This window comes from Bactrocera oleae, chromosome 5 (assembly GCF_042242935.1).
Source record: "Bactrocera oleae isolate idBacOlea1 chromosome 5, idBacOlea1, whole genome shotgun sequence".
NCBI lineage: Eukaryota > Metazoa > Arthropoda > Insecta > Diptera > Tephritidae > Bactrocera > Bactrocera oleae.
The window spans coordinates 20,104,860-20,249,038 of record NC_091539.1 but is presented as its reverse complement, the minus strand read 5'-3'; the positions used below and the strand labels follow the sequence as shown (position 1 = coordinate 20,249,038).

General features: G+C 36.7%; 1 protein-coding gene and 1 pseudogene across 2 annotated transcripts; one reads left to right on the top strand and one right to left on the bottom strand.

Moving 5' to 3' along the window:
- Nucleotides 1-35,244: 35,244 nt before the first annotated feature.
- On the top strand, nucleotides 35,245-136,918 carry Rbcn-3A (rabconnectin-3 alpha). Of its 2 annotated transcripts, XM_070109611.1 has the most exons (21): nucleotides 35,245-35,479; nucleotides 43,805-44,022; nucleotides 57,103-57,248; nucleotides 57,306-57,512; nucleotides 57,587-61,497; nucleotides 69,493-69,579; nucleotides 76,583-78,673; nucleotides 81,623-81,752; nucleotides 98,046-98,278; nucleotides 109,970-110,792; nucleotides 112,254-112,484; nucleotides 113,177-113,293; nucleotides 117,719-117,952; nucleotides 118,096-118,354; nucleotides 118,881-118,962; nucleotides 119,326-119,595; nucleotides 121,585-121,654; nucleotides 132,496-132,570; nucleotides 134,379-134,512; nucleotides 135,036-135,119; nucleotides 136,041-136,918. In XM_070109611.1, exons 1-21 carry the CDS (start codon nucleotides 35,393-35,395, stop codon nucleotides 136,239-136,241), a joined length of 9,690 nt encoding a protein of 3,229 aa, XP_069965712.1. In that variant the 5' UTR covers nucleotides 35,245-35,392; the 3' UTR covers nucleotides 136,242-136,918. The 2 variants fall into 2 exon arrangements, with proteins under 2 accessions (XP_069965712.1, XP_069965711.1); XM_070109610.1 differs by having other exon boundaries at nucleotides 57,103-57,512.
- On the bottom strand, nucleotides 46,908-48,228 carry LOC138857397 (uncharacterized; annotated as a pseudogene).
- Nucleotides 136,919-144,179: the final 7,261 nt, after the last annotated feature.

The following is a 144,179-nucleotide window of genomic DNA, read 5'->3' as shown; positions in this document are numbered from 1 at the left end:
GATCCAAAACGTGCCTTTCCCCTCTTTCGAAAGTTTACGCCTTCAACCTTGATAGAAGCTTTCATGGAGGCCAAATAATGAGGAGAATGTTCGAAAGGAATCGGTTACCTTATATTGCTGTAGAGAAGCGAAACTATGGAGTAAAGCCAATAATGTTCTATGGTGTATTCGTCTGGTAGAGGGCGCTCGAAAAAGCTACACAAATTGGATAACTGCGTCGCGGAGGCCACTCGTGAAGAATTTTTCTCTGCTCACATACCAACGAGGGATGGATGAGGAGAAGTCGCTGAAGAAGAGGCGTAGTGAGCTTTTTCATGTATGGGTCGAAGGTAGAAGGAAAGGTTGGACGGGGCGTTTTCTGTAACGAGCTATCCCTAATCCTTACTTTAGGCTATCGGTCCACTGTAGTGTTTTTAAGGCAGAAGTGGCTGCTATCGAGATGGCGGTAGACGTACTGTTTCGAAGTGCAGCTTCCTTTCAGCAGGGCATTCACTCCGACAGGAGAACGGCAATAATAGCGGTAAGTTCGCTAACTGTGCGCCAAAGCTAGTCAAGAAGGGTCTATCACTAGGGGGACGGTCACTAGAAATAGCATCAAGCTATTTCATCATCAGACTAGTTTAGGTGCCTGGTCACAATGGAATCGCTGGCAATTGCAAATCCGATGAGTGAGTCAGAAGATGCACCATTGCCCTGCACACATCGCAATGTAACTGAGTTGGATCTCCATTGTCGTCGTATGTAGCAGACGAGGTTTGAAGACCAGCTCCTGTGGAACTGCGAGATCCTTTTGGCCTAGAGTAGAACGCAGGAGATCTACTGAACTACTTGCCTTGAGCAAAGTTCATTTTGCCGCAATCGTAAGAGTTCTTACTAGACACGGTCCAATAGGTATTCATGCGTTTTGGCTAAAAATCTTTTCGGACGCTAGTTGTCAAAGTTGTATGGATGGCTGAAGGGGGAATTAGTTTAGTTTCATACGTAAAGTGTGGACCTCCGTCTGCACCAACGCCTTCAGTCAACTGCTGATTGCATACTATTGTATAAACCTACAATTAACTAATCCTTAATTTTTTAATATTCTACCATTAAAACGTCAAAATCCCTCAAATCTGCTATAGTTTGTTGCCGTGTTATGTTTTCAAATGTATAACTTGAAGATTGCTTTTAATACATAAAGATTAAATTTACATAGTTTTGTCTAAAATATTATTTATTGTATCAAAATATTATTAAATGTTTCCAATATTATCAAAAATATTTATAGAACATTTGTGTGACGATTTGTATATCTATCGTGCAACCGTGTGATGTCAAAGTGTTTAAATTATTGCTTTATTGTAAGTGAAAGTGTAAGTATAATAACATTAATTTATTAAATTTGTTAATAAAGTGTACTACTGGTTCCAGTTTGGAGGTGTCGCTCACGAAAGGGCCATCAGTAGGAGAAATGTCCAGGTGAGTTTCATATATAAAAATTATAGAATATTACCCTTCGTATATGTGGGATATCCCCAATAATGTTCGATTTATTTACTTTCAATAAAATGATATAATGTACATACAAAAATAGTGATGACGTGCTTACAGCTGACCGATGCGTGATGAAAAGGGAAGATGGAGGTACGTCAGCATGACAGATTATAGGTGGAATGTTGCCATATCTGCTATATAAATAACTCTTGCAGAGTTGCATTTGTGATTGCCACATCACTCCCCTCTATGCGGGAAAGCGAAAACGTACTCGTCGTCCCGATTCTGCCTGGTACTCTTTCGGCTGAGTTGTTTGATTCGACGGATTTTGGCTATTCTCGGCGATGGAGGCTGATTTTAACCGGTCGATGAAGATGTTCACGTCCTTTCCCCGATTTTGACTTTGAAAAACTTGTCGTTGCGTTCAACTACTGGAAATGGTCCCTCGTACAGTGGTTGAAGCGGCTGGCGAATTGCGTCATTACGCACGAAAACTGATGGTGTTGGCTGCAGATTCTTTTCCACGAATGGTGCATGAACTGAGTTATTTGTTGTTGGTGACGGTCTCAGTGCCTGCATGCGTATGCGTAAATTACCGACAAATTCACCTTTGGTGACGTTGTGCGTGTTATCTTCGGAAAATAGATGAGTTGAGCCCCGAGTTTAGGATAGGCGAGTAAAGTTTCTTTACATAAATCGTTTTTACACTGCTGGAATGCCTCTTCTGCTTCGTTCATCCATTCTACTGTTGATTTGTCCTTTTTCTTGCTACCTTTCACGAGTTTGAATAACGTAATTTGCCTTTCGGCGGCACTAGGCAAAAATCTGCGGAAAAAGTTTACCATGCCGAGAATACGTCGCAAGTCACATGCTCTAGTAGGTAGTTTAAAATTTGGCATGCACTCGTTCTTTTGGGGTGAGATTCCGCTGATGTTTAGCTTGAAACCTAAGAAAGCCACTTGAGGCTGGCCTAGCATACACTTCGAATGGTTGATGACAAAACCGTACTCGCGCAGTTTTTCGAACACTAATTGCAGATGTTGACGATGTTGGTTCATATCCTTTGACGATATCAAAATGTCATCGAGATATGGGCAGGCGAAATCGTATTCGCGGAAGACGTGATTTTTGGAACGTTTGACCATTTCTTAAACCGAAACACATGAAAGGGAATTCAAACATGCCAAATGGTGTGGTGATTGTTGTTTTTGGTGTATCGGTGGGTTCGACAGGAATCTGGTGGTATGCCCGGCGCAGATAGAGTGTGGAAAAAATTCTGCAACCATGCAGTGAGTGCGTGAAGTCGTGCACGTGTGGAAGGGGGTACCTGTCAGGTTCGGTGACAACGTTTAGTCGCCTGAAATCCCCGCATCTAGCGGCGAAATGCCTGTATCTAGCATGAATTTTATCTCGGCTTTAGCTGCTTTTAGTTTCTCAGGTGATAAGCGTCTCGATTTGGAGAAAACTGGTGGCCCTTTCGTGACGATGTGATGTGTCCAGGTGTAGTAGTTTATTGGTCGTGAAATTTTCTACTGTGATGTCTTTGAATTCTCTCAGCAAATCCTGGAACGGTTGATTTTTGTTAATGCATGATAAATTCAATACTACTTCACTATTAGTTGACACTCAACAATGTTTGCTAACGCTTGTGATGTCGTCGATGAGTTTTCGTTGTCGTAGATTGACCGATAAGTTAAAATGCGTTTAAAAATCCGCTCCGATGATGGCTTGTGATACGTCGACAACTATGAAATTCCAGGAAAATTGGCGGCGTAGACCCAAATTAACAGTCATGACTTTTTCACCGTAAGTTTTTATGGTGGACCTGTTTGCTGCGTAGAGGTAGTTACTTTTGTCAGGATGTCTACATTGTTGTTGCGTCGGTGGAATTGCGCTGACTTCGGCTCCCATGTCAATGAGAAATTTCATTGCAGATACCTTATCTCGAACTATCAAACGGCGGTTTGCGTTGTTGAGTTAATTAGTTTAACTTTCTTGTGCAGGGGGCTACGACATTTTTTAGCTTCGTTACCAAATTTTAGGTGGTACCAGCACAAATCGCTCAAGCTGTTGTTTTGCGTGCCGGAGCACCGTTCCTGCTTTGACTTCTATATCGACGATTTATGTTTGCTTTTATCGAGGCGATTTCTTTTGTGACCTCAGCCAGTTGTTGCTCGATGCTGAATTGCGCGTGTGTGGCTGTGTGTTGGACTTCAACCGCGTGTACATGTGGTGCGTGTACATGGATCGTTGCTGATGGAAATTATTAGTCGTATGTTGCATGGTAACCGACTCATCCAAATAGACTTTAGTATGTTGTCGTTTATTTCGCTGTCTGTTAAACTACGCATCTCGCGCAAGAGTTGTGATGGGCGCATGTCACCAAGCTCTTATTCTTGTAGTAGCTTCTTTACACGTTTGTGCTAGCACGTTGCTTTCTATTTCGGCCACGACAGTGTGATACTTGGTCTTGTCGCTCGTTATCCCTGCGGCAATAAATTATGACTCCACTTGTGCGATCCCAAGTTCTAGCTTTGCGTGCCAGAATGGTGGAATTTTGATGAACACTTTAGCAACTTCCACGCTGCGGCCATTTTTGCTTGCGTCGGGGTCACCAATATGTGGGATGTCCACAATAATGTTCGATTTATTTACTTTCCATAAAATGATATAATGTGATTACATACAAAAATAGTGATGACGTGCTTACATCTGACCGATACGTGATGAAAAGGGAAGATGGAGGTACGTCAGCATGACAGATAGTATAGGTAGAATGTTGCCATATCTGCTTTATAAATAACTCTTTCAGAGTTGCATTCGTGATTGCCACATATATAAATAGGTATAAATAATAAAAGTTAATAATTAATTAATTTGAACGTATTTATTTAAAGTTCAAGTTCATTTCAAAAGTATTTTCATTTGTATTTTTACGTGTTTCGCAATTAAGTGTTTTGAGAACGCTTTGAACATGAAGTAAGTTAAAAAGATTTATATTTTGTAATTAAGAGTGTTTCGAGAGCTCTTTAGACATAAAATTAGTTAAAAAGAGGACTAAGTTACTATATATTTTAAATTTTTCTTGCATGAAATACATACGTATGTAAGTATATATAATATTTTAAAGTCAAACGGAATTAGGTAAAAGAATTATGGACAGTCTAGTTTAAAAATTTTGAATTGGTTAAGAATAATCCTACAAAAATTTCTTTATTTTATGATTTTGTATTATTACATTCATTACATACAAGTTAGGATTTCACTTGTTAATATTATTATTGAAAATATTCGGACTTATGTGCGAAGTGTTAGTAGATATAAAAGTGAAAAAAATAAGTGTACTTTAAATAGTTAAAATTTTCAACTTTAAACGTAAATATCTCGAAAACAATAAGTTTTCCGCTATATCTATATATATTCTTGATTTGGAGGATCTCCTCTATCCGCCCATATCCATTTTATCCCCGAAAGCCTTGGACGGTATACTAAAGTTTTCCCATTATTATTATCGTTTTTCCTGAATTTTACCTGACTTTTTACATTAATTTTTGCTTATGTTGAAATTAATATCAGTATATTGTTTTGACTTGTATTGTTAATGTAATTAATATTCATGAAGTGTTCTTGATTTTATTTATTTATTTTTGTCTAGTCATACATATTTGTTATTACAAGTGGATTCCTAGAACTGTATATATTATATGGGTGAATATAAGGCAAGGCAATTAACATGCAATATACTTTTAGTTCGAAAATATTCTTGAAAGTTATCAAACATGTTCTCCACAAAAACGTTATTATACTAAATTCCTTTTATTTACATCTCTGAGAACAAAAAAGGCTGTTTTCGATCAGGTGATCTCAGAAATACTTGGAATACAGCTGATTCTTTTGTTACTTGTTGCCATAGATAAAATGATATGAAGCTTCTCTCTTTGCTTTCTGAGAAAGCTCACAAACTTTCAGGGCTGCCAAAAAAATCCACGAGTTAATGAGCTACTGAACAGATGACAAGCAAAACAATAAACCACAACTAAGAATCCCGCAGAAGTAAATTTGCGAAATCAATGAGTTATTTGTGAGATCAGATTTTTTAGTGAGTTTTACGTGTGTTTCTAATCTTTATTTAAAGAGATTAAATATAGTTTTGTCTTTAAGAAAGAGCGGGCATTTTGTCGCAAAGTATTGTTTTGCTTAGCAGTACCAAATGTCAACGTATATATATATTTTGGTTAGAATTCCCAGCAAATGTTATAAAAACTTTGACTCCCGAATAAACTATCAAAATATATTTGTTTATTGAGTAAATAAAAAATAAGTAATGTTCATGTATAGGTTATTTGAAACTTGTAAGTGTTTTGAAATACTAAAATATTTTGTTAAATTGAGCTTTAAGAGTTAATTTTGAAAATCATTTGCGATTAAAATAAACATGTACATATATTAGGACCGCATATAAGATATCTAGTTTTTTAAACTATTACTTATTATGTATATTTTTCTGTTATATGAAAACCGAAAAGTTCCCAAGAAATATATTAAAAATCTCAAAACGTATTTCCTTCCTTTGTGGCACCGCTGTCAAATGTTATAAAAAGTGTGGACTTTTACAGCGCTCTCTCGATTCAAAGAGTTGCGTATCCCAAATTAGTAGTTATAATATTCTTAAATATCTGGTACAAGTCTATAGAGATGTTTAACATCTGTGCATAGAACCAGGGCATTACAAATACAATATATTTAACAGCTTACTTCCTAATATTATTAATATTCTAGTATAGATAATAGTATAATACACTAAATATTGCGTAACAAAGTTATACATATAAAAATTATAAATTATACCAAGTAAGAGCAAAAACGAGGCACTTAATATTATAGATAGCTCACATTTACCATATTGATAAGTTATTTATCCAGGATTTTAGATTTTTGTTAAGAGATTTTTTATTACATGTTAGAATCTTCAAATTATTAGGAACAATGTTAAAGTACTTAATTGCTATATAATATGCATTTTTAATGCTAATTGATTTTTTAATTTTGGGTAATGTTAGAGTATTAGCTCTAGTTTGTACTTGTTTACTAATATATTTTGATTAACACTTTTTATAGTATTGTATTAGAGCCTTAACAATAAAAGTTTTCTTGATGTCAAGGGTTAGTTTCATAATTGTTTTCAAAGAACTTTAATAAACGGTTTTGCGTATTTGTTATAGGCTGCAGAGCATTTTTGTAGGCTGCACCCCAGGCAATTATTCCGTAATTGATTACACTTTCGAAAAGTCCATAGTATATACAATAGTTTTTAAGATTTTTATGTCAACCCATTTACTCAGTTTGAAAAAGAAGAAAGCAAAGTATCTGACTTTATTGGCCAACTCGTTCACATGAAAATTCCCAGACCCAGATATTTGCTGTAATCTACTCTTGTGAGTTCTCTGTTGTTTATATTTAGTATATAAATGACAGGTATACTATCACAATAACTGCCAAAAGTGATCTATGTTGACTTGTCTATGTTAAGAGATAATTGATTACTTCGTAGCCATTTATTTAGTATCTCCAACCATCTATTCAGGCGTGTTTTAACTTATTGTAGCTTGTGGCACACCAACTTTTACATTAGTTGTTGTAGTAATATAATTATTGATTTTTACACATTGTTCCCTTTCGTAAAGGTAGTTTTTAAGTAATTGGTGAAGTATTCCTCCAGATCTTATCTAATAGTATTTCGTGATTTACAGTATCGAACGCTTTTGCTAGGTCTACAAAGACTAGGACAGATGGTAAATTTGTATCAATATTTTTATAAATAAAATGTAAATGTAAATAAATATGTACTAGCAGCGACCTCATAGTCGGGTGCAACTATCTACCGCCTCTATCGCTACTTGATTCCTATATCAGCCATACAAATACAATATCGTTCTTAAAATATTATATAAGTATCCTAATTGTAAGTTACTCTCGCTTGGTGATTTTAATTTGCCCAGCAGTTATCCTCAAGCACTCTGCGAAATTGTATTGTATAACGAGATGTCCCTGGTTAGTTGTCAACAATTTAATTCAAACTACAACAGCAATAACAAAATTCTTGATCTTTGTTTTAGCGATACTAATGTTATAGTCAGCAGAGCAGACCCACTCATCAATGAAGACTATCATCATCCAGCATTGGAAATACATGCTGATATCCAAGCTAATCTCAATAAAAATATATCTCTCAGACTGATATTCAACGAAACAGACCACATTGGGTTGAATGAATTTTTATGTGCAGCAACTGGATAGAATTGTATCAAATTATAGCCTTGGATGATAAAGTTAACTGGTTTTATGATCGGGATCGAGCTATACGTACCTACTCGCTACAAAAAGTATTATAATTTTCCCACATGGTTTTCAAATGAATGAATTAATAAAATCAAAAAAAAAAAGCAGCACACACTAGATATAAAAAAACTAAATGTCGTTATAACTACAACGTTTTTCGCAGACTTCGGCGTGAGTGTAAAAACATTAATGAAAAGTGTTACAAAGTCTACTTAACTAAAACTGAACATATGATAAAAAATAATGCCAGCAGTTTTTGGAGCTTGGTCAAGAACAGAAGAAAAAGTGACACTGACATCCCATCTACAGATCACTGGAACGACGTTACTGCTGATAACGGACAGAAAGTAAGCGATTTGTTTGCCTCCTTCTTCAAAAGCACTTATCTTCACGACATCAACAACAACCAGACCTCAACAAGTCCTAGTCGTACCTCAAGACATGACGTAAATCTTTCTGAATTAAATGTATCATACGATGACGTGTACAAACAATTGAGGAAACTTGATTCCAAAAAAGGAGCCGGTCCTGATAAACTGCCCAATCAGTTCTTGAGAAACTGCGCAGCTGGACTCGCAGATCCGATTACACATCCATTTAGTGTGTCATTGGAATCAGGCATGTCTCCATCAGCATGGAAGATCTCATTTATTAGTCCTATACATAAGTCCGGATCCATATGTGATGTATCCAACTACAGGCCCATCTGTATTCAATCGTCGTTGTCTAAACTATTTGAAAAAATAGTTCAAACCCAGATCACCACAGCATTTCAGAATATAATATCTTTAAGGCAACACTACGTATTTTCAATCAGAAGCGTAAAAAAAACTTCTGGATCTTTTATATCGAGCATATGAGACCAATCATATAAACTACTATTTACTTTTATAAGAATGTGGTTATAGGGAACAAATCAAGAGCAACAAAAATAGGTAGGTAGATCTGTTCAAACATTAGCATAATGTGACGAACACGGATGATAGAACAAAATCGAATCAACGATAAACTGCCAGAAGCAGCTAGTTAGCGAATTCGTAGTTGCCAGAATGTTCTAGAAGCAATGTTTTGTTACAGATTTACTATATAAGGGCTGCCGGATTGTGCAGCAAACACAGTTCTAGTTAGAGTGTTGTCAGATAAGAACAATTGAGACATAAGCCAGAAGTTGTAAGCTCGAATAACGAGCAATAAGTGTTAAGTTGTTGGAATTAGAAATAAAGATAAGTGTGTAGCCATTAAATTGGGACTTTTTTTTAACAATACAGTGATCGAATTCAAGAGTGAGTTACAGGTAGACGATTTATCGAGAAATCCGTTACAATAAGATTTTTGATGATGATTTTCTAAATATTTGATTTAACAAAAATGTTATCGATACAAGTACCCCCTAAATCATTAGGTCTGGTTACAACATTGAAATATGGTAAATAGCCACGATCTAATAGATTCTTTAAATATTCATTTGTAGCAATATCAGAACTTAATAAATCCCCAACTAGAAAATGATTGTTCCCATGCTTGTTTACGTCTAAAAATTTAGTTATTGCATCTATAAAATTTTCTTTAGGAATGTCATGACATCTATATAAACCCGATATTTTAACATTTTTATTACCTTTCAATTTTATTATCGTTGAGATAATTTTCACGTTATCAATTACAACGCCATCAGCTTTATTATTATTGCAACTATTATAGAAAATGTTTTAATCATTCATTTAAAAAAAAAACTATTGTGTGGTTTTATGAAACCACGGTAAAAGTGAAACTTATTTTCATATCGTAGACATTAAATTAATAATTTTTGGAATAATATTCTATTAAGGCATGATCAATTTCAATTTTATTTTTGGAAAATCGGAATGGTAATGGAAAATGATACAAGCAGATTAGTTTTCCCAGTAACACTTTTTTTATTCAACTCTGTGGTTTAGGATACTCTTAAATTAAATAATTCTTAACATTTATTTAGATGATATACAAATATTAATATGAAAACAATATTAATTACAGTCGTTAAGTCAATTTGATCTATTTTTAATTATTGTCAATTATTCTATTGTCAATACCATCTTCATCCTGAGTTTCACAGTTCATAAATGTAACCAATGTTTTATGGTAACTAAAATACGTAAACAGTGACTTACATTCAATTTTTTAAATGTATCTAGTAAAAACCGCATCGATCGTTGTACCATATCTCGTGGTGGGTATATTTCTAACATTTAACATTTGGAGATTAAATACTTCTTTTAAGTATTCAATAAGTGGAGCAGATTCTTCTTTCTTAAAGTCTGTATTGAAATCACCAGACAAAATAATGGGCATTCGTGAATATATTTCTCGAGAACAGAAGATTTGTGCTGATGACGTAGCAAATGGAGCTAGATGGAAACCCAGGAAATCCATCACATCATCTATTTTTTGATTTACTTTAATATAAATTGGCGCAATTACGAATTTTCTGTTTTCATCAAATTGACAAATAGATGTACAAAAATCTCCTACAGCAGATTCGGAAGCAGTTGTTTGACTTACACTCATGTTACTAATGTATGCTTGCATTTCTGAATAAACCCTCAATGAATTATCATTGTTTTTTAGTATAGCTACTCCACCATATCGAGAAGTACTATGTTTCTGTCTACTCACGCATTGAAAATTGGGGATATTTATTTGCTCATTATTTCTCAAATTAGTTTCACATAAAACAAGTGTGTTAATCGATTTTGTCAGACTTGCAGAAATATTTTCTGAATGAGTTCGTAAGCTTTGTACATTGAATGATACCATCGAGAATCCCCGTCGACTCATAATAAAATTTGAGATTTCATCGGTGATAGTAATCAGTGGATTTAACGAAAGTCGCTCCAATTCTATTCTCAAATCTCAAATCTCGACTACCAGTGTGATGAAATTTTTTGTTACCATTTTCTGACACAATGTAAAGACCGTTTAAATCAGTGACGCGGCTAAGAGCTACGTAAACTAAATCTTGAGCATGAATTTTTTCGTAATGATAAACAATTTCACTATACGTTCCCCCTTGCGCTTTATGAATCGTTGATGCATTGAAAGCTGATAATGGAAAATGTGTTCGTTTTATTACAGTATTACGTTGACGAGAGTTAATTGGTGATGAAGTTAATAATAACTTGATTGGCACGGAGTATCTATTAATATTTAATTCCTCGATGCGATGAGCAAATTTTTGTCGGATTTTTTTCCCCACATTCTTGTCCGGGAGCAGTAACCACACTCTTATTAATGTAGTATTGTCAAATTCAAGATGTATCAATTTCCCCACATTACCGTAAGCGATTCCATCTGAAACGTCAATATTTTTTGTTATGACGTACGGTAAATCATAAACAAAAATTATTTTATGAGGCAGTTTACCAGCATCAACGGGTGATTTTGTGCAAATGCATCTAAATATTTCTGAGCAAGTACCAGGTCATCACAGTTCATAATTATGTCCTCAGCAATTGACTCGTATTTTTCATCATACGTCGATAGGTTTGAATTGTTATAATTTTCAACTTTCTTAACTTGAAAAAATAATCGTATTGCTGATGGACACATTCGTTTAGCTTCGTCTTCAGTAAAGATCCTTGATTCGATAATATTTGTTTCCTCTGATCCACTACCAATTTTTGTTAAAATAGACGAAAACACTCGATCTTCTTGACGCATAACTTCATGTAACGGATAAAATTGTAGTTTTCGCCAAAGCATAGGCCCTGCGATACTTTGTTTTGGTTGCTTGTAAATTGCAGTGGCGCGTACAGGTGGAACGAGCAGTGGAAGGGAGCGAAGGGAGTTACATATATATATTGGTATCACAGGACATAAGTATATAGCACATATTCATATAATCTATTTGTTTGCTTTGATCATTATTCCTTCAATGGGTATCTTCCTATCTTTATAATAGAACACAACGAGTGATATTTGAGAATAAACCTTCAGATACAATTAATGTTTCTTCTGGTGTTCCGCAAGGTAGTCATCTTGGCCCGATTCTGTTCTTGTTGTTTATTAACGATATCTCTTCAGTAATAGAATTCTCAAAAATTTTATTATACGCTGACGATGTAAAGCTTTTTAAATCATACACTTCAACTGAGGAAAGGTGTCTGTTGCAAACAGACTTAAACAATTTGGTTGCATGGTGTGATAGAAATGATTTGCCATTGAATCTCAATAAATGTAAGACGATGTGCTTTTCCCGTAGATCTGTGCACCCCTCTTCTTATGTAATAAAACACCATATTATAGAGCAAGTTTTAAACTATGTTGATTTGGGAGTTAATATGGACCCTAAGCTTAATTTCAGTCTTCATATTGATACCATGGTCTTGAAAGCAAAAGCTGTCCTCAGTTTTGTTAAACGTTGGTCCAAAGGATTTAGAGATCCGTATATTACTAAAACACTTTATACAACTTTGGTTAGACCTATATTGGAATATGGCTCTGTGGTATGGAACCCTAGCTACCAAATCCATTCTGACAAGTTAGAGTCGGTTCAAAAACAAATTTTACTTTTGCCTTAGCGCATTTCCGATGGGATGCCAGGGTAAGTCTAACTCCATACACTAGTCCTTTAAAACTTATTAATCTACCTACACTTTCTAGTCGTAGGGAAATGATTGGCATAATATTCTTAGTGAAACTTTTGAATGGAACTCTTTGCAGTTCTTTTCTCCTGTCTGAAATTAAATTTAATATCCCGGTTCGCCCTTCGAGGCAGTTTAGACCTTTACTGCTAAAATCCTGTAGATCAAATTTTGAACTAAACGAGCCATTCCGCCGTATATGTCATGATTTTAATTCTCATTCCAAAACATTTGACTTATCTGACTCACTTTTCAAAATTAAAAAGACTTTATTGTTTTCTCTTAATAAATGAAAATGTAACAATTTATTATATTGTAACTTTAGATCTTAGCTGTTGAAATTTTTGTTTCTGTAGCTGAGCAGTTTTAGATCTCAACACTTAAAAAACTCTCTTGCCTTTTCTGACTCGGCTAATTCCGCTCGTATGCGGATTGCGCCCCTCGCGTCGGATGGGCGGGAGGAGGGTAATCGTTGGGTTTATTATTATTATTATTAAAAGCTGTGATAACATCTGAAAAGACCAAGCGACCACATATATAATTATGTGTGCATCTAAACAAATATGAAAGAGCGCATACTTTTTGTATATCTGTCTACCTACAACATATATGTACATGTATGTGTATGTGTACAGTGTATGTGAATATGTACACTAATTGCTTCATGCGAAATCTCACGTTTTTTGCTTTCATTTCAAAGAATCAATGTGTCGAAGCCAAATTTTTAGTAAATCACACAACAACAACATTTTTATTCATGAACGTAGGCTTACTCTTAACAAGCGAAGTTGACTCATTCATAAAAGTAAACGCCATACACATCTTTCGCGACGATGGCAAAAGCTAAAAATCATAAATTGAACAACTTTCTGATGTTCCTTCTTGAAAAGAAAAGTGTCAACCCGGCAAACACAGAAAAAGTGACAAAAATGTCAACATAGCTCTTGTCGATTTAAAATATTTTACAATTTTAAAATATTTTTATATGGCTCGCAAAAATCTGCGTCGATATACATATATGCATGCTCATACATAAACATACATATTTACGATGGTTTATTGGCAAAGCTGTTAGAGCGGCAAGGGAAGCGGTGACAATCGGCAATCGTTCGTTTATTGTTTTCGACACAGCTCGGATTTTCTACCAACAACACAATGTTGTGACGCTTTGTCGTCACGTAAATCGCTATAGGAATTTGGCTGTCATATTGACATGTGTGTGTGCTGCTTATGTTAATTGAGACGATTGTTGTTTTGTAGAACAATGTTTGTAATTTTTGCCGGTGACGTATTTACATGTGTACGTAGATTTGTGTATGCATTATTTGTTCGGCACATATGTATGTACATATACACATATGTATAGAGCATTACAAAAACGACATGCAAACGCAGCCCAAAAAATTTGAGACGATGTAATAAAAGTTTCACTTTAAAAAGTATAACAAGTAAGGAGCCAAGTCTCCGTACAGACACTAATATCTGGTTTTATTACAAGATGTTCAATAAATAACTCAAATTTGTTGAAATTGGTATTTAGACTTCTAACATTTAGGTGAACCATCAAGAAATTGTTGGGGTTGCAACTTCCCCCTTCTAGAGGGAACATCAGAAAGTTTTTCAATTTACGATTTTTAGCTTTTGCCATCGTCGCGACACTTGTAAGGAAAGACATGTTCGGGGAGATGTGTATGGCGTTTACTTTTATGAATGAATCATTTTTGCTTGTTGAAAGTGCGCTTGCGTTCATGAATGAAAATGTTGTTGTTGTGTGTTTTACACTTGGGCTGCCATATTGACTTATGATGCTATTTGAGATTTTGTTTTTGTAAAACAATGCTAAAAACAGGAAAAAGGCAAAAACTCTAATAAGGACGAGGGAGAAAGAGGTTGGATTCAACCTCTGTGCGTGAAACTGGACAGTCTTTCAGGAGGGATGCCATCACCTAAGGAGAGCAAATTGTGCTGTGGAAATGGTAATGCATGGCTTACCGTAGTTGTTATTGTATCGTAAGAAAACATCCCTTCAGTAATTTTGAGTAATGCTGACGAGTTTACAGTCCTTGGCCGGGTAAAACTCCGAGTCCGTTTCGGTTACATAGACCCGTCTGCCATGGGAGCGGTAAGTTAGGGAGAGTCGGCCTTTTTGGTGTGTCTCTCATGAGAAATGGAGAAGAGTAGCGCCGAAGAGCTCATCGCCTAGGTGCGAGAATGCCGGTAGGCACCTCGGCATGCACAAATTAATAAAGTGGCCGACGAACCGCCGACATCCCTTTGTAAGGAGGCAGTAGCCATTGTGGTGGAAGTATGGAAAGGGGCAAGGTTGAAGCCACGTGTTCTTATCCAAGAGCCATGGCTGAGCAGCAACGGCATCTCTGGATTAATGACAAAGAGCCACAAGCTCTTGGCGGCCAATAATACAGTAAGAACCAGAGCTTGTTTATTGACTAAAAATGAACTTAGTGTTTTTCTTTTACCTTATTTCAGCAACGAGGGTGTCTTAAAAGCCAGGCTAGAAGATCTACTGAGAAGAGCTCTGGTAGAGGCCAAGCGCAGAAGAGTCAGTAATAATCGGCACGGATATCAACTCCAAGTCACTGTCTGGGGAAGCTCAGGCACAAATGCAAGAAGTGAGTTACTTTTTGATTTTGTATGTAGTGAAAACATCTCCATTTGTAATAAAGAAAACTTCCCACTTTTGTGACTGCTAGCAGGGCAGAGGTCCTTGACGTTATGCTAGTCTCTGGGAAATTACTTACTTTATCTCGGAATGGCTGATTCTAGACGACCACTTCTTCCCTGAGCATAGATACTTCAGTTTTAGCTTGGACGCATTGCGCCCGGAGTGCAGAACTTGTAGACATTTCAGGAATACCAATAGAGGCCTGTATTGTAGGAAGTTTCGATCAGTTCTTCCAACGGTGCCAAAAGAAGGTCGGTCGACATGCTTTGCATGATGTACTGTATGGCTGCAGGGAGCCCTTAGAGGAGGCGGTGGATAAAACCCTCGAAAAGTTTAAGGTGGAATCGAACCTCAAGCATCTCCTATACAGACAGAATGGTCGAAGCAGAGTAGGGTATTGCGGGAACCACGCTGGGTGGGGTACTAACCCCACTGCTTTGGATCTTGGTGGTTTACGACCACCAACGTGATGTTGTTTATATGGTTAAAGGAAAATTCCTAAATACCGTATAGAGCTAAGAGGCGTAGTGAGCTTTTTCATGTATGGGTCGAAGGTAGAAGGAAAGGTTGGACGGGGCGTTTTCTGTAACGAGCTATCCGCTAATCCTTACTTTAAGCTATCGGTCCACTGTAGTGTTTTTTAGGCAGAAGTGGCTGCTATCGAGATGGCGGTAGACGTACTGTTACGAAGTGCAGCTTCTTTCAGGGCATTTACTCCGACAGAAAAACGGCAATAATAGCGGTAAGTTTGCTAACTGTGCGCTCAAAGCTAGTCAAGAAGGGTCTGTCACTAGGGGGACTTTCACTAGAAATAGCATCAAGCTATTTCATCATCAGACTAGTTAGGTGCCTGGTCACAACGGAATCGCTGGCAATTGCAAATCCGATGAGTGAGTCAGAAGATGCACCATTGCCCTGCACACATCGCAATGTAACTGAGTTGGATCTCCATTGTTGTCGTATGTAGAAGACGAGGTTTGAAGACCAGCTCCTGTGGAACTGCGAGATCCTTTTGGCCTAGAGTAGAACGCAGGAGATCTACTGAACTAATTGCCTTGAGCAAAGTTCGTTTTGCCGCAATCGTAAGAGTTCTTACTAGACACGGTCCAATAGGTATTCATGCGTTTAGGCTAAAAATCTTTTCGGACGCTAGTTGTCAAAGTTGTATGGATGGCTGAAGGGGGAATTAGTTTAGTTTAATACGTAAAGTGTGGACCTCCGTCTGCACCAACGCCTTCAGTCAACTGCTGATTGCATACTATTGTATAAACCTACAATTAACTAATCCTTCATTTTTTAATATTCTACCATTAAAACGTCAAAATCCCTCAAATCTGCTATAGGGTGTTGCCGTGTTATGTTTTCAAATGTATAACTTGAAGATTGCTTTTAATACATAAAGATTAAATTTACATAGTTTTGTCTAAAATATTATTTATTGTATCAAAATATTATTAAATGTTTCCAATATTATCAAAAATATTTATAGAACATTTGTGTGACGATTTGTATATCTATCGTGCAACCGTGTGATGTCAAAGTGTTTAAGTTATTGCTTTATTGTAAGTGAAAGTGTAAGTATAATAACATTAATTTATTAAATTTGTTAATAAAGTGTACTACTGGTTCCAGTTTGGAGGTGACGCTCACGAAAGGGCCATCAGTAGGAGAAATGTCCAGGTGAGTTTCATATATAAAAATTATAGAATATTACCCTTCGTATATGTGGGATATCCCCAATAATGTTCGATTTATTTACTTTCAATAAAATGATATAATGTACATACAAAAATAGTGATGACGTGCTTACAGCTGACCGATGCGTGATGAAAAGGGAAGATAAAATAATAAGAATAACTCTTGCAGAGTTGCATTTGTGATTGCCACATCACTCCCCTCTATGCGGGAAAGCGAAAACGTACTCGTCGTCCCGATTCTGCCTGGTACTCTTTCGGCTGAGTTGTTTGATTCGACGGATTTTGGCTATTCTCGGCGATGGAGGCTGATTTTAACCGGTCGATGAAGATGTTCACGTCCTTTCCCCGATTTTGACTTTGAAAAACTTGTCGTTGCGTTCAACTACTGGAAATGGTCCCTCGTACAGTGGTTGAAGCGGCTGGCGAATTGCGTCATTACGCACGAAAACTGATGGTGTTGGCTGCAGATTCTTTTCCACGAATGGTGCATGAACTGAGTTATTTGTTGTTGGTGACGGTCTCAGTGCCTGCATGCGTATGCGTAAATTACCGACAAATTCACCTTTGGTGACGTTGTGCGTGTTATCTTCGGAAAATAAATGAGTTGAGCCCCGAGTTTAGGATAGGCGAGTAAAGTTTCTTTACATAAATCGTTTTTACACTGCTGGAATGCCTCTTCTGCTTCGTTCATCCATTCTACTGTTGATGTGTCCTTTTTCTTGCTACCTTTCACGAGTTTGAATAACGTAATTTGCCTTTCGGCGGCACTAGGCAAAAATATGCGGAAAAAGTTTACCATGCCGAGAATACGTCGCAAGTCACATGCTCTAGTAGGTAGTTTAAAATTTGGCATGCACTCGTTCTTTTGGGGTGAGATTCCGCTGATGTTTAGCTTGAAACCTAAGAAAGCCACTTGAGGCTGGCCTAGCATACACTTCGAATGGTTGATGACAAAACCGTACTCGCGCAGTTTTTCGAACACTAATTGCAGATGTTGACGATGTTGGTTCATATCCTTTGACGATATCAAAATGTCATCGAGATATGGGCAGGCGAAATCGTATTCGCAGAAGACGTGATTTTTGGAACGTTTGACCATTTCTTAAACCGAAACACATGAAAGGGAATTCAAACATGCCAAATGGTGTGGTGATTGTTGTTTTTGGTGTATCGGTGGGTTCGACAGGAATCTGGTGGTATGCCCGGCGCAGATAGAGTGTGGAAAAAATTCTGCAACCATGCAGTGAGTGCGTGAAGTCGTGCACGTGTGGAAGGGGGTACCTGTCAGGTTCGGTGACAACGTTTAGTCGCCTGAAATCCCCGCATCTAGCGGCGAAATGCCTGTATCTAGCATGAATTGTATCTCGGCTTTAGCTGCTTTTAGTTTCTCAGGTGATAAGCGTCTCGATTTGGAGAAAACTGGTGGCCCTTTCGTGACGATGTGATGTGTCCAGGTGTAGTAGTTTATTGGTCGTGAAATTTTCTACTGTGATGTCTTTGAATTCTCTCAGCAAATCCTGGAACGGTTGATTTTTGTTAATGCATGATAAATTCAATACTACTTCACTATTAGTTGACACTCAACAATGTTTGCTAACGCTTGTGATGTCGTCGATGAGTTTTCGTTGTCGTAGATTGACCGATAAGTTAAAATGCGTTTAAAAATCCGCTCCGATGATGGCTTGTGATACGTCGACAACTATGAAATTCCAGGAAAATTGGCGGCGTAGACCTAAATTAACAGTCATGACTTTTTCACCGTAAGTTTTTATGGTGGGCCTGTTTGCTGCGTAGAGGTAGTTACTTTTGTCAAGATGTCTACATTGTTGTTGCGTCGGTGGAATTGCGCTGACTTCGGCTCCCATGTCGATGAGAAATTTCATTGCAGATACCTTATCTCGAACAATCAAACGGTGGTTTGCGTTGTTGAGTTTATTAGTTTAACTTTCTTGTGCAGGGGGCTACGACATTTTTTAGCTTCGTTACCAAAATTTAGGTGGTACCAGCACAAATCGCTCAAGCTGTTGTTTTGCGTGCCGGAGCACCGTTCCTGCTTTGACTTCTATATCGACGATTTATGTTTGCTTTTATTGAGACGATTTCTTTTGTGATCTCAGCCAGTTGTTGCTCGATGCTGAATTGCGCGTGTGTGGCTGTGTGTTGGACTTCAACCGCGTGTACAAGTGGTGTGTCGCTAACCTGACTTATTTTATCTGCGAGCAGAGCTACTTTGTCCAGGGGATCGTTGCTGATGGAAATTATTAGTCGTGTGTTGCATGGTAACCGACTCATCCAAATAGACTTTAGTATGTTGTCGTTTATTTCGCTGTCTGTTAAACTACGCATCTCGCGCAAGAGTTGTGATGGGCGCATGTCACCAAGCTCTTGTTCTTGTAGTAGCTTCTTTACACGTTTGTGCTAGAACGTTGCTTTCTATTTCGGCCACGACAGTGTGATACTTGGTCTTGTCGCTCGTTATCCCTGCGGCAATAAATTATGACTCCACTTGTGCGATCCCAAGTTCTAGCTTTGCGTGCCAGAATGGTGGAATTTCGATGAACACTTTAGCAACTTCCACGCTGCGAGGCTGCAAATTTTCTGCCAACTGATTTAGCGCGTCCACTTCGGCCATTTTTGCTTGCGTGAGGTCACCAATATGTGGGATGTCCACAATAATGTTCGATTTATTTACTTTCCATAAAATGATATAATGTGATTACATACAAAAATAGTGATGACGTGCTTACATCTGACCGATACGTGATGAAAAGGGAAGATGGAGGTACGTCAGCATGACAGATAGTATAGGTTGAATGTTGCCATATCTGCTTTATAAATAACTCTTTCAGAGTTGCATTTGTGATTGCCACATATATAAATAGGTATAAATAATAAAAGTTAATAATTAATTAATTTGAACGTATTAATTTAAAGCTCAAGTTCATTTCAATAGTATTTTCATTTTGTATTTTTACGTGTATTACGAAACACGTAAACAAGTGTTTTGAGAACGCTTTGAACATGAAGTAAGTTAAAAAGATTTATATTTTGTAATTAAGAGTGTTCCCAGAACTCTTTAGACATAAAATTAGTTAAAAAGAGGACTAAGTTACTATATATTTTACATTTTTCTTGCATGAAATACATACGTATGTAAGTATATATAATATTTTAAAGTCAAACGGAATTAGGTAAAAGAATTATGGACAGTCTAGTTTAAAAATTTTGAATTGGTTAAGAATAATCCTACAAAAATTTCTTTATTTTATGATTTTGTATAATTACATTCATTCCATACAAGTTAGGATTTCACTTGTTAATATTATTTTTGAAAATAGGCGGACTTATGTGCGAAGTGTTAGTGGATATAAAAGTGAAAAAAATAAGTGTACTTTAAATAGTTGAAATTTTCAACTTTAAACGTAAATATCTCGAAAACAATAAGTTTTCCGCTATATCTATATATATTCTTGATTTGGAGGATCTCCTCTATCCGCCCATATCCATTTTATCCCCGAAAGCCTTGGACGGTATACTTAAGTTTTCCCATTATTATTATCGTTTTTCCTGAATTGTACCTGACTTTTTACATTTGCTTTTGTTGAAATTAATATGAGTATATTGTTTTGACTTGTATTGTTAATGTAATTAATATTCATGAAGTGTTCTTGATTTTATTTAGACTAAATTCCTTTTATTTACATCTCTGAGAACAAAAAAGGCTGTTTTCGATCAGGTGATCTAAGAAATACTTGGAAAACAGCTGATTCTTTTGTTACTTGTTGCCATAGATAAAATGATATGAAGCTTCTCTCTTTGCTTTCTGAGAAAGCTCACAAACTTTCAGGGCTGCCAAAAAAATCCACGAGTTAATGAGCTACTGAACAGATGACAAGCAAAACAATAAACCACAACTAAGAATCCCGCAGAAGTAAATTTGCGAAATCAATGAGTTATTTGTGAGATCAGATTTTTTAGTGAGTTTTACGTGTGTTTCTAATCCTTATTTAAAGAGATTAAATATAGTTTTGTCTTTAAGAAAGAGCGGGCATTTTGTCGCAAAGTATTGTTTTGCTTAGCAGTACCAAATGTCAACGTATATATATATTTTGGTTAGAATTCCCAGCAAATGTTATAAAAACTTTGACTTCCGAATAAACTATCAAAATATATTTGTTTATTGAGTAAATAAAAAATAAATAATGTTCATGTATAGGTTATTTGAAACTTGTAAGTGTTTTGAAATACTAAAATATTTTGTTAAATTGAGCTTTAAGAGTTAATTTTGAAAATCATTTGCGATTAAAATAAACATGTACATATATTAGGACTGCATATAAGATATCTAGTTTGTTAAACTATTACTAATTATGTATATTTTTCTGTTATATGAAAACCAAAAAATTCCCAAGAAATACATTAAAAATCTCAAAACGTATTTCCTTCCTTTGTGGCACCACTGTCAAATGTTATAAAAAGTGTGGACTTTTACAGCGCTCTCTCGATTCAAAGACTTGCGTATCATGTCATAATTCTCCTATTGTATGAGGATTCACTGCAAAGAAGGGTTCTGGTCTCAGCGGCTTGGTAGGCGCTGCAGAGCTGGCCCATGTATACGGAGACCTTGATGCGCGGGGCTGCAATGCTTTCACCAATGCCATCTGGTGTTTTCGAGCCGCCTGTGTACTAGTGTCTTTGAGTAACAGGTCAAATGTGTAGTAAAGGACTCCCGTTTAGTACACTGGGTAACTTTAAATAAGTTATTATTATTTGTGAACTTTGTCCTTTCGATGATTCTCTCAAGAGGAGGGGTAGTGGAATTTGTTAGCCAATACCAACATTTGTGACCATTAGTGTTTCGATCATGGTAAACGTCGTTCAGATAAACCATAGCTTCCAGCCAAAGGAATCTTCTGGCCGTACATTTATTTCAATTCTATGAATGAAGAGAAACTTTTTTTAAATAAAGTTGAAAAGTTTTATTTCAAAATGTTTTTAAGACATATATATTTTAGTTTTCAAAAAATTAATTTAGCCTATTGCAATTGCGTTTGGATGTAAAATATTTTTGGTTAGCCCTTGAGGAGAATACCATACCTACACAAACAAATTCAATAGGTTTTCAACCCTAGAGCAAGCAGCATTTAATTGGTCAGAAAAGCACAGATTTCCTAAAGCTATTAATTCGCGGAATCCACGGTGGCTGTACAACTTCATTTTGAAAATTTCCACGTAAAATACTGGCTTTAATCATGCTTCCCACTATTTTTTACGACCAGTCTTGGGCGATTCCGCAATTTCAGGGCATTCAAATTTCAAACCAAAATAATAGGTAATTATCATTCGTAAATTTTGTGGTTCTAGTGAACTTAAGAACTATACATGAATGGTAATGATTGTTGTGTGTTGAAATTAATTGCGTATACATAAAAATTTTGCAGTATAGCACCACAGTAATCATAGTCTTATATTTAATATCTCTTTGGGATCTCGAGGGCGTAAAGCGAATGCTTGTGAGCCTTTGTACATTCATCCCAAATTAGTAGTTATAAATTTCTTAAACATCTGGTACAAGTCTATAGAGATGTTTAACATCTGTGCATAGAACCAGGGCATTACAAATACAATATATTTAACAGCTTACTTCTTAATATTATTAATATTCTAGTATAGATAATAGTATATTACACTAAATATTGCGTAACAAAGTTATACATATAAAAATTATAAATTATACCAAGTAAGAGCAAAAACGAGGCACTTAATAGATAGCTCAAATTTACCATATTGATAAGTTATTTATCCAGGATTTTAGATTTTTGTTAAGAGATTTTTTATTACATGTTAGAATCTTCAAATTATTAGGAAGCATGTTAAAGTACTTAATTGCTATATAATATGCATTTTTAATGCTAATTGACTTTTTAATTTTGGGTAATGTTAGAGTATTAGCTCTAGTTTGTACTTGTTTACTAATATATTTTGATTTACACTTTTCATAGTATTGTATTAGAGCCTTAACAATAAAAGTTTTCTTGATGTCAAGGGGCAAATTAGTTTCATAATTGTTTTCAAAGAACTTTAATAAACGGTTTTGCATATTTGTTATAGGCTGCAGAGCATTTTTGTAGGCTGCACCCCAGGCAATTATTCCGTAATTGATTACACTTTCGAAAAGTCCATAGTATATACAATAGTTTTTAAGATTTTTATGTCAACCCATTTACTCAGTTTGAAAAAGAAGAAAGCAAAGTATCTGACTTTATTGGCCAACTCGTTCACATGAAAATTCCCAGACCCAGATATTTGCTGTAATCTACTCTTGTGAGTTCTCTGTTGTTTATATTTAGTATATAAATGACAGGTATACTATCACAATAACTGCCAAAAGTGATCTATGTTGACTTGTCTATGTTAAGAGATAATTGATTACTTCGTAGCCATTTATTTAGTATCTCCAACCATCTATTCAGGCGTGTTTTAACTTATTGTGGCTTGTGGCACAACAACTTTTACATTAGTTGTTGTACTAATACAATTATTGATTTTTACACATTGTTCCCTTTCGTAAAGGTAGTTTTTAAGTAATTGGTGAAGTATTCCTCCAGACCTTATCTAATAGTATTTCGTGATTTACAGTATCGAACGCTTTTGCTAGGTCTACAAAGACTAGGACAGATGGTAAATTTTTATCAATATATTTATAAATAAAATGTAAATGTAAATAAAAATGTACTAGCAGCGACCTCATAGTCGGGTGCAACTATCTACCGCCTCTATCGCCACTTGATTCCTATACGAGCCATACAAATACAATATCGTTCTTAAAATATTATATAAGTATCCTAATTGTAAGTTACTCTCGCTTGGTGATTTTAATTTGCCCAGCAGTTATCAAGCACTCTGCGAAATTGTATTGTATAACGAGATGTCCCTGGTTAGTTGTCAACAATTTAATTCAAACTACAACAGCAATAACAAAATTCTTGATCTTTGTTTTAGCGATATTAATGTTATAGTCAGCAGAGCAGACCCACTCATCAATAAGGACTATCATCATCCAGCATTGGAAATACATGCTGATATCCAAGCTAATCTCAAGAAAATTATATATCTCTCAGACTGATATTCAACGAAGCAGACCACATTGGGTTGAATGAATTACATAAAAATGCAACTGGATAGAATTGTATCAAATTATAGCCTTGGATGATAAAGTTACCTGGTTTTATGACAAATTATATTTATGAAGGGATCGAGCTATACGTACCTAATCGCTACAAAAAGTCTAATAATTTTCCCACATGGTTTTCAAATGAATGAATTAATAAAATCAAAAAAAAAAAGCAGCACACACTAGATATAAAAAAACTAAATGTCGTTATAACTACAACGTTTTTCGCAGACTTCGGCGTGAGGGTAAAAACATTAATGAAAAGTGTTACAAAGTCTACTTAACTAAAACTGAACGTATGATAAAAAATAATGCCAGCAATTTTTGGAGCTTGGTCAAGAACAGAAGAAAAAGTGACACTGACATCCCATCTACAGATCACTGGAACGACGTTACTGCTGATAACGGACAGAAAGTAAGCGATTTGTTTGCCTCCTTCTTCAAAAGCACTTATCTTCACGACATCAACAACAACCAGACCTCAACAAGTCCTAGTCGTACCTCAAGACATGACGTAAATCTTTCTGAATTAAATGTATCATACGATGACGTGTACAAAGAATAGAGGTAACTTGATTCCAAAAAAGGAGCCGGTCCTGATAAACTGCCCAATCAGTTCTTGAGAAACTGCGCAGCTGGACTCGCAGAGCCGATTACACATCCATTTAGTGTGTCATTGGAATCAGGCATGTCTCCATCAGCATGGAAGATCTCATTTATTAGTTCTATACATAAGTCCGGATCCAGATGTGATGTATCCAACTACAGGCCCATCTGTATTCAATCGTCGTTGTCTAAACTATTTGAAAAAATAGTTCTAACCCAGATCACCACAGCATTTCAGAATATAATATCTTTAAGGCAACATGGATTCATCTGTGGTCGATCCACCACTACCAATCTCTACTTATATACTACCTACGTTCTGGATGCAATGAACCATGGTTTCAGTACTCACACTATCTACACTGACTTCTCCAAAGCCTTTGATACAGTAGACGACGAGACGTTAATTAATAAACTAAATTGGTACGGAGTTAGAAATAAAGCTTTAGATTGGATACGGTCTTATCTATTAGGTAGTACCCTACAGGTCCGCGTAAACGGTTATATCTCAAATGAGTATGAAGTAACGTTTGGTGTTCCACAAGGCTTTCACCTAGGACCCATTCTCTTCATTATATTTATTAATGATATTGGTAATAATTTCAGTTCTGAATATCTTATGTATGCAGACGATCTAAAAATATTCAGAAGGATAAACAGCATCGAAGATACGGTCAGTCTCAAGCGTGATATTGATGAACTTAACAATTGGTGCAATTTAAATAAATTAAAACTAAATAAAAGTAAATGTGTTACACTGAGCCTCTCTCGCTCACACCCTCAGCATCTGCCAGCATACAGCCTCGGTCTACACCACCTAACAGAGGTTTCTGCTGTGAAGGACCTAGGTGTGATAGTCGATAATAAGCTCAACTTTATTGAGAATATAAGCAAAACAACATCAAAAGCTTTTAAAACGCTTGGATTTATACTAAGAACAGGTAGAGAGTTCGGCGATGTACATACAATTATATACCTTTTCAACTCCCTCGTTCGTCCGATCCTGGAGTACTGTAGCATTATATGGTCACCTTACACCCAGGTACTAGTCGACAGGGTGGAAAACATTCAAAGAAAATTTTTTAAATTTATTGCATACTACATGTACACCCGGGGTTTGCTGATGAGCACAGGATATGTCTACAAGCAATTCAACATCGTCAATCTACTTAACCGTAGACAAGCTGTTGATCTGACATTCTTCTATAAAGTAATTAACGGATTAATAATGTCATCTGAGGTTCTTGAACAATTACAGTTTACTGGACATAGACCAGGGCTAAGAAACGCTAGACTGTTAACCGCATCCAGAACAAATAAAAGCTATGTCTACCATGGGCCTAGAAATAGAATTATCAACCTAGTCAATGAGCACTGCTCCAACATCAACTTCCAGGATGACTCGCTGTCTACTTTTAACTCAAAGATCAACGAATTGTTAATGAATAAATAACCATAACTCACTTATGTAATTCACTATATCACTGTTATCATCAAATTGTTTCCTTATATAATTCATCATTAAAATAATGTATTAACTTTTCTTTGTCACTATTATAGTGCAATGAATGTATTTATACGCGGACTTATAACCGTCTCAGCAATTACTAGGTTAAACATTTTTTATCTATCTTTATGTATATAGCCGATCGGCGTTTGTTATTGAAATAAATAAATAAAATCTGATGTAAGAGTTAAAGCATCGCTGGTACCTCTATTTTTCATAAATCCAAATTGGTTCGGAGAAATTAAGCTATTTTTACTACAGAAATCATAAATTACATATATTATATTATTTTCTCGAATATTTTAGCAAAGTTTGAGATAAGAGATAGTTATTTGCTAAGTGTTTGCCCCCGGATTTATGTATAGGTATAATATCAGCTTTTTTAAGTACAGAGGGCCAAATAGCTTTATTTATACATATATTGAAAATATGCTCTCCAGGTATACTAATATCTTTGGATATACTTTTTAAAATCTTACTGCTAATGCCGTCTACACCACCCGATTTATCTTTCATTTCTTTTATGATTTTTTCAATTTCACTATAACTAGTTGAAGTTAGAAACATACTATTAGGGTTATGCTTAACCTTTTTGGGAAAACTTTAGTATAACGTCCCACGCTTTCGGGGATAAAATGGATATGGGCGGATAGAAGAGATCCTCCAGATCAAGAATATATATAGATACAGCCGCGGGAAATTTATAGTTTTCGAGATATTTGGGTTTAAAGTTCAAAATTTCGACTATTTAAAGTACGCATTTTTCCCATTTCGAATGAGTTATACACTTATATTTTCCACTTTTATATCCACTAACACTTCACTAATTCGTTTGTACACATTTATTATACATTATATAGTGCAAAAATAGTTTAATTCAATAATTAAATTATTGTTAAATTCTATTAATTCTGACAATAACAAAAGGGTTGCAAAATTTCAAATAACCAGTGTTACCTTATCGACATCTTTTGTAATTGAACTGAAAGAAATTAAAACAGATAATACCCCAAATACAGGTATCCAAAACCTAGAGAAATAAACTATTACAAAGCATTGATGTTAAGTATTGTGTTATACCCTCTATGACAATATTACTTTTTTCTTGTAGAACTTCTTTTTGCGTTGGCGAGCTTTGGCCGCGCTTCAAAAAAATAACCCTGGTCGGTCCAACACCGGGGTGTATCAAAATATTTTTTGCGCAGAACTTCTTTTTGCGTTGGCGGCCTTCGGCCGCGCTTCAAAAAAATAACCCTGGTCGGTCCAACACCGAGGTGTATCAAGGTTTTTTTGCGTTGGCGGCCTTCGGCCGCGCTTCAAAAAAAAATAACTCTGGTCGATCCAACACCGGAGTGTACCAAAGTTTTTACGCGCAGAAATTCTTGTTGCGTTGTTTCCTGTATCTAGGATACAATCTCTCTGTTAATTTTATTTTTCTTCGTTTGCAAAATATCTTAGTATGGCAACACTGATGTTTTGACATTCACAACCATTTTGTTATTGTCAAAATTAATAAAATTAAAGAATGTTTTAAATATTGAAATAAAGCTATTTTTGCAGCATCTAATATAAAAAAATTTCTAAAAACGTATTAGTCAAGTGTTAGTGGATATAAAAGTGAAAAATATAAGTGTATAATTCATTTTAACTCGCAAAAATACGTACTTTAAATAGTTGAAATTTTCAATTTTAAACGTAAATATCTCGAAAACTATAAGTTTCCCGAGGCTATATCTATATATATTCTTGATCTGGAGGATCTCCTCTATCCGCCCATACCCGTTTTATCCCCGAAAGCGTGGGACGTTATTCTAAAGCCGACCCACCTTTTTGTTTTAGATATGTTGTCAATTTTATTAGCTAATTCTACTCCAATATTACCAAAAAAGTTATAAACTCATCTGCAATAAACTGGTGATCGAATATGATTTCATCATTACATACTAGATAATCTAGTCCTGGCGTTACTTTAGTTTTTTTACCTATTTTCGCGTTAACGTATTGCCACATTTTTTTACTATCTTTGGATATTTTTTTAACATATTTACTTTCGTAGTTATTTTTGGCAAGTGTTATAACTTTCTTTAGTATTTTACAGTACGCGTTATATTCAGATTTTAATTTTACATTATTTCTATCCAGGTTCCATAGTGCGTATAAAGTTTCTTTTGTTTTACATGATTTTATAATACCTTTAGTTATCCATTTACTTCTCGGTTTGTTATTGTTTTTAGTTTTATTTACTTTGGATCTTGAAACATCAATAATATTCTTTATATTTTCAATCAGAAGCGTAAACAAAAACTTCTGGATCTTTTATATCGAGCATATGAGACCAATCATATAAACCACTATTTACTTTTATAAGATTGTGGTTAATGAAATAGGTTTCTTTAAGCATAGACCTTATAGGGAACAAATCAAGAGCAACAAAAATAGGTAGGTAGATCTGTTAAAACATTAGCATAAGATTTTTGATGATGATTTTCTAAATATTTGATTTAACAAAAATGTTATCGATACAAGTACCCCCTAAATCATTACATCTGGTTACAACATTGAAATATGGTAAATAGCCACGATCTAATAGATTCTTTAAATATTCATTTGTAGCAATATCAGAATTTAATAAATCCCCAACTAGAAAATGATTGTTCCCATGCTTGTTTACGTCTAAAAATTTAGTTATTGCATCTATAAAGTTTTCTTTAGGAATGTCATGACATCTATATAAACCCGATATTTTAACATTTTTATTACCTTTCAATTTTATTATCGTTGAGATAATTTTCACGTTATCAATTACAACGCCATCAACTTTATTATTATTGCAACTATTATAGAAAATGTTTTAATCATTCATTTCAAAAAAAGTATAACAAGTAAGGAGCCAAGTCTCCGTACAGTCAATAATATCTGGTTTTATTACAAGATGTTCAATAAATAACTCAAATTTGTTGAAATTTGTATTTAGACTTCTAACATTTAGGTGAACCATCAAGAAATTATTACTAGATAACGTATTATTTAAATTATATAAATCAGTAAAAATTTCTTCAATCTGCATTTATTCTTTATCAATCATCGGTTGTTTGTAAAGACCAATTTCCGATTTTACCTAGTAACTTTGATATCGATGGTTTCAACGGATAATCAGTATTGTTTATTATTTTATTTAGGATATTAGAGATATATTCACAACATGTATCCATAGCACAATGATTAGATGGGCGGTTTTTCCGATATTTTTCATTATAGTACACGCAATCGAGACAGTTTATGTAAGTACTTTTACAGGAGTTAGTTAAATGATCACCAGCACACCTAAGACATTTAACCTCATTCTTACAATTTTTATGTTTGTGGTTTGATCTTCCGCATTTATAGCATAATTTAAAAAATCATATACTTGGCAGCATTGATAACCAATGTATAATTTAAATCCGCAATTTTTTAGATGTTGGTATGCCTCAGAGGTTAGCTCCAGTATCAATGACCGGATTCCAGCTTTGTTCTTGTAGTCCGCGATGATATTGAATGCTCCATCAATATCTAGGAAATTTCTATTACATATAATATAACCTCGCATAATTCTTCTTTGTTTAATTCATTTTCCACATTAGTAACTTTTATTTTAGCAAAATTAAGATGCTCCAAGTCAACACAATAACACACAACTCAATTGCCAATGCAACATTATTTTGTGATCGAAAATAGGCACACGTAAATGTGAGATTTTTTCGATCCCCGGATAAAAATTTAAGAATTGACAAATATTCTAAATCGAAAGGAGCTATGTTGCCACTTTTGTCACTGTGTCTTCTGAGTTCCTTGTAGAAGGTGACTTGGGGGGTTGTCACTATTCCCTTTTACAAGGAAGATCAGAAAGTAGTGAATATATGATTTTAAGCTTTTGCCATCGTCGTGAAAAGACACTTGAGGCCATCATATGCTCGGAGAGATGTGATGGGATTTGTTTTTATGAATGAATCAACTTGTGTTCATAAATAAAAATTGAGAATATCAAGCTAATGATAAGTGATAATATTGTGGCGAACACGAATGCCAGAACAAATCAGAATCGACGATAAACTGCTAGAACAAACTAGATCATTATATATATCAGGGATATTGGGGTCCCAACTCTTTCCAGTGTGAGAGCGCTTAAAACTAGGGTGTTTTATAACATTTTCCACTCCAGATCGGATAAAATTATCATTTTCGGGCAGTTAAATTATAATACCCAACATTTATTAATATTAAATATTTGACTATTTGAATCCATTTTTGTGATTATGTGATATATTGATATATATGATATATATATAATATTAAATTAACTGATTTTTGAACTTTCAATAATTAAAAAGTAAAATAACTGTCAATTAGTAAATGTTTTTTATAATTTTCAATTGAAAATTAATACTACTAAGCATGACATCACAAAAGATTTTATCACATACATTTCAATTTTGTGTTTTCTTTAATTTTTATTGTTTTCCAATTTTTAATAGTGATCTTCAACAGCGGCAACAAATCTCGCTGTAGGATTTCAATCTGGCCGTTCCTCTTTTTCCAATTGCTAAACGTCAGACCTCCTGAACTTTTACAGTTGTCTGAGTTCAGGAGGTTTTGACCAGGGATAATCTCTGGTTTTGACGTTTAGCAATTGTGCTCTCATTTCCAGTGAGAGATGAGTTGGGCATCTCTTTATTATTATTATAAATCTAGAAGTAACCAATCCTAAGATTTTCACTAATACACACGCAAAAATGTCCCACTTGTTACGGGTTCCTTCAAATATTCTACCTAAAAGTAATCTAAAGTCACACTTGGTACGGGTTGCCTACTAATATTCTACTACTAAAGTCACACTTTGGTACGGGTTGTCTATTAATACTAAAACACCCAAACGCCTCAAATCTACTACAGTGTGTTGCCGTGTTATGTTTTCAAATGAAATTTAACTTTAAGAATGTTTTAATAACATATTCAAATATTTGTCGATTATTAAAATTCCTAAAGATTAAACTTACATGTAATAAGTATATCGCTGTGAGTGATTTAGAAGAATATTTTTGTAAATATTATATATTATACATTTTGTTGTTGTTGTTATATTAGTTATGAAAATAGATTGATTTAAAACTGTTATATTTTATGGGTGAATATAGGCCTGTTGAAAAACCAAAAACCCAAAAACTATCGGTATCGCGCCTACATTTAATCCTAAGAGGTGGTGAGGAAATATAATAAATATGCAATAAACTTTTGTTTCGAAAATATTTTTGAAAGTTTTCATTCATGTTTGTTATAACACATACCCCTTCACAAAAAAGTTATTAAGCTACTTCCTTTTATTCACACCTCTGAGTCAACAATTTCAGATTTCGGTCAGTTGATCTCAGCTGTGTTACACAAATAGGAAAACAGCTCATTCTTCTGTTACTTGCAGGATTATACCATTAACTAGATAGCAAAATTCGTATTGCCCGTATGTTCTAGTAGCGAAGTTTTGTTAACAATCTCCTATATAAGGGTGCCGTGTGGCGAATGTGGCCGTGAAAAGAGCAATTGAGACATAATCAAGTAGTTGTAAACTCGGATAATACAATAATAATAAAGCCTTAAGTTGTTGGAATCAAAAATATAGAGTCCCATTAAATTGATACTTACATTTAACAATCCAGAGATCGAAATCAAGACTGAGTTATAAGTAGGTAGACGATTTATCGAGAAATTCGTTACACTATTATGATTCGAATTCTTAGAGGCGTACATATCTGCAGACATATTTCTATGCTACCTACATATACTATGTATATAAGTTGTAACTATATATGATATACATATATTACTATCGTAATATATTAAGTTTTTTCTAGTATATTTCACATATAGCATATACATATGTGAAAGTATATAAAACATAGAAAATTATTAAAAATTTAGGTCTTATTTTTACACTACTTAGGTCTTATTTTAGACTACAAATATTCGTTTACAATATTATATTTTTTAATTAATATGTATCATGCTATCAAACATATTCATAAAAAGAATTTTACATCTATACATATCATTGCATTAAACGTATAAAAATATATAAACCAAAAGTCCAAAATATTACTGCTATAATATCAATGCTAACTTCTGAACTTCAATGCTGCATGCGAAATATGAAAGAATTTAAACAATCGGCACAACATGATCTTTCTCTGTTATACAGATACGTTCTCTGACCTCACAGTGTGGTTTGCGGTCGTGCTTTCACAAATGTGTACAGTTCATTGCCAACTCTCATTTATACAGCAGCGTGTAGTAAAACTAAAAAGTGAAGATCCTGCAAATATACTTGGACCACTGCGAGGCAGCGTAGGATCTCTTAACGCAAACGGCCTATAAAAACAATATTGACGGATCAATAATTTGTGAACAATATAAAAATAAAGACACTAACATGTGTATCTCACCAATAAGGTCGCAAATAATATAACGTGGAAATAAAACGATATAAGACAAATTTTTCTCAATGAAACTAATGATGTCAAAACTTTTGGTTCATCACGTCACTAAGCTATGACCAAAAAGAAACATACCGCTCGGAGAAAGCTGGCATATTGGTGGAACAGTGAAATCGAAATATTGAGAGCCATTTCCACAAAGCACGACGCCTATGTCAGCAGAGCATAGGAAGAGGGGAATATACGGTACTCCGTGACATTTTCAAGAAAAACAGAGCAAGCTCAAAAAGGCTATAAAACAGAGGAAAAATTACAGCTTCAAAGCTCTATGTGACAAAGTAGACGAGAACCCCTGAGATGAACCATATAAGATCGTAATGTCAAGGATTGCAGTAGGCAAAGTACAAACACCCCTCAATACTCAAAAAGGTAGTGGAAGCGCTGTTTTCTACACACACACTAAGCCACAGATGCGCCAGAGGTCAATGATATGCAAGTACTACAAGCTGTTGAGCGGTTCGGAAATTATAAAGCGCCAGGACTAATTATTATTCCGAACAGGGCTCTGAAACTCGCAGTAAAACTCAACACAAAGCAATTCACGGAGTTATTTACACGATGCTTGCGAGAAGGTGTGTTCCCATATGGAATATTTAACGGCTCGTACTACTGTAAAAGACGACAAAACAGTCAGGAGACCGAGCTCTTATTGACCACTCTGCATGATCGAACAATCAACCGTTGACGCAATCAAGAATCTTACAGAGATAAAAAGCTATTGAAGAAGATAGGTGGATGTACGGCAAAAAGCAATACTGCGCTGTCATTACTTTCGATGTAAAAAACGCGTTTAATTCGACCAGCTGGCCCCATATACTGCAAGCACTAGAGACCAAGAGAACACCATCGTATCTGTTGAAAGTCATAAAGAGCTACTTATCTAACAGGCTGCTGCTCTATGACACAGATGACGGACCGTAAAAGTATAAAGTCACGAGTGGGGTGGACAAAACTTCAACTTGCTAAACAAAAAACTGAGGCAGTGGTTATTACAAGCAGGAAAAAATTGGAGACGATTTCTCTTATCAGAGATGGACATAACATCACGACACAAACATCGTTGAAGTACCTGGGTGTAATGATAGACGCGAAACTAAGTTACAAAGTCAATATTGAGAAAGTTTGCGAAAAAGCCGCCTGTGTGAATGCGGCCATCAAAACCGTTAGAGCATTTCGTACAGTACCACATGAAGCTGTTAGCATTATATCAGGAATAATGCCATCAGATATAATGGCTCGTGAACTGAAGGGAATTAACGATAAAAGTAAGAGTGTGGGCAGGAAGTTAACAAGAGGAGATGGACGCACCGGTTGATTGGTAATGTGCAACCGTGGGCGGAAAGAAAACACGGAGAAACTGACTTCTACATGACGCAGCACCTAACGGGGCATGGGTGTTTCCGATAGTACTTGCATAAGTACGGACATGACAAAGGAGTCGCTTACTCCTTTTGTGGTAGCAGTAGCGAAAGTGCAAAGCATATCTTCTTTCACTGCCAAAAACTTTCAAAAGAAAGATAGAACCTGGAGAAGGAAGTGGCAGACCAAATATCTCAAGATAATATAGTGTCTTATATGTTGGAGGCAAGTATGGAGCATTATAGAAAAAACAACAGCTCTGATAATCCAAGAGCTGAGAAGAGCCGAATGACAAAGAAACAGTGGAGCTTGAGCCGCGAATAGCGAATAAATGACGTGAGCCGAAAGGCTAAGCCGACCCTGCGATGAAATGCCTAACGGCGCTTCCGCAGTGTCTTTCACCAAAGCTGCGGGTGACGGAGTTTAATGTTTAGTACGTAGGCGTTCTAAAACGCAAGTCCAACGTGGGACGGCAACCCTGACTGGGCGTGGTCCCGAAAGAGGGGTACCCTTTAGCAGACAGTACGAATCATGCATATTGCATACTAATAAATATCAGTATCTATGTAAGATTCCCCTCCAACAAAAAAAAAACTACCACTTACGTCAAATACAAAGAAAAATAAATAAATTAAACAAATATAATACAGCACTGCAACACTTATTTTATGTTTTCATGCAACTATTTTGGTATTGTATGAATAAACGGATTTAAACCAAGGATAAATATAAAATTGAAGCTAGTTTAGCACTAGTTAATACAAAATAAATGTATAGAAAAAAGGGATAAAGGATATAAAAGTTAAAAATATAGATGTAAAATTCCTTATAAATCAAAGAAACACGCGAAGAAAACATCTTTAAATAGTTGAATTTTTCAATTTTAATTGCAAATATCTCAAAACTATAAACGGCAACTAGATGTATATATTTCTTAATCTGGGGAACGTCCTCTCTCCGTACATAGCCATATTGACCGCGAATTCGGAGGATGTTACTCTAAAACTTACCCAACGGATGTAAGCATTATTAATAAATTAATTCGTATTGCATTTCATTTCTTTTGAATTAATTTTAGAATTTATATGCGAATTTGACCTAAAGTTGCCGTTAAAGTTTAGGGATAACTCGGCGGCGTTAAACCAAAACGGTAGAAAGCGCTCCGTTTGATGCTTTTAGTAAATACATCTGATAAAAAATATTGCCTATCCAAACCTTTTGCCTACCAACCAAACTACCCAGGGCAAATGAAACTACCAATATTAGTTCGATCGGTACAAAATGGCAACGTTAGTTGTACGGCTAAATATTTTATCGTTTGTGAAAAATAACATTAATTGATTAGATTAGTCATTGGTGTATTGTGGCATATACTTTTATTTTAAATATGGTTTAAAATACGACAAAAATGAATTGTCACCAAATTTTAAGTGGAGCATGTAATGCTGGCGACAGATGCTTCGCTACAGGATCTGTAGAAGGTGTCTCATTTACAGTAAGCTGTGCATAAGTTAATTTTTCTTTAAGGAATGTAGCGCTTGTAATCACATGATTAGAAATATATATATTTTGGGTGTGCGGGTTATTGAATGTTTTCATTATGTAATGGAAATATAAATTGCTACAAGATATAAGATTTAAGTTTTTTCATTGTCAAGGCTAATAATAAGTAGCCATAAGTTTCGTACTATGGCGATTAGATTAAAAAAAATACATTCTTTGTTGTAATAAAGTACTCGTATAATTATGCGCATCTCAGAATATGGAAATGTTTTGTCTCCAAAAGATAATAAATAGACCTTACAACAGAAGATTTACAATCAGTTTCAGGACGCCTCAAAAAAAATTTTTTATTTTAAATTGAATGAATATAATTATTGAAATCACTTTCCGCTCACGGATCTGTAATCTTCGCGGAAAAATAAACCGATTTAAAAAAAATTTAATTTCTGAGGCCTCCTTAGTTGGGGGACCTAAACTATACATTTACCAAAATAAGTTTTTCTGAGAGCTAATGTTTTAAAATAATTTGTTATTAAAATTAACAATGTTCCAACATCATACATGCTAATAATTTCTGTATAACTAAAATCTCATTTAAGTTGAGAGAAACTGTAGCATAGCGTATCCCGATTTCGGGGGATAAAATGGCTATGGACGGATAGAGGATGTTCTTCAGATCAATAATATAGGTATGGGTCGGCTTTAGTTTAGCATCCAACGATTTCAGGGTTAAGAGGGGCTTATAGTTTTCGAGATATTTGCATTTTAAGTTGAAAATTTCCCAATTTTTATTTTACAATTTCTCGATGGTTAACTTTTCTTTTATATTATGCACTTATTATACACTAACACTTCACGTTAATGTTTTTACATATTTATTTTATATTAAATATTTAAGTATTTGCTTTGGTTCCATGTTGACAGGTAACAAGTGTTGCCATATCATATATATATATATATATATATATATAATAATATTTTGAAAGCGAATTAAAATGAACAATAAAAGAGGATTAGGGTGGGCTTTAGTTTAGCATCCCACGATTTCACGGTTAAGAGGGGTATGGTTGGATAGAAGAGATTCTCCAGATCACGAATATATATATTTTATATTATGCACTTATTATACACTAACTTTTCACTTCAACGTTTCTACATATTTATTTTATATTAAATATTTAAGTATTTGCTTTAAATAAGCATTTAATTTTTACACAATTTTCGTAATATGAACAATAACAAATGGGTTCCATGTTGTCAGATAATAAGTGTTGCCATATCTATTATATATATATACCTATATATATAAATATATATTTTGAAAGCGAATTAAAATGAACAATAAAAGAGGATTATACCTTAAATACATGAACTATAGTTTTGTTCATTCCCTTCTATTGATAAATTATGGTATTGGATTGGCCAGGGTTATTTATTTAAAGGGCGGCCGAAGGCCGCCAGTGCGGAAAGAAGTTTGACGCGATTAAATTATGAACACCCCGGTGTTGGACCGACCAGGGTTATTTTTTTGAAGCGCGGCCGAAGGCCGCCAGTGTAGAAAAAAGTTTGACGCGATTGAATTATGAACACCCCGGTGTTGGACCGACCAGGGTTATTTTTTTGAAGCGCGGCCGAAGGCCGCCAGTGCAGAAAGGAGTTTGACGCGATTGAATTATCAACACCTCGGTGTTCGACCGACCAGGGCTATTTTTTTTAAGCGCGGCCGAAGGCCGCCAGTGCAGGAAGAAGTTTGACGCGATTGAATTATGAACACCCAGGTGTTGGACCGGCCAAGGTTATTTTTTTAAAAAAAGCAATGTTAAAGGAATATATCACTCTCTATAAACTTCAATTTTTACTGAGGATAATTATAATAAGAGTGAAGATTTTAAAAATTTGATATATGAATACATATGGCGTAAAAATATCGCAAATCAACATCATGATCCATTTGTGAGTTTATCAGATGCCATAAAACATACGTTTAAGCTATAAAACCATTTTCTTTTATTAAAATGTAAAATTTAGTTCATAATATTTTGTAGAGGGTGATTGGGTTTTTTATTTATTTTGATTGCTTTCATTCGTTTGGATATGGCAACACTTATTATCCGACAACATGGAACCCATTTGTTATTGTTCATATAACGAAAATTGTGTAAAAATGCATGCTTATTTAAAGCAAATATTTAAATATTTAATATAAAATAAATATGTACAAACATTGTAGTGAAGTGTTAGTGTGTAATAAGTGCATAATATAAAAGAAAAGATAACCATAAATCGAGAAATTGTGAAATAAAATTTGGGAAATTTTTGGAACTTAAGATGCAAATATCTCGAAAACTATAAGTTTCCGGCGTGGGATGCTAAACTTAAGTTTTCCCAATTTTTCTCTTTATTATGCACTTATTATTCACTAACACTTAACTACATTGTTTCTACATATTTATTTAACATTAATTATTTTAATATTTTCGTTATATGCACAATAACAAATGGGTTCAATGTTGATAGATAATAAGTGTTGCCATATCCAAACGAATGAAAGCAATCGAAATATATAAAATACCCAACTACCCTCCACAAAATTAACTTATATGCACAATATTTACCAATTCAATGACAAAACGAAAAAAAAAACAAGTAAGGAAGAGCTAAGTTCGGATGTAACCGAACATTTTATACTCTCGCAAAATCAATTGGTATACTCGTTTGAGATTTCTTTGTGGATTGACTGATATTTTCGGTAGACGGTTAACTATAGGCACTGGGGTCCACATATTCAGTACCTAGGGGCGTGAATAGCTTAAGTTCGATTTAGACAGTTTTTGGTAACAAGGTGGCATACTTTAAACGCATTATTCACGCAAAGTTTTACGCCGATACAATCATTGTTGCTTGATTTGCATAGTGGAAAGTGAAAGAATCAGATGGAATTGAAAATGGTGTTATAGGCGTTGTTGTAGTCCGATTCCGCCCATTTTCGCACTATAACATAGAAATATAAAACGTTATGTACCGAATTTGGTTGAAATTGGTTAAGCAGATCTCAAGATATGGATTTTCACCTAAAAGTGGGCTGTGCCACGCCCACTGTCTAGGTTTGAACGAGGTTCCTATAAAGTCATCTCATAACATCAAAAAAATTTAACTGCAGATGCCCCTCCCTAATGTGATTCTGTGTACCAAATAACAGTCTTGTATCTTATTGCGGATCTTAGTTATGGCAATTTATTTGTTTTTGATTAATGGCGTTTTGTGGGCGTGGCAGTGGTCTGATTACGCCCATCTGCAATACCAACCGTCTCACGGTACCAAGAAACATGTCTACCAAGTTTCATAAAGATATCTCAATTTTTACTCAAGTTAGAGCTTGCACGGACGGACGGACGGACGGACAGACAGACAGACAGTCACCCATATTTCAACCCGTCTCTTCATCCTGATCATTTAAATGTATATAACCCTATATCTAACTCGATTAGTTTTAGGTGATGCAAACAACCGTTAGGTGATGAAAACAACCGTTAGGTGAACAAAGCTATTATACTCTGTAGCAACAGGTTGCGAGAGTATAATGACGGTACCTTGTTTAGTTGTAAAAATAGCCGTTATAATCCGTTATAGAATAGGAAGTTTAAATAGAGTGATATACCCTCTTTAACATTACTTTTTTTTGGTAGGGTTTTCTATTTGCATTGGCGCCTCTCGGCCGCGCTTTAAAAAAATAACCGTGGCCAATATGACACCGGGGTTTTCGTGTCGGACTTCTTTCTGCATTGGCGGCCTTCGGCCGCGCTTAAAACAAATAACCCTGGCCTATCCAACACTGGGGTGGTCGTTATTCCTTTCGCGTTCTTCTTCTTTCTGCATTGCAGGCCTTCGGCCACGCTTCAAAAAAATAACACTGGCCGATCCAACACCGGGGTGGTCGTTATCCCTTTCGCGTCCTATTACTTCCTGATAAATATGTCACTAGCCAATCCAATACCATGGTTTATCAAGAGAAAAGAACGAACAAAATTATGGTTAATATATCTCTCTATTATATATAAAAGTTTTCTGCTGCTGTCGAGAATCAACTAACATAAGAGCGAGCTAGCTCGCGCTCGGCGGGGGGCGGACGTAGGCGAGCGAGCGAAGCCAGCGTCCCGGAGCGCAGCGGAGGGCGCCTAGTATATATATATATTTATATTTTGCAAACGAATTAAAATGAATAAAGAGGATTATACCTCACATACATTAACCATAATTTTGTTCGTTCTTTTCTCTTGATAAACCATGGTATTGGATTTGCTAGTGTATTTCGACGATCTAACCCTGTTTGGATCGGTAAGTTTTAGATTAAGTTTGTCGTCACTGGAGCAACGCCTAGCAGCAGGGTTGCTCCGTATCCTCCTGACCCGTGCTGGCATCGAGTCCAACCCGGGCCCCGAGGTATTCTACTGCTGCGTATGCGCAAAAAGGCTCCATCCAAATTCCACCTCGGTTAGGTGCAATACATGCAATGGATGGAGCCATCTTAAGACCTGCTCGGGCCTTAAGACACACAGGGAGTGGACCACGAGTTACGTGGCCCCATGCTGTCAACGCAATAATGCGACATCTGCCTCAACGGCCGTGCAACCTGCACCATGTTCGCGCACTGCGCTGCCACTCCAGTCGAGTCGAACGGACTCCAGAGCAAGATCGAGGAGATAGTTGCATTTATGAGCCGGGAGCGCGTAACGATAGCTGCGGTCCAAGAAACCAAGTTAAACAGCCGCTCAGATCTTCTGAGTTGTGCAGGTTTCAACGTTTTACGTAAGGATCGCGAGCGGGATAATGGTGGAGGCCTAGCCTTCATATTGCACAACACCGTGCAATATCGTCTAATCGATGTTGACATCGACCGCAGGGACACCACCCTAGAATGTCAGGGTATAGCTGTCCGGTCAGGCGATGTCGAGCTCGAAATATTTAATATATACATCCCCCCAGTTACATGTTGCCCAACAGGATATCACCCGAATATAGATGCGCTACTTCGTGGTGAAAACCGTCTGGTGCTAGGCGACTTTAACGCGCATCACGATCTTTGGCATTCCTGCCTGTCAAACGATCGTAGGGGGATGGAGCTGGCGGAACAGATAGACGATTCGACATTCTGCACATTGAACGACGAAGCCCCCACCAGAATTATGGGCACCTGTAATAGCTCGCCAGATATTACCATCGCTAGCGGTGGTCTGATAAATAGTATAACCTGGCGACCTATGCTAACTCTTGCATCAGACCATCTGCCCATAATTATCTCGATCGAGAAACCTCCTGACTTTATTTCTGTGGATAACCGCACCTATGTTAACTTTAACAAAGCTAACTGGGTCGGCTTCACAGAATTTACTGAGAGCACTATGCTAACTCTTGCATCAGACCATCTGCCCATAATTATCTCGATCGAGAAACCTCCTGACTTTATTTCTGTGGATAACCGCACCTATGTTAACTTTAACAAAGCTAACTGGGTCGGCTTCACAGAATTTACTGAGAGCACCTTCAACGCACTATCCATTCCTACGGACGTCATCGTTGGCGAGCGTCAATTCCGCAAGGTGATCGCTGCGGCTACAGCTCGCTTCATACCGGCTGGAAGAATAGCGGAACTCCGCCCTAATTTCCCAGCCGAAGCAGCTGTATTAGCAAATGAGCGCGACACCTTACGCCATGCCGATCCCTGTGATCCCCGAATAAGGGATCTCAATTTGGAGATTCGGCAAATGATAAACCATCATAGGCGGACAAAATGGATAGAGCACCTGAAGTCCTGCAACCTCTCCACCGGTGTGAGTAAGCTTTGGACTACTGTCAAGGCCCTTTTAAATCCGAGGAAACATGACGATCGGGTTGAAATTCAATTCGATGGCCATGCCTCCTCGGACCCGAAGAAGTGCGCGAGCTACTTTAGCCGGCAGTTTATACTGCACCCTTCGACCGACAAGGACAAACGATGTGTTACCCGACGGCTGAGCAAAATGCCAAAAGACTGCGCACCACTTACTTTCACCGACGGGGAGGTTCAGAGTGTCATCAAAAAGGCGAAATCGTCTAAATCCATCGGCCCTGACGGAATAAGCATGCTGATGCTAAAACACCTAGGCCCAATGGGAGTAAACTATCTCACCAAGGTCCTCAACTTGTCGATATCCACTCTTCAAATAGCCGATGTGTGGAAAGTCGGAAGAGTGGTCCCACTACTGAAACCTGAAAAGCCCGCCAACAAAGGGGAGTCTTATCGCCCGATAACTCTCCTTTCCCCAGTAGTGAAGACACTTGAGGCCTTATTACTCCCGTCATTCACTCACCACCTGAGCCTAGCAGATCATCAGCATGGCTTCCGAAAAGTGTACAGTACCACCACAGCACTTAGCGTCATAAACGCTCAGATAGTTCATGGCCTGAACCAGAAGCCACCCTGCGAGAGGACGATTCTCGTAGCGTTGGACTTGTCAAAAGCTTTTGACACAGTCAATCACACAACGCTCCTTGAGGACCTGGAACAATCAACGCTCCCTCCAGGGCTGAAGCGGTAAACCATGAACTACCTGAGCGGTCGACACTCATCCGTACTATTTCGAGGTCAAAACTCCAAACTCAGGAAAATTAAACAGGGGGTTCCGCAGGGCGGTGTCCTCTCCCCGCTACTGTTTAATTTCTACATTTCAAAACTCCCCCAGCTACCAGCGAGAATTTCAATGACCTCGTACGCAGATGACTGTACGATATTGACGTCGGGCAATGGAATCGATGGCATGTGTTCAAAAGTAAACAGCTACCTCTCCGATCTTTCTCGCTTCTTTTCTGCAAGGAGCCTAACACTTTCCCCACTAAATCCACAGCGACCATCTTCACAAATTGGACGAAGGAGTACAGACTGGACCTGAACATTTCAGTCGATGGCACAAAAATTCCGACAGTTAATAACCCTAAAATTGTAGGCGTCACATTGGACAGTCTGTGCTCTTTCACTCCTCACACGACCGCGATAACTGCCAAAGTACAGAGCCGCAACAAAATCCTCAAGTCGCTTGCCGGCAGCTCATGGGTAAAGGACAAAGAAACGTTGTTGGCAACATACAAGGCAATCGGCCGGCCGGTCATCAATTATGCAGCCGCAATATGGTCGCCTGGATGCAGTGACACGCAGAATAAGAAGCTTCAGACTTGTCAGAACACTGCACTCCGGACTATCACGGGGTGCCTCTTGATGTCCCCAATCGAACACCTACATAGCGAGGCCCGTATGCTTCCGGTTAAGGAACATAACGAGCTCCTCTCCAAGTAGTTTCTGCTGGGATGTTTTCGCAGAAACCACCCCTGCAGACGCCTGCTTGCAGCGGAGCAGCCTCCTAGGAACATCAAGAGGTCCTTCCTTGACTACGTCGTCGACATCAGACAGCACGCCGACCAGACTTCGGACGCAACTAACTTCAGACAGGCACTGACCGCCATTCACAGTGGAGCCATTAACACCTTCACCGACTCCCTTTCAGTGAATGGCGTAATACGAGTCAAACCACCACCCATTGCAGACACAGAGCTCGAGTTGCCTCGCGAATCTAGAGTGACCCTCGCGCAACTTCGTTCTGGATACTGTAGCAGGTTAAACTCCTACCTATCCAGAATAGACCTTGACATACCAAACACATGTCCTGCATGCAATGAGTCTCCGCATGACACTAACCACCTCTTTGCATGCCCAACAAACCCCACTCATCTAATACCCCTCTCCCTATGGTCCGACCCCGTCGAAATAGCTCGTTTCCTGGGCCTTCCGTTAGATGACCTCGACGACAACGAATCTAGAATTTATCACCCAAACGGGGATTAGATAATCGTTATAACAACAACTACAACAACATTTGCTAGTGTTATTTTTATCAGGAAGAAATAGGACGCGAAAGGGATAACGACCACCCCGGTGTGATCGGCCAGTGTTATTTTTATATATATATATTGATATGGCAATACTTATCTGTCAATATGAAACCCATTTGTTATTGTGCATATAACGAAATTGAGTAAAAAAAAATTATATATATTCTTTATCTGGAGAATCTCCTCTATCCAACCATAACTCTCTTAACCCTGAAATCGACGGATGGTATACTAAAGTTTCTCCTAAAAAAATTTAGGAGGTATGAATTTTCAAAATTTTAACGCTCGAAAAAAGTTTTATTAAACAGATTGCATGAGCGCGCAAATTTCCAAATAGAGGAGAACACTAATAAATGTTCTATATTTATTTTGTAATAAATTTTTTTTTTAATTACAGGCGTATGCTGCAGGATGTAATATTGTAATCTTGGCCAGTACTTTCGAGAGAGTACAAATAATTCCAGGAGCTACACATGGCTATGTTAAAATATCTGCTCTTGATTGCAGTACCGACACGGGAAAAATTGCTGCATCTTATGAAAATAAAATATGTATATTCGAACCCACACCTATGCTTTTGAGCAACAAAAGTGTTAAACATTACTTGGATTACAGGTACTAATATAACCTTGACATATATATTTCAAATTTTTAATTTATAATAATATGAGTTCTCTTAAAACAAATAATTCACTGATGTCTTCTAATATATTGGAAAGTGTAATTGTTGTTTTTTTTTTCTGGGGAGTCTGAGAAAAATGCTCTCCGCATCGCAATGGTAGGTGCCACTTGCAGGTCACTAAAAACTTGCAGGTCACTAAAAACTCTCCTCTAGGGAACCGTCGCCCACCCTGGAACAGCTTTCGCATTACTTCAGGGTCGCGTTCCATATTTCTCTTCTTAAGACTTACATGTTTTCTATATACTTTTTCTCGTTCTTCCAGTTTTCCTCATTTTGAAGCATTCAGAGCAAAGTGTGGAGCCTATTTGGCTGCATTTGCTAGCATTGAAAAATGTGTGTTCAGCGTCGTCCTCGATCGCGTCGTTGTATATACAGGACTGTGCCCGGATAGCATCTGAGTAGTGTAAAAATCCACCTCACCATGTTTCCTGTTGGACCATTGTTTTATGTTTCGGATTACCCTGGCCGTCCATCTGCCGTGGCGTCCTTGCCCCCAGCGAGCTTGTCATTGTTCCAAGGTGTCGTTCTTTATTTCTTCTTTTGTAGCGGCAGCATATTTCTTGTTTCTTCAACGTCTACATTTTCTTTCGTGGAAATGCTAATAAGTTGATGGGTGTGTGTGTTTCCGTTTATTACATGTATAGCTTCGCCCGAGACTGTACGATATGCCGATAGAGCAGCTGTGCGATACACTTTCGCGGGATTTGCGTCGATTATTTTTCCTCAATGTGTCTCCCCATAACTGCTCCGTAGAGTAAGACATTTAGTGTTGTCGACATCAAATGTTTCCGTTTATCCTGTCTCGGTCCTTCTATATTGGACATCAGCCTGCTCAGTTGACAAGTTATGTTAGACACCTTTTCGGCAGCGTGTTGGATTTGTGTCTAGTAGGTAAGTCTGGAGTCTAATCTTACCTCCAGGTAGTTGACAACCTTTTGTGTCCTTAGTTCTTGTACTCATGTCTTTTATAATCAAAATAGGCTTCTATGTTGCAAGCTTGAGACCTCTCGCATCAAGCCACATTTGTGCTCTTATCATCACCTGGTTTAACTTCCTGCACGTACCTTCGGTATCTCTCGCAGTTATTATCGCGGCTATGTCGTCTGCGTAGCCAACTAGGTATGTATCGTCGGGCATGTCGAGGCTTAATATGCCGTTTTTGTTGTTGTTGTAACGGTTACCTAGTCCCCGTTTGGGTGATAAATTCCAGATTGGTTGTCGTCGAGGTCATCTAACGGGAGGCCCAGGAAACGAGCTGTTTCGACGGGGTCGGACCATAGGGAGAAGGGTGTTAGATGAGTGGGGTTTGTTGTAGGAGTTTAAACTGCTACAGTATCCAGAACGAAGTTGCGCGAGGGTCCCTCTGGTTTCGCGAGGCAACTCGAGCTCTACGTCTCGTAATACGCCATTCACTGAGAGGGAGTCGGTGAAGATGTCGATGGCTCCACTGTGAATGGCGGTCAGTACCTGTCTGAAGTTCGAAGCGTCCGAAGTCCGGTCGGCGTACTGCCTAATGTCGTCGACGTAATCAAGGAAAGACCTCTTGATGTTCCTAGGAGGCGGTTCCGCTACAAGCAGGCGACTACAGGGGTGGTTTCTACGAAAACTGCTTGGAGAGGAGTTCGTTGTGTTCCTTAACCGGAAGCATACGGGCCTCACTTTGTAGGTGTTCGATTGGAGACATCAAGAGGTATCCCGTGATAGTCCGGAGTGCAGTGTTCTGACAGGTCTGAAGCTTCTTCTTCTGCTGCGTGTCACTGCATCCAGGCGAACATATTGGGGCTGCATAATTTAGGACCGGCCGGCCGATTGCCTTGTATGTTGCCAACAACGTTTTTTTGTCTTTTCCCCAAGAGCTGCCGGCAAGCGACTTGAGGATTTTGTTGCGGCTCTGTACTTTGGCAGTTATCGCGGTCGTGTGAGGAGTGAAAGAGCACAGACTGTCCAATGTGACGCCTACAATTTTAGGGTTATTAACTGTCGGAATTTTTGTGCCATCGACTGAAATGTTCAGGTCCAGTCTGTACTCCTTCGTCCAATTTGTGAAGATGGTCGCTGTGGATTTAGTGGGGAAAGTGTTAGGCTCCTTGCAGAGAAGAAGCGGGAAAAATCGGAGAGGTAGCTGTTTACTTTTGAACACATGCCTTCGATTCCATTGCCCGACGTCAATATAGTACAGTCATCAGCGTACGAGATCACTGAAATTCCCGCTGGTGGCTGGGGGAGTTTCGAAATATAGAAATTAAACAGTAGTGGGGAGAGGACACCGCCCTGCGGAACCCCTTATTTAATTTTCCTAAGTTGGAGTTTTGACCTCGAAACAGTACGGATGAATGCCGACCGCTCAGGTAGTTCATAGTCCACCGCTTCAGCCGTGGAGGGGGCGTTGATTGTTCTAGGTCCTCAAGTAGCGTTGTGTGATTGACTGTGTCAAAAGCTTTTGACAAGTCCAACGCTACGAGGATCGTGTTCTCGCAGGGTGGCTTCTGGTTCAGGCCATGAACTATCTGAGCGTTTATGACGCTAAGTGCTGTGGTGGTACTGTACACTTTTCGGAAGCCATGCTGATGATCTGCTAGGCTCAGGTGGTGAGTGAATGACGGGAGTAATAAGGCCTCAAGTGTCTTCACTACTGGGGAAAGGAGAGTTATCGGGCGATAAGACTCCCCTTTGTTGGCGGGCTTCCCAGGTTTCAGTAGTGGGACCACTCCTCCGACTTTCCACACATCGGGTATTTGAAGAGTGGATATCGACAAGTTGAGGACCTTGGTGAGATAGTTTACTCCCATTGGGCCTAGGTGTTTTAGCATCAGCATGCTTATTCCGTCAGGGCCGATGGATTTAGACGATTTCGCCTTTTTGATGACACTCTGAACCTCCCCATCGGTGAAAGTAAGTGGTGCGCAGTCTTTTGGCATTTTGCGCAGCCGTCGGGTAACACATCGTTTGGCCTTGTCGGTCGAAGGGTGCAGTGTAAACTGCCGGCTAAAATAGCTCGCGCACTTCTTCGGGTCCGAGGAGGCATGGCCATCGAATTGAATTTCAACTCGGTCGTCATGTCTCCTCGGGTTAGACAAGGGCTTGACAGTATTCCAAAACTTACTCACACCGGTGGAGAGATTACAGGACTTCAGTTGCTCCACCCATTTTGTCCGTTTATGTTGGTTTACCATTTGCCGAATCTCCAAATTGATATCCCTTATTCGGGGATCACAGGGATCAGCATGGCGTAAGGTGTCGCGCTCGTTTGCTAGTACAGCTGCTTCGGCTGGGAAATTTGGGCGGAGTTCCGCGACTCTACCAGCTGGTATGAAGCGAGCGGTAGCCGCAGCGATCACTTTGCGGAATTGACGCTCGCCAACGATGACGTCCGTAGGAATGGGTAGTGCGTTGAAGGTGCCCTCAGTAAATTTTGTGAAGCCGACCCAGTTAGCTTTGTTAAAGTTAATGAAGGTGCGGTTGTCCACAGAAATAAAGTCGGGAGGTTTCTCGATCGAGATAAGTATGGGCAGATGGTTTGATGCGACAGTTAGCATAAGTCGCCAGGTTATGCTATTTATCAGACCACCGCTAGCGATGGTAATATCGGGCGAGCTATTACAGGTGCCCATAATTCTGCTGAGGGCTTCGTCATTCATTGTGCAGAATATCGAATCGTCAATCTGTTCCGTCAGCTCCATCCCCCTACGATCATTTGACAGGCAGGAATGCCAAAGATCATGATGCGCGTTAAAGTCGCCGAGCACCAAACGGTTTTCACCACGAAGTTGCACATCTATGTTCGGTTGATATCCTGTTGGGCAACATGTAACTGGTGGGATGTATATATTAAATATTTCGAGCTCGACATCGTCTTACTGGACAGCTATACCCTGACATTCTAGGGTAGTGTCCCTGCGGTCGATGTCAACATCGATTAGACGATATTGCACGGTGTTGTGCAATATGAAGGCTAGGCCTCCACCATTATCTTGCTCGCGATCCTTACGTAAAACGTTGAAACCTGCACAACTTAGAAGATCTGAGCGGCTGTTTAGCTTGGTTTCTTGGACCGCAGCTATCGTTACGCGCTCCTGGCTCATGAATGCAACTATCTCCTCGATCTTACTCTGGATTCCGTTGCAGTTGAATTGTAGGAGTCGCGTTTGTCGCGGGTGTCCAGTCGTGATCCTAGGGGTGAGTGGGGTGCGTGTTGGTGGTGGTTGTTGCAGCTGTACTATCCGCATGGGCGGTTGTCGCACTGTGGTGTTGATTGGCAACGCCACTGTGTGTGATTCCGGGGGCAGACTCCTACAGCATGGGGCAACATACGACGTACTCCACTCTCGTGTGGTGCGCAGACCGGAACACGGCAACAAGTGACACCAGCCAGTACATGTGACATTCCGGCGTATTACGGTCTGACACACGGAACAGACTGTGCGAGGAACCGGGATCCCCATATAACGGTACTGTTAAAAACTACTAAAAGCGCGATAAACCAAGCACTAAACACGCCAGAGACATTAAATTTTATTTCTGGGATGGTATAAGATGTTTATATAGAAACCTCGTTCAAAATTAGGCAGTGGGCGTGGCACCGCCCACTTTTAGGTGAAAACCCATATCTTGGGATCTGCTTAACCAATTTCAACCAAATTCGGTACATAACGTTCTTTTCATATTTCTATGTCATAGTGCGAAAATGGGCGGAATCGGACTACAACCACGATTGTTTCCCACATAACACCATTTCAATTCCATCTGATTCTTTCACTTTCCACTATGCAAATCAAGCAACAATGATTGTATCGGAGTAAAACTTTGCGTGAATAATGAGTTTAAAGTATGCCACCTTGTGACCAAAAATTGTCTAAATCGAACCAAAACTGTTCAAGCCCCTAAGTACTAAATATGTGGACCCCAGTGCCTATAGTTGACCTTATACCGAAAATATCAGTCAATCCACAAAGAAATCTCAAACGAGTATACCATTTGACTTTGCGAGAGTATAAAATGTTCGGTTACATCCGAACTTAGCCCTTCCTTACTTGTTAAGAATTTACATTCGTCTATTGATACATTTATATGATTAATATCGAATATATAAAATTCTCGTGTCTCGGTGTTTGTTGCCAAGCTGCTCCGAAACTGCTGGACCGATTTTGATGAAATTTGGTGTGCTTATCATGTAGGTCTGAGAGTCGGCCAACATTTATTTTTCATACTCCTAAATGTTAAGGGTCGACTCCAAATATTACTTATTTTAATTTCTTTGGACAAATTGTTTATGCTATCCCATTCAGAGGCAATCGAATATACTCGTAATAATTGTAGTATATTATAATTTTAATGTAGTGTACTCGTAGTTCTATCTACCAGTTATCCCCGCCAGGTGTCTCTCGTTGTAACTTCTCAACCAGCAAGCATCACGGAGTAGGTAGGTAGGTAGAGTGGCAGTCTAACGACGCACCTAGGCCTATAGGAGGCCCATTGTGATACCACATCACGGAGTAGGAATTAAAATAAAATTTTATTCTCATTAAGTCAAGTTAATTTCATTCTAATAGCGAATTTAACATTTTTTCCTTCTGCATCTCGAAAACGGCCTACGCCGTTTACGAACGAAACAACGATTAATAGTGTTATAAATCCACCAACAACTACGATCATCAAATTTTTTGAATTGTGTAATCGTGCGAATGTTTTTAGTGCCTTTGCTCAAACACTGATATTCAAAAGTAGTACGCCTGGTTTATTCAGATCAAATAATTAGGGTCGTGTATATACAGTCAATCCAGGATGGATGCTTTTGTTTGCGACGGTTGTTGGTTAATGTCACCAGGGCATTAACATTTCAAGATATACGTAAAGTAAATGGGCAGCAGTATCCAACGTATAAGCTTGCTGGAAAATCAGTGGGACAGTATTTCAGCAATCATACTGCCCCACTAATTATCATCTTCCATCAAGCATTATATCGCACAGGAATACAAAGTCGTCTACTATTTGCTACAGTATCGACGGCATGTTTCCCGGGCCGAATGGTGTGAGATGATCAAAAAGATACGATGACTAATGATATATTGCATCGACATCGTAAAAGGTGCAACGATTTAACGATATCATTCACTGGCGCAATGTACAAAAAAGCACTGCTTGCTATTGAAGATCATTGCACTGTCATTGCGAATTTACCATTCAGTCATTTCAATATGGGGGCCCGATGGCATTATTCCAGCGCAATTACAGCGTACGATTAAGATGTCATTGAGCTGGCTGGCCCCCATCTACGTGACCTGTGTTAGATTAGGCCATGTCCCGAAAGTCTGGAGACAGGTTAAGGTTACTTTCATTCCGAAGGCCGGCAAAAGCTCTCACGTCGGTGCAAAAGATTTCAGACCCATCAGCCTATCCTCGTTTCTGTTGAAAACATTAGAGAGGCTTATGGATCTGTACATTAGGAGCAGAATACCGAGGGGTAAACTGTTACGGGCGCAACATGCATATATCAAAGGCAGGTCGGTCGACACTGCTTTGCATGATGTAGTGTCATGGCTGGAGATAGCTCTCAAGCACAAGGAATTTGCTGTGGGCACCTTCCTCGACATCGAGGGGGCCTTCAACAATGTGCGACCAGAGGCAGTGGTTAAAGCCCTCGAAAAGTTTGAGGTGGAATCTAACCTCAAGCACCTTATTTTTAGTCTCCTATGCGACAGAACTGTCGCAGCGGAGTGGGGTGGTGCCAAGACTACCAGAAAAGTGAATAGGGGAACACCGCAGGGGGGAGTACTCTCCCCACTGCTCTGGATAATGGTGGTTAACGACCCACTTATAGAACTCGAAACGCAAGGCTGTCGGGTGACAGCATACGCTGATGATGTGGTTCTTATGGTTAAGGGAAAGTTCCTGAATACCGTCTACGAGCTCACCGAGGGGTACCTGAACGTGGTATCTAGCTGGGCGATAAGAAGCGGCCTAGCCGTCAACCCAAGTAAGACCGAAATGGTTCTATTTACCAGGAGGTATAAGATACCAAATGTGCCTCTCCCCTCCTTCGGGGGTTCACTTCTTCAACCTACTGAGAAAGTGAAATACCTAGGGCTCATCCTCCATAGAAAACTTTCCTGGAGGCCAAATATTGAGGAGAGAGTTAAGAAGGCTTCGGTCGCCTTATGCAAAGCTGCTGCAAAGGTGCAAGGTGGGGACTCTCACCTAAGGTGGTGTTCTGGCTCTACGAAACCGTAGTTAAGCCAATAATGTTCTATGGTGTGTTCGTCTGGTGGAGGGCGCTCGAAAGGTCCACAATGGCTAAAAAGCTTGAAAGGGTCCAAAGAGCGGCGCTCATCGGAATCTCCGGTGCACTGCGAACCACACCGACACTAGCTCTTAATGCTATTCTAAACATAGCACCTTTGGACATTGCCGGTAGGTGCATTGCCGCGAAGTGTGCTCTAAGGCTTAGGGAAGCTGGGCTTTAGAAGAGGTCCGAACAAGGGCACTCCGAAATTCTTTCCTCCTTCAGCGGCATCCCGGAAAATATAGATCACTGCGTCACTGAAGCCACTCGAGGCGGTTCCTTCTCCGCTCGTATTCCAACGGGGGACATGTGGATGGGAAGAAGCCGCTGGAGAAGAGGCGCGGTGAGCTTTTTCACGGATGGATCGAGGGTAGGGGGGAAGGTTAGAGGGGGGGTTTTCTGTAAGGAGCTCTCCGTCAGTCTTAGCTTCAGGCTACCGAATCACTCGTGTTTTTCAGGCGGAAGGTGCTGCTATCAAGGTGGCGGTAGAAGTACTGCTGCGTAGTGCCGCCTCGTTTGTAGAAGTGAATATCCACTAGTTAGTAGGGCGGCAATACTAGCTTTGAGCGCGCGTACCGTGCAATCAAAGCTAGTCAAGGAGTGTCTGTCCTCTTTAGAGATAGTGTCTGGCTATTTCAACATCAGGCTCGTCTGGGTGCCTAGTCACAGCGGAATCGCTGGAAACTGCAAAGCCGATGAGCTAGCCAGGGGGGGCACCTTTGCCCCGCTCACATCGGAATGGGATCGGGTTGGATCTCCGTTAGCGTCTTGCGCTCTAATGTTGGATCAATGGACCTCGCGTGCACTCAGCAGACGCTGGTCGGCGACTAGTTCCTGTGTGACCGCGAGATCCTTCTGGCCAAGAGTGGATCGCAGGAGGTCGGGGGAACTTCTCGCCCTGAGCAAAGTGCATCTCGCCGCTATGGTAGGAGTTCTCACTGGACACTGTCCAATGGGCACTCATGCGGTACGGCTTGGTGTATTACCCGATGCTAGTTGCCAAAGTTGCATGGAGGAGGGCGAGGTGGAATCATCCCGGCACTTTCTCCTCCAATGTCCGGCTTTCGTTAGGCTGCGATTGAAATATCTCGGCAATCACACGTTTGGCGGACCCGAATACTTATCCTAAATAGATATTGGCCGACTTAACAAGTTTGTAGTCAGCACAATGCGTCTCGTCGACTTGTAAGGGTCTTTTGATCCAGATTATAGGAGTTTGTAGGTATCACAACGGACCGGCGTCTTAAGCTGTCCAAGTGGGATCCCTTCTGGAATCGACCTCCTAACCATTTCAATATGAGTTCACCAAATCGAAGTGCATCTGATTTAATCAACACATATATAAATCGTGAAATGAGGTATGATACTGTCGAATTCTTCCACTACTATCGACAGTGAACATGGGCTTCAAGATCCATGTGCCGACACTTTCTCAAAACAGTTGTTTATATATTGGCAATGAAAAATTACATGAAAATATTGGATATATAAAATTACCGACAGAATTCTACACAATCATCAATTAACAAAATACTCTCATCGGAAATATACTTTCCGATGTACATACAAAATATAACATTGGCTGGCAGAAAGATTGATTTTGGCATCAAAAAATGTGGACGTCAATGAATTAAATTCAAAGATATAACAGTTGTTGCCAGGACCACGGCAATGGCCCAATATTAGTTATTAAAAAAATTAAAGAAGCCACCATTTTGAAAAGCAAGTTTCGAGTCGAAAATGTAGTTAGTTATTTTTAAAAGTATTTCCTAAAAATATCGTATATGGCAATACAACATTTGCTGGGTCAGCTGGTAATATTTATAAATGTGAGTCAAAAAGATGTCAAGCAGAATCATCGCAAAGCGATTTGATTTTGGTAGCAAAATATATAAAATACATAAAGAAATACGAAAATGCTTACCGTATGTTTGTTTTTGTTAAATATTTTATTTTATTCAGAATTTATTTAATTTTTATCATTTAAATGACAACAACTAACAAGTACATTTGTTGACAAAAACAATGATGTTGAAGTACATTGACAAATATTTTACAGTAGTACAGTACAGCAGTTGAATCGTGAGTAAGTTATCATGGATCTTCCACCGAGTTTAACTTAGGAATGAAAAACATCTTAAATTTAAGGTTATAGAGTTTTCACTAGATGTCTTTATTTTGGCGCTCGCCTACACATTTGCAGTTCTTAAGCCGACTACTCGTAAAGCAACCAATCGCTTTTGTTTTCACAAAGTGAAGTCCTTTGTATATTATTTCTTCAAGAGTTGAAAAAAACAGAGTTTGTTGATTGACAATTAAAGCAAAACGCAAATCGTTCAACCAATAAATCAAGAAAGCAACAAAAACTCAAGGTAGAGTAAAGAAGAAGCATAGTAGAAACAAAGGTACGGAGGTTTTTATGTGTGTGTTTTTATCCAAATTAATCATAAAAAAACAAGACGTTTATCCTCAAAAAACTATGTTTAAAAAATTATTCAAATAAACAATTTTATTAAATTAGTATAGATGGAACCACGCCCACCCCCACTAAAAGCTCGATAACTTACTAAATAAATTCACCCGAAGAATGAGCCTTCATAGCCAAGATGATGCTTAATAGAAACCGGTGTGGAAATTGGATAAGGGGCTAGGCACAGCCGTCCTTTAGGTGAACTCCTACATATATCTCAGGAACTATTTGACCAATTTTAACCAAATTTGGAGCATAGCATTATCCTGATATTTTTATGTTACACTGTGTTTAAATAAGCTAAGCCTCAGTAACTAAACACACCACTTTACTCGGCAAAAGCTGGCGCACACTCAGCAAGATGTCACCACACGACGACACCCCCCCCTCCGCCAAGCAACAAAAAGGATGGTCCCCACATTAGAGGATCAAAATTCATTACGAACGCTATCCAACCCGCTACCTGTATTCGCTTAAACACATCCGTCTCGTCAACAGGCCTGAGCGCCAAGTCAACATTTGATACGAAAGCTCGTGCGCGCAACTTTTCGATCGATCGCCGTCATCGTAAACCTGCGAAGTGAACATCGTATTTTCGACTCTTTCTCTGTGGAGTCTTTAATTTAATTTGTTAAAGTTTAATTTAAATGCGTTAAAAGATCTCAATAAATTTTAAATTTGTAAACTGTTTTCATCAAATTCTTTACATCTTTGCTTTATTCCGAAATAAGTGTTAAAGGCAGGTGTAAAGTGAAGGTGGTGAATGGCTTTGTGTAAATTAGCATCAATTTATTCACACTGTGACAATGAGCGAAATTAGACTACAACCACTGCCCATGTATTTCTACTTAAAATTCCATGTGATTCTTTCACTTTACAGTGTACGAAATGTATTCAAAGGAAAAGGTGAATTTTGATTTTTCGCGGGCTGTGTATATTCGATATTTTGTTTTTGTTATATTCGGACACAGAAGATGTTGATGACCATGAGAATCCGAAAGGTGCAAACCCCGTCAACAAGCGAAGAAACATCGAAACAGTAAAAATTATTGTTCTTGAAAATCGTCGAATCCCTATTAAGGAAGTTGCTGAAGATGTTGTCATATTAATCGGCTCATGCCATTAAATACTCTTGAATATTTTGGGCAGCGAAATTTGTTCCGAAATTGCTAAATTTTGAGCGAAAGAAATCTCGCATTAGTATCGCTCAGGAGTTGTTGAATGATGTCAGGTTTGCTGAAAATTAAAAATTTGGCACCATGCGACTTTTTTTGCTATTTCCAAAAATGAATAAACCAATGAAAGGAAAACGTTTTGCCACAATTGATGAGATTAAGTCAGAATCGAACAAAGAGCTGATGCCCATACCGAAAAGGGCATTCTAGAATTGCTACGAGGATTGTAAAAAGCGTTGGCACAAGTTTATTATATCCGACGGCGATTAATTTGAAGGCTACGAAATAGATATTGATGAACAAATAAGTACTTTTCAAAAAAATTCAAAATTCATCTTTTCTTTTGAACACACCTCATATAAATACTTGCTGGAAGATCCAATGCTCTCTATCGAAGACAGTATTGCTTAACTGCTTTACCACTTTCTTCTTAAACATCTGGCTAATACACTTTTGCCGTTTTGCTTATTGAACACACTTACAGCAACAACAGTGAACATTTTTTCTTCTGTATAAAGTCTACACTTACATATGTAAAGCGATCACCGCCTCTGCCAGCCAGAAATGGTTAAAAAACGAGGTTTTTAAACCTTCAAAACTTTGGATTAGAAATAAAGATGAGTGTATAGCCATTAAATTTGGACTTTTATTGAAGTGATCGAACTCAAGATTGAATTACAAGGTAGACGATTTTTCGAGAAATCCGTTACAATATTCTTTACATTTGAGACACATTTTTTGAATTTGACATTCTTTTATTTATTACATATATTTTATTTTGTATACATAAACATGTATGATTCAGATAAAAATCGAGGCTACAAATTCTAAATTATAGTATTAAATTATTTATTTTTGGCAATTAAGAAGCTAAAGCTAAACTAAGCTACGGGTATGAATGGTATACATACAATCTGAACTCTTAATGGCCGACAAATTTTAACTGAAACCATGCATCCCCATATCTCTGCGGCTTGGCACAGCCAACCTCCATCATGGTTAAAAGGCAATTTGTGAAGCTGCCCAAAAAGGGTGAGCAGTGGGTATGTGGCAACTGTAGAGACACAACCTTACCGAACGTCATCTAAAAGATAACAGCCATCCTAATATAAAATAGGCTTACGTGTGTGTGTATAGTTCAAAAAATGAGATTAGTTAAAAAATAAATATCCCAAAAGTATGAATTATAAACTTTGTAACTGAATTTATGGCAAGACTAATTGGAGACAATATTTTTAAGATATCAGTACTTATGGTCAATATGTGAGTTATCTTATTGAAATTCAGAGAGCGTCTATTTCTAATAACAGTGCATCTTTTTTCCTAAAATGGATAAAATCGGGGCAATACTTCCCCTACCTCCATGTACCTAATATAAGAATTCGGTTGGTTTTATACAGTATTTATAATATTGGATACATGGTACTATAGTTTAATGCCGAAAAGTGTGAAATTGGTCTACGAACTCCCTTTACTACTTATAATGGTTTTCGTTATGTCGGCCAGTGTGTGTGTTATCTTCAAAAAATTGCGTGGAGATAAGTTCTCGAGTGAGTAATGCCAAAAGTTAATGCAATCAATGCAGACCTACATAATAATTTTCGACTTTCGACCTGACATTAAACTCTTTATGTTGGTCAGTATGTGTAATATTTTTATGAAATTAAGTGGACAAATTTTCTTAAAAATTATGTGATTCAGCGATGAATAGGAATGAAATTGGTCTAGACCTTGGTCTAAACTTCATATCTGTAATAGCCTGCTTGGTTGAGTTTATATCACATATGTATATCTCATTGGAGTTAACTAGGTTGATTTAATTTTAAATATCTGTGCATCTGCTTTCCGCCAATTTGTCGCGGCGTCGTAATTTCACCCTTTAAAAGAAATCATTGTCGGTCAATAACAACAAAATTAGGTTTTAAGTCGCATAGCAATTCACAAACTTTTAAAACTGCTAAAGAAATATCAAACAATTTCTAGGAAACTAAATTAGTTGGAAATTTTACTATAAACAGATTTACATAACCTTTATATATTTTTTAGTATTCAATAAAAAAGCGAGTAATGTGCATATTTTTTATTTTAGATGGGTACAGACAGGCTCCTTTGTATGTAATTATCATGTTTACACTCTCTCGTGGAACTTAGAAGGGACTCGGCTTTTAACTGGTGGTTCCATTATCGAAATGTGGAAAGAAAGAACTTCTGAAAAATCAGAGGAAAGTTCTACCGGTAAATATAAGTTCAAAGGCCAACTATTTTTTAGTCCTACTATTTTTTCGTTTTTAGGTGTAAAGTTTGAAATAGGAGGTGGTGACCGCGGAAATAAAACTCCTACCAATGAGAGCTTAGATGATGTTGTAACTTGGGACACTGTATGGTCATGTCAAACTGCTATTCCAATTTATCATATGGCATTTAGTCCTGATGGCACTTTATTTGCTACATGTGGTCGAAATGACAGACTTGTAAAAATTTGGTATGAAAATAAGCAAGGTAAGAAAAGGTAGCAAATATAATTTTTAATTTTTAACCTGTAGTACACACTTTGGGTTGACAAATTTTTGTAGTTCTCTTTCCCTCAAAACATGGCATCAAAACTGTTGGAAATGATGCAGAACTAAACTTTACCTACGTCTATATTGCGCATCCTAGAGCAGTAACAAACATTGCATGGCGCAAAACAAGCAAATACATGCCGAAGGGAGCAGTATCCAACATGATTGTAACATCTTGTCTTGATAACATATGTCGCATTTGGATAGAAACTGTGTTGCCAGATGATGGTCTAATTAATATGACACAGTTTGATCCATTGGCTTCACAAAACCCGAAATTCAGAACACAACGCCATAAGCATCGTTTTATGCAACGATTAAAACATATGAAAACTTGTTTTCATATAAGAAGGCATGTCAAGACTGAGACTGGAATGGTTAATTACCAACCAAATACTGATACTTTTCATGGACCTATACCATCCTTACCTTCTTCTTGTAGTGTCCATGACTTTCATTCATATGGATTTCATGGAACAGGAATGGCTCCCGGTATGCATTTTCATTTGGCCGCTTCAATCAACGCAGAGACGGATATTCCACTGGTTCCTTCAATGCATTCTTCGGATAGTTCTAACCAAAACAGCTTTATTTTACACTGGCTTAATAACAAGGAAATAAATTTTTCTTTACAAGCTGAGGTCATATTGCAAGAGTTAACGAAAAAAATAATTGATGAAGAGAGTCCAAATGTGTCCACTAATAATGTTTCAGAACATAATGAACCAGATGTTGCTGACGAATCTAAAAAGAAAATTTTCCGAGCTTTGTCGAAATCATTGTCTGCAGAGGATAGTAATTCAGAGGACTGCAAGAATTTGCCGCACCATAATAAAATCGGAATTTTACAAAATGCAAATTCAATGTCAAATACAGCATCCCTAAATTCTTTAAATAACGAAAATAACCACACCATTAATCAGTTTGCCGACTCTTTGGATTTGAAAATTGAATGTTTATTAAGAGATTGGCATCAAAGTCCCGATCTTGTATTTGCTATTCATCCCATTGATGGAAGTTATCTTATATGGGTAGTTGATTGGTTGGACGATTACTATCCTGGATCTTTTCGCCAAGCACAAATTTCGTTTTCCACTAGAATACCCTTTGCATTTCCTCTTGGAGATGCAATATCTATGTCAACAACAGTGAGTTTATATAATACGGGATCTCCGCCGCTAATTTTTAGGGAAATCGCAAATAGCGTGAAAAGTAGAAGTGAGGAAACAACATCACTTAAAGAGTCACCAAGCTCTTCGCCTTTGAATAAGGTGAGCAACCCCGACATAAGCGAGCAGGCTTTTAACACTATAACTAGTGGTATTTCACCTTCTGTTTCAATGGTAACAAAACATTCCAATGGAACATTAAATCTGTGGCAACTAACTTTTGCGCTTAAAACTAAGTTCACCCAAGTGCTCAGCATAGGGCATGTTTGCAGAGCTTCTGGTCATCGTTTTAGAGTCAATGACATAACATGCCATCCGGTTTTGCCACTTCTTGTATCAACATCCCATCACAACTTACCTGAATCAGAGAAGAAATCGACCAGCAATGCTGAAAATCTTCCTTACAATAAAGACGTTTTTACACCTTCTGGATTCTGTTCTGAACTAATATTGTGGAGAGTTGATTCTGTGGGTCCACTTTGTTATTCAGGGGGAGTAAGTGAATTGGCACGTATCAATTCACCTGAAATCTCAGCATTTAGCAATGTAGCATGGATTCCTACTTTACTTCCAAGTACAACTTTGGGAAGCAGCAGTAATTCACCATCAGCTTGTTTTGTTGCCAGTGATGGAGAGAATCTACGTGTTTATCAAGCAGTAATTGATGCTCGAACGTTACTTGCAGAGATATCTTCATCAGAAAATGTCAATTACCTTTATAAGTCCAATTCAATGACATCAATTTATTCGAATGCGTCGTCAACATTTAAAACTCGAAAAACAAATATTCATGAAAAATTAAAAGTGGTATCACAGCAGTCCACCGCACGTCCTGGATGTATAATTCAACTTGACCCGATATCTGAAGCTAAACACGACTGGCAGAATACGCAATTTTTACATGTATTTCAAGCTCAGTTAATAGATGGGGGGCACCGAATGGAACCTGATTTAGATGCAATCGTTGATTTACAACAAAATTATGAATTTAAGGAGCCATTTTATATTGTTATAATTGAAAAAACTATAAAAGGCAGTACAATTCATATGTGGCGCATTATTATTTCATCAAAAGAGCAAAAAACTTTTCTATCTGATACAGCAATGTATGTTCCTGATAGCAACATTGTTCAAGACATCGACGACTCAGATTTAGCCGCCCGCAGGATGTCGGTTGCTAATATATTACTAAATAATTGTGACGATCCAGGTAATGACACTTCACATATGACTATAAAAACAGAAAAAGTCTGCACACAGGAGCTACCAATGCCGGAAGGTGTTGATGTCGTTCACGCTTCACCAGCTGCTGGCCATTTAAGCTCGTCATCAATTTACCCAGCTTGTTATGCTCCTTATATAATAGTCACAGCATGTTCAGATTCAATTTCTCGTTTTTGGAAATGTGAAACAAGTTCGGTCGATGATCTATCCGTAAAGACATATAAATGGGTAGAATGGAAAATGTTCAGTAGAATACAAGATTCTGCAATAGAAATTCCTGGTCAGCCTTTGAATATTAGTGCTGCTTATTCGGGTAGAGTTGCTTGTGCTTATAAATATGGAAAAAGCTTTACACGACCAAATAAAGGTGATCCAGACTCTAGGTATATAAACCTTTGTGTAGCGATTTATGAATGTGAAAGTTCTGGTGGAAGCGAATGGGTACTAGAAGATACGATTCACTTAAAAAATGTACATTTGCCTCGGATGAATATTGATCATGGGATTGATCTTAGCTATTTACATGATAACCGATTATTGCAAAAAAAGCAACGTCTTAATCAAGTTTTTCAAACATTTACGCAAGAAGACGGTAGATCTCCACGAAGTGGCGATACAACCCCTGAGCTTACAACAAAAACATCTTCTACATCTGGTCTATTAGCGGTACCCAGTTTTAGTACCTTACAATCGCTAAGGAAAAGCATCGCTGAAAATGGAAATACTTGTCCATTAACTCAAAAACATCTTGTTCAGTTGGATTGGGTGTCAAAAGAAGACGGTTCCCATATATTAACAGTGGCTGTAGGGAGTAAAATACTTTTGTATACTGCGGTTTCGTCTGACATTGCCCAGGCCAATATTAAAGCTATGAAAGTATCAAGGTCAGCAAATCGACCTATATTGCGAAAAGCTAGCTCCTTAGCTCAGCCACATTTTAATGACGAAATTCGTTGGATGAAACTTCGTCAAATTGATTTGCATACCGCAGATGGTTTACCGCCACTACCTATGCAAATTTCATGGGTTCGGGATGGAATATTGGTAGTAGCAATGGATTCTGAAATGCATGTGTACTCACAATGGAAGCCTCGTTTTAGCGAACAGCATAGCGTGGAGGATTTTTTCGATTCAAGAAATCTACGTGATGAAGATTTAAGATCTTTGGCTAACGAATCTACGCAAATACGATTAAAAACTGCATCATCCATACCATTAATAAGTAAAGTGAGCACTGCTAACCTCCAGTTACTTTCCAATGAAAGACGTAAAAGGTATGGAAATTCAAGCGCAAGCGTTCCAGCAGGTTGCGAATCAACAAATGATGATTATATGCCTGACTTTGGATTGTTTCAAGCTTCTCGCATCGCATGCCCGGTACTTCCTCAATATCACCCAAAGCAACTAATGGAACTCCTTAACTCTGGTAAAATTAATTGGGTTAAGGCAATATTAGCCCATTTAGTCCGTTGTATGAGTGGATCGAATGAATATACATCAACTTCAGACGATGGAAGTTCTGAGAAACAGGTAATCAACTAATTATTATATTATTCAAGAGTTGTCATGGTATAATTTTCATTTCAAATCTACATATATTTAGAATTCTTTAATGTCAATTATAAGACTATTTAAACTGATTTACTTGGCTATTGGAAGCTATTGGAAGCAAATTTGAGGTTAAAAGAATGTACGGGTATATGATAAAACAATCAACTTTGATTGATGATTTGTTTGTATTGAAAATAGAGTGAGAAAGTAATTTTTTTTTGTTCGATCTAAAAAATATTTCTTGACTAAATAAATTGGCTGAAAAAATAATTTTCAAAATTTATATATATGAACAAATTTATATAATTAATAAATTAGGGTCACATCCTACTTTAGCAGCACTATCACTTGTATAATTATAAGTAATCAAAATGCGCAATTTAGATTACTATCCGAATTTTATTATTAAATATTGCACAATAAAATTCCTTAAATTTAAGCTTATATATTATCGGTCGGTGTTGTCCAAAAATAAATGTGTAGAACAGTTGACGAATCGATTGGGTGTTGCGCGCAGGATCGCTTTCGTATCGAGAAGTTCATCTGGCGCTCAGGCCCGTAAACAAAACGAATGTTAAAGATGCGTGGAGTGGTGCCGCGAAATGATCCAATTGTATATAGCGAATGATGATTTAGCGATGTTCCCGTCCTTTTTGCTAGGTGGCTTCGTGCATGTTGTACTCAGGGATTGAGTGTGTTGGTGTCATCATGTGTAGTGTTCCCAATGTTGAGTGCAGTGTGGTGTGTTTTATTAGGGTGTGCCAGTTTTACCCGAGTAGAGTGGTGTGTATATGTAGGGGTGGCTTATCTCATTTAAACATCCTGGGCCCCCTAGGCGAATATTTTGCCTAGTATAACACGTATATGCTTATATTGCATGTATTTCGGCGTGCTGCTGGTTGAGTAGCGGAGGGCGCGGCATACATTGTGATAGAGTTATATTCATATTTATTTATGCATTTTGCTGTGCGTGCAAAAGATATGTAACTTCATTTTGCGGGTTTTGAGGTTATATTTGCATTTCGTACTTATGGTATTTGCGGTTGTTTCTTTTATAATTTTATTATTTGTATTGTTTGTTTAAAATTTCTTTACCATCGGTTTATTACGGTTAGCGACTCCACGCCTGGCTCAGATATGGCCAGAATGGGTGCTCCTTTGAAACCTATGAAGAGGGATCTTGCGAGAGTGAGATTTGTGATTTTTTGAAGCGAGATTTGCAACTTTCACAAGTGTTTCCCATAACCTACCCATATCATGAGCGCTGTATCACATTGGAAGTATGGTGATCCCTTAAATTTAATTTTGAATTGTATTTGATTATGAAAATTTAGGCATTATGAGGCACTATAGTAAGAGAGGTTTCTATTTTTGGACTTCCTAGGACAATTACTCTTATGTTGCGGACGATAATATGTATGAAAGTGGGCGATTGTGGCCAAGAATCGGTAGATTCGGATATCGCTAAGATTGTTTGAGGATTGTGACCATTTTTCTAAGTGAAGAAGGATGAAGATTTTCGCTTGTATCATAATTGGCAAAAGCCATCCATTTTTGTTGTACTGCCATTTTCGAGTTTAAGGAAATTAGAGTACAAAAAATTTTCTTTTGGAATATTTAGTAATATATCGGGATGATTTGGTTGAATTATATATATTTGTGTTTTTAACACTGGGGTTGTCAGAAGAAGCTATAACTTGGTCTTTTGTGGCAATTTGTGGAGTGTTGGAAAGTTGTGGCTTTAGTGGTAGTCGTACGACGTACCGGCCATTATTTGATCGAGTAGTTGTGGCTTTGTGGAAGTCTTCGCAATACTGATCTTTAAGGGTTGTAATTGATATGAGGGGGCGTTTTTCTAACTCCCAAAATTTCCTTAATTGTGAATGAAAGTATTCTTTAGAGTATTCGTCAACTTGAGTTGTTGATGTGGAAACTGGTTCTGTAATATGTCCACTTATAATCCAACCAAATATAGAGTTTTGGGCTAGAAGGGTGTTTGAAATTTTCTCAATACCTTCAAGCATTATTTGCGGTATAAGGTCGCTGCCTACTATTATATCTATTTGAGCGGGGGTATTGCAGTTGGGATCTGCTAGATTCAGGTGTGAAACCTTTTGCCAATGCTTGCTATTTGTATGATAGCTTGAAAGCATATTTGTAAGTTGCGGTAAAACTATATCTTCTGCTTGAATGTGCTTATCCGATTGGGGCGAAATTAGCGTAATGGGGCAGATTTTATTTGAGTTTTGAACCACTCTTCCGCCCATTCCTGTAATTTCCAAAGTTGAGCTATGAAGAATCGTTGTGATCCTTGGTCTATTAAGGCCCTAAGTTTAAAAAGTTCTCCTCGGTGTTCGATGGAGACGACTTCTGTGACGGCCATTCTTCATAACCTCCATGAAATATTTCTGTGTCACATGCGGGCACCTCGAGGTGGATGCCTGAACTTGCCTCTTGATTTTGTATTTGTGGCAGCTCTACTCTCGGATATGGAGTAGGTACAATTGCATTTATTAGCTTTAATTGATCAGAAATCATAGCTTTTCGTTGTCGTCGTGTGGTGACATCTTGCTGAGTGTGGTTGTGTTCTTAGGTGTGGTGTGTATTAGTAGGGTGCGCCAGCTTTTGCCGAGTAAAGTGGTGTGTTTAGTTACTGAGGCTTAGCTTATTTAAACACAGTGTAACATAAAAATATCAGGATAATGCTATGCTCCAAATTCGGTTAAAATTGGTCAAATAGTTCCTGAGATATATGTAGGAGTTCACCTAAAGGGCGGCTGTGCCTAGCCCCTTATCCAATTTCCACACCGGTTTCTATTAAGCATCATCTTGGCTATGAAGGCTTATTCTTCGGGTGAATTTATTTAGTAAGTTATCGAGCTTTTAGTGGGGGTGGGCGTGGTTCCATCTATACTAATTTAATAAAATTGTTTATTTGAATAATTTTTTAAACATAGTTTTTTGAGGATAAACGTCTTGTTTTTTTATGATTAATTTGGATAAAAACACACACATAAAAACCTCCGTACCTTTGTTTCTACTATGCTTCTTCTTTACTCTACCTTGAGTTTTTGTTGCTTTCTTGATTTATTGGTTGAACGATTTGCGTTTTGCTTTAATTGTCAATCAACAAACTCTGTTTTTTTCAACTCTTGAAGAAATAATATACAAAGGACTTCACTTTGTGAAAACAAAAGCGATTGGTTGCTTTACGAGTAGTCGGCTTAAGAACTGCAAATGTGTAGGCGAGCGCCAAAATAAAGACATCTAGTGAAAACTCTATAACCTTAAATTTAAGATGTTTTTCATTCCTAAGTTAAACTCGGTAGAAGATCCATGATAACTTACTCACGATTCAACTGCTGTACTGTACTACTGTAAAATATTTGTCAATGTACTTCAACATCATTGTTTTTGTCAACAAATGTACTTGTTAGTTGTTGTCATTTAAATGATAAAAATTAAATAAATTCTGAATAAAATAAAATATTTAACAAAAACAAACATACGGTAAGCATTTTCGTATTTCTTTATGTATTTTATATATTTTGCTACCAAAATCAAATCGCTTTGCGATGATTCTGCTTGACATCTTTTTGACTCACATTTATAAATATTACTAGCTGACCCAGCAAATGTTGTATTGCCATATACGATATTTTTAGGAAATACTTTTAAAAATAACTAACTACATTTTCGACTCGAAACTTGCTATTCAAAATGGTGGCTTCTTTAATTTTTTAATAACTAATATTGGGCCATTGCCGTGGTCCTGGCAACAACTGTTATATCTTTGAATTTAATTCATTGACGTCCACATTTTTTGATGCCAAAATCAATCTTTCTGCCAGCCAATGTTATATTTTGTATGTACATCGGAAAGTATATTTCCGATGAGAGTATTTTGTTAATTGATGATTGTGTAGAATTCTGTCGGTAATTATATATATCCAATATTTTCATGTAATTTTTCATTGCCAATATATAAACAACTGTTTTGAGAAAGTGTCGGCACATGGATCTTGAAGCCCATGTTCACTGTCGATAGTAGTGGAAGAATTCGACAGTATCATACCTCATTTCACGATTTATATATGTGTTGATTAAATCAGATGCACTTCGATTTGGTGAACTCATATTGAAATGGTTAGGAGGTCGATTCCAGAAGGGATCCCACTTGGACAGCTTAAGACGCCGGTCCGTTGTGATACCTACAAACTCCTATAATCTGGATCAAAAGACCCTTACAAGTCGACGAGACGCATTGTGCTGACTACAAACTTGTTAAGACGGCCAATATCTATTTAGGATAAGTATTCGGGTCCGCCAAACGTGTGATTGCCGAGATATTTCAATCGCAGCCTAACGAAAGCCGGACATTGGAGGAGAAAGTGCCGGGATGATTCCACCTCGCCCTCTTCCATGCAACTTTGGCAACTAGCATCGGGTAATACACCAAGCCGTACCGCATGAGTGCCCATTGGACAGTGTCCAGTGAGAACTCCTACCATAGCGGCGAGATGCACTTTGCTCAGGGCGAGAAGTTCCCCCGACCTCCTGCGATCCACTCTTGGCCAGAAGGATCTCGCGGTCACACAGGAACTAGTCGCCGACCAGCGTCTGCTGAGTGCACGCGAGGTCCATTGATCCAACGTTAGAGCGCAAGACGCTAACGGAGATCCAACCCGATCCCATTCCGATGTGAGCGGGGCAAAGGTGCCCCCCCTGGCTAGCTCATCGGCTTTGCAGTTTCCAGCGATTCCGCTGTGACCAGGCACCCAGACGAGCCTGATGTTGAAATAGCCAGACGCTATCTCTAAAGAGGACAGACACTCCTTGACTAGCTTTGATTGCACGGTACGCGCGCTCAAAGCTAGTATTGCCGCCCTACTATCAGAGTGGATATTCACTTCTACAAACGAGGCGGCACTACGCAGCAGTACTTCTACCGCCACCTTGATAACAGCACCTTCCGCCTGAAAAACACGAGTGATTCGGTAGCCTGAAGCTAAGACTGACGGAGAGCTCCTTGCAGAAAACCCCCCCTCTAACCTTCCCCCCTACCCTCGATCCATCCGTGAAAAAGCTCACCGCGCCTCTTCTCCAGCGGCTTCTTCCCATCCACATGTCCCCCGTTGGAATACGAGCGGAGAAGGAACCGCCTCGAGTGGCTTCAGTGACGCAGTGATCTATATTTTCCGGGATGCCGCTGAAGGAGGAAAGAATTTCGGAGTGCCCTTGTTCGGACCTCTTCTAAAGCCCAGCTTCCCTAAGCCTTAGAGCACACTTCGCGGCAATGCACCTACCGGCAATGTCCACAGGTGCTATGTTTAGAATAGCATTAAGAGCTAGTGTCGGTGTGGTTCGCAGTGCACCGGAGATTCCGATGAGCGCCGCTCTTTGGATCCTTTCAAGCTTTTTAGCCATTGTGGACCTTTCGAGCGCCCTCCACCAGACGAACACACCATAGAACATTATTGGCTTAACTACGGTTTCGTAGAGCCAGAACACCACCTTAGGTGAGAGTCCCCACCTTGCCCCTTTGCAGCAGCTTTGCATAAGGCGACCGAAGCCTTCTTAACTCTCTCCTCAATATTTGGCCTCCAGGAAAGTTTTCTATCGAGGATGAGCCCTAGGTATTTCACTTTCTCAGTAGGTTGAAAAAGTGAACCCCCGAAGGAGGGGAGAGGCACATTTGGTATCTTATACCTCCTGGTGAATAGAATCATTTCGGTTTTACTTGGGTTGACGGCTAGGCCGCTTCTATTCGCCCACCTAGATACCACGTTCAGGTACCCCTCGGTGAGCTCCTAGACAGTATTCAGGAACTTTCCCTTAACCATAAGAACCACATCATCAGCGTATGCTGTCACCCGACAGCCTTGCGTCTCGAATTCTATAAGTAGGTCGTTAACCACCATTATCCAGAGCAGTGGGGAGTGTTCGGATGTGAGAGTTTGATTTCTAAAGAAGCTTCTATTTAAATTGTTGTTGCTACTGGCTTGGGGTCTGTGGAAGCTTCTATTTAGGTCGTGTTGAACGGTTTTCGTTCTGACCATTTTTTTTATCTACCCTTTCTGCGATTTCGTATTGGGTTATTAAAAAGTCTTTCATCTGTTGCCACGTCGAGATGAGAGCGATTGCTCCCACAAAAGTAACGATTTTTCTGGTAAAGCGGCGGTGCTTATATTTACCAGTATTGGGTCCCAGCTGTCTGTGGGAATATTTTGTGTCGATAAAACCGACAAGCAATTAGAAACAGTGGATTGCAGTTTTATAAACTCTTCACTTGTTTCCTTTTGAATCTTAGGCAAATTCATTAGTATCGTTACTTGCTTATCGACCTTTTCTTCTTATTCTTTCATTTTCATTTCTAGATTTAAGAGCTTCCCAAGGCAAATTGAAAGTATCGTCATTAACATTAACTGTTTTACTATTACGCCTGCTTGACCTTTTGTTTTGTATCGCAGGTGATAAAATTTTTGAGCATTTGATAATTTCGGGTGGTTGATGTAAACGGCTGTAAACATGTCCCTGAAGGACGTGACCAAAAATTGTAAATGTTGTCTTTTTTGATTTCTAATACCGATTCAGAATTGTCCTGAATCGGCGAAGATGAGAATCTAGTGCAGTATCTTATTAAACTGTCACTTTCCCAAATGAATTTTGTGTAAGAACTGTCTCTACCCCTTTTTTGTTTTGTAGCACCTTGCTTGGAGTGTGTAGCTTCTGCTGGTGTGCATGGACTTTTTTCGTCCGCAATCATTTTTGGTACTTTTAGATACTGTTGTTCTCTTTTGAGTCTGAGCTCATTTAGAAATTGTATGAACTAAATTAAAAATTCCTCAGTGTCGACTGATGCATAATTCGTATAAAAATGTGTGAACGAAAGCTTTTTAGTGGATAGAGTTTTTCTCCTTGAACAAAATTAATATTAATTTTCTTAATTTGAAATAAATAACTGAAATACCCGGATTTAGTTGTCATTGATACCGGTTCGTATTTATTTTTAATTTAATTATATTTATCCAATTTATTGACAGTTGTTATTTATTCCATTTTTTTTGATGTCTTTATTTAGGGGTATGTAGGTACACAATAAATTGAGAGCTCCTTGAAGAGATCAATGCACTTTGTACCTATGTACGAGTAAGCACGAATTATTTGTGCTGAAAAGTTTTGTACGCAATCCTGCTTGCTTGCTGCAAGGGGTATTGCGGGATATATGCCAAAGTGGACTTTGAATATAAAATATAAATTTAGTTTGAACCTATTTGTATGTATATTGTTCAAAATTTTGTATTTTTTATATAATGTAGTATGATTTATATTAAATAATCCGCGTTTTATTTACCGAACCGTATTTTCGCGAAATGTTTCGATTGGTTTTCTTAAAGTTGTACCCTATGTACATATATATAGGGTATATAAGTATAAGCTGATTGTATACTGTATGTAATACAAATAAGCGAATTATGTATAATCGTAAAAGAGTGCGAGAGAGAAATTGACAATAGCAGGTAATGGCGCAATTTTCCGTAAGCACTGTATGTACGTATGTAAGTTTTTAATTGTATATATAAATGATGTATAGGATATATACATATGTATGTAAAATACGATATGTGATATATTATATTAAATATTTAATATGGAAAAATACATATGGGTGCAAGGTGCATTCTAATACTCTGGATGTTCTTTCAATGTCTTTTGTCTTTGACCACTTTTTAAAATGCTTATGGGGTAGACATTGAAATGATCAATATTACCAAAGTTTCTAAAGATGATTCGAATGCAATCTTTCCTCGTTTGTATTAAAGAAGGCTGGTTTTGATCATGCTTTATTATTCGGACATGTAACTTATCAGAAGTGACTTGCAAACAATATAAACGTGGAATCAAGTCGGTTGTGCCGCCTTTTAGTTCAATATTTCTTGCGTTTGCTAAATTTTCCTTTTATTCTCGTTGCAGAGGGCATGGTCTCGATCTCGAACTTTATCTATCAGTTACGTTGGAGAAACGAACGTATCAACTGAACACAGGGGTTCAACAACGCAGGTGATTATGGTAGTTGCTCATTATTCATATTATTTTTTATATCGAACGTGCTTTTACGTGTCTTCTTGACATTTAATTTATTTAACTTCAATTAATTTTTGTTAGTCAAACTGGACGATCCCTAGAGTACAGAAATTAATACATGTTGGTACGTCGAGTACTTATTACTTTTGCAAAAATTGCAAAGAAAAATTCACACCTTCTCACCAGAAATAGCATTTGCTTTTAAAAAATTTGTATAGACGGAGGCGCCAACACTTAATATCAGTCTTAATAAGATTATTTAACAAAATATCTTCGTAAAAAAAATACTCATGATTTGTGGAGAAAACGTAACCTTATATAAAATTGGGTCTTACAAATATTATTTCTGAGCTTTGTGGAGTTTTCTTAACGAGAGAGTGTGCAATAAAAAACTCAGTTTTGTCAAGTTGGGTTCAAAGAAATGAGACTTGAGTATACATTAATAAAGCTTTACACAAACTTTTTATTTTTTATTTTACTAATAATATTTATACTGAGTAGTTTAAGATGACTATCACTATTATTTATGTATACTAGTTTTCAGTTTCCGGTTTACTACCGAGGTCAACAATTACTACGGAAAATAACCCCCACGACAGTCGATTCTACGTAACCAGAACGGACCCGGATTTATTCGGCCGGGGACTGTCATTTTGGCAGTATTCTTTCAAATTATCAACAAAAATTTTTCTGTCGATTTAAAAAGAACAACAAAGACTACTACATGTTTTTATATTATAAATCGTGGCTCACGAATCGTGCTACAAAAACAAACCGTTATAACTTTTGTTCTGTGCGAGTAATCGACCTACTTTTGTTTTTATTTGGCAGGTTATTAATTAAGTTTTCTTTAAAAATGATTGCTTGGGATACCGGAAAGACGGTGTGTAAAGGGCAGCGGTACTATGCTTTGCAGTCCGTCATTTCCATATTTGAAATCCGTATGTTCGTGTTCAAGAAACAATCGCGGCTGTTGCATCGTCAATTCATTCAAATCCAAGAGTTTTGACTCACAACTCTATAGATTTGCCTTTTCGCCAGGAATTTTTACAGAAAATGATTAAAATGGCCGAAGAAGACAATATCTTGATAAATTGCCTCGTTTACACAGAACGAGCCACTGTGTGGTGCTCAGTTTCATCAAGGTGTACGGTCGGGCCATACTTCTTTGAAGAAAACGGTGTAACAGTGTCAATGGGCACCGTTATTTAAATATATGGAATGAGTTTTTTTTTACCCTAACTGCGTTGAAGCCGTATTCGTTTCAATAGCGTTTGGTTTCGGCAAGATCGAGGAACTGTACACATAGCCAGTCCGGTCATTGCGGAGCTCCAACGAAAATTTTAAAACAAATTAATATGGAGAAACTCCACTTTCCGCTGACCCCCAAGGCCTCCTGACCTGACTACACTAGACTTTTTTTACGGGGTTATGTCAAGCAAGAGCTGTACAAAACAAAACTCAGAAATCTGACTGAACTGAAGCAGTCCATTATATCGATAATTGAGGCAATCCCGACTTCAACCCTTCAGGCCGCAATGAATGAATAATTTTCTAATTACGTAGGTGTTGTCACATGTGGCTGAGCATGGAGGTCATTTACGGTACATAATTTTTTTAAATATTTAATTATATAAAATAAAATAAAATTTTCTATACAATAAAAAAAATAAATAAATGTAATGCATTGATTAAATAAAAAGTTATTAAGGTTTGTTTTTGTAGCACGATTCGTGAGACACCCTGTATATAGCGAAGGTAAGCACTTTTGTGATAAGTACTTTTGTGCAAGAATTCGTAAAATGAAACATAACGGAAGGACAATGAAGATCATTGAAATTGAAAATAGTTATGTTTTAGTACATTTAAATTAAATTGTATTCTCATCGTTGAATTATATGTTGCTAGAGAGTATAATAGTTTTATTCACCTAACGGTTGTTTTTAGAACCTAAAACTAATTGAGATAAGTATAGGGTTATATATACATACATATATCATTGATCAGGATGACGAGAAGAGTTAAAATCCGAGAGACTCTCTGTCCGTCCGATAACTTGAGATATCCTGTTGAAACTTGGTACATACATATGTTCCTTGGTTTAGGTAGGTAGGTAGGTAAAGTGGCTGTCATTCGACACACCTAGGCCTTTAGGAGGCCCATTGTGTTTCCACTGGGACTGTGGTCCCCTCACTCTATTGGCTCCTCTCTGAACCACCTCGCACTTCTGATGAACTTCATCAGTGAAACAAGTTTTATCCGTGCAACCTCCGAGACGTCGTCAAGAAACCCACGACCGATGGCTGCGATTCTTTTCCTATATAGTGTTGCGCAATCGCATAGAAGATGTTTAATGGTATCCTCCTCTTCTACTTCCTGACAGCTTTTACAATAGTCGTTATATGGCGTGCCAAGTCTACTTGCATGTCTGCCTATTAGACAGTGGCCTGTTAGTACTCCTACTAGAGTTCTTATATCTTTCCACTTGAATTTTAACAGTTGGCATGTGCGGCTCATATTCCATTCATGCCACGTTTGCCTGCTAGTTGAGCAGGTCAAGGATTGATTCCACTGACACTCGGCTATGTTAATGACATGTTTGTCGATTAAGTATCTACAAGTAGCCAGAGGCATATTTATGTCCTCCTTACCAGGATCTAGTTGTAGGGTGGTGCCTGTTCTGGGTAGTTCATCTGCTACACAGTTCCCGGGGATGTCACTGTGTTCTGGGACCCATTGTAGATTTACCGTGAAATTGGATGACAGATCCGCTAGAAGATCATGGCATTCTTTCACTGTCTTCGACGAAATCCTATGAGACATCAGAGATTTCAAAGCCGCCTGGCTGTCTGTATATATAAATATATTTCTTGCTGTGATCACACTTCTTGTTAGTACAAGAAGGTTTTCTTTAATTGCAGTGACCTCCGCTTAAAAGACTGCAGTGGTCTGGTAACCGGGAGGCGATTTTGGTATCTAGTTTAGCCGAGAAAACACCGTGGTTATGGGAAGAAACGGGAACTTCCTAAGTATCATAGAATGCCCCTTGTTACTGGCGACTAGTAGGGAGAATTCCACCTGTCTCAGAGCTAACTTTCGCTGCCATTTGCTTGCAAAACAGATCTGTTGACAGTAAGTGTAAAATTACGTTGAGTGCCTGGCTTGACGTAGTTCTGAGAGCTCTACTGATGCAAATACTGGCTGCTCTTTGTATACTTTCCATGCTTCTAATCGTATATTTCTTTTCTGTAATTGGCCACCATACTAATATACCGTAAGTCATGATCGGCCTTACAATTGCTGTGTACAGCCAGTGAGCTACCCGAGGCGTCAGTCCCCATCTGGGCCCCACCATTCTTTTACATGTGTAAAGCGCTGTAGCTGCTTTCTTTACCCTCGCTTCCAAGTTTTGTTTCCAAGAAAGCTTCATGTCCAAAACTAGTCCCAAGTAGCTTGCTTTATCTCCTATCGTTAGCCTGGTGCCATTTAAAATTGGCGGCGTGATTTCTGGAGTACTGTGCATCTTAGTGAACAATACTAGTTCTGTCTTGCTAGCATTGAAATTCAGTCCGCATGATACGGCCCATCGGTTAATATCGTTAAATATTGTCTGAATAAGGCCAGCGAGGGTATCCGGGAACTTGCCTCTAACCGAAACAGCCACATCATCAGCGTAGGCCACAACATGTACCCCCTTATTTTCTAGATCCGCAAGCATTTTATTCATTGTCAGGATCGAGAGAAGTGGGGATAACACGCCTCCTTGGGGTGTACCCCTTCGGACAGATCTGCGCATCGTTGAAGCTCCCAACGTTGAAATAATTGACCTGCCCAAAAGCATCTGTTCAATTAATTTCCGGAGAGGCTCAGAGATGTCCAGATCTTTAAGCGCGCTCAATAGGGCCTTCGGCTGGATGTTGTTGAAAGCACCTTCTATGTCTAGGAAGGCTACGCGGGTGTATTCTTTTATTTCCAGAGACTTCAATCTCTGTTACCACTGAGCTTAATGCCGTTTCTGTGGATTTACCCTTAGAGTACGCATGCTGCGAAACTGCCATTTTTCCTGGGTTTAGTTTGTCCCTTATATGTATTTCTATTAGTCTCTCCAGTGTTTTTAAAAGAAATGATGAAATACTAATTGGTCTAAAATCCTTTGGATTAATGTGTGAGCTTTTGCCAGCCTTTGGTATATATATCACCTTGACTTCCCTCCATATCGAGGGAATATAGTTTAATTGCAGTGCCCCTTTAAGCATGGTTGTTAACCAGTTTATTGTGTAGCTCAGGGACTGCTGTAACTTAGCCGGGAATAATCCGTCTGGTCCCGGCGTTTTATAAGGCTTGAAGCTGCCTATTGCCCAATAAACATTGCTATCTGACACTATGTCTAGCGGAAGGGACTCAGCCCACTTCACTCTCCATTATATGTTCCCCTATGAGGTTCTCGGAACTGTCTGTGAAGTGAGTATCCATTAGTAGGCCTAGAGTCTCTTTACTGGATACCGTCCAGCTGTGATCTGGCTTCCGAAGGTATCCGATACTATGTTTCGACTGTGTCATTATCTTTCTCAGTCGAGACGCTTCTGCCGTATTCTCGATGTCATTACAAAAAGATTTCCACGAATTTCTTTTTTGCTTTTCTTACCTCCTTTTTGTATGTCCGTAGGTGGTTATGATAGTTATTCCACTCTATATCTTTTTGGGATAATTTGGCAAAATTGAATTGCTTCCTGCAATTTTTCTGCATGTTCTTAAGTATGGGTCTAATTCTTCCCCTACTGTACGTTAATGGACAAGCTACTTCTAGTGCTTGATGACAAGAATCTGTGAATTGTTTAACGAGGATGTCTAGGTCCTCTTCTTTTCCGGTTGAAATGGTGGAATCATAGGAATACGCTTTTTTAGCTCCTGCATGTGCATCTGCCAGTTCGTTTTCCTATGATTCCTAAATTTCTCTTCCCTAACTACATTTTCTTCAATTATACACTCAATGTAGCGGTGATCTGAGAAGGAATGTTCCTCCAATGTGTTGTTTTATCCACCAGTTCTTCCGATACCAGTGTTATATCTAATACTTCCTGTCGGTTTCTGGTTATAAATGTTGGCGTACTACCTTTGTTACATAGCAAAAGCTTACTTCCTATTAAATAATTAAAGAGCATATCACCCCTTTCATTAATATCCGGCTTCCCCATAGTGTGTGGTGCGCATTGGAGCCGCACCCAAGTGTAATCGAACACTTGGGTGCTTCGGTGTCACGTACCAGCTCTTTGAACAGCTGTAGCATGATGCCAGCCGTCTCCCAGCTTACTACTGTAGTGTCGTTACTACTGTGTAATAAAAAGACATTAAGCTTTTTGCTAGCCAATATACATGTCCTAGGCTTACCTACACAACCATTCGCGTATAAATTATATCCCGGTGTCCTCAGACCGCAAATACGCGTTCCATTAACCCTTGGCTCCTGAATGAGGACGAAGTCAGGCCGTTCTTCTGCCATGCGGTTAAATAGGGCTAGAGACGCTAGTTTGCTATGGTGTAAATTAATTTGGAGAATACGCATTAATTAGTGTCTTCTCTGCGTCTTCTTGAGAGTCGCTTAAAAGGTCACTCTCAGTGTAATGTTTAGAGAGTCTGTCTGCAAGCTTAGACCCCGAAGTACACTCACCTTGGTCAGTGTTCTCTACATCACTCGAGGACTCCACTTCGCATTCCGATTCCGACGCCAAGTTTTCTCCTGCATTGGCGTCTGACTTGTAGGTCATAACCTTCACTTTTGTGAATCCGTAGTTGATCTCTCCGACACTTTTCGTTAGCGGTTCTACGGATTCCTTTGCATTGTGGCTCGTTTCGTCTCCACACCAGATTTCGCTGCGGGGTCATCGAAGGCCCTGACGAATCTCCATCTCCCAGATGGCAAATTTGGGTTACAGGCTCTTATGAGCTGCATTATCTGGTCTGGCTGCGATGGTGTAGCCGGGATCCATACCCTTGCCCTCGGTCGGGATGGGATATCTTTTTTGTCTACCGCTACTAGCCTGGCTCCGGGGTAGACCTCCCCCACCTTAGCTATTGCGGCCTTATATAGCTGGACCGATCCTCGTCGTCACACGCAATCACCTTTATCTGACCCTGATAACATCCGGCATCCGTACATGACGGGGGTGGACCTGGATTGCTTAGTAGCACTTCCAACGCCACATTCGTCAGTGCGGCTTGCACCCTCTTCCATTGGTCTCTGGGGATTTTTCCTTCGGGGTCATTCTCATCCAGCACCCCAATGACAATACGGTTCGGGCCACATCAGCAAAAGATTTTGCGGTTGTCACGCCCTTAGTCTTCGGTCTCTTAGCTGACGGCTTAGCCTTTTCAGCTGACCTTTGTCTCTTAGCTGCCACTACCGGCGCTTCTAGCTTGAAGTTAGGTAAGACAGCTCTCGCGCAATCAATGGATTCCTGGAGCTATTTTGTGAGCTCCTCATTGGTTGGCGGTTGCAGTAGGTATGCTTCTTCAGCAGGTATGCAGCGCGTCGCTTCTCTGCATACCTTGTTTTCGCTGGGTCGTCAATCTTAAAGGTAGGCAATTCTCTGGCTGACCCACTACTGGCAGCATCACTTTTGGCATCTCCCTCCTTCCCCTGCTTAGCCTCCAAGCCTTGGCTACAGGGGTTGGTATGGGCTGCCACCAGTGCTGCTGCTTTCCTGGCGCCAGTCTTGGCTTCTGTACCTTTGGTGTTTGCCTTTGCTTTTGGGTTCAGCGGACGATTTTGCCAACCTGTTCCTTGGTTTAATATAATATATAATGCAGCCGTAGCCATCAGTAACAGGATATCGTGAATAAAGCATATCGTGGTACTTGGTTGTAATAGATATAAATAAAAGGTTACCATTACCCATTACCAATCTATTGAGCTTTATTATTAAGTAAATTTGGCAACGATATTCTATATAATTTTTTTAACGATAAAATATTTTTGTAGGTTCCAGAAGAATTGATGCTCGACTATACTGAAATCACATCAATACCTCCATTACCGCTTTGGGTCCTACTAAACGCGGATAACGAATTTCCAGGTCAGGGAATGAACGCTTTGGAAAATGGTAAAGACTATAATGAACTTTTTGAAATGAACAACTCGGAGGACAATTTAGATGATCTTCTTGATAATGAAGGGGAACATTGTAAATTCGAAAGAAAGTTATCTATGCCCGAAAAATTAAGTATATCACATTTCGGTTCGCGTCAAGGACAGTTGTTATCGCGCCTGCTTACTCATACGCATTTACCAGGACTATCTTCTCTTGACCAGATGCATTTATTAGCTCTAGCTGATACCGTTGCAAATTTCAACAGCGACTTCAGCGAAACATTTTCTTCCGATCATGGTAAAAATGTGTGTAAAATATCAGAATCTTTAGATGATTGTGGCCTTCGGTTTCTACTCGCTATGAAACATTTTACGTATCTTCTACGCTGTTTACCACTAAACCAAAGAGCACTATTTCAAAAACAAGGAATTGGAACTTCAAACATAGTGTGGGCTTTTCATTCTGAAAGTGAAGAGGAGCTCCTAAATCTCATTCCTTCTTATTCAAAAGGAGATTTAAGGTGGTCTACACTGAAAGATCTCGGCGTTGGATATTGGTTGAAAAATGTTAATACTTTACGTTGTTGCGTTGAGAAACTAGCAAAGAGTGCTTATCAAATGAAACAAGATCCATTAGATGCAGCTATATTTTATTTAGCTATGAAGAAGAAATCGATTGTTTGGGGTCTTTTTAGATCAAAGCGAGACGAAAAAATGACCGCTTTCTTTTCAAATAATTTTTCTGAAGACCGGTGGAGGAAAGCAGCCCTGAAGAACGCTTTTGTTCTTCTAGGAAAACAACGTTTTGAGCACGCAGTTGCATTTTTCCTACTTGCGAATTCTTTAAATGATGCCATAGAAGTTTGCATAAATAAATTGGAAGACTTCCAGCTGGCTTTAGTAATAGCGAGGTTATTCGAAGATGACATTGAAATATCATGCAACTCAACTTATCGAAGTTTACTCTCAGAACATGTTCTTGGAATTTCCGATGATAACAGTGTATTTGATATAAATAGAGCTCACCCAGATCCTTTTCTTCGATCCATTACTTATTGGATTTTAAAGAGATATCAAGATAGTTTGCATACACTTTTGTTAAACGGAGTTGGTATGAATCATGTCGCATTTAAAGACGAAGACATGTTGAAAGCTGAAAATTCTGCAACAAATCCTAATGTTTTTAACTTCTACATATTTTTACGTACACATCCATTGTTAGTTCGGCAAAGCTTAGCACTGTCTGCACAAGAGAAGAAATGTGCAAATGTAGTATTATCAGGATTTAGTTATTCTGGAGATAATCAAAAATCAAAATCAAATGATAAACAACTTCAACTAGAAGATTCAATAACACCTATTGAGAGACAACTTTATTTTACAACAGCCCATGCACACTTTAAGGCTGGTTGCCCGGCATTAGCTTTAGAAGTGCTAAATAAATTGCCAATGAAAATTATGGATTCAAATAATATTATCGAAGAGACTAATACTAAAATTTACAAGGAAGACCAAATAACTTCTGGTATAATTGATTGGAGTGAACCAGTGGTTGATTCTGGCATAAAATGTGATATGGATTGGAGCACTCCAGTTTCGGTTTTACAAAAAGAAGACGCATTTGAGATAAAGTGGGACGATGATGATGCCGACGCCCCCGAAGATACAGAAGTTGATGAGCCTTTTGAAAATAAAACCCCTACAATAACAAAAGCTCCACAAAAAACCCAGTTAGAGACATCAAAGGATGTGAAAATAGATATTATGGCACAGCAACTTAAATTTGTAGCATGCTTAAAAATATTAATGGAAGAACTTTCGACATTAGCAACTGGATTTGAAGTTGATGGTGGTCAATTGCGCTATCAGCTTTACATCTGGTTGGAGAAAGAAGTTGAGGCATTAAAACAACTTTGCAATTACTGTAATTATGATCCTCTAGACTTGGAGTCTACTAAGCAAATTTCCGATGTAATATTGAATGTAAGTATGTTTATCTGTTAATATTGCTATTACCAGAGAATGTTGATGAGTAGAGAAGGAGCAAATGTTAGCAGTACTAAAATGTTAATTACGATGGAGGAACATCGAAAACGCGCAAATTGGAAAATAAAATTTCACCACAACTATCAGGGTACGAAACGAACTACACCACTCTATAAGCAAAATGTATACACATACATATGCACAGATGTTCTTTGATATGCGCATAAACAAAAATTGAAATAATAAAAACGAAAGAAATTGACTTCTGACAGGAAAATATTAATAATCAGGGAAATAATATTAAAATAGAATTCAAATATCATTTCATAAAAAAGGGTTATAAAAATAAAAAATAGTATAATATATAAAAATATGATAGGATTTGAACTTAGGCAAAACATTTCATTGCAATAAGGAAGTGTGCTATACAAGCAGCACCACAGATCATATTAGAACATATTTGTCTAATCTGTGAACTCAAACAGCTATTGTTGTTTACTTGCTTCAATGTTTATATGTCTATATGTGAATATTCTTGAAATTGCCTTCCTTCATTCGCATGTCCATATATATTTGCATATATGTACACATATGTACATATGTATGTACCTCAATATGTCTTTCGCAAAAAATCAAACATTCGCGCAAGTGACAAAAAAACGTAGACGCACCATCATCGGCCAATAATATTCAAGCGAACTCGCGGCATATTTTCTAAGTATTTTATATTACAACGACAACAAATTCATTCATAAGGAACGTGCGCTGCTTCAAAGCAAAGTGCATTCGTTCATAACTCTGCGCCGCGCTATTTTTTCTGTGCGCCTGGTAAACCACATTTGGTTTTCATATAGAATTCCTACCGCAAATGCGCGAAAATAAAAATGAATGAAATTGAATTTGAATGTCTTCAGTAAAATTGAAGAATCAGCAAAATTTCAATTTTACAATTTGTATCACTGAAAATCCTACCATCCCCCTCGCGTTTGTATGTTGCCCACAAGCTGCTTCCTCACAACATTTGCTAAAAATCAGAAATTGAAGAATTTGTCTGATGTTCACTTCAAAAAGGAGAATTGGCAACATGACCTCTTAGCGAATTTAAATAATATTTATATTTTTGCATATTATGCACTATTTATGGCATTAAATTACAAAATTTATATTAAATTGCCATTCATATGAAATCATTAACTACTTCTATATATTCTAAGCACAGTCCATATAGTACTTTTATATGTTTATTTATTATCATTATTTCATAGTTTGTCGATTTAGCCCATTTATCCAAATACGACGCTATGAAAATGCAGCCCAATCGGTAATCGCAATATTTCAAAAGAGCATAAGTCAATTTTCAACAGGAAAGCCCTGCAAAAAGGACAAACGAGACAACATAGCCGATCGACATTGTCGTAAAATTGTCGATTGAAACAAATTTTGTCAACTCCGCCACGATGCGCAAAATTCGGCGTCAATATGTATGCGAGCTCATATGTATATATGTATGTTTGTCGTCATTTGGTTACTTTCAACAACACAATGTCTGCGTGAACTCGCCGTTATTTCGTTGGCTTGCCACTATACACAGAGGCGTTCTAACTGAGGACTCTTAGTATATTATTATGTTGCTTATTTTGTATTGAAAAATACTGATGCATTTATGAATTATTTTCGTAATATAATATATATTATATATATATATAAATACACATCTATTCATACCTATAATCGTTTTTAAACTAAATTCGATAAATAAAATATATATCTGAAATAATTATGTGGCGGTGCGCCCCAATCCCTCCTTGCCTGCGATCGTTCAACTCGCAAAAAGCAAAAAGCGTAGACAAAAGTCATTGCTTGTGCGGGGCAAGAAGAAGCAAGCATCAGCGTACGTGTATTTAAGAATGTATGTGTGATTATCACATTTGTGTAAATACGCATAATAAGGAAATATTCAATAAACCTAAACATATGAACATATTATATTTTCCTGATATATTTTAATTATCTCAGGAAGTAAAATATGCTATTAAAGTAATTGAATTATGATATGCTTAGACTCCAATTAATAAAATAAAAAAATAAAATACAATATTAATTTTATGTATTTTACGATTCGAACGTATATGCTCGTATTCGGAATGAGCTTAACTCCTTCGCGCTTACGACCTAAGCCACCACAAAAGTGGAAATGTGGCCGCTTAGCCACCGTTTTATTGTTATCCTTTGTTTAATAAGCAATTGCTCACATAACGCACATACATAAGTTGGAAAAATAGCCTACTAAATGTTTATTTTATTATGAATTCTGGGGCTTTTACCGGTAATACAGCTTTTTAATTCAGAAGGCTTTTCATAATTATAAATTTGTCATATCATAGAAATTGAAAACAGAGATCTAAATAGGTATGCGCAACGATTTTTCATATAGGAATATTCGTTGTGTCTATTTATAGCATTTCGCACATTGCGTGGTGTATTTTTCTTTTTCGAAGTTATATTTTTCGATGTTCCCTCATCTGGAACTACAAATTAGTACTCAAAAAGTTTTCATTTAACATTTGCTCCTTCTCTATTCATCAACATTCTCTGCTATTACTTCATACTATATATTGAATGTGTTATAAGGTTTTCAATATTAATTATTTTCTGGCATAATTAAGGAATAGATAGATAATTAAGGAATAGGATACACAAACAAAGCTTCTTTACTCAATACACTCACAGTGTAAGTTGGCCTTTGCTTTGCAGGTTTGTGCACGTCGATTATCAGATATTAATGTTTGAAAAAAAAAACGCAACATTCATATGCAACAATGCGTAGCGGCCGCCGTTATAAAAATTTTTCAAAATTTTCTTATCCACTTTGGGAATAATATTAATATAAATCCTGTTATAATTTCATAATAACCCAAATTATCTGTGACTGTTTATTATTTACAGGAAAGAGATCCAAACTCTACTACTTTTGTGTTATCAGACAAGCCAACACTTCATGAAATTTTGATGCAAGAAAAATATGATTTTGAGGCAAAAGTTTTTAGAGCTGCCAAACGAAAGCGATGGCTTAAAGGTAAATACAAATTTTTAGCTTTTTGAAATGCTCATCACAGTGATTTCGTCGGATTTTTTTTATAAAAATATTTTTATATTTGCCTCTATATATACAATGAATGAAATATTTTTTTATTTAATTATTCAACGTAAGAGATTATGAATGTCTTGTTAACTTTTTTCTATGTAGCAAAGAAGAAGCATTAATTATGTTTAAATCTTTACCAAACTGCCATTGTTTTATTTTAACTATAGACCAGCTTTAGAGTTGCATTTGTGTAATATTAATTCTCATGTTCAATAGTATAAAAATGATAAAAATCTTTAGGAAAAGAAAACACGTTAACTTCGGTTGCGCCGAAGCTATAATTCCCTTTACATGTTCGAGTTTTCTTTACAAGATCTTGATTTGAATCGATCAGTTTGTATGGCTATATGCTGTAGTGATCCGACAATTTGAACAAAAATCTTTGCCACATTTCGTGAAAATACCTTGTCAAATAAAAATGTTTTCCATACGGGTACTTGAATTTGATAGTTCAGCTGGTATGACAGCTATACGCTATAGTAGTCCGATATCGTTTCGATAAATGAGCGGCTTCTTGAGGAGAAAAGGACGTGTGAAAAATTTCTGATCGATGTCTCAAAAACTGAGGGACTAGATGGGCATGGCGAAAGCGACTCAGCTTGTCATCTTGATCATTTATATACTTATTTTATAGAGTCACCGACATTTCCTTCTGGGTGTTACAAACATCGTCGCAAACTTAATATACCCTGTTCAGGGTATAAAAATAAATAGTTTTGGCCAACATACCGATTAAAGAAACCATTCGTTTTAAGTTTAGATTTCAAATTGATTCCTTATTTTTGAAGTAACTCAAATTTAATGTTTACAATACCACCTTAGCGATTAATGTTTTCATTAATTAAGTGTAGCTAATGTGAGAAAAACTAAAAATGCTTATCAAGCAATTGGCATTATATTACATTCTTTGGTAGTCTTAAGTTTGTTTTTTCCAAGTGGTGAAAGCAATTTTGTTTACAAAAGTCATTAAAATGGAATGTAATGGAGTTTTCTAACCTTTTATGTACATTTGTATGTATATAAAAATGAAACGCTATTTCGTTATGTACCCACACAACATCCGAGCCACAGCCAAATTTGCACAGTTATTCTTTTATTCCTGAAGAAGACCCAAACGAAGGCTTTTTTCTTTGCCCACGATTTTACAATCTATTATACTTTTTATATTTTATGATAAAAGTCAATGCAATTCAAGGGACGGACATATTATACTTCTTATATCAAAATAAAAAAAATTATATTTCAAATAATACATAAGTATGTGTTCAAAATTCATATAAGAATTACTTGAATATTTTATTACTTCAAAAGAATATAATAATAACACATAGCTACTGCAAGTAGTTTTTGAACACGGTGGATGGCACATCTAATCGGTATTGTAGAGCTTTAACCCGATGCCTTTAGTAGCTCTCAATTTCTATTCTGGGAAGTGGCATAATCAGAAGTTTAAAATTGTTTTATTTATTTATTTATTTAAACGCCAATCGGCAATATACATAGATATAATAAAGAATTAAAGTATTATACAAAAGTGGCTAGGGTATATTAGTGTAATATCTGGAAAATATTTAAATAATTGTAAGTTAATATGTAATTCAGACTTGATTTAGATGTAATTCAGACGAGCAGGTGTCTCTTGGTGTTTTCGGTAAAAGCAGCGTATGTTCCTCCATAGAAATCAATTTCACCTTGAAGTGAATTTACTTAATTAGCCAGTCTATTCTGAGGACCATGGATAACATAATTTTTCTTGGATTTCGATGTTTTTAGTAATCTATTTCGCCTCAGGGTAAGACCAGCAGGGGCGAGTTCAAAACTGTTTAGGATCTCATGAGCATCAGTGATGTTATTGACTACTTTGTAGAAAAAGCAGAGGTCAGCGACCTGTCGACGAGAAGACAATTTGTTTATACAGTAGCACTGGTAGACCTCATCAGTAGTGCAGATGTGACTTGGTGACGATAGTTTATAGGTCAGTGACTTACAGAATTTACGCTCCACCTTTTCAACTTTATCGATTGTCGTGTTAGTGTAGGGAGACCAGATTACCGAACCATATTCCAAAATTGGTAGTACAAGTGACTTGAATAGTCTAATGAGTGTCCAAGGGTTTTTGAAATCTTTACCACTCCTGAGTATAAATCCAAGGTCTTTGAACGCCTTTGATGTAATTTTGTCTGTGTGGTCTGAGAAGGTGAGCTTATTATCAACAATGATAACTAAGTCTTTTATGTTCTCGACCTCCGCTATCTCAAGCCCATCAAGTTTGTAGCTCGTGCGGATCGGTGAGTGTGAGCGAGCGAAAGATACGGCCGCACATTTGTTTACGTTGAGATCCAGCTTGTTCACTCGACACCAGTCACTGAGGATATTTATGTCTTGTTGCAAAATTATGATGTCTGTCTCACAAGTAATCGGTCTAAATATTTTGAGGTCATCAGCATACAGAAGGAAATCAGAAGCAAAATTATTACCAATGTCGTTGACGAAGATGTTAAATAGTACAGGACCAAGGTGAGATCCTTGTGGCACATCAGAGATTACTTCATATTCACTGGATAAGTGGCCATCTACTCTGACTTGCAAGCGTCTGCCTGTGAGGTATGTACGTATCCAAGCTAATGCACGTCCAGCCACACCATATTTACTTAGCTTATCTAAAAGTATTTCGTAGTCAACACGGTCGAAAGCCTTGCTGAAGTCTGTGTAAATGCTGTGTGTGCAGTTGCCGGAATCCATGGAGTTCAGCAGTTTGTCGACGTATATGAACAAATTGGTATGATGTTTTCAAATGCCTGACGTATCTGGAAGCACTAACCTCTCAAATAGTTTTGCAAGTGCAGACTGTATGCAGATAGGACGGTAGTTGGTAACCAAGGTCTTGGGCCCCTCTTTATGAATCGGTGAGATGTATGACAGTTTCCAGTAGGTCGGGAAGGTACCATGGTGAAGAGATTCGCCAAATATATGTGTCAAAGGCTCACATAGGCCTACCGCACAGTTTTTGATGAATATGTTAGGTAAACCGTCGGGGCCTGGACCTTTGCTGGGGTCGAGAGCAAGGAGTTCTTTGAGTACTGCGTCGTAGGTCACTGTCAGGGCATCCAAGTGTGTGCGCTGTGTACCAGGATTGAAGGTTGCAATACCTGGGTCGTTGCTATTCGATGGCACGTCGATGCTGTGGAAGAAGGACGCAAAGAGGTTACTGATACCTGGCCCCGTATCTGCTGAGCGGTCATTCTAGGCTACGGAAGATGGTATGTCACCGGTGCAACGGTTTTTGTCCTTGATAAAATTCCAGAATGCTTTGATCTCCGATTGCAGTTTGTCCTCTACCTTGTCGACATAACTTTTGTAGCAATCGATACTTAACTTTTTGCATTCCAATCTTAACCTGCTGAATCGTAAATAATTTGGCTTAGTTTTCCGAATTTTATATATCAGGTGTGCAGATTTCTTCTGTTTGACTTTGTGAATGAGATCATGTGAGAACCAATATGGATAGTTACTTGGCTTGTGTACGTGTACTGGAACAAACTGGTTTACACCTTCAAAGATTTTATCATAGAGAAAGTCCAACTTACTGTCAATAGTCTCGAGTTTGTAGAGGAGGTCAATCCAGTTCGTTCTTAAGAGAGAGGTATTAAGGGCTACGTAGTTAGCCTTTTTAAATACGTATGATGAGGAATTATCTGGCGTCAACCCCGGCCGAAAATTTAGCAAGATGTCGATAGCAGGATAGTACTTATCTTCCGGGACAAGAGCAACTGCGTGTTCCGGAGAAGAGTCAATGTCACTGAAACAAAGGTCAAGTGTTGAGTTCCAGGCATTTTGAATGTAATTTTGTTGAGTGCAGTTTAATGAGGCAAAGCCATCATAAAGTTGCTTTTCACATTCGACACGAGGCAAGCTGCTAGGAATATTGAAGTCGCCGACAATCATGACGTTGGAGTTTTGGTATTTGTCCATTATAAATGAAACGGTAGCTATGTGGCACTCGAAGATCTCAAGAGTTAATTGAGGAGGTATGTAGATGCAGCCGATGATCATATCGCGAGAAGCTCCCTTGACACGGATGAATATTTGCTCTAAATCGTTGTTTGTTATTGCAATTTGTTCTGTATGGAGACTACGTTTACAGGCGATGAAGACACCACCACCACGTACCTGCTCGTTGATGAGAGAAACACGGTCTTTACGGTAAATACTATATGTTGAATCAATGACTTCACCATCACATATAGATGAGTGAAGCCAGGATTCCTAAATACATACAACGTCGTACTGGTTAGCCGCCAATGCTGTTTGAAATGTTGAGAGTTTTGTACGCAGACCTCTGACGTTCTGGTAGCACAGGTGGACGTAAGATACTTTCTTCTTGCTCATTGAGCGGACGAAAATTTCTTTTAACGATTCTAGGGACACCATGGATATATTTAATTGTGTTACTGTCATCACCACTCTTCACGATTGAATCAAGCTCTTGACGCAAATTAAAAACCTGAGTTTTCGTCTGTTGGTCTGTATTTGATAATGGCAAGTGCATCGGCTGCTGAGCGGGTGGCAATGCGAAGAGGACGTGTACGTCCAGGTGTAGGACGACCCAGTCTACGTAACTTGAGTTCAGTGGCCTTGAGACTGGGAGGCAAAGCTGTAACTAACTTTGTTCTGTCATCCTCTAAACGGTCCTTTCCAGCAGCTTTATCAGACTCAGGAATATTTAGGGCAATCATGTTGGTTGGCTGGTAGGCAGACTCATATCTACGTTTAGCTTGTCTTCAACTGATATAAGTCTGTCATCCAGAGCAGAACATTGATTTGATAGCGAGACGTTTTGTTCTGACAGTTTGCTTACCTCTTTTCTTAAGTCCTTGATTTCACTTAAAAATGATTTTTTAAGGTCCCTGAACTCACGTTCATAATTTGCTGTAAAACGTTCAAAGTGTATCTTGAATAAGGTTTCAATATCCTTTGACGGCGGTATCTGTTGTGTTGTATTTACTTTTTTGAGTGGCATTTTGTAAGTACACGATACAGGAAAAAAACAAAAGATATGTTCCAAATAATTCCGGAGTAATTTTTTTATTTTCGTGTATTATCAATGCATTAATTCACTCTATGATGTCTAATTCACAATCAATGTTAATGTTTGTTATGCTTTTTATTATTACACCTCACAATATTACGTCGCACACATCTTTCTTTGTTGTACGAAATTCAATTATGGTTCAATATCGAAATTTAATCGAACTTTTCTTTGTACATCCTTTATATTTTCTTATAAGAATTATTATTTTCTTTTAAGGAAACTTCTATGAGGCATTAATTTAATATTCTTTCACTTTTATATATACAATTGATGTAATATTTTCAGATATTACGGAGCACTTTTCACTATGCAGACTGCACATGTTCACAGCTACCTAACCAAAAAAAATATCATACTTTTATATGAGAAGTAGGCGTGGTTGTAGACCGAATTCACACACCGTAATTTACGAATGTTAGAATAATGTTTTAAACCTAATTTCGTTGAAAGTAGCTCAAAAAAATTTATTTAACGAGAACTTCAATAAGACGAACAGACCGTCAGACTGTCTTTGAACTCGCCCGTCATTCTGACCGTTAATATATAATCTATATCTATATCGATTAGTTTTATGTAATACAAACAACTGTAAGGTGAACAAAACTGTTATACTATGTAGCAACATTGTTGAGAATGTAAAAGGGGCGTAGCAGGACATGCCGAATACTGCTAGTTTGCATATAATGGTTGGAAGGTACCTCCCTTCCGCTTTTTTGTCTTTTGAATTTCGCGGCTATGTACAAAGCGCTACAGAGCTCGTATCTGGCAACACTATACATAATTTGAAAGGTCTTGACATAACCTACAAAACAACGCTATGCATGATTAGTTTGGATATTGCGTTCAACAGTTATAGACGTGTAAGCATGGAGTTCACTAACGCCGAAATTCGCGCTATTTTAAAGTTTTCCTTCGTTAAAGGCAAATCCGCTAGAGAAACGTTCCGTGAGATTAATGGTGTTTTGGCGGATGGTACTCTATCACTTCGAACCGCGGAGGAATGGTTTCGACGATTCAGAGCCGGTGAAAACGACACCATGGATAAGCCAGCCGGCGGAAGACCTGTGACGACAAATACCGATCAAATCATGGAATACATCGAGTTAGACCGGCATATGGTATCTCGTGACATCGCCCAGGAGATGGGAGTTAGTCACCAAACCATTTTGAACCATCTGCAGAAGGCTGGATACAAAAAAAAGTTTGATGTTTGGGTGCCGCATAATTTGACGCAAAAAAACCTTCTGGACCGAATCAACGCCTGCGATATGCTGCTGAAACGGAACGAACTCGTCCCATTCTTGAAGCGGATGGTGACTGGCGATGAAAAATGGATCACATACGACAATATCAAGCGAAAACGGTCGTGGTCGAAGGCCGGTGAATCGTCCCAAACAGTGGCCAAGCCGGGATTGTCGGCCAGGAAGGTTTTGCTGTGTGTTTGGTGGGATTGGAAGGGAATCATCCACTATGAGCTGCTCCCATATGGCCAGACGATTAATTCTACCATTTACTGCGAACAACTGGACCGCTTGAAGCAGGCGATCGACCAGAAGCGTCCAGAATTGGCCAACAGGAAGGGTGTAGTGTTCCACCAGGACAACGACAGACCACACACTTCGTTGATGACTCGTCAGAAGCTACGGGAGCTCGGATGGGAGGTTCGCATCCACCATATAGCCCGGGCATAGCGCCAAGTGATTACCACCTGTTCCTGTCCATGGCGAATGCCCTTGGTGGGGGTTGAAGTTGAACTCAAAAGAGGCTTGTGAAAAGTGGCTGTCCGAATTCTTCGCAAATAAGGAGGGGGCTTCTACGAGGGAAGGTATTATGAAGTTGCCGTCTAGATGGAAACAGATCATCGAACAAAACGGCGCATATTTTAACTAAATCCGATCACTGTAACACTTTTTATAAAGCATTGAATGAAGAGCAAAAAAGCGGAAGGGATACCTTCCAACCTTAGCCGTTTTGATAGCCGTTATGGTGAGTAAGAACTCTATTTATTATTCGACCAAACCATGTGATGAACGAGCTGTACAATAATATATTACCTCTGGTGGGGGATAATAATTGATATACATGTCATCTTGTGGGAACTATATTCTGGCTTTATTATAATGTTTTTTTTTTATAGTAGGGGGAAGCATCGAAAGCCGAAGTGCGGAACTTTAATCCGCTAAACCTAACTTACTACCATCTCATATCTCTCCCACGGAACCACCGGATTAAGTATTGTATTACTTCATGGAGGAGAAAATGACATTTAAGTCTCCTCTACGGCACGGACTAACTGACTCCTAATCTGTTGCAAGTATCTCAGTTTTGTCATAATTAGAGCTGCAGCTTCGCTGACAGCTTTCCATTTGTTGTCAGAGTTTCCACGGTTACACTACCGCCGAGTGTAGATTTTAACTTTTCCCTTATATTTAAAAAGCGGGAAAACTGAAAAAATACGTGTTCACAGTCTTCTATGCACTCTGTACTCGTCGGACAATACGGACTAATATCATAATTTATTTGGAATAGATACTTTCTAAAGTATCCATGCCCACTCAGTCAAGTTAGGTGAAAATTCAGGTCGCCATGTCGTCTGTCTATCCACGAATGAATGTCCGGAATCAGTCTATGAGTCCATCGTCCTTTAGATGAGGTTTGCGTCATGCGCATAGTTGTGTCGCATGCTGCAACTAGTTCCTTTTGCACAGCGGATACCAAGTGGGCGGCGTCGTCGCCTGGTGCCTTTGCTGCACTCCACACGCTCTCGAAAACGTCAGTATCGAACTTTTTTTGTCTCTAATATAAGACGTCTATGATGATTCGTGCGTCTGCTACTCCAAGCAGTAGACCATGCGTTAAAATCTCCCGCTATTATTATCGGAGATTTGCTTCTAGTCTCTAGAGACAGCTCAAGGAGAAAGTTCCGAATTAATTTATTGACGCGCTTGGACGAGCATAACAGCTTACAACATATATTCCCTGTATATTCGCCCATGTGAAGCCGTTTGGGTTCCTCTGCAGCACGATGTGAAAGCTTGTCCTTTGCATGACCATATTGCTGCCTTGCCACTTATATCTTTAATTCAAGTGCTTTCCGAACGCTGAGTATAGTGCTCATTTAGCAGGGCGACATCTATGTTTTCTTTAGCACCATCTGTTTTAGCAGGTCTTGTGCTGCAGCGCAATGGTTAAGATTTAATTGTAATATCTTTATTTTGCCTTTTAGTTTTTCATCTCTAGATACTTAGGACAGGCCGTGCTGAAGACAGAGTGTTTCCCTTTACAAAGCATGCAGCTCGGGGCATTAGTGCATACTTTTGCGACGTGTCCTGAGATTCCGCAGCATGTACAGAGGGAAGACCTGTCAATGGGGTTGCGACACCATATGCCCCACTTCGAAACACCTAAAGCTGCAAGTGATAGATGAGTATTCCCGGAGGCGACAGATAGACCGCCCGATCTTTACTTTGCCTTGCTTAAGTACGGTCTTGGCATCCTCGGCACGTAGTCATATAAGAGCTATTTGTGTGCCGCTTCGGGTTTTTCGCATACTTTTAACACTTTCTTTCACTAGATTTTGAATCCCACACTCCTTTTTAAATGCGTCGCAGATTTCTTCGGGAGTGGTTATCTCGTCTAGGTCTTTGCACATAGTTAACAAATTATAATATTAGGTATGTTTGCTTATTTTCAGGTACTTAAACTAAATTTGCATGTGTTTCTTTTGTGTTTGTTAATGTATACCATATATTATATATATGTCTTGTATTGTCTGGGCATTGTTAAAGAAAAACATGTTCAAGGATATTTGAGCATTTTGCCGAGGACAAAGTAATTATTTAAAATGAATGGAATGTCTGTGTTCTTGAGGCAGTTATAGCCAATTCACTAATAACTTTTGCTTCGGTTTGCGTCAGATATTTATTTTGACAGAAAAGTTCGATGTATACTTTTGTATGAGTACGTTCACATGAAAAGTTTTCAACGCGAAACCAAGCAAAATGTTGGACAACTCTCATCCTTTTACGCTTTGCCAAGCAACAGTCGCCATTTTAATTAGAGAGATACACTGAAAGCTTTGCATTGTGACATATCTTTTGTTTCAGTATGAACTGTCACGCAAAGCGAGGAAAGTTGTATTTGAATGGACCTTTAGGATTACATATTGTATCCTGTTGAATATTTTTACTAACACTTAGACCAATAGAGATTACCTAAGCTCATGCGCATAGACGAAGCGGTGCCTCTTGACACCCACGCGCATGTTCATTTTCGAGCACCATAAATACTACATAATATAAAAACAATATTTGATTTGTTATTTACCTAGACTTACCTGGTTTTATTACTTACGAGGAGGAAGGATCGAAAGCCTGAACCCCACGTCAGTTTGGAACTTTAATCCAACTAAAAACCTCCTACCATCATGTACCTTTCCCCCCGGTACCACCGTCAATTATTCCGTCGGGAGGATGGTTGAGCAGTGCTCATACGTTTGCAGAAGTCTCAATGCATTCAGTTACAAGTTGCATTTATTTGGCCCCACCTCTGTTGGTCTTGAACACGCACCGTGCAATGTTTGTCGCCAAACCCTTCTCTTATGATTTTATACTTTTGTTTTACTGCGTTTGTTTGGTCTGCGTTCTAGTGGGCCGTTAAGTTTTGGGCTCTTTGGGTTTTCCTGAGTTTGGCGGCTATTTCGCACACCGCATTCCACTTAGCTTTTGATTCAACCATTTGGTCCACTAAGTTTTCAGAGGTTGGGTCTATACCGAATGCACTCTTGAGGAATCGTCTCTCTTGCTCGTATTGCGGACAATGGAACAACGTATGCTCTACATTCTTAATTATCTCGCCACCGCATTTATGGCATATATCATCATTTTCGTGTTGAAATCGTTTCAAATATGCTTTTAAACAGTCATGCCCTGTGAGAATTTGTGGTAAATAAAAATCTACCTCGCCGTGTGGTCTTTTTAGCCATGGGTCAATGTTGGGAATCAGTCGGAACGTCCAACGTCCTTTTTGACTGACTTCCCATCGTCTTTGCCAACTCTCCACCGTCTCCGCTCGAGCATTTCCTTTTACGGTTCTGGGTGGTAAGTCCGTTACAGGCTTTTTAGTCTCTTTGGCTAAGAGATCTAATGGGTGTAAGCGCGCAATTACAAGGGCAGCATCTGAGCGCAATGAGTGCGCAAATGGCTTAAATGGAAAAAAGGCCACGTCGATAGGATTTTGTTTCGAGTGCTTTTCCCAAAACCTCGGCGCCATATAGAGTGACGGACTTCAGAACTCCAGCCAGGAGTCTTCTCCTATTTTGCTTCGGTCTGCGGGTATTGAGCATCATTCGGGTTAAGGCTCTACATGTTTTTGAAGCTTTTCCGCAGGTGAAGGCTAAGTGTTCTTTAAAGGCAAATCTTGCTTCAAGAACAATTCCTAAATATTTCAGCGCTGGTTGTGTAGTTATACACGCACCTTTTATTCTGAATGTAGCAGTCTCTCGGGTTTTTCTGCCAGTAATAAGCACGGCTTCCGTTTTGCTCTCTGCTAGGGTAAGCACGGGTTATTGCAACAATATCTTCTATGTGCTTAGCTGTCACCACAACAGCAATGTTGGGTACCTTGAATCGCAGTACTCCGTCGTACATGATGTTCCAGAGTAACGATCCGAGTACAGATCCTTGTGGTACACCACCGGTGACTTTATATTCCTTATAGCCGTTGCTTGTGTAGTAGCTCAGAATTCTTTCATTAAAGTAGCTTACGATTATGTTGTAAAGGTATGGAGGCACGGAGAAACTTTTTAGGGCAGTTAATATGCTATACCAGAATGCTGAGTTAAAAGCATTTTTAACGTCGAGAGTTACGACCATGCAATATTGTATTGTGCCGCCCTTCCATTGTTTTCCACTAATTTCCTTTTCGACCAATGTCTTTACTAGGATCACCGCGTCGATGGTGGATCTTGCTTTTCTGAATTCAAATTGATTCGGGGATAAGCCGCCAGCGTCATCGATTGCTTTGTTTGACCGTTCCCACGACAGTCGGATCTACGTAACCGGATTTTATCCGGCCAAGGACTGTCAACTCGGCAGAATTCTGCCGCTACAACAACAACATTGCTTTGTTTAAGCGTCGGTATATAATTCGCTCAAGGATTTTTCCAGCGGAGTCCAACATGCACAGTGGCCGGAAATGGGACAGGTCTATAAAAGGCTTGTTTGGTTGTGGCAGTAATATTAGATGTTGCTTTTTACATAGCTTAGGGAAGTAACCTTCTTTAATGCATGTGTCATACATAATTCGAAAGGGATCTGTGTTCTTAATTATCGCTGTTTTCAGCGCTATATGAGGAATTCCGTCTGGGCCTGGGGCTTTAGATGGGTTTAACCGGTCACATGCTTCTCGGACCTCTTCGTTCGAAACAGACGGTATATCTGGGACTTCTACATATGTGCGCTTGATGAAGTTAAAAATGCATTGGTCGGTTTGGGAAGAGTACCGATACTATTCTTTCCAGCAATGAGGGGGAGGTCGGCATTTGCCCACGAAAACGGAGTTTTGCCATTACCACCTTATATGGTATCTCCCAGGCATTGTCTTCAACGTCGTCGCATAATTTCAGAAAGCATTCTCGTTTGCTTTTCTTAATAGACTGTTTTAATAGCTTCCCCTTGTCCTTGAAAAGTCTTTGGAGGGGCCTTGTCAATTGTGTCATTCCACCAATATACTGGAGGGTGATGATTGCGTCGTGTATGTTTGGACATTCATGCGTCACATGCTTTTTTAAGATGGGTCATAATTATTGAGGCGGAACTATTAGCCACAAGCGGGTTCTCGTGTAAAGCAGTGGGCTTAAAGGTCTCCTCAAAGAGGTCAGGGTCGAACTTTTTAGTTCGCCAGGAACATCTTACTAGGGTCGGTTCACTCTGCCGTATGTGTACGACATTTATTTCATATATAATGGCATAGTGATCGCTAAAAGTATAATGATCACTCATTTTCCATTGAGATCTACGGACAAGATTTGATTTGACGAAAGTCAGATCTATTACTGACTGCCGCCCATCTTTGTTGAATCTGGGTTGGTTGATGTTTAAGAGCACAAGGTCAAGGGAAGCAAAGGCGCTAGTAAGGCTTTACCCCTACTATTAGTTCTTTTGGATCCCCATTCAATAGCCCAGGCATTAAAGTCGCCGGATATTACTAGATTAGTTTTACTTCTGGCATCAGTCACTAGACGATCGATGATGTTCTTAAACTAAGGCCACATCGATCTGCTTCTCAAGAACTGCCTGTTTTAATAGGTCATGTGCTACTTGACAGTGGTTTAGGTTAAGTTGTAATCACCTCATATCAATTTTTGAGTTTGAGCCGCTTTATTGTATACCGGGCGTCTGAGGCTCCTAGTAAAGTGATCAGTTTCACTAGAGCCTGCTTTCAAGCAAAGCAAGCATTTTGGCTTATTGGTACAGCCCGTAGCCTAGTGTTCACCCTCAACATATCTTCTACATAGTTTAGACCTGTCCTCGTTTTCGCAGCTTTTCGCTGTGTGGCCATAATCGAGGCATCTGTAGCACCGTTGTGTCTGCCTGTACTACTTTTAATTTCTTGGATTGAAGCAGTTTCCTGGCATTCTCAACTGGGAGTTTAATAAGCGCTGTTTGAGTGTCTCTGTAGGACTTTCTTAGGCTCTTAATAGCTGATCTCGTCAGATTGTTGTTGCCCAACTCTCTCTGTAGAGTATAAAGTACTTCTTCCTTGGTTGTAATTTCGTCCAAGTCTTTACACTATATAAGTTTCTCCTGGGTCAGAACTTTTATATTTGCCTGGTCGCCAAGGCATTTCCTCATTGTTTGCTGCGAGTCGGCTGACATTGCTGAACCACTTAGTTGCAGCAACATTTTACCGCCTTGTGTTTTACGAATTCGGATAACTTTCTTTTCGAATTCGTTGAGAATAGAATCGGACTTGATTTTCCTAAGTATTTCGGCATAAGTAAGATTTCCATTCTTAGAAATTAATATCATCGTTGATGGTGGGGTTACAGCGGCTTCAAAAGTGGAGGCATAGCGCGGTCATTTGTTATTATTGATCGCTTAGCTTGGCCAATCAAACATGTGTTTGCGCGAGTTTTTGGCGAGTGTGCATGTTCGTTTAGTTTGTTGCTGAGTGTGCTCATCTGCTATTGGTTCATCAGTGTGCATAGTGCGGCCTCTTTTCGGCTGAATGATTGACTGGGTTGTTGCCTCTTTGAATTTAGCTAGTGTTTGTTTTTGTAGCTGCGATATCCTATATATCATATTTTTCATATTCTGGTTCACATGGCTTTGTTTTTGGCCATGTGTAAGAGAGATTAGTTCATCTATGAGCACTCGCAATGCAGTGAACGAGTTTTCTCCTTCGCTCATGTTATAATGGGGTCGGTTTTAGTGTCGCTTTGTGTTGATGTCAGATTGACTACGATCAAGTTATCAGCTGTTCGCATTGGTTTCTTGGAAGGGATCATATCAAGCGCAGTTGGCGTTGCAGCGTTGACCGATTGTGTGCCGGGCGTTATCACCCGTAGCTCGGGTGATCGGACAGTTTTGCTGCTCCGTGTAAATCGACTAATTTCAGCCATTTCACCTTTCTCCTTGGTGTCGACTATGGTATTTGCTGTTTTCGCTTTAGTTGACATTTTTGTAGCTACATAAACAGAAATCCTCTAGCGCTGGTGTTGAGCAAAGATTCCTCAGGACCAGGCTTCAGGAATTTCTCTCAATGTGGACTGTGGGTTTCAAGAAGGTGTGAAAATAATTAAAAAAAGGGAAACGGCAATATGAGCAGCTGAGAGAGCGATCTTTGCGTATTCCCTTTTGTGCGGACCTTTGCCCGAAATAAATAAATATTTTTAAATAGAAATAGCACTCACCGCTTGTACGACTTTTCTGTCGATTGGATTAGTACCGGTTTGCTAGTTGCGTTTGCACTCTGCTTTTTCCTTCAATTGCGGCCTTTAACCACTTTTGTAAACTTTGTTTTATGTTCCATAGGTTGGGACATGTGTGTATATGAGTCCGTATGTATGTAGCCCATTGTTTATGCTGCATGGTATTAGGTTGTTTTCAAGTGCACATGTACACTTGTAATCAATTGCCTAAATGTATATCTTAGGTCAACAAGTTATTATATGAATAAATCTTAAGCTAAGTAAATATGTTTGTAGTTTTAATTGTTGAGTGCATGTGGATAGTATATAAATGCATTCGTGCCTCACATAAACTTATGCGTGTTGCATATAACTGCATATATGTTTATGTGTTTGTTTATGTATGTAGGTCTGTTAAATATATTAGCACATACATATTATATTTAAGATTAGTGGACTGTATTTTTTCTTACAAGTTTCTTATCTTAAATCAAGGCATACATTTATACATACATACATATGCATGAACATTGCTATATAAATGCATATAATTTTATGTTTGTTTATGTCTATACGAGTATATACCTTTTGTAACACCTCAGCATATCAATGACAAGCATGTTCAAAGATATTTGAACAATAAGGTTTAGACCAAAATCTATTTAATTTTTAATATTGTGTATTACTCTGTACCAAATTAAAGTTTTGTATGATAATTTCTGACTAGTTGTAATAAGTTATGATTTTTCCTTTAACGGCATTTGTGGCCATGGTAATAGTCCGAGTTTCACCAAGATATCTCTAGTTCTTGCTTGCACGAACAGTAATTCTGATCATGTATAGCTGTGATAGACAGGGTAACAATACCATAATACAGGTATTATAATATTGTGTTTACTACACGTGTGTAATTAAAAAAGTAAGGGTAAAAGTGAAATATTTTCTTCATGAAAAACAGAATTGGTTAAAGCTTTCCTAAAAACCCGCCATAAAATAAGTCGGTACATGCCTTTAAATAAAAGTGTGTAAAAATATCTTATTTTCCATTTTATTAAATAAGTCATTTTAACAAAATATTTTGAAGAGTTTTTGTGTATAAGTCTTCATCGTGGTCCGTTGCTTTTATTATTGGTATTCGTTCGTAGTATAGTATTGTTACCATATGTCTATCACTGGTATTAAATATGTATATCTATCTAGATTAGTTTTAGATGTTAACAAGAACCGTCAGGTGAACAATGCTATTATACTCTGTGCAACATATTGCGAGAGTAAAAAAATATTACATTTGAATTCAATATTTTTTATTCGATGAAATTGTGAACATGATATAAAATCATATCTGCTGTTAAATTATTTATGCTATAGGTCAATAATCAATTAGTTCCATTACAACATTTCGGCTTATGTAAGATGTGTATATCTAGGTTAGGTATGTACTTATATTTATATATATATTAAAATCAGCCTAACTAATGTAAATCACTATAGTTAAAATATAGGCGGTCTGGGAAGAGACACACAAATATCACTAATTTTTTCTATCGAATAACAAATTCCTGATCCAAATGCGTTAAAAACTTAAACAAAGGGACGAAATTTAATGTAATATACTATCTGTACCCTGCTCGCGTTGCTATGTTACCAACTAAAATAAATATGAAAGAAAGACATTAGATAAATATTCAATTCATTTGGAGTCATTTAATTGCTTTTGTTTATCAATAAATTGGTCGGACCAACTCAGAAACCTTCTTTGGCTCATGCACAACAACTTTGTTGAAGATCATCACATGTTCAAATGCGATTCTATAAAGGACTTACAGACAAAGACTGATTTCTTTTGTACCCAGTGATAAATACATTTTTTTTTTAAGAAAACTTGCCCATTTAATTTCATTTATATATGTATATTAACATCATAAACTCTGTAAAGTAAATGATTGAAAATCTTTCTGAGGGTATGGTCCGAATCCCGAACTTTGCCCTTCCTTACTTGTTACAATTAGAAATGTATTTGCAAAAACTTTATGAATCTTGTTTTTTTTTTTTGTAAACTAAATAAAGCTAAAAATATGCATTACTTATCATTTTCCAGCTGTTATGTATAGTGTGATGAAATGAAATGTTTATAATGATATATACTTTTATAATGGTATATTATATTTTGTAAGTTTGTTTTGTATAAGCGTGACTGTTGAACATTTGTTTCTTTCTCAAGGTAACGAAACACTTTTACGAACGTTGCTGAGTTATTGTTCACTTCACGGAGCTAGTGGTGGTGGTCTTGCATCTGTCAGAATGGAATTAGTACTTCTTTTACAAGAACTACAACAAGAGAAAACGCAGCAACAACTATTAAGTCCTCTTCCATTTCCAACAACTTTGCCATTATTAAGTGCATGTGTTGCGGGTAATAAAACTGTCAGCGCTGATCCTATTAAATATTTGCAGGTATTTATATTATAAACAATTGTAATTGCTATTAAATATTAATTTGTTAGATAAAGGTTGTTAGGGTTACTGCGTGGAGCGGAAAATTTCTAACTTGGGAAGAAACATTTGTTTATACATATCTGAGTAAAATATTTATTTATTTAAGTATTCGGGGTAAATGTATTAAAATATCACAAGTAGCACATTTTTAACATTGATTAACATTTGCTAGAGTGCTTATTTCCCTCAGCGTCTTTTTAAACAAAATTATTCACAGGAAATGAAATAAAAAACTGTTGTTTATACTACCACATATTCAAATTTCATGTGATAAAACAATACACTTTTTATTAAATGAAATATATACATACATAAGTAGTTTTAAGTTTCACTTATCCTTTTTTCTCATCAACTTGTCCTTTCTAGGTTTACAATACGAATGAACTCAACTTATGCTGGAAACAGTCACCGACGTTCCGCCCTTCCTTTCTTACCGCCCGTATTAAACAAAATTTACGTACGTAAATCAACGTAGAAATCAGTTGTTCTCTTTTGTTTTCATTTCACCAATGTTGTAATTGCTCATGATTTTGCATACATTTAGTTTTTTAGTTATAATATTTCATAATGCAAAAGCTTAAAACTAAAATTCAACTATTAAAAATAGTCGACCTATTTATAAATAAATGAATACGACTGTGATTTTGAGTCAGTAGCGAGACTGGCAACCCTGCGTTGCAATAGAGCAATCAGCTGACTCGTGTCTACGGTAAAATCCAATTTTTGCGGATATCGTACCGTACGGTCTGTAGAAGCGGTGGTGAGTAAAATAAAACAGATCGTATCAGCTGAAACGGTCTACGGTTCTGCGTCGGTGACTGTTTCCAACATTAAACCATGAGTTAGTTTTACAATTATATTCTTATAAGACAAGTTGCGCCTTCTGGGGACAATAGTAATGATCCACATTTGTCGAGAAATAATTTTTAAATGAAATCAAAAATTAGTTCCGAGATTAAGGGAAACCCAGGCAACGGCTTTGGCAGGATATTGCCCACCTGCTTATCTGTGGAAATATACTCAAGGGTTATTAGTTTATTTTCAATTTGCACTCTTGAAAAATGTTACTTTATATATATGTGTTTTGATCTTTTGTGACATGTGGGATTATTAGCTATACTAATGCAACCTTGATTATCCCCATTAATTTTATTGGTTCACTCAACAAAAATTTTTTACTCGACATTAATGATTTTAACCATAAAGCTTCTCTAACTGCTTCAAATAAAGCTATATATTCTGCTTCAGTTGAAGATACAGCCACTGAATTTTGTTTTCCGAGTATTCCAACAAATAAGACAATTTCCAAACAACTTAAATATGTATCCAGTAATACTTTTCCTATAGAATTCACTTGCAGCCCAATCAAAATCTACATACCCTATTAAATTGTCTTTAAAATTTACACTTTTTATGAGCATTAACATTAAAGTGAAAGTACACTTAATATACCTCAACTCTTTTAAGACACAGCCATAATTATTTATTATTTTTATTTGTATATCGGCTCAAAAATACTTCAACAGAATTCATAGCTTCATAATTGAGCTTACTTGGAAGTGGTCTACAAACTGGATTACATTCTTGGTTTATTAAATTTATTCAGAACGTTGTTAATATACGTTGACTGTCTTAGATATAATTTATCTTCTTATCTCTCTACTTTTATTCCAATAAAGTATTTTATTTTTAATAAATCTGTCATTCCCCATAAGGTGTGACTTAAACTTATTCATAGTGATTTTGTTTTCAGTTGTAATTAACAAATCATATACATACCAAAGCACATAAATGTATTTATTTCCATGGTCAAGAAGGTAAATGCATCAATCTACAGCTGAATTAAGGAATCCCATTTTTTTTAATGCTTTCCAAAAATCCTCAAACCAACATCGAGCCGCCTGCTTCAACCCGTAAAGTGATTTATTTAATTTACATACTTTGTTAATTGGATGTGATAATCCTTCTAAAATTTTGACATAGATTTCCTCTTAGAACACCTTTCAGGAATTCAGTTTTTACATGCATATGGTGAACTTTAAGATTAAAATGGTTTGCTATAGATAAAATAAATCGGAAGATATTCTTGCAACTGGAGCGAATGTTTCATCATAATATATAGGTTATTCTTGTGTGTGTTGTGAAAAATGTGCGCATTCATTAAACAATTATTCAAAAATATATATTATACCCTTTCATTTCTTCTAACTTCACTTTCCTTATTATTTATTTGTGTGGTTGGCAATTTTTCACCAATAATTATAATTGGATCAGTATTTTTCAATGCTGTTGTATCACTAGGCTGTTTATATAATTTAAATTATCATATTTTTTTTTTCGTACTCTCGTTCGGGAAATTTGAATCGTTCGACTCTGAATTTAAATTTGATTACATATATACATATAGTGTAGACTATCCATACCATCATTCAGACTATTTTCTACCTGTTCCATACTATTTGTTTAAATGAGCTAAGCCTCAGTAACTAAACACACCACTTTACTCGGTAAAAACTGGCGAACCCTAATACTGCCCATCACATTCACCAATACACTACAAATTGGAAAACACCGTAGTCGATGACACCACAATCGCACACAACACAATATCCCGTACCTGTACACTACTTCACTCAAAAATAAGGATGGACAACAGGAGAGCCGGTATCTTTCGCAAAACCACACTCGATGACTCAACTTTCAACAGGCCACCGATTACGTGCACTACGGACATATGATTACTGCGATCGACATCACTTCGCAAACCCATTAGATTATGCGCTTCAATCAACATGGTTACTGTTTGCTGCTTTTTTCGTTTGGTCGACAACAGCGATCTTGGGCGTTACGTACATGCGATTCGATCCACAACGCTCCGCCCGTCGACATAACTATTTTATATTTTTTTAATATCGTTAAAATCGAAAGACATTGTTCTTGTATTACGGAATAAATCAAAACTTATTATATATCGAGACACGGAGTTTTCCTTTAAAATAAAGCGAATTTAATTCTAAGTCAGTGGTGTGTGATCCCCAATACATTGTTTATCTATTTAAACATTATTATTTTGGAACTTTGAGTCACTTACCACAGTCCTAGAGTTTTCCAGATTTTTTTCATCCACAACAACATCTTTGCTACTATAAATTTATTTAAATTCACATCCCATAACTTATTGCTATTTGGTTCATACCCAACGAGTACAGATTTTATTGATTTACCATCAAGCTTTCGCTTTCTCATTTTATTATGCACATATGTATACTGTGGAACCAAATATTTTTAAAAATATTTAATTAGGCTTTTTGTTATATGCCTTTTCCAAAACGATAACCTCGCATTTCATTGGATGAATATTCTCTACCATTATCAATGTAGATATTTACAACCTTAAAGTAAAATAAACTTTGCTTTTTGACATAACATTATTAAAATTTGAAAGTACGTGAGATTTATAAGTTATTAAATAAGTTACACAATAATGTGTAAATTGATCGACAAAAATTACACATTAATTTTTCCCATCAACACTAGAAGGAGTTATTGGACCACAAATAGCAGAGTGAACAACTAATAATGGGTTCTTAATACACTCTTTATTTTAAAAATTTTCAAACGGAATTCGAGTTTGTTTACCTTTTATACATGTTTCACAAAGTTCGTTATTTATTTCAACATTTTTTAAAAGTTCTACATCTCTAAACATATTGCTCCGCACAATTTCTAGAAACTCCCCTCTGCTAATGTGTCCCAATCTCTCATGTCACAAACGATAATTCACTATTAGTTTAGTTGCATAACCTTTATGATTTAATTTGAATTTAATAATAGATACATACATTAGATTTACACATACACTCGCTTACTGGAGCGCAGAATGTGCCAACAAACTATAACCTCCAGAGAAATGCTTAAAAATGTGATCATGGATGAATGGGCCAAAATTACAAATCATGACACATCTAAACTAGTTCATTCAATGCCACATCGACTTGCCGAGGTCCTAAAACGTAAGGGCTACCCCACCTAGGATCCTTACTAGGATATTGAATTTTCCCAAAATAATTCAATTATATTTGATTAATATCAAAATGTACGAATAATTTTTCTGTTTCATTATGTGAGCTTTTTTTGTTTATGTTCCGGGAAATTTTTTTTAAGTGTATGTCTAAAATATTCCATAAGAAAGTGTAGTAAAAATACTAAATAAAACTTTTACAATATATACTATTATTATACATAATAAATTATTTGATCACAAATTTCTCAGTTTATTGTTTTCATGTTGATGTGTACGGGTAATTTTTCGGGTGTATGTACCTTCAAGAACTTCTTTCTCATTCTTTGTGACTTTTACACCTTCTGATCGGAATTCGATTTTCATACCTGCATCCTGCATTTTTGATACCGATGGCAGATTACACGGTATATTACTGCGAAATCGTAATCTTCAAATTGCAGTGGCATGTATGTATTCCTTGTTTTGCGATTGCAATCTCAATTGATGACTCGAGAATGACATAATTGGTTTGTGTTATTTATCATATGGTCTGATGCTCCAGAATCCATAATGAATGATAACCCATTGTAATTCCTTTTATTCATATTTTGCCTCAACATTTCATTTTAATTTTTAAGTTTATTTTCGTGATCCAGATATTTTTAACAAATGCCAGAGTCAAGTTTTCAACGGACAAAGATATCAGTTACAACTCCATCATTGGTAGATGGTAAAGTTAAAATTAAGTGTGACACTTTCTCCACCTTCTCAATTTTTGCTCCCGATGCCATTAATTCTTTAATCAAATTTATTAAAATGAATCACAGTGTCACCCTTTAATTTAAATGTTAGTAATTGTTTCCTAATTGATACTTTTTATATGACTTTTACGTTCATATACATACACTAGGTAGAAAAAGTCTCCGTTCACCACTTCGTGGAATGTGTTTCAATAAAAATATAATATTATTAAAATATATTATATATGTTTTTGAAGTTATTTTCAGAATATCAGATGAGCATGCTAATAGCATTACAGTCGTTAAATTTCATGGAATTCCTATGTGCGTTTGCAAAGTTAAGGGTATTTTTTGAATTCTACTAATACAGAATAATCAGAAAAAGTGTCCGTTCACTGCGGTTATTGTAGTTTTCACGCGTTTAAGACCTGTTAATTTTTTGTACGTTGTTGTCAATAATACAGAATTAGATAATCCAAGCAAAAATCTACAATTTGTATGTAAATTTTTCGAATTATTCAGCGGAAATCGAAATGAGTGCAAAAGGCAAAGATATAAAAGTGCGATACGTCATCCAGACTTTCGAAAACACGGGAGTCATTACTTCAAAGCCTCAATCTGGACATCCGAGAATATTAACTTTTCGGGAAGCTACCTGGTGTACGTCGCCAAGTTTTTCTAAAAATATTTTGCAGAGCTATCGCCATCGGCAAATGAAAAAAATTAGTCACTGAGAAATTCACTTATAACACTTTTGGCAGTCTGACTTTCTGTTTTAAACCATTTTTCATCAATGCTATTCAGTTTCTCTTTTTCTAGAACATACAAACTGTCACTCTCTGCCAACAAAGCTTGTTACACGAAATTTCCATATTGAATATTTTTCCTCATTAGAGAGGCAAATTTTTTTTTTCTTTTGCATTGTATTTCATTATTTAATTTTTTTCTATCAAATTGCTTGTTGTTTCACAAAAACCAATACCTTGTAAAACGCGTAAATGTATAGCAACACAATCCTAAATAATTATTGAAAGCGTCGTTTCACTTGAATTTGTGAACATGAAGTATTCTCAGAAATGTATAGCACAAAATTCAAAATAATTTTTGAAAGCGTTAGCGTCGTTTCACCAGAGAAATTAGAAGAATGAGAAGGTGCAGGTGCGACAGCGAACATTTGTAAAATTTTATAGGGGAGTTCACCTCACACGCAGGAGAAACAAATAACATTTCTCGCTTTTATAACAGCGGTGAATCTGTACACATACGAGCTCTTAACATAACCACACTGCGAATATTGAAGAAAATATAATATGTATGCCAAACTGGGAATATTGATATGTCATTTGAAATATAAGTATTCCCTTTTATTGAACTATTATTTATGATTTTTTAAATTATTTTATGTTAATTCATTTTTACTTTATTATGAGATATATATCAAAATACTTTTAAATTATTACTAATGAAGTATTTTGATACATTTCTTAAAATAATTCATGTACTTGACACCATTATGGAGTCATAAAAGTACAGAATTGTGTTTTGCCGTCGGCATTTACATATTATGTGTACATGTAAAGAAATAAGAAAGAAACATATTTGTAAATTTGTCTATAAACAACAAATGTATGTAGATATGTACACTCATTTCTTCATGTGAAATCTCCGTTAACACGATCAACCAATGATCGAAGCTAACGTTTTTTGCTTTCATGTCAAAGAATCAATGTGCTGGCTGACGCGATGACAAAGCGTCACAACATTGTGTTGTTGGTAGAAAATCCGAGATGTGCCGAAAAATTAACGAACGCTCGTCGATTGTCATCGCTTTCCTTGCCGCTCTAATAGTTTTGCCCACAAATCATTGTAAGTATGTATGTTTATATATGAACATGCATACATATTGACGAAGATTTTTGTGAGACACGGAAAAATATTTTAAAATTGTAAAATATATAAAATTGTAAAATATTTTTAATCGGCAAAAGCTTTGTTGCCACTTTCGTCACTTTTTTCTGTGTTTTGTATGCATGCAGGGTTGTCACTTTTCCCTTCTAGAGGGAACATCAGAAAGTTGTTCAATTTATTGATAATCATGCATATGTGAAGTGGCATTTGTGTTTTTTGTTTCCTCATTCATTTCATTTCATTTTTCTCTTTATGTTGGGAGATACGTATTTTGCCAGAGAACGTTGTTATAAATTCTCATTTCTGTTAAATAACAGCAAATACTACAGGAAATGGTGAACTCCCTGATTTCAATTTTTCAGCTCTGTTAGCCATCCAATCGAGCATCATACAAAATTCAATTTGCACTTTTTCGTCCATTTACGTTCTCTGTTTAATATTTCTTGCCTAATAACAAACCGCAAGTATATATTATACCAGGGGTACCGGTATGAACGATCCTTCATTTTTTTCTGTTTGGTTGGCATGGCATCTGTCAAACATATTCAATAGCCTTCCAGACATTGAACAAACAACATCATATTTTTTCATTGTGTTGAAAATATCAAATTTTGTGCCGGAAAGTGATGATTTGCGGAAAGCATTAATTTTTTGTTTCCATTTGAAAAAAAGCGTTGTAGAGTCGCATCGAAGCTTGTCGAGGCGTATGGAGAAGCCACATGCAAAAGATGGTTTCATCGGTTCAGCGATAATGATTTTGTTATGAGGAGAAATGAAGAACGTGGAAGACCACCAAAAAGCAATTTTGGATGAAGATGATACTTTGAGTCAAAAGCATACAGCAAAAGCATTAACATGGCTGTCATAAATGTTGCACAACATACAATTTCAGACCGTTTGAAAGCTATGGGAATGATCTAAAAGTGTGGACAATGGGTGCCACATGAATTAAATGAAAAAAATATGGAAAACCGAAAAAACAGTTGTGAAAATTAGCTTCAAAGACACGAAGAAAGAAAATCAGTTTTGCATCGAATTGTCATTGGCAATGGAAAATGGATTTGTATTAAGAATCCTAAACGGAGGTTTTAAGACCTGGTGAAGTTATAAATACTATTCTTTACAGACAACAAATGATCAATATCAACCATTGATCAAAAACCACCAGAATGGGCTAGAAGACGCACAAAGTAATTTTATTACTCGACTATGCACCTGCACACAAAGCAAAATCGGTTCAGAATACAATCAAAGTACTTGGTTGGGAGCTGCTACCTCATCATTGGCACCTTCCGATTACTTTTTGTTTTTATTAATGGGTGGCATGGTATCCACAAGGATACCACCAAAAATGTGGTCAAAATGTGTAAAAAGCAGTGGTCAATATAAATAACCAATTACTAAATTAATTTTGATTTCACTCACCGCTAGTAAAATCGATGCTAAAAAGCAGCGTACGGGATCCTTCGTTAGTCCCTTTTATATCTATTGTGATGTCTTCATGGTGTGGTTATGTGGATGTGAATTGATGTGGTGAATTTGCTTTCCTATTCAAAATTAGTATTTAATTTTCACAAAAAACGATAATTTCATACCTGTGATAAACGTCAATTGTTGCGCCCGGTTCAGGGAGATCACATGAAGTAGTAACACCAGAAAATATTTCAAAAATTGTTTAACTGCATGGGGTGGCCATAAAATGAAATTGAATGAGTTAGTTAACATCATTGGCATCTAAAAAGATTCAGCTTCTGATACGACCAATACATTTATGAAATTACGCTATGAACTAGTTCCTCTCCCACCGAAGTCGTCTGAGTTTGCTCTCATGAACTATTTTCACATTCCCAAAATTAAAAAAAATGGATCGCTGGAAAAATATTTCACTCCAATTTGAAAGGCTTTGAAGCTTCATACGTTTCAACATCGTCGCATACTGCTGTGGTGTGCTCTCACGGTTGAGCAAACGTGACATCCATTGTGCCGACAGCTTTCTCATATTTTGAGATGCCTCAGCTATCTTGCGTACGCTCAATCGGCAGTGTTACAATACGTGATCGTGGACTTGCGACCACTGTGAAACAGTCTTCGGCGAACTAGAACAGTCAGCATATTCAGCATCTAAATGCTCTTTGATTTCACTGCATCCTTCGTATTGCGTTTAAATGGTTGCGCTTGTTATCCGGAGGCGTGTTTATTTAGTGAGTTATCGCACTTTTAGTATTGTAGTATACAATATAACCGTTATTATATGGGGAGCGGGCGGAGTTATCATTCGATTTCCTTATTTTCCCACTGTAGGAAGACGTTCCGAACAAATTTGTTCTGAGCAAATTCGGTTGATATAGCTTAAGCGGTTTGTGAGATAAGTACATTAAACTTATTAGTGGCGGAGTCACGCCTACTTTTTAAAACTTTAGCTTCTCGTCATTTGTATCTTAATTTATGGCTTAGTTATGGCATTTTATACATTTCTCACATCTTAACGGAATTTTGTGGGAATGCAATGTTTCTATTCCGCACATCTGCAATACCTCTCCTAACTTGAACTTTAATATATGAGTAAAAACACGTCAAATGGACCCCCCATTTTCCACTTGATCATCGAATTTGAATGTGAGTATTTTTTTCATAAAGTAGTCATCATCTTAACGGAATTTTGTGGGAATGCAATGTTTCTATTCCGCATATCTGCAATACCTCTCCTAACTTGAACTTTAATATATGAGTAAAAACACGTCAAGTGGACCCCCCATTTTCCACTTGATCATCGAATTTGAATGTGAGTATTTTTTTCATAAAGTAGTCATCATGAGCAAGTAATCCCCCGCTCAGTGTTTTTAAATTTTAATTTTAACAATTTTTTTTTAATTGAATATTTTTACTACTTTTAGTTAAAAAATTAATAACTAGAAAACTATTGGTGATTTTTTAATGAAATTTTCAGGAGTTGTAGTTCAAAACTTTTACTTTGAAAAAATATTTATGAATTTAAATAATTTTTTTTTTCAAATTGTTAATTAACTTTTAAGTTAAGAAATGAAAATTTTACTGACTTCTCCCTCAAAAAATTAAAAATTTTTTTTTTAGTATTTTGCAATAAACATTAAAGTAACGAAATCCGCAAAAAAATTTGACTGAGCGCTGCCGGTATAGCGCTGCAGGTATAGCGGTTCGGCAACGCAACACTTAGAGTGTGTTGCATATTTCATTTGTATGTTGGGATGATGGTCTCACATTTTGCTATACCTGCAGCGCTATACCGGCAGCGCTCAGTCAAATTTTTTTGCGGATTTCGTTAATTTTAATTTTTTGAGGGAAAAGTCATTAAAATTTTCTTTTCTTAACTTAAAAGTTAATTAACAATTTGAAAAAAAAAAAAATATTTAAATTCATACATATTTTTTCAAAGTAAAAGTTTTGAACTATAACTCCTGAAAATTTCATTAAAAAATCACCAATAGTTTTCTAGTTATTAATTTTTTAACTAAAAGTAGTAAAAATTTTCAATTAAAAAAAGTTGTTAAAATTAAAATTTAAAAACTGAGCGGGGGATTTCTTGCTCATGATGACTACTTTATGAAAAAATACTCAAAGTGCAGACACTGGACCTGAATGGAATTGAAAATTTATGGGGAAATGTTGAACGAGTTGTAGCAACAGCAAATCCATCAAGTAAAACACAACTTTGGCTAATGTTCAGAAAGGCATAGGCTCACATCTCTATGAAGCGTTGTAAGCATCGAAAACATTTAATACAAGGTACAATTCAAAAGTTCCAGGACTTTTTAAACAATGCGGCTTCTAGTGACGCCATTTGTCTGAAATTGTTATCCCTCAATTGTTTATTCTTCAGTGTTGTCGTATATAATTTATATAACAGCTGAGATATCGCGCTACATGTGGCATTACATTTGTAGTGTCGGTCGGAAAATGAGCATCGAACAAAGAGCCAACATTAGGTTTTGTTTTAAACTTGGTAAAACTTTTACCAAAACTCATCAAATGATGAACAAGTTTATGGCGATGATTGTCTATCCCGTAGCCGTATTCACGAGTGGTTTAAACGTTTTCAAGAGGGACGGGAGGACTTGGAAGACGACGAACGATCGGGCCGGCCAAAAGATGTTGTGAACGAAAAAAACACGAAAATTGTGCGTGAATTCATAAAAAAGAGCCGAAATCATCGCTTAAATATTATTTATGGAATCGGAATTATCAATACCCGCAGCATCGATTTATCGCATTTGTACCGCACACTTTGAAACAACACGAAAAAGACCTCAGAATTCAACATTCATTTTGACCAAAAATCGCATTCATATCATCAACCATTCACCCTATTCGCCTGATATAGCACCCTGCGATTTTTATTTGTTTGGAAAACTACATTTGGCCATGAAAGGAAACCGCTATGCAGATGTTGATGCCATCCTCAACGCTATACGGACAAATGACCTAAAAAAGTCATTCGATAACCTTCTTGAATGTGCAAAACGTTGTTTTCAGGCGGAAGGAGGCTATTTTGAAGGCGACCAATAAATTTTTCAAAAAGAAACAAATAATATTCGTTTTTTTAATAAAAATCCTGAAACTTTTGAATTGCACCTTGTATTTGAAATTTGAATTGTTGACTGGATTATTTTTCTGTATTTCTTTCACCAAAATAGGAACTTTTATTTTCGGGAACAGACAAATTTTTAAAATTAAAATAAATCTTTTTACTAAAAAGTACATACTATACATATATAAAACTGTGTATATACGTATAAATATTTGAATTAGATTTTTTTTGTTTTATAGTTGGAACCCAACAGCACTACTGTTTTCATTCAAACGTTTTCTCTGGAGTAAACTCCAGTAAAATTTAGTACACTGTGTCCAGTTATATCCAACTTAAAATATAGGATAGTTTATATAAGAATTATGTTAAAAGTAAAACAATAAATCACTATACTGCAGTTATCATAATTAAATTTGTATTAATTATCTTTTCAGTCGCAAACGGTGGATATGCTTCAGACTATCATTAAAATTTCACCGTTACCTGGAGTTACAGCGAACTCTTTCTGTGAAATCTTCATTCTCAGAGATTTATCAATTGCACTGTCTTCTTGTATTTATCAATCTTTATGTGACTCGGAAAGTTTTGTTGTTCATCGTAACTCAACATTAAATGGATTTCAAAGCCCTGGTATTGAAAACATTGCCAAATTGAATTCACTTTTCGAATGTTCACATTTAATTGGCAATAGCAATGCATATAATAAGAGAAGAAAGTACTCCTGCGATGAATCCACAAATGTTTGTACTTCTCCGGCGAAGTGGCCAGGCGTTACAAATTTAAGAGCATTGTTAGCACGAGAGAAAGATGAAGACATTCCAAAATTAAACGTTTTACTGCTTGAGTCATTTATTGCTACCTTTATGTCGCTCTTAATATACTCCATGGCCACTTGTGACTGTCGGTTGCTATATAGACTTGTTGGCCAAAAATTTTCGACAGAAACTTGGTCGACCATATTCGGAGGCGGAATGAAGAAGTTATTGAGAAAAGCAACTTTACGTAACGAGACTACGACTTTAAATCAATCGCAATCTAACGGTTCTGAGGATAGAACCGATGAAAGTGGTGTTTGGAACACAGTCACTTCCATCACCAAACAACGTGTTAAACTCAACATGAAACTACTTGGTACATTCAACCACAGTAGTACTTCAACAAATATGAAAGAAGATAAGCCAACTTATCGCGAACAATTTGTCCCTCCAGAAATGTCTATGTTGTCATATTTTCTTTTGAAAGCTGTCAATATTAATGGTAAGCATTTTTATACATTGATTTTTTAACTTCGGTTGTAATGGAGTTAAATTTTGAGTTAATTTGATTGCGACGTACCTTGTCTGATGTTGGGATAGCTTTTGTTTTGTTGTAGAGCTTACTACCACATCAATTTTATTGTTTTTTTATTTTTTGAATTAGGCAATTGAATAAAATTTGGTAAATAAATTATTATTATTAAAATTTAGGTGGAATATGGAGTATCAATTTCAAAACAATATAATTAATACAATATAATTAAATTACCATTTCCTTACTTAACCAAACAAAATGTCCAAATATATATTTGTATATTGTTTTAAAATTGTGTTAGTTAAATATAAGAAACAAATTTAATAATTAAAAATATCTTGGAGACTTTGAGCAAATATCTAAAAAATTAGTAGAATACTTTTTTTTTAATTTTAGTAAGGATGTAAAATTTTTACTTACCACAAAAATCATTTCACACAGATGCAACAAATATAAATTGTAGAACTTTCTTTTACCATTTTTATATTCAAATTCAGGAAGCTAATCGTTTTGGGATTAGGAATTGAAATCGATAAAAAAAATTTAGAATATGTCTTTAGTTCCGATATTATTGGTTGGATGTTCGAATCAAAATTTTTATTGGTTTTCGGTGTCATGGAGACAAATTTGTGCGATTTGAAAGAATTTTAATGTAAATAACTCACTTTATTTTATAGATATGTGCTTGATTAATTGAAATAGGCGAAAACATACACATGTGAAAAATGCTACTGATGAATTCGTTTTGGTAGGAGTTAAGTTAAATCCTTAATGGTGCAGGCATTTGTCGGATTCATATGAACTTGTCTTGTAAAATCTTCCGCTTGTTCTTACTTCCTCCAATAATCAAACTACAATGGCTGCACAAATTTGATCCATATTTCTTTGCTTTTCATGAATGCTTAAAATGATTTAAATTAAACGGCTATGTTCTTAAAGACGAAAATACAATTAAATTCCGGACACCGTTGAAACTCACAATTGATTTGCATTTCTCTCTGTCTTGGTTTCCGCAATAACCGGGATTGATTTGAAGATGTAAACTTAATTGTTTTTAGTGATTTTTGCTTACAAGTACTCCAATTTACTGATGTTACTTAAGTGTTTCTTCACATTCAAAAACATATATTATACAAAAAAAAATTATAACCAACTTTTTCGCATAACCTAAGCTTCACGTTTTGAAATTAGTTGCGGAGATACTTTTTAACTGGTGTTATATTAATTGCCAAAAAAATTTTCCACGATATCTGTCAGTGGAACGAGTGTTTTAAAACTTAATATTTAAGCTCGGATAATTGAGTATTATGAATAAATAAAATAAATAAAAATTTTATATTGCAGTGCAATTTTATAATAATTTGTATTATTAGTTACAATATACATATACATATATGGTATAATACATTTTGTTTTATTTATTTTAAGATGAAGACGACTACGATACTGATGATCCTATTGAAAGTGATAATGAAGATGAAGATGATGATGATCCTACGGAAATGAATAACTCTAAAATGAATTATCGGCAACCAAAGTGCAATACCGAACATCTAAATCCTTCATCATATTCTTGGAGTATTTTACGATTAGCGGTTCTTCAGCTGGTTTCTTCTAAAATTCAAGAATTTGTAAATGTAGCGGGTATAGAAATCCAAGGTATGCATACACGTAAAAAGAACCAAAGATTTCTTGAGACTCTCCAAATTTCTGTGTGGTATTCGGCAGTTCATGTTCTCAAACTCTGACTACAAACTGTAGTCCAATAGATTCTAATGTGGACCTGCAGACGTCCAATCATCTGCAACTATTAAACCAGCAATATTACTTTTAAGCCGCTGTTAAGTGGTCGAAGTCCCTTATCTCTAATATATTTCTTTTCGTTTCTCTGGTTGACTTTTTCCATTAAATTTTGCCACTTTGGTTGAGTTTATATCACATACAGTGAAATGCATTCACTTATGCTGTACACTGTACATATATCTCATTTGAGTTAATTAGATTGATTTTGATATAAATATCTGAGACATGAACAAATATACTAATGCAACTAATATAATTTAAGTTAATAATATACCACTAATGAATGTAATCTTTTCCGGCTTTAATCGAACAATAAATGCTGAATTATTTCGAAATATTTTTTGATCTAACATTTGCCAGCATCTTAGGCATTTCCCTGGCGTTGATTCATGAAATTGCGAGAGTATAAAATGTTCGTTTATACTCGAACACATTGTTTATTTTTTTTATTATTGACCAAACATCTTGTACATATGTATATGTATGTAGCAGATATATTCTGAACTTAATTCACTTTAAAACTTTTCAAATATATTTTTTTTTATTAGATTTACCAGTTTTGAGTCCTCTATCACATGAACTTTTGCGAACTCTTAGACGATGGCAAGATTTTGCGATAAATCTATTGATAACCAAAGGACCGCCACCTGAAGACTTTATACCAGGTAATTACTTTCCTAACGGTTGAATTGTTACTAAGCTATGGCGTTACATTTTTATTTGTTATAAATTCCTATTGAGCAGTTACATTTTTACATAGGTAATTTTTAATTGTTACAGCACGATGTTTCATATAATACCTCAATTAAAGTCAAAACATTTTTAAATAGATTCTGTAAATTTTTTTCAAGATATCTTTCTTGAATGTATTTATTGACCTGCCAATTACAATTATCACATGTAGAGTAGAGAGAAATGTGTCGATGAGAGTATTGTCACGTTTATACGAGGGCTGCTATATATATTTCTGGCCTAATAATGAAAATACGAATATTTATCAACGAAAATGGTTTTTTTTTCGGTCGATTGCTGTTTTGTTTCGGGCTCATACGCATAGATCCATGATTCGTCACCTGTGACGATCTTATCAACGTCTTTTGAAGCACCGCGATCGTATTTTTTCAGCATTTCTTTACACCAATCCCCACGAGCCGTTTTTTGAGCGATCGGGATCCAAAGAGAACTTTTTTACGGCCAGGTGTTCATGCAATATCGAATGTATGCTGGTGGGAGAAATGCATAGGCATGCCTCTATCTGAAGGTATGTTACATGACGGTCTTGCATTATCAGTTCACGTACGGCATCGATGTTTTCTGGCACAACGGCTGCTTTTGGACGACCTTCACGGAATTCGTCTTTGAGCGAGCGTCGGCCACGATTGAATTCGTTGTACCAGTTTTTCACAGTGCTATAGGATGGTGCTTCATAGCCATAAAAGATTTAAGTTCATCGATGCACTCTTGTCGTGATAATCCACGTCGAAAGTTGTGAAAAATGATCGCACGAAAATGTTCACGAGTTAATTCCATTTTTTGGCCGAGATGAATTTTTTAATTCCCTGTAAATAAAACAATTCACGATTAAATTACAAAACGTTCTGAGTGATGTTATGCTAAAAAATGTCAAACTTTCCAATGGAAATGTCAGATTGCACCAACACTTAGTGTTGCCTAGGCCAGCCAGCTATATAGAAGCCCTCGTATGAATACAAGCTGCATAGTACAACTTATTAAAATATAACAAATATTTTTGTGGACTAAGAGCAGGGAATAGGAGTGCCTAATGCCTACATGGCTCCGAAGGAAACCTCGGAGACCCTATAAAATATTATATTTACATATGTAAATGATATGCACGACGAGCTGAGTTTATTTAGTCATGTCCGTCTCTCTGTCTGTATATATACAAACTAGTCCCTTAGTTTTCCAGCTATTCTCGCCAAGAAGCTGCTCATTTGTCGGAACGGCCGATATCGGACCACTATAGCATATAGCTGCCATACAAACTGAACAATCGGAATCAAGTGCTTGTATAGAAAAGTCTTTCATTTGACAAGGTATCTTCACAAAATTTGGCATGTATTATTATTTAAGGCATTAATCTAATCTCCGATGAAGTTGTATAGATCGGATGGCTATAGCATATAGCTGCCATATTAAATGAACAATCGGAAACAAGTACTTGTATGGAAAACTTTTTTATTTGACGAGGTATCTTCACGAAATTTGGCATAAGTTATTTTCTAAGGCAACAATGTATACTCCGAAGAAATTATTCAGATCGGATGACTATAGCGTATAGCTGCGATACAAACTGAACGATCGGAATCGAGCGCTTGTATAAAAAAGTGTTTTATTTGACGAGGTATCTTCACGAAATTCGGCATGGTTTACTTATGGCATTAATCAAATCGCCGAAGAAATTGAATAGATCATATTAAGTGAACGATCGGAGTAAAGTGCTTGCATGGAAAATTATTTTATTTGACGAAATTTTTTAGATATCGTATATATCATATAGTTGCCATACAAACTGAACGATCGGAATCAAGTTCTGGCAAGGAGCCTCTGGTATTATAGCTTCGGTGCAACCGAAGTTAACGTTTTTCCTTGTTTTATAATATATTATTTAATTCTCGATTAACACTCTTAAGGTAATATTTCAATACCAACCTCTTTCTTAAGGATACACCTATTGTATACTTTTAAAATAAAATTTTTTTTTATTTTCTTGCATATTTCGATACTTTACACCTTTAATCATACCGTACTAAAACTTTAAATTAATATTTCAAATAGGTCTATTAGTTTAGCACTGCAGCAGGAAACCAAAGATTGTTTTTCTTTGGTTGGGTCAAATTGTTGAGAGTTGCTTCTGTAAGGCGTTATGTTATTGAGGGGTATGCAGAGTCTCCAGCAACCCATTCCTGTCTGTAAAGTATTTTGGCTGATATTTGTTTGGTGCACAATTGTTAAACATTTTTGCATCGTGTAGCCAACGACAACATCGCCAACTTTGAGCTTGTGGTCCCAAACCATTTGAGCTTTAATTGCATATATAATATATGATATCGGGAAAAAAACGTTTAATGATTTTTATTGTCGATTCGGAGAATTTTATTTGAGTGCCATCCACGTAACCTACACAAAATGGTACTTCGTTGAACGTTTCTCTAATTCAGAGTGCTCAGTGTGATCTGGTCAATAATATATATAAATGAAGTTGTTTTAAAAATGCCTTGAATACTTTGCGAATAATATTGGTCAACGTTCTCCCGTCACCAATCCCAAAAGTTGGCGCAATTTCTCGTATCGATGCACTTTCTCCAAAGGAACCCAATCTATATAGAACGACAGCTGGCTGTATATCAATTGGGAATTGCTTACCATCATCATGCTTTCAGGGACAATAAGTAAGCAAATTGAGTTCGGCATACTCGAAGAATTTGATGGGACCGATTATCATCCATTTTGGTTAAAATATCGTCGCACCACCGAATTTACTTTGCAACAATATTTTCTACACCTCTACGACAGTTTTGTGAAATGAGTAACTCATCATATAGCTCGTCAATGGTATTCTCTACCAAATCTACATCCTCACTGAATACGTCTTGAAAGAATTTGAAAGTTAGTTCCATGGTCCTCTGTATATCATTCAATAGTAATAAATTTGATCTCCACAGAATTTTCAATTAAAATACTGACAATTTCTGATTTTCCGCTTTCTCGAAGCATTTTTACTATTTAATAAAATTTAATCAGCAGTTTTGGAACAAAATTTACCACACTACTGAAATAGAGCAAAAAGTATGTTCACAGTTAAATGTTTTAACGAATTATCAACTAACGAATTACTAGACAACATGTTGTTCGATCTGAATACACCTATTGTAAACTTTGTTCCCATAATTAATTAGTGGTTCAAATTTGCGCCATCGCATCTTGTATTCTCATGTACAGTAAGACCCCGCTTAACGCGTAGGATACGTTTCATCAAAGTAGAGCGTAATGCGAAACAGCGCTAAACGATACTACTTTAACTTGTAAATAATGGGGTTAGGGAAAGATGACTCTATTAAATTTAACAATTATGTTAAAAAAATAATAAAAAAACGAACAAGTATTTCTTACAAAAATTAAAAAAATATAAACCAATATATTTTATATAAATTTGCGTTCTGTTAATAGTTGTTGATAAGTGGATAAAGCATCTAACATATCCCGTTTTCCTTTGGACTCCTGTCAAAATTTGGATAATTTTAAAATTTGGTCCATAATTTCATTTTTGATGGTCAAACTCCTTTTTACCAACGCCATCGAAAATTTATTTGCTCTTCTTCGAAAGTACTACTATCAATATTTTTGTTTTCTTCACCAGAGTGTTTTCGCTCTTATTTAAATCTGGCCAAATGTTCATCCACAACCCTTTCAAAGATCTTTTTGTTATCTCACTCCAACAAAGGTTTTCACAGTATTCATGATAAGTTTTTCCAAAATTCTCTTATTGCTTGCTTCTTGCTTCGTCTATTTTTTCAAACATCTGCTTTAATGTTAGCCGCAAGTAGTATGCCTTAAAATTGGAAATACCGTCTTGGTCCATTGTCTGTGTGTATTCAGATGAACAATTTCAAGGAATCTCCGAGTTGAAATAAACTCGCTAAACCGAAACAGCGTTAATTTCGCGTTCTGTGTTCCGCAGACACTAATAGAATATGTGTCACTAACGCCAAAATGGGCTAAATCTTCCTTCAAATAAAATTAAAAAAAATTATTTGCTTTTAAAATAACATTTTTTTGCGTTCATTCAAATAAAAAGTTATATATCTAATTTTTAATCCCAAATTTTTTAATTAAAAAATTCGCAACCCTCTTACATAGTATCTTTATGTATTGTACTATATAATACATACCTCCAATACCTTCAATGTTAATTTTATATATGCTGTATATCTTATATCTAGTTACGATAATAAGATTCATAGCATTACTTATATATTAAATTTTGAAATATTTCTAATTTTTATGAACTTTATATTACATATAATATATATTATTTGGTTTTCACCATTTCTGTCTTTTATTTATAGGTTGTTTTGTTGAAAGCAGCGGACAAGGGCCAGCTATACACAGATATCGTTCCCTCTTGAACAAAGATAATACGCCGTTCCTCGTTAATTCATCTACTGGGCCTATTCGAAGATTGTGGAATTACTTAGTAAGGCAGGAACAAGCACAGGAAGTTTTTATAAAAGCAGTATTTGGAAAGAAACTAGATTATCGAACGATGACTCGAGATAATGTCGATTTTAAATTAGAATCAGGTAACCGTTTTTCTTTTTTTTTTTAATAATTATGATTGAATGGTTACAAATTTTACTTTTTGGAGAAATAATGAATGCAAACGACGATTTTCTTATGAACAACATATATCGATCTTTAAGCAAATTTCGATTATATTTTGTAGGATTAGTGAATGAAAGTGACGACTCCGAGCATATTAGAATAATCCATAAGGACCATGAAGCTTTATTATCATTTTGTTTAAACAACAATTCTTCTGGGATGATTTCCTTAGCAAGCCCCAGGGAAATTCAAGAATTAGACATTACGATGTTATTAGAATCTCCAAATTGGTACGAAGACGAATGTGATTATGACGTGTTATCTAAGGAGGCAGAACCGTTGTCAACTACTGGATTTTTGGTTATTCAAACTCAGGAACAGTGAGTATATACTCATAGTTAAATACAATGCAATTTTATGATTGGGGAGCACTCACGGTGATAATTAAGCGATAATAAGTAGTATACTTATATATTATATAAACGCATAATTTTTAGTTCAATCATAGCTAAATAATTTTGGTTAGCTAATGGCTATTTTTTCTATGTCGGTTTAATATTTAAACGTATTAATTGAGAATATTCCTTCTATCTATCTATTTTGCATCAGTAAATAACAAAATTCATTTAAATAGCCTTATTTTCATGTTTATAATCTGCCGCGATCATGATTAAATTATATAAGGTTGTGTCGTTGTCATAAAAAACAACAAAAGTGTTTTCATTAATTTCAAGAGGACTTGAAAAAACATAAAAAGGTTTATTTGATGCACGCCCTTTAGTAACACAACATTATATAATTGGATCATGATTTTGGATAAAGTTAACAGTTGCATTTTTTCGAAACAATATAAAGATATTTATTTATATATATTTATATACCTATATTTAATCTTAATATCCTTAGGAACCAACATAATTCTGCAATAAACTCCGAATCATCGGTTAATTTCCCGTCCGCTTCACAATCAGGCCGAGGTACCTCATTGGTGAGTCTTTTAATATTACTAAATTCTAATGTGCCAGTTAACGGAGAGTTTTGGCAGAACAACAGGGAGGGGTGTGAGATTAGTTGGCTTAAATGGCTAACCTGCAATATTTTATTCTTTGCGTACAACAACTAGTCACAGGATGAGAGCGTACGTGAGCTTTATATAGAAATGATTTCCCGTGATGTCTTATGGAGCCTGTGTAGCCCATCATTTATTTATTAATGTTTGTAGAAAGTGGAAAGGTCTATAAAAGGGTCAATATATACGTGAAAGAGTTTAGAACAATCCAATATTGACGATATTATATAGATGGAGAATATATTCGAAAAGTATGAATTTTAAAGGAAATCCTTTTTTCAGATATTGCGTCATAAAATTGAAAATGTAAAACGCATGAGTTCCCATCCATTACTTCCTCTGTATCTTACCGGAGGTCAAGATGGTTCAGTTCAAATATGGGAATGGGGTCATCAACAACCAGTTTGTACACCGCGACAATCAGGTACTTTTGCAAAAGTGACTCGTTGTAGATTTTCTGAGCAAGGAAATAAATTTGCAATTGGAGATGGAGATGGAAATTTGAGTTTATGGCAAGCTGGTACTGCAACGCAAAACAATCGACCATTTTTCGTAAGTAATAGTATTTATACGTATATCAATTGAAAACTAACTTAATTCTTTTGACAAGTCAAACAAAACTTTATCGATTCTTAATGCGTTTAACGGGATGTAGGTTATATCTGAACGACATTGATCGTTATATCTGAACGACATAATCTTTAAAAATGAGACAGTATAAAATGAATCACCAGAACTTAGCCTTTCCTTTCTTGTTTAATATAAAATTTTGTCAAAACCGAGAAATATTTAACTGTCTTTGAGGCACAAAATTGCGAAAATATAAAATATGGCCAATGTTATAGTAATTTGGACTAGTATAATATTGTGCGATTCGACAAAGCGCTTTGTTAAAGATTCTCAACCTTACAGCGTGGCCGTCAATAGGACAATGATCTGTTAGAACTCTCACAACTAGGGAGCAGCTAGCCTTACTTGAGCCAAAAAGATCTTGCGACAGCGCAAAAACCGGTATTGTTGAATAATCGTCTGCCAGGTCTATGGTCCATTATAGGTGTTTTCCTTTGTCCACAAAAGAAGGAGAGTTTCCCTTACTAAAAAGGAACAGATTTTCGCTTACAATAAATTCGAAGAGTGACTCACCTATATGGCGTCAGAACCAATGATTACGCCGATTTCTATTCGCGACGCCTCAGCCAAGGTTTTCCTAAGCAATAACGGGAGTGATTCCACCTCATAGTCGCCTTTGTATGTTGAAGGTTACTCTGAAGGATCTCAATTTTCATTTATTTCTCTAGTTCAGCACCCAATTCGTGCTTGCCCGCCCATAATCGAAAAGTCGCTCAAGTCTGAACATGGCTTTGTCAATCGACGAACCGCCCCTGAACTTGCTATGTCACCTGTTCGATATCCATGGTCGTTAGACAATCTTCCTTTGACCTATCCTCCGCAACCGAAGGCTAAGCGCCATCAGCTTTGGCATCTGTTGAGAGGATTCTGAAGATAACTCTCTCGAACTTATTGCGTATGGCTCCCTTGGTTTCGCTAAGAGAACTTACTCGATTGTATACCGACACAATGTTTGGATGATAATGAAGTCAAGAGACTTTCTGTAATATAACTTTATAATATTAATATATGTAATTTTCGTCTATGAGCTGGATTAAAGGAGTCACATTCGATTTGGAGAAGTATTCTCAATTAAAAGAAGAGTATTCAGTGACGCCTTCTTTCCACCAATCAAGTATTTAACCTGTGAACAATTTTTTTATTACCATAAATAAAAAAATATCCTTACACTTTTAACTTGTGGTATACTTAAATAAGAATTGCAGCTTTTCTAATAATCAGAAGGTTTATATTTCATTTGCATGTGTTTAATATACATATCTCGTAAATCAGTAAATCTTAGAAGCTAAATTCGTTGAAATCATAATTTCGTGTTCTCAAACTCCTGTATAAAAATTGAACAAATCGATCCCAAAGCAGTTGCTCGGGTTGCACAGTATTATTTTTATATTGCAAATAATTTTCAAGTTGTTTTGCCTTGAATCCGTGGTCCTATACAGTCTAAAATTTGCAACGCCACTTCTTTGCTCAGACGGAAGTGGAAAACTCTACAGGATCATACATTTGGAAAAAGTTTGGGCGATTACTAATTTTTCTTTTGCGACGATCCATATATATATTCCAGATGTCTTCGATGTCGACATCACTTTTAATATCATATTCAATGTTGTCAATTTCGGTTAATTCTTCAAAAAATTATTAGTGGAAGCAATTGTAGTTTATAATTTTACAATATGAGCTATTATTTGACTAGTAGTTAACCACAAAGATTTAACTAGTAGCTAACCAAGCATTGTAAGTAAAATGTAAAAGCGCAGTGGGCGTTAAAAATGGGTGGTGGCGGTAACCATCTAAAGGATATAATTAATTATAATTGAATAATCTTAAAAAGAAAATTATCTAGATAACTCGAAAGTTCTCAAAAGGTATCCACATCTTTATTCTCTAACAATTTCTGCTTTCTAATTTTAGACGCACCAGTGTCACAATAAATTACTTTCGGACTTCGTGTTTCTTGGATCATGCAGTTTACTGGCAACAGGTAATTTAGGAAATATATCCTCATACTTTTGAAAATTTTTCACAAAAAACCTTATTTAAGGTTTCTTAGAATTTGGCACATTATAAGTAGTTGGGTATGATCTTGCGAATACATACGTACATACAAGATACCAACAAAAATAGATCATTGGAAAAAATAATTTTATAAGATAATTAATTACAAGTAGAAAAAGTCTGCGTACAGGTTACATAAGTCGAGCACAGATATTTTTCCACCGAATTCTTCTTAAAATTTAATAGGAAGTCGGATATTCCCAACGTTTTAAAACTTCCGCAAGAGGTTTTGGCATGAAATAGACAAGCTCAGAGGTTTCTGTCGAAGATCATCCTTGAGCATAGGTGCTTTTTAGGATTCAAATCTGGTTGTTTTGGTGGTGTTTGAAGCTGCTTGGGAACGTTGTAGAGTAACTAAAGCTTAACTATGTCTATGCTATAAGGTTCCGGTCGTTATCCTGTATAATAGTAGTCACTTCCAAGACCCAATTTTTCCGCTCTTTGCTTCAAATTAATTTTTAAGATATTAAGGAATGCATATATAACCATGGTGATATCTATAAATTCCATTTGTCCCACACAATTACTAGCTATGTACCCCTGATTCATTGCTTTTTCACCACCGTGCTTCACAGTATACATCAAGATTTCCTTATCGAGTACCTTGCTCGTTTTTCGTCATAAAATCTTACGTCCTTTGATTACAAAGACCCAAAACTTGCTTTCATTGAACAAAAAAACCTTCTGCCAAATCCTCAGAGCTTATTTAAGCGCTTTTTCGCGAAAACAATATACACTTGCTTATTGACTGAAGATATGACTTTCTGTGTGTGAATGATTCCTTAAAGTTTTCTTAAAGTTTGTAGCGATTTTGTTGCAGTAAGTCGGGGGTTCTGCTTCATATTTTCTGTCACATAGCTAGTTGTTTCACACTATGCTAGTATTTTTTAGCCACCCTGGACGGGCCAAGATATAAAAAATACGCTGTTTGAAATTTTTTAGTATTCTTTTTATAGAAGAATGTGTTCTTCCAACAGTTCGACTGATTTTCCGTATATGTTTCCTTCTTCTAAAAATTTAACCATAATTTACCTTTCAGAAAATCTCTTTGTTTTCTTTTAGGCGTTATTCGATCTCACGATTTTAATAACAAACTGAGTAAAACAAAAGTCGTTTAAAATTGCTACTTTTACGAAAACAACTAACACTATAACTTTCAGAAACTTTTGTTCTTGGTTTTTGCGGTAAGAATTCCCATTTTACTACTTGTACGCAGACTTTTTCTGCGCTGCGAAATGAAAATTTTATCGATAAAACTATGGTATCAGATTTTCACTGCTTTAAATTCTATTAAATTATGCAATATACTAGCAATATAGCACTTACTGTGATTTTATTCTAAAATTTTGTATATAAAAGATATTTTTTAACAAAAAAAAATAAGACATAAGCGTATATAAGTTTCTCCTCCCATCTTCAAAGTATCGTTAAATTAAACTCTTTCAGCTAAGAAAATAATATTTAAACCACTATATTGGCCTTGTCTATATTATAATTGGTTTTGGTTAGATAGTATTTACGTGATTTTAGATTTCATTGCCAAGTACAGGTGTGTGAGATATATCACTGAAATTTATTCAATAAAAGTAAAAAAATTTTAATTTCTCCTTCCACTGGGTGTCTTCGATGGCAATTAATTTAACGAAGCACTTTTTGATTTTCCGAACGTTTTTTTTTAATTTTTATTTGTTTTCATTTGAATTTAAGATTGCGTGAATAGAAGTAAGTAGTTTGATAAAGTTTAATTTTTTAATGTATAAAACTTTATAACTTATTTTGTTTACTCAGTTAGAATGGGCTGTCATTGTCCTTTTATTGATACTTAATTAGATATACATTTTTTTAAACCAATTTACTCTTAGCTCGGTAACACTAAAAAGGACTGTCTGCTGTCAATCTGGCCAAATCTACCATATAAGGGCTGATCGTTACTAAAACTTCTACGTTCGAACAGTCGGGCAAATACGAGTTTAGCTCTCTGGTTGTTTCCGGCGAATTATCATTGATTCTGTTTTGTTCTGGCCTTCATGTTCGCTTCACTGCACTTCACCTAAGTCTGATCATTGCCTGCCTTATCGCATTTTACCTTCATTTTGTCACTCATATTTTGCATGCGCTGTCTCACGTTAGCAAGTACTTCTCCAATATTGCCTTTTATAATGCTTCCTTAGCATCCCTTCTCCCATTGGCGTTAATTTCAAACTGCAAATCTATCAGTAACCGAAGCTCATTACTAAAGATTAAGTAAACGAGTCTTCCGTGTTCTTTTATTAATAGCAGATCGAGAATCATCAGGATGTCGTCAAGAACAAGGATATATGGGTATCTTAATTTTTGGATATTTGTTTAATCACTTTTCTCAAATGTGCTTCTAGAGTTCGATTAAATCGTTCTACCATGCCATCAGACTGCTGATGTAGCGTTTTCCGGATACCCAATCTAGCATATCTCCTGAATTAGAGTTGATTTTTTTCTTGGCCAGAACGTAATTCAATTGAAATACCATATCTTGTTACCCAATTGCTGATGAATACGTTCGCTATTCTCTCAGCTTCTTGATTAGATTGGGTATTACTCTGGCTATTTACTGAAACAGTCCATGACTGCCAAAACCTAGTTTTTTCCTAATTTACTGGTGGAAAATTGACCAGATACATCCATAGCGGTTCGCTCACATGGCACACCCAACCTCGGAGCTTTAGCTGTAATGCACACAGCATAATTGATAATCCACTCCGGAATTGATTGAAGACAACCAACCCCATAAAAAACTTTCCTTTAATTCTTCCAAGGTTTCTCATGTGCCCTCTACTTAGACCCTTTTGCAGCTTTCAAATTTCAGAATTTTAAACTTTAATTTTACAGAAAATATTAAATTTACATAATTGTATAAAGTTTTGTGCTGGAGGATATGGCCACAATTAGTAAGTTAGTCATATCTTCAGATGTAATGTTCAGGCTTGACTCTTTGTACAGTCAACGTCAAAACTTAGCATACATGTGAGGTCTAAAACCATGTTAATTCTTATAAATGTTTTTTTTTTTTTAACTATTGATAATCTCGCTATTTTGTACTTCATTTAACACAGTAGTCCGTTAAAAGAAAGATGAAATGCACAGAATACTTAAGTGTAAAGAAAAAGTGCCTGCAGAAATACAGTCAAAAATTAGCATACAGTAGGCATGCTTAAAGCGTTATAAGTACCGTCTTTACGCCGAAGCTTATGATTATAAGTAAACCGCCTACCTAAAGTTTTGCAGAATATTAGTTCGCGATAGTTGTTGTAGGTTGTGTCATAAATGCGCTCAAAATGGTTTGTGAAAAGGAGCTTTTAACAGATCTAAGAACATTGGTGGTACAGCATCGTAAAAACGGGAAGTCTTTAGGTGAAATAGCTAAGAAAAGTCGTTCAACTGTCCAAACAATTATTAGCAATTACGAATTGCGGGGTAACACAGAAACTGCTAAACGTTCTGGTCGTCCCCGTAACAGAAGTGATACCGAAGTTCGTAAAATTGTGAGAGAAGTTTAGAAAAATCCCAAGTCAGTGCCTCTACTATACTCTCATTCCTAAATATTAATGGCTTGCATAGGAGGACACCAAGGAAGAAGCCTTGCATTTGTAATATCAAAGGCTTAACTTCGCCAAAACTAATTTAACACGTTCCCGCCGGCGAACGAATTTGTTGTTCTCGGCATCTGGCTGCTCTGTAACTTACTAATATAATATATACCGCTTAAATAGTTTTAATTCAGTTCATTTACAAACTTTTTTAAGTTAATTGATTTCTTTCTTTGTACCACTAGTGGTACAAGCCGTCCAATGGGACTGTCCTCAATGTACCAATGTCGTTGTGTTTAGTAACAAAAGCAACATTAGAAAAATACCAATAACCTCAAAAAATAATTTGCGGAATGCCTTGACTGAAGAATAGGCTAAAATTTCAAGTGAGGTTGCTTAAAATTTGGTTAACTCCATGCAAAGGCGTATGGAAGCCGTTATAAAGTCTAATGGTGGCCCCACAAAATATTGGTTTTAATTTTTTTGACTAAGGTAACATAGTATAAAAAAGAACTCTTATACCGCTTGTGTACTAACTTTTGAATGCATTTTTCAGATACTTTTTCCTGGAACTTGAATATTTTGTAAATTCTTAAGTTTTTTTAGCCGGATTTTTCATTGAATAAAACTAAAAACTGTGGGATTATTAAAAGCACACAAAAAATTAAGTTGTTTTTCTATTAAAAACAGAAAGTAAATGGTTTTAGAAGCATGTATATGTTATATGCTTGTACTAGCTTTTGACTCTGACTTTATATCTCATAGTTCACATATATGAATGAATGTATGCTTCTCTATCTGTCTCCTAATATCCGCGGTACTAGGTTCAGACGTCACTTAGCAGCAGAAACTCTCCCTGTCTCTGCTATCAGGTTTGCTATCAATTGCTTTTTCCAGGAATTATCCAAACTATAGATGCCACAGAAATTTATCTGAAACGATAATCCGATCAATCGCCACAGAAATTCTTGTGAAACTGCGAACATAATAGTCGCCACAAAAATTAATGTAAAACCAGAGAACATAAATGAACAAAACGGTGCATTTGTAAAATTTCAGTCGAGGAATTCACATCACAAGCAGCAATCAAATAAGATTTCTCGCTTTTATAACAGCGGGGAATACATACAAGTATGTACAAATACAACTCTCTTAACTTGCCCAACCGGAGTATATTGAAGAGAAATGAGGCTGATATGTATGCCAGGGAATATTTATATATGTATGTATGTCATTTGAAATATATTCCCTTTAATTGAACTTTTATTTATTATTTTTTTAATTATTTTATGTTAATTCATTCTTACTTTATTATGTGTCATTAGTAATAATTTAAAATTATTTTCATATGTTTCTTAAAATAATTCATCTACTTGACACCATTATGGAGTCACAAAAGTACAGAATTGTGATTTTCGTCGGCATTTTACATTCATCCTACATGTTGCTTTTCTCAACTAGAGAATTCGTAGGATATGCAACATGTGCATGTAGATATGTACACTCATTGCTTCATGTGAAATCTCCGTTGACACGGTCAACCAATGATCGAAGCTAACGTTTTTTGCTTTCATGACAAAGAGTCAATGTGCTGGCTTACGCGACGACAAAGTGACAACATTGTGTTGTTGGTACAAAATCCGAGATGGGCCGAAAAAATAAAAGAACGCTCGCCGACTGTCATCGCTTCCCTTGCCGCTCTAACAACTTTGCCCACATATCTTTGTAAGTATGTATGTTTATATATGAACGTGCATACATATTGACGCAGGTTTTTGTGAGCCACGAAAAAATAGTTTAGAATGGTAAAATACTTGTAATCGACAAAAGATTTGTCGCCACTTTCGTCACTTTTTTCTGTGTTTTGTGGGTTTGCAGGGTTGTCACTTTTCCATTCTAAAGGGAACATCAGAAAGTTGTTCAATTTATGATTTCTAGCTTTTAATATCGTCGCGAAAAGACGCTTGTAGGCACACGCATGCTCGGGGAAATGTGTAAGGCGTTTGCTTTTATGAATGAAACGACTGCGCTTATTGCATGTGCCTCAGCATTCATGAATGAAAATGTTGTTTTTGTGTGATTTACTACAAATTTAGGATTTTTCAATTTGGCTGCTGTATTGAATTATGATGCTGTTCATGCTATTTAAGACAATTCTTATTTTTGTGCAACAATGTTTGTACTTTTTCTATTGACTGACATACTTGCATTTGTACGCTTATATGTGCATATGTAGATTTGTGTATGCATTACGAATTTCATAAGCATATTTGTACATACATACATACTTACATATAGAGCAGTGTGCGCACATGTATTTATTGATAAGTGATAATATCAAAAATTCTATTCCTCCATGTTTACACACCAGAGAATTTAAATGAACTCCAAATTGATGTACATAAGTATGTATGTATGTACATACATAAATTATTAATTTTGTAACAATTGGAATTAGAAAATTAAAATATTTTTTTTTTTCATAATCTTTCGCATTTATGCAAAACATGACATTTTATCAATTTTATATCATAAAAATAGTTTATACAACAAAAAATAATCATGCATATGTGAAGTGGCATTTGTATTTTTGGTTTAAAGTGTTTCATTTTTCTCTTTATGTTGGTAGATACGTATTTATGCCAGAGAGCGTTGTTATAAAGCGAATACCATCGTCAATGGTGAATTCTCTGCTCTGATTTTTTCAGCTCTGTTAGCCGTTCAATCGAGCATCATACAAAATTCAATTTGCACCTTTTCGTTCATTTACATTTTCTGGTAGAACAGCAGTCCGAACGGTCGCCACAGAAATTCCTGTGAAACTGCGATCAAAATAGTCACCACAGAAATTAACGTGAAATCAAAGAACATAAATGAACGAGAAGATGCAGGTTCGACAGCGGACATTTGTAAAATTTTAGTCGGGGATTTCACCTCACAAGTAGGAGAAACAAATAACACATCTCGCTTTTATAACAGCGGTGAATCTGTACACATACCAGAGAACGTAAATGAACGAGAAGGTGCAAATTGAATTTGTATGATGCTCGATTGGGCGGCTAACAGAGCTAAAAAATTGAGATCAGGGAGTTCTCCATTTCCTGTAGTATTTGCTGTTCTTTAACAGAAATTAGATATTATAACAACGTTCTCTGGCAAAATACGTATCTCCAAACATAAAGAGAAAAATGAAATGAATGAGAAATTTTTATGATGAAAAATTGATAAAATATGATTTTTTTGCACATATGCTACATTGATAAAATGTGAAAGATTATGCAAAAAATGGTATTTTACTATTTTCATAATTTTCTAATTTCAATTGTTACAGAATTAATAATTTACGTATGAACATATGTACATCAATGGTGTATGCATTAATTCGTGCGGTTTTCTAAGAGAGGGCTCTACTAGTATTATTTCGCGTCGTATTCATCTGTGGCTATATTCATTTCAAAGGTACTGCCATTTCGCGTCGTTTTCAGTAGATATAAATTGTTTGAGCGTGAACAACAATTTGTTTCATTCATTTGAAAATGTCGAAATTTGTACCAGATAAAGTGTTTTTGCGGGGAGTTCTTCTTCATTATTTTAACATGAAGAAAAGTGCTGCCGAAAGCCATCGTATTTTACTGGACGTTTATGGTGACCATGCTTTAGCCGAACGAACGTGCCAAAAGTGGTTTGCACGGTTTAAAAGTGGCAATTTCGACTTAGACGACGGAGAACGACCCGGACAGCCAAACAAACTTCAAGACAAAGAATTGGAGACATTGCTCGACGCAGATGCATGCCAGACGCAAGAAGAACTTGCAAAAGTATTAGGAGTTGATCAAGCAACTGTTTCCAGACGATTAAAATCATTAGGATTCATCCAGAAGTTTGGAAATTGGGTGCCTTATGAATTAAAGCCAAGAGACGTCGAACGTCGATTCTGCATGTCGGAAATGTTGCTTCAACGCCACCAAAAGAAGTCGTTTTTGCATCGGATTGTCACTGGCGATGAAAAATGGATTCATTATGATAACCCAAAGCGCAAGAAATCGTATGTGAAGCCCGGCCAACCATCAACATCCACGGCAAAGCCGAATATCCATGCTGCTAAGGTTATGCTATGTATTTGGTGGGACCACAAGGGTGTGCTCTATTATGAGCTATTGAAATCGGGTCAGACGATCAATGGGGACCTCTACCGAAAACAATTGATTCGTTTGAAAAAGGCCATCGCGGAAAAACGACCAGAATATGCGACCAGACACGAATCAATAATTTTTCATCATGACAACGCTCGGCCACATGTTGCAAGGCCAGTTAAAAACTATTTGGAAAAATGTGGGTGAGAAGTTCTACCTCATCCGCCTTATAGCCCAGACATAGCACCTTCCGATTACCACTTGTTCAGATCAATGCAAAATGCCCTCACCGGAGTACGCTTCTCTTCAGAACAGGGTATCAGAAATTGGATTGATTCTTTCTTGACCTCCAAGCCGGAGAAGTTCTTTTGGGATGGGATCCACAAACTGCCAGAAAGATGGGCAAACATCATAGCTTCCGATGGGCAATACTTTGAACATTAAATTTATAACAATTTTTTCACAATAAAGTCTTAATTTTCGTAAAAAAAAAACCGCACGAATTAATGCATACACCATATTATCACTTAACAATAAAGATATGTGCACGCACTGATTTATATGTAAGTATGTATGTACAAATATGCCTCTGAAATTAGTGATGCATACACAAATCTAGATATGCACACATAAGCGTACAAATGCAAGTTTGTCAGCCAATAGAAAAAGTACAAACATTGTTATAATAGCATGAACAGCATCATAATTCAATACAGCAGCCAAATTGACAAATCCTAAATTTGTAGTTAATCACACAAAAACAACATTTTCATTCATGAATGCTGGCCCACATGCAATAAGCGCAGACTGACCCAACTTTCTGATGTTCCCTCTAGAAGGGAAAAGTGACAACCCTGCATGCATACAAAACACAGGAAGAAGTGACGAAAGTGACAACAAAGCTTTTGCCGATTAAAAATATTTTACAATTTTATACAATTCTAAAATATTTTTCCGTGAGTCGCAAAAACCTGCGTCAATATGTATGCATGTTCATATATAAACATATGTACATATTTATAATGATTTGTAGGCAAAGCTGTTAGAGCGGCAAGGGAAGTGATAACAATCGGTGACTTAACGTGTATATATCTACATGTATACATATGTATGTGATTTTTAAACAAATTTACAAATATTTTTCTTTCATATTTCTTTACATGTACACATGATATGAAAATGCCGACAGCAAAACACAATTCTGTACTTTTGTGACTCCATAATGGTGTCAAGTACATGAATTATTTTAAGAAATATATCAAAATATTTCTACATTATTACTAATAACTCGCAATAAAGTAAAAATGAATTAACATAAAATAATTTTAAAAAAGTAAATAATAGTTCAATAAAAGGGAATATCTTTCAAATGGCATATCAATATTCCCAGCTTGGCATACATATTATTATTATAGTATCTTAAATATTCGCCGTTGGGCATGTTAAGAGAGCCGTATGTGCAGAGAACTTAGAAGAATGAGAAGGTGCAAAGGAAAGGTGGACTCTCGCAAGGTCAAATGGTATACTCGTTTAAGATTTCTTTGTGGATTGACTGATATTTTCGGTAGAAGGTCAACTATGGGCACTGGGGTCCACATATTTAGTACTTAGGGGCTTGAACGGTTTTGGTTCGATTTTAACAATTTACTTTAAACGCATTATTCACGCAAAGTTTTACCCCGATACAATCATTGTTGCTTGATTTGCATACTGGAAAGTGAAAGAATCAAACGGAATTTAAAATGGTATTATATGGGAAATAGGCGTGGTTGTAATCTGATTTCGCCCATTTTCGCACTATAACATAGAGATATAAATGTTACGTTCCGAATTTGGTTGAAATTGGTTAAGCAGATCTCAAGATATGGGTTTTCACCTAAAAGTGGGCTGTGCCACGCCCACTGTCTAATTTTGAACGCGGTTCCTATAAAGTCATCTCATACCATCCCAGAGATAAAATTTAATGTCTCTGGCGTGTTTAGTGCTGGATTTATCGCGCTTTTATTAGTTTTTAACTTTACCGTTTTTGGGGAGTGGGCGGAGTTGCCCGATTTAAACTATTTTCACACTGTAGGTAGAGGTTCTAAAAACATTTACTTCCAGTGAATTTTGTTATTATAGCATTAGCGGTTTAGGAGATATGCACATTAAACCTATTAGGGGCGGGACCACGCCCACTTTAAAAAACTTCCTGCAGATGCCCGTCCCTAATGTGATCCTGTGTACCAAATAACAGTCTTGTATCTTATTGCGGAGCTTAGTTATGGCAAGTTCACGGTACCAAGAAACATGTCTACCAAGTTTCATACAGATATCTCAATTTTTACTCAAGTTAGAGCTTGCACGGACGGACAGACAGTCACCCGGATTTCAACTCGTCTCTTCATCCTGATAATTTATATATACATAACCCTATATCTAACTCGATGAGTTTTAGGTGATACAAACAACCGTTAGGTGAACAAAACTATTATACTCTGTATCAACAGGTTGCGAGAGTATAAAAAACCGGAATCAAAACCGCGCGATCTGGCCGTCCGAAAATATTATCAGCTCGGGAAGAACAGAAAATAATAAATACGGTGAAAGTTAACCCTCGAATTACGTCCACAAAGATAGTTGAAAAAGTCCACAAAGATAATTATAACCATTAAAAAAACCATATATGTCGAAACTGCTAGAAAAATTTTACGAAAAGCTGGATATCATGGTAGAGTCGCTCGGAAGAAACCATATATTTCACTTGTAAACAGGCGGATGCGCATTGAATTTGCTCATAATTATATAAGTATGTTGCCGGAATTTTGGAGTAATATTTTCGGATGAAAGTAATTTTTGTATTGAATTTAATTGTTCTTTATCATTTTTAATATTTTTGTAACTAATTTTAAAGCTGAACGCAGACTTAATGGTGCCTGTGTTTACTTGATCTTACACTAAAATCCTGTTGTCACAAAAATGAAAATAGGAATATACATTTTTGTTTTTGCATTTTGAACTTAAAAATATAGGAAGAAATACATGTAGAAAATTTGAACTGTATATATATTCTTACTATTTTTTATTTTCAGCCGGTCAAAGCTCTGAAAATAAAAATATAAATATTTGGGATACATTATTGCCTCACAAAAAATCGTGCGTTTCTGGTAAGTACAATCATATTACTTAAGATATGATGAAAAAGTTTATACGTTTGTTTAAGTAGTATTTATAAAACAAAATTTTTACAACCATGTACATACAAACACTAGGAGAAAAAGTCTGCGTACAAGGTACCAACAAACATAAATCGTTGGAAAAATAATTTTAGATACTTTTTATAAAAACCAATTTATTTGATATTCATTAAAAGACATTAAAAATGTGGTTTTATGAAAATAAAAGTGATTAAATTTCCGACAATACCATATAATCAAAGCAAAACATGCCGACGAATAAAACATCCATTAGAAAAAGTCTGCGTACAGGGTAGGGTACATAAGTTGAGCAAAGATATTCTTTCACCGAAGTCTTCTTAAAATTTAATAGGAAGTCGGATATTCCCAACGTTTTGAAACTTCCGCTAGAGGTTTTGGCATAAAATAGACAAGCTCAGAGGTTTCTGTTGAAGGGATGTAAGTCCTGGTTCAACATAAACCCAAAACTTGTTTTCATTGAACAAAATAACTTTCTGCCAAAACCACGCCAATATTTTGTACTTGCCTATTGACTAACGCTATGAATGACTTTCTGTGTGTGAAAGATTCCTTAAAGTTTTCTTAAAATTTTGAGCGATTTTGGTTGCAGTAAGTCGGGGGTTTTACTTCATATTTTCTGTCACATGGCTAGGTGTTTCACGCTATGCTAGTATTTTTGGACACCCTGGACGGGCCGAGATATAAAAAAGCCGCTGTTTAAAATTTTTAAGTATTCTTTTTATGGAAGAATGTGCTCTTCCAACAATTCGACTGATTTCACCGTATATTTTTCTTTCTGCCAAAAATTTAACCATAATTTACCTTTCAGAAAATCTCTTTGTTTTCTTTTAGGCGTTATTCGATCTCACGATTTTAAAAACAAACTGAGTAAAACAAAGGTCGTTTAAAATTGCTACTTTTACGAAAACAACTGTAACTATAACTTTCCTACACTTTTTCTCTAGGTTTTTGCGGGAAGAATTCCCATTTTACTACTTGTACGCAGACTTTTTCTGCGCTACGAAATGACAATTTTGTGTAAATTTATCGATTAAACTAAGGTATCAGATTTTCACTGCTTTAAGTTCTATTAAATTATGCATAAACTAGCAATAAAGCACTTAATGTGATTTCATCTAAAATTTTGTATATAAAAAATATTTTTTAACAAAAGAAAATAATACATAAGTGTGTACGCAGACTTTTTCTGCCGAGTGTACATACATATATCGTCATACAGTTAAATATAATATTTTCCACATGTTGATCTGAGAGGTAGAAAGTCGTTGGCGAATAAGGATATAAAAGGTAGAGACTTAAACTGACTACACGCTTACAAAAAATTGGAAAATAATTTAAAAGTATTTATAGTTACATATATGTAACTAAAAAATATACATACATAGTTTGAAACATTTGAAAAAAAATGATTGCTTAGATTTTTTAAAATCAAAATGAATTCCCGAATTATGAATTAGATTGTTTATAGTAAGTTTTCTAGATACGGCAGATGGCAACTAAAAACTTAAAGTTTCTAGAGAGATGACTCTTCAAAGACACCTCAATCGTTTTTAATATAAAATATGTATGTCAACACCTGTACCATAGATCAATAACTGACAACCATTTACCTAATTAAGTATATTATAGAGAAACTATATACATACATATGTATGTATTTAGAATATGTAATTTCAATAGACTTAATCAATGACAAATTACATACAAACTAATAATTGATCAGTACTAATATTACATATTACCTTTATTTCCTATAGCCTTTACATGTCACGATCAAGGATCGTCATGCATGTGTTTTGCTCCGCAACATCAATTGTTGATTTCCTGTGGAAAAAAAGGTGATGTTTGCGTCTTTGATATAAGGCAGAGGACTCTTAAACACCGATTTCAGGTACATCGGACTATATAGCTATTATTAGTATTAGTAAATGATTATATACAAATATAAAATATATTTTCAGAAAAATCATACATTTAAAAATGTGTTAAAATTGGGAAATCTGGAAAAGTCAGTCCTTCCTAATAATTGCTTCATGCATTGTTATGATTATGTTTTGTTTCTTAAATCCGATTTCTTGACAAATTTCATGGAAGAAGTGACAAAAATGTACTTAGTTGACAAAATTGTTGGCAGGCTCATATAAATTTTTGGCAAACGTAATGAAATAATCAGACAGACAGTTATCGACTATAGTCTGGATATGTCACTCTCACTTTTTTTATAATGATCAGAGTTTCAACTTTGAAATTTAATTAAAAAAATAAATATGCAGCGCGGCTTTATTGCACAGCTGGTTTTTGTAACTTTCGGCAAAGATTTCCCACTAAGTTGTTAATGATGTAAAATAACAATGACTACCTATTATTTTTTTGTAATGCAAACATAATAGATAATTAAAATTAATATTTTCCAGGCGCATGATGCTACTATAAAGTGTATTGCTCTTGATCCGCACGAAGAATTTTTCGCTACAGGATCTGCTGAAGGTGATATTAAGGTAAGTCACTGATTATAGTTAGAAAATAATACATTATTATGCATTATTGATTGGTTTAATTGTATGTTTTCCAAGGTAATTTTTTACAGATATTTCGCAAACGTAACATAAAAAAAAATAAATAAGACCAAAATATTAAAATTTTCTTGTGATTACCAATTCATACACCCACTCGTCCCTTCTAAAAGATATCAATCGCGATTTCTTTCAATTTTCAAATTCAACTAATATTGTTGACAACCGATGCTGTGCATGAACTGAGTTTGGAATACTGTCATGTGGCATACTGTGAGATTGAGGATTTCCTCTCCATAAATTCCACTCGCATATAGTCAGCATAAGTTAAAAACTTGTTTGCGTTAATTTTACAATTGACATTGCTTACAATTTTACAATTGATGGAAAGCTTAGGTCGAAGAGAAATGCTTCTTAGTCAGAAATTCATTGAACTTATAACAAGAACACTGTTTCTCAACTTTGCTCTACTGAAACCTCTTTAAAGACAAAAACAAGCTTCTAAACAATTGAGGGTGAATTAAGTTCGGACGCTATCAAATATATATTTCGCAATTCGTAAAAATATTTAAAAAAATTTTTAAATAAAAAATTATAATAAATTTAATGGTTACGATTTTCTAATGTAACTAATTAGTTATCAATTCGGAACAACTAGGTGATTTATTTTTATACATTAGATTTCTCTAATAATTCGAAAATAAAATATTAGCTCGTCAGCTCGTTAATGATTGCAGAAAATCTTAAAGACGATCAGAGTATACAAGTCCCTATACGGTATTGTGGTGACACAAAACAAGAACTAAATTTCCTGGTTGTTTGAAAATATTAATATTGGAAATAACTCAAGTCTTTTCAATAAAATATTTAACACATTTTAACGTTTTTTTTTATTTGTATTTTCAGATATGGAGCTTAAATCAGTATTCGTTAATTAACGCATACCCGGCTGAACATGCCAAAAACAGTTTCTTTAAACATATTGGCCAAGGTGTCAGCCAAGTGCTTATAGACAATTATGGGCGTCTATTCTCTTGTGGCTCCGATGGGTGCATGAAAGTCCGGCAGCTAGTGGAAAAGGAATCAGTTATTCAGACTATGTACTAAAGTATTTAAACGTATGTCACTATTACGGTTTACAACTCAACTGCATTTTAGTTAGAGTTTTTAAATTCGATATCATTAATAACAACTCCAAGTTCAACTTTTTTGTGGCTTACCGTCGATATTATCAAAAATGGGAAACTGCTACAGTTTTTCAGTTAGAACATTAGTGCAGTTTGTTTTGGAAAAATATTAACAGGAATTTTGAAAATTTATTTTGTACAAGTACATAGAAATAAATTGGAAAACTTGTTGAACCGTTTCTCCTTCACGTTTTTGGAAGTGTTCCTTCATCTCATTTAATAAAAAAACAATATGCTCCTTATTCCTTTCAAATTTCCTTACTTGGTACTTAAATGTTCTAATGGATTTCAGTAAACACGAAGTCTTTACTTTTTGACAAATTTTCACTATTTTGGATTGGCAACATCAATAAAACTACAAATTAAGTTAGTTGTCAATAAATATACTAAACGATACGTTTATATTATGCAGTTAAAATGTTCTTCAATTTTCTTCTTCTAACTTCAATTTATCTGAGTGGAGTTGTAAACAGTAATGGGATTAGTAACTATTTAGAACAACTTCTTGTTGGATATAAAAAACCAAGTATTCATTATATGTATATTTATGTTATATTTATGTATTTTCAAAAATAAAGTAAATGTTATCAATTCCAATAGGTTTCTTTTAAACAGTTCAAATTTGTTTTTACATAGAATTTTTACCAATCTAAATAACAAGTAAATGAGTCGTAGCATGACCCAGAGCTAAAATCCATATTATAATTGCACACATTGTACAATAGGGCAATTCAGAATCTTGCTCAAATGGTCTTGCATTCTTGTTGCTTGCTTGCTTTACACTTCCTAAATGAACAGGGATTCACCTGCTACACTCTTGTAAAGAAGCAACACTAAAACACCATTGTATTGTGAAGTTTGCAAATTGCCAGCTGTTGTCAAAAATATAAATAACCATGGCCATGAATTTCTTGAAGGAAGCTGCAGAAGTAGAGGTAAGTGATTTTTGTTCTGAGCACTTATTGGTGTTGTTGTTGTTGTAACGGTTATCTAGTCCCCGCTTCGATAGTAAGTGATAGTTTGGTTGTCGTCGACACAGGAGCACAGACTGTTCAATGTTACGCCTAAAATTTTAGGGTTATTAACTGTTGGAATTTTTGTGCCATCGACTAAAATGTTCAGTCTGTATTCCTTCGTCCAATTTGTGAATATGGTCGCTGTGGATTTAGTGGGGGAGAGTGTCAGACTCCTTGCAGAGAAAAAGCGAGAATGGTCGGAGAAGTATTTACTTTTGAGCGGAGGAGCTGTTTACTTTTGAGCACATGCCATCGATTCCATTGCCCGACGTCAATATCAAGCAGTCATCAGCGTACGAGGTCACGAAAATTCCCGCTGGTGGTTGGGGGGGTTTCGAAATGTTGAAATTAAACAGTAGTGGGGAGAGGACACCGCCCTGTGGAACCCCCTGTTTAATTCTTCTAAGTTTGGAGTTCTGGCTTCGAAACAGTACGGATGAATGGCGACCGCTCAGATAGTTCATGGTCCAACGCTTCAGCCCTGGAGGGAGCGTTGATTGTTCTAGGTCCTCAAGTAGCGTTGTGTGATTGACTATGTCAAAAGCTTTTGACAGGTCCAACCCTACGACGATCGTCCTTTCGCAGGGTCGCTTCTGGTTTACGTCATGAATTATCTGGGCGTTTATAACGCTAAGTGCTGTGGTGATGCTGTGCACTTTTGGGAAGCCATACTGATGGTCTGCTAGACTCAGGTGATGAGTGAACGTCGGGAGTAGCAAGGCCTCAAGTGCCTTCACTACTGGGGAAAGGAGTTATCGAGCGATAAGACTCCCCTTTGTTGGCGGGTTTCCCAGGTTTCAGTAGTGGGACCACTCTTCCGACTTTCCACACATCGGGTATTTGAAGAGTGGATATCGAAAAGTTGAGGACCTTGGTGAGGTAGCTTACTCCCGTCAAGCCTAGATGTTTTAGCATCAGCATGCTTATTCCGTCAGGGCTAATGGATTTAGACGATTTGGCCTTTTTGATGACACTCTGCACCTCCCCATCGGTGAAAATAAGTGGTGCGCAGTCTTTTGGCATTTTGCGCAGCCGTCAGTCGAACCGTGCAGTGAAAAGTGCCGGCTAAAATAGCTCGCGCACTTCTTCGGGTCCGAGGAGGCATGGCCATCGAATTGAATTTCAACCCGGTCGTCATGTCTCTTCGGATTAGACAAGGCCTTAACAGTAGTCCAAAGCTTACTTACACCGGTGGAGAGATTGCAGGACTTCAGGTGCTCTATCCATTTTGCCCACTTATGTTGATTTACCATTTGCCGAATCTCCAAATTGAGATCCCTTATTCGGGGATCACAGGGATCGGCATGGCGTAAGGTGTCGCACTCGTTTGCTAATACAGCTGCTTCGGCTGGGAAATTAGGGCGGAGTTCCGGGATTTCTTCCAGCTGGTATGAAACGAGTAGTAGCAGCAGCGATCACCTTGCGGAATTGATGCTCGCCAACGATGACGTCCATAGGAATGGATAGTGCGTTGAAGGTGCTCTCAGTAAATTCTGTGAAGGCGACTCAGTTAGCTTTGTTAAAGTTGATGAAGGTGCGGTTGTCCACAGAAATAAAGTCGGGAGGTTTCTCGATCGAGATAATTATGAGCAGATGGTCTGATGCGAGAGTCTATATAGGTCTCCAGGTTATGCTATTTGTCAGACCACCACTAGCGATGGTACTATCGGGCAAGCTATTACAGGTGCCCATAATTCAGGTGGGGGCTTCCTAGGTAGGGGGGTTTTGGTCAGACTGGGAGTCATGCTGCCTAGAGCTCCTTAGGGCCGTAGAGGTCCTTTCTTGGACACTCGACTGGAGTGGCGGCGCAGTGCGCGAACATGGTGCAGATTGCACAGCCGTTAAGCCTGGTGTCGCAGTATTGCGTTGGCAGCATGGGGAAACGTAACTTGTGGTACATTCCCTATGTGTCTTAAGACCTGAGCATGTCCTAAGATGGCTCCATCCATTGTATGTATTACACCTAACCGAGGTGGAGTTTGGATAAAGCCTTTTAGCGCATATGCAGCAAAATAATTCCTCTGGGCCCGAGTTGAACTCGATGCCACCACGAGTCAAGAGGATACGGAGCAACCCTGCTGCTAAGTGTTGCTCTAATGACGACAACCTTAAACTAACACTTACCGATCCAAACAGGGTTAGATAGCCGAAATAACAGCCCTTGGTCGGGTAAAATCCAAGTCAATTCCGGTAACGAAAAACCGGCTGTTGTGGAAATTCATTGGCAAAAAGTCAGCACAGTCAGTACGAGTATAATTGATTGAAAAGTTTTCTAATTTATGTGAAAATTTTATAAAATGTTTTTCTTTACCAATCAGCTGTAAATTAATGGTATGCAACATGGGTTGCAACGAAACCTCCAAAATATGTTCACAGTTCATGGTAAATATTTGCAATTGCATAATTTTACGAACTCAGATGCACAATACTCTGAATTGCTATATTGTAAACTTATTTTCGAATCAATAGCTACCAGGATAGTAATCAAACTAAATAAACTTAAAACAAGTAAGAAAGGGCAAAGTTCGGGTGTAACGGAACATTCCATACTCTTGCAACTTCCAAGAATCAAAGCCGAGGAAGTACCTTTAAGTGTTGGCAAATATTATATTATATTAAGAAATGTGAAAAGGTGCATAGATGACAATCAAATTTGGTTTTATTACTATATTTTACTTCTGGTCAGCGAAAATTATACTAAAATCGTTGGGGAAATAGAAATGGAAGGGCTGATTGCATTATTTTTGACATTGCCCAGGTATACTTGAGAACTTATTTTCAACCAATTTTATAAATTTAAACATATGTATGGAGTAAAGTCAGGCAGACGTTTGAAAATCGTGATTATCAGTTATATCGGGGATAAGGTAAGTTTTCGCTGATTTTATCTATTTTAGGCACAAAGAAAACACGCTTTTTAAATTGTATTAAAATAATTCACATTGACCGATATATGGTATAAAGTCAACTGGAAGTTGGAAAATCTTTATATTAGGTACATACGAGTATATTGGCTAAGGGAAGTATTGATCCGATTTAAACCATTTTTGACAAGGGTATATTATTGTCAAAAAACCATTTTTTCCTAATTTCAATGATGTATGTATCTCATGGATTGATCGATATATTCAGCAAAAAATCAGCCATAAGCTTTTGGGTCCACGTTTCCGGTATATGGGGGCTTGAATAGTTATGGTCTGATTTTGACAATTTTTAGACCTGAGATAGCAATACATTAAAGGAAATATTCGTGCAAATATTTATCCCGATATATTAACTAATGCTTGATTTGTACTGGGATACTCGAAAGTGAAAATAACAGATGGAATTTAAAGTTGCGTTATATGGGCAGTGGGGTGGTTACTATCCGATTTCGGTGAAGTAGGTTCAGAGATAGTGATTTCACCTAAATGTGGGCGGTGCCACGCCTATTGTCCAATTTGGAAAACTGTGCCCTTCATTATCGGGGAACACAATACACTCCTCTCCAAGAAGTTTTTGATCGGCTGTTTTCGCAGAAATCTCCGAACGAATTGTTTTATTTGCCATGAATGCAAATAGCGGAACTAATGTAAGATTCATCCGATAATTTAACATTGTGACAATAATAAACCGCTTTATACATATATAATAGATTATAAACAAATGATTATTTTACTATATATTTTGTTGTTTGAGCTTTTAACAAAAATTATGTACTTATATCTGCCGAAAAGTTTTGCCTTGTGCAAACATCTAACTAATTTGGAAAAATAAGTTGAAAATTATGTTAAGAATAGACACACATAATGAAGCCCATAAACAAATCCCCAACTATTTCCCGATATATTATTAATAATTTTCTTTTCTTTCTAACTGATGATGGGTAGGTCCAAAATAAAACATAGTTCGAAGATTAGGTAGAAAATATAACCAAGGTAGAAAGAATCCGTATAATGACTCTTGTAACTAACGCTTTAATATTTCTACGAGAATAACTTGACCATTCCATGAACTACAAAAGAATTTGCAGATGATAAATAGGGCTACTACAAATATCCAACAAAGAACGTGTAGCACAAAAAAATGCCACGAGTATCTAGGCAATCACAAAAACAAAGGTGTCGCAATGCTTTGACAGAGGAACGCTGTATATAGTGCACAATTACGCAGTACAAATTTGGAGTACCGCGATGAAGAAAGAGCTCACGACAGTTATGTACGTTTTACTAGATGACAGAACCTCCTTCACATAGCTGCAGAGCAGGACCACAACAGCGTGAAACTTTGAAACAGGCGAACTAATACAGATTCGACAGCAGCAGAGCAGGAGCCCCAAACAATAGGTCATTAAATCAGGCGCTTGAATCCTCTTTATACAGCTGCAGTGCAGGACCCCAAAATCGTGGAACCAATTATAAGAGAAGAAGAAAGGAAACTAGATGCAGCATCGAGGAGAAGTCGTCGAGATGATCCAAAAAGAAGACATCGTAAGCATATTTTAAACCAGACAACAACTTGCGAACGACGCTAAAAATAGTTCAACGAAACAGATCGGATCCCGCTAATCGTCAGTTGAAAAGCGAAAGGCAAACCAGGAGGAATATAGAAGAACAATAACGATAACGTCAACGTCGAGTTGCTAATATCTTTGATATGTACGCATTGTTGATAAAGCAAGGTCCGAAATATGTGTTGGTTACCGCCTGAAGTGAAAAAATAAGAAAAATTACATTCTTCAACAAAATTGCCGCGTTTGGAAGATGCTATAAAAGTTTCTTTTGGAAAAGAGGATCATTTATTACATATCCTGCAGATGTGGCAACAGTAAAAGATCTGCTTAATGCCTATCAAGAAAATGTACAGCTTGGAATGAATGAGACTTGCTTACTGTTCATCAAGAGAATAGTAAGGATAGCAGAGGAATTGAAGGACAAAGTAGATTTCTTATGGGCATTACAAACGCCAATGATACTCAGGAATTGTCGTATCCAACGATTTACTGCAGAAAGAACAGGATATCCACGACATCTTATAGAAAAATTGCACGCTCTGAAAAACAACGCTATGATCGTCGCTCTGTGCGTGTGGACGTGCTCCTATACTTATAAGTTCTACGAGTTGAAATTAAAAATGCAATTTCCTTTTTTTTTGCGCAAAAATTCTATATACTTGAGGAATGAAAACTTTGTCAGCATCCTAATACAACAATTTGACGGCATCATATACTTAAAAACTTATATCCTCCCCTGCAGATTGGAATGCTTAGAAGAAGAAAGTTTTAGGCTTGATCCGATAGTTGGGATTGCAACATTTTTTATAGCATTGTTTGCTACTGAGACAAATAACACAAGCGAAGTTGAAAGTTTCATTGACCGGCACAATACAATTAATGGGGATGATTTGGGCTTGCAAGATTTCATTCCGTATCAAATGCACAGACATGGTCGTGCATGCTTAAGATATCTGCATAGAAAACAAGTGTGCCGATTCAACATGTCATACATCCCTTGATGCCCCGGTCAGAAATACTTTTAACCTTAAAGAATAAGGAAAGTATTGAGAGAGACAAACATCAGTTCCAAAAAATACAGAAACTATTTATTAGAAGAAGAAACAACACATTTCAACCAAACAAAGCTTAGAACTTTGGAATATATTAATTAAGTACATATTGTGGCGAACACGAATACCAGAACAAGTCAGAATCGGCGATAAACTACTAGAACCAACTAGACAGCGAATTCGTAGTTGCCAGAATGTTCTAAAGGCGAAGTTTTGTTAAAAATCTACTATATAAGGGCTGCCGGACTGTGCAGTAGGCCCTGTTCTAGTTAGAGTGTTGTCGTGTTGAGAGCAATTGTGACATAAGCAAGAAGTTGGAAACTCCAATAATAAGTAATACAGCGTTAAGTTGTTCGAATTAGAAATAAAGATAAGTGAATAGCCATTGAATTGGGACTTTTAACAATCCAGCGATTGAACTCAAGAGTGAGTTATAGGTAGACGATTTATCAAGAAATCCGTTACAATTGGTGTCAGAAGTGGGATTGTCAAATAAATTCCCAAAGAGATAATTATTTGAAAATGGCCAAGTTTAACGATCTGAAGATTCAACAACTGAAAAAGGAGCTGGAGCAACGTGGTTTGTTGACAAATGGATTAAAAATTGAATTACAATCACGGTTGCGAGAGGCCATTGATGCGGAAATCATTAACGTTGAAGAATATGTATTTTATTTGGAATTAGAGTCAAACGCTATGGACATAAACATGATTTTGGCTACTATGTCCCAGATGTCAACACAAATATGGACCAGGTATTAAAATGATTACACTGGAAGACCTGTTTGGTATACCTCTACGATATCATCGTGTTGAGTAAAAGCTTCGTTGAACGCCTTAGCAATTTGGAAGAGGTTTTCCAACGGATAGCTAGCGACGTATAGAGCTGAGTCCAAAAAGGTTTTCCCTTTTCAATAAGGAAGTAAGCTATTTAGAACACAAAGTGACAACGGAGAGCATTTGCACAGCTAATGAAAAGATAGAAGCAGTAAAAGATAAATATACATGAATTGCGGAGTTTCCGTGGACTGTGTACTTATTATCGACGATTCGTTCCAAATTATTAAAAATTTATTTTGGATACGGATGCTAGTGGGTTTGCAGTAGGAGGCGTTCTATCAAAAGTCATTGATGGACATGAGAAAGTGGTTACAGCCAGACAATAAGCAAGCCAGAGAGGAATGATTGTGTTACTTGGAGGGAATTACTGGCGTTGGTGAAGTGTATCAAACATTTTCAGAAATAACTGTAAGGCCAACGATTTCGGGTGAGGACAGCAGCATTAAATGGCTTCTACC

What these genes read in the sequence shown, in the direction of transcription:
- Rbcn-3A (XM_070109610.1), top strand. Translation starts at nt 35,393, where the DNA reads ATGAATTGTCACCAAATTTTAAGTGGAGCATGTAATGCTGGCGACAGA. An exon ending in AAAACAATCGACCATTTTTC is followed by an intron (nt 119,596 to 121,584) that starts GTAAGTAATAGT and finishes TTCTAATTTTAG; the next exon opens with ACGCACCAGTGTCACAATAA. An exon ending in ATGCAGTTTACTGGCAACAG is followed by an intron (nt 121,655 to 132,495) that starts GTAATTTAGGAA and finishes TTTTATTTTCAG; the next exon opens with CCGGTCAAAGCTCTGAAAAT.